The sequence below is a fragment of the Pan paniscus genome, chromosome 14, assembly GCF_029289425.2.
Source record: "Pan paniscus chromosome 14, NHGRI_mPanPan1-v2.0_pri, whole genome shotgun sequence".
Lineage (NCBI taxonomy): Eukaryota > Metazoa > Chordata > Mammalia > Primates > Hominidae > Pan > Pan paniscus.
This window is the reverse complement of record NC_073263.2, coordinates 69,369,088-69,513,266: the sequence shown is the minus strand read 5'-3', so window position 1 is coordinate 69,513,266 and position 144,179 is coordinate 69,369,088. Positions and strand designations below refer to the sequence as shown.

Below are 144,179 nucleotides of genomic sequence, written 5' to 3'. Positions count from 1 at the left end.
TCCCACATAATAGGATTGACTCTTCTAAGCAGGTAGTTCTACTTGCACTTGTCAATGTTTTCCCCTCAGGTACATTTAACATGTAAATCTAGGTTTTAGTAGGAGAAATAGGAAGAAGAGATGAACAGAGTTGTATGAAGGTATATTTTTTAAAATGTTTCCAGTGATCAAAACAGTATTTACATTATAGCGCTTGAATTTTCATGAGTAGTCGCATCGTCATTGTGTTTCTCAAGCACAGGGGTTCTGAATTAGAGATTTTGTTCCTCAAGGGACATTTAGCAAAGTCTGAAGACATTTTTGGTTGTCACAATTATGATGAGAAGTGCTACTGGCATTTCTAGGTAGAGGCCAGATATGCTGCTAAATATCAGAAAAAGTGGATAAGATGGTTCCCCACAATAAATAATTATCTGGAGCAAAATAGTATTAGTTGAGAAACCCTGTATACAACACCAGCAAACATCAAAAGTTGAAGGGTTTACTATAGTAAAAATCAATATGACATCATGAAAAATGGCATTAAAGCAAGATAAAATTTGATCATGCAAAAAATTATGAATCCTTTGATGACATTTTCTTGCATAGAAATTGAAGTCTTTATCTACAAGTCCTTCAATCATGTAGGAACCCACTGTAATTTTAATCTTATCTCCCACCATGTCTCCCCCATCAAAACTTATACTCAAGTCTCTCTAGAGAACCTGAGTATCCTCAATCTCACACACCCTGTTAACTCTGTGCTTTCTCTCTGCTTCCTCTGACTAAAAGAGACTTTATGTCTATTCTCTTCCATAGAATGACAAGGCAAGTTATTATTACAATCCTTAAAAAAATCTGATTTACTCCAGGAAACTTCTCTAAACCTTTTCTTCTCTAGAAAAGAAATTTTCTTTGTCTCATGTATGTTCTTAGTAGTATTTCTAAAATTTAAATTACAGCATGTATTATACAATATTTGGCATCTCTTTATGCATGTCTATTCCACTAGATTGTATACTTATTAATTAAATTCTTTTTGAGCACCACCTATGGGATAACAGAGATTTGAAATCATAGTGAAAACATGACAGAATTGAGGATTATAATGATATAGTTAGCATATATGTGTGTTTACTGTGTGCTTGGTCCTGTATAGGCATGATGTAAATAATTTATTTCAAACACCCTCTGAGAAAAATGCTATTACTTACTTCATTTAACATGAAAGAAAAGTGAGGTTTGGCAAGTTAGTAGTTTGGCAAAGCTAGAATGTCAACCACATTTTTGGAATTTCCATCCCAGAGTCAGGAATGTTAGATTGCGATATTAACTAAGTCAGTTAAGGCTAAATAAGGTGAAAGATTTTATGATATACCAAAAAAAAATTTATGTGATAAGGCAAAAAGTGCTATATGAATGTTTAAGGAAAAATGCAAGCAGCTTCTCTGATGTGTGCAACAACTTCACAGAGCCAGATGTACGTTTACTCTGGGCCTCGGAAGGAAGTAGTAAAAGTGAGGAGATGAAGCAAATTTCATTATTCTTAACATTCCTAACACCTATTATAATGTAGGCATGTATTAGAGTCTTAAAAATTATAATAGCTGCTAACACTTAACACATCAGGAAAATTTATAAGTGTTTTCCATAATTGATTCATTTAATTCCCACACAACTCTACAAGATAAATATTATCATTATCCCTGATATACAGATAAAGAAATTGAATAATGGAGAGGTTAAGTAACTTGAACAAGAGCACATAGATAATAATTTGCAAATAAAATTTCCTCTAGATTTTTATGTATAACCATGGATTAAAAAGTGGAAGAATTAGAAATGTGCAGAATATTAAAATGGAGTATTAAGTATATCTCAATCACAGGGAAATCATAGAAATTTTAAAAAGCTCAGTTGCAGCTGAAGAAAAAATACAGGAAGAATATGTGAATTACAAGCATTTGTTTTCATCAAAATATTATAAAAGTGACAATCGCTTATCATTTATATGTCTTACTGGATATTGAATACCATAATCGATCTGAATACATGCATATAAAATGTTAATAGTCATCACATAAGTAAGGACTATGGGTAGAAAAAATCTTTAGATTTCTTACAAAGGAACTATAACTTTTTTTTGAGTAACTGTTAAATTGCTTTGTGATATGCAATAGCATGAAGATGGTGTGTGTGTGTGTGTGTGTCTGTGTGTGTGTGACTACATTATGCAAGAATTTGAAAGGAAGAGAGGACAAAAGATGTTAATGAAAGTGGAAAAGCGCTAAGATAGTTTCTCTTCTTATCTGTCTATGAGGGTTTCTTCCCAGGGACCAAGCATAGAACTCAAATACATCAAAGGTCCTAGAACTGAGCTTGGCTTCTGCAGTAGATTAAGTGGAATGTGCAATTATATTTGATGCTACTCAAAGGGAGGTGTCACATCATTTTGTTCACTAATTAATTACTAAAATCTATCACAGTGTTTAATACATGAATAAATAAACACAAGAACTAAAGCAACAAATAAATAACAGTTTTGAGATGTGAAAGTCTGTCTAATAGCTGTTGTGCTCCAGAATAAATGGGTTGAAAAACAGGTAAATTCTGTATCATTTTCTAGTCAGCACTAGTGAGCAGAACAATCACACTATTCAACTTCTGTTAGAATAATTGTCTGCTTCTTGAGCTTTCTTCTGATATAATGCTATACACAGACACACACACACACTCAGCATTCCTATGTAATGAAATTTCATGAATGTGAATGCTTAAAAGGGCTACCATACACATGTATGTGTGAGTGTTTGATACACATATACACACACTTATATGGTTAAATGGCTTTTGAGTGACAGGAACATTTTTACGAAAATGTCTTACAAATAAAGAATAATTCAAAGAAACAATTTAGAGAAAGGAACGTAAGTTTGCTTGGTTGGATTATAGTATGAAGAGCATATTTCAAAAATTAAAGTTTAGTAGAGAAGAAAAGTCATAATTTTTAAAGAAACATAACAGGTAATAGGTTGATGTTCAGATTTCCCAATTTCTGATTTATTATTCAGTTTAACTATTTTTCATCTTTATTTCATTCTTTAGTCATAGCACATTTAAAAATAAACTCCCTATTTTTGCTCTTTTCTCACCCCTAATAGTTGGTGAAAATTTTGAAAATAAAAAAAAACTACCTAATTCCCACAGCTGATAATCCTTACAGAATTCTTTTGCCTTTGCTGATGTCATGCTTCTTCCTGAGGCTAAATTGTGTATAGAGGGATCAATTACAGAGAAAAGCTAGAATGACAGTCTAAGTCTTCTGTGGCTTGATTATATCTAAAGTTTCTTAGTTAAGTCAGTGAGACACTCCCTGCAGACATGGATCATTGTGTCATGAGCATCATCGGAAGTGAAAAAAAAGGAGGGAGTGAGAGAGAGGAACAATGATACTTGTACTTAATGTATAATTTGGTATCTCTATAAATGGTGGACATTTGATCATTTTTGAATAGGTCACTCATGTTTTTCTCTGCTAGCCAACATTGTTTAGGAAAAAAAAATTGAAGAGATCTTTTAATATGGTTAACAATGCTGATACCATGCTCATTTTTTGTGGGTGCTAGCTAGCTATAAGATAATGAGAAGTTATGTGCATAGTGATATAAACAAATACTTATTAATCTCTTCCAGGAGTTTTAAGAAATTTTTACACCCTAAAATAAGAGAGAATAAGTGAAATAAATAAGAAATTTTTACACTGTAAAATAAGAGAGAATTAGTGAAAAAATAGTGAATAATTTGTATCTTAGATGTTCCAGTTGTTTTTCCATTCTAATATTGTTTAATCAGTTATTTTCTAATGTCCATTGTTTTGTAAATTTCTAAAAACATTTTATATTGTTTCACATTCAGTGAAGTCTAATATAAAGTCATTTTTAGTGCTAAAACATTTTAGTATTCTCTTTTTCTAAAATTAAGGTAAGTGAAACAAATGCACAGAAGCATCGTACACAAACGTTGAAACAAATGGCTAAACTGATTGCGATGGGAAAAATGAATTTAAAAAACTACAAATTCCACATAAGCTGTTTATTTTTTTATATGATAAGAAAGCTTTTAGCATGGTACATTGCTTTCTTAACCTGCCAAAAACCTATTCACAATGTGAGAAACTACAGCTACTGTCTTATGTCAATCAGAATGAGAATAAGAGAAAGAAAAGATCCAGCTGTTGTGTATATTACATTTGTAACAAGATAATTTGTTATGGCTTATTCTTTACCACAGCAGTCACCTAATTCAGACAATGGCTAATGGATGTCAGAATTCTGGTAAAAGATTCAAAGACTCAAGTAACATGAAAATTGAATTCTGTTAGTTTATTAGATTCTGAAATGATAAAAAGTATTTTAAAAGGCTTACGAGTGATTGAGGTTATTCAAACAGTGTCAGCCTATTAATGCTGCAAGTCTTCTATAACAAAAAGCTTTGGATCTATAATAGTGTATTTGATACCACCTGGGATCTGAAATTTGCAGAGAGAATTACATCTAAAAATTCCAAATGCAATTGACTTCAGAGATTGAACCTAAAATGAACTTGAAATCTTTAGCTAACTGGATAATTTGTTCCAATTCCCTTCCTCTGATGCTCTAAAAAATGCAATATTTTAAAATATATTGGAAAGTCTTCAAAACTCAATATAGAAAATGTATTCCCACAACTAAGATGACGGTCTAGAGGATTCATATGTGAAGTTTAGCCATTTAGGTGTAAAATATATAAAGAGATTTTTTTTCATGTACCTTCAGGTTGAAATATGATAAAAGTAATTGACCAGTGGAGACTTATTCAATCAAATGAGATAAAAATAAATACAAACCTAGACTGAATATACAAGATGTATATGTGTTACTTATGAAAACATAGTGATACGTTAGCAGAATATAATTTGCCTATTTACTAACAATGTATAAAAATGCTTTCCTGTGTTCTTAGGAAAATTTTGTTGATTTATAATGACCAAATTTACAAAACAATTTGTTAATTTGTTGAATAATTTGTAAATTTTTATTCCTCATTGCATCTAAGTTATCATGGCATGTGGAAGGCAACATCCTCCCCCAGTCTTAGAGTACTTACCAGAGGCTCACAGAGTATTAACAAAGGCTAATCTTTAATAATCTTTTTCTTAAATAACATACTCTTCTACGTGCAGAAACACCCTGAAGGTACCTGAAGGAACATTTTAAGATGAGATTTAAAAAATACTAGCCCATATAAACATTTTAAAAGTACAGTAAAAATACAGTATTAAAAAGTTATCAAACCATCATTTTACATGTGGTACATCACTGAATAAAATATTGTTGTGTGGCACATGACTATACCAAAATTGAGATTGCACAGTAGATTATATGTTTATGTATAGAAGACAGGGATCAGGTCTCCTGATGGCCATGGAATGCTTTCTTCAATACAGGAAACAGCCTCTATATCCAAAAGCATAAGCTGAGCATTGCCCATGAAAAGGCAATTATATAAACTAACATATTGAAATGAAACCTAACTGCAGGCTTATTCAAGCAGCTCAAAATTGAAAGGAAAATATATTCAATCACATTAACTAAAATCTTGAAAATTTTACATCACATCTCACTCTTCCTATTCAAATTTCCATCTTATCAAATTTTGAAAATAACTATCATATTCAATTTAACGTTTACTGTACTTTTCTTTTCAAAATATAATTATGTCCCCTGTTCAAATGCCATATTCCTAGAAATTCCTTTTCCAATCACCTAAATTAAAGTCACTCTCAGTTCAGTTGTGTAATTTTTAATTTTAACAGCATGGATCACTGTTTAAAGAGAACTTGTAAAACCTTTTATTGTCTGTTTCTCCTCTCTCTCCCCAAAGTACAACAAGAAGAGCACCCTGTGGATCTAATTTACTCAACATCCATATTCATATTTTCAGATTTTTTTTTCGCACAAGATGGGTCCCAATAACTATTTGATTAGTGAATGAAAAAAAAACTTAAAAAGCTTCTGACAAATAAAAATTTATTTCTAAATGGGTATACATTAATTCCTCCATAATTCTTATATGGTAAGCGCCATAAAAAACTTACTATAAAAGTGTCTATACTGCACATAGAGTAGTAACCTAAAAAAGTTACAAAGAAGTGCTGTAAGTATTGAAAGTAGAGTCACAATTACTCCTCCTTTTATATCTTTTATGTCTAGCACAAACACTTCTGCTACAACTCAATATACATTACTGAAAAATGTTGTATTCTGCAAATTCACTGCCTAAAAATGTTAGGACAAATAAGTAAAATGGGTGAGAAACCATTTACTCAAAAACGATGTGATTTTATAACCATAACGCCAATGAAAATAATTATTCTGAAAGAAATATGTGCGTAAAATATGTTAGGTTCCTAGCCACGTAAGTGTTATACATTAAAAAAAAATCTTCCAAGATAAGGGCCTATGATGAAGAGTTTAGGTTGCTGAGTTATGAAAAGCAAGGTTAAATGCTCAATGAAGAGGGATTCTCATAAAAAACATTCTAAGACCTAAGGGGGCCAAACAGAGTAACAGGAAAAATGTGACACGAATGGGCTTTTTGTGTGGCCTAATCTTAGTCAGTGTCTTCCAGAGTTCAGCACTGTGAGTCTGTTTGGATACAGCTGCCACTTCTTGATAGTTCAAATTACGGAAACACTCATTGTAGCTATACACAATTACTTTGTCCTTAAAAATTATGAACTAATAAGTATTTGCTGAATCCCTCTCTAAATGATAGTCCTGTGATAGAGACTAGCACATTTTTAGGCCTTAAATGGAAGGAATTTTCTTTCAGCAAAAAGCAATCCATTAATTATATTTTGTTGGTACTATATCAAAACATTAATAATCAAATAAAACCAATGATGTCTTATAAGCCCAGACTAAGAAAATACTTTCGGAATATTGAACTGAGTGAAATAAAAATTGAAATTTTAATTTTATGCTTATGCTATAACAAGTTATTTTCTCTGTTTAATTGACTACCAAATGAAAGTAACTGATAAGGTTTATATGATAATTATGTGTTTTCTGAAGAAATTTTATATTTAACTGATAAGGTTTATATGATAATTATGTGTTTTCTGAAGAAATTTTATATTTATCTGATAAGACATGCTAGAATAAAGAATGATATGACACTGTGACCATGGGCTTTAATAACAGGTACGTGGTTAACTCAGAAAGAAAGATTCTTAGAAGTTATTGACATAAATGTTTTTCCTGTTTTATAATATCAGCTTCTTAAGAAAGTTTTTTCTCTGTTACTAGCACACTAACACTTCTGATTTTATTACATCTTTATTTTTGTAGAAATTCTATTTGCCAATCCCCACAATTACTATCTTTCATTTTCAATTTATAACTTTATTGTTCTAACCACTGTTAGTATATCTGATGAATAGGACTAGAAATGTGTATTCGGTTAAACCTGAAAGGTAGAAGAAAAACAAACAAACAAAAAATTTCATTAGTTAAAAAACTTTTTAATTCAAAAATAATAATGAACATAAAATCTTAATTATATTAAAGTCACTCTCATTTTTAACAAGTTTAGTCCTTTTTTATTTTATATAAAATTATTTTTACTTACTATGGAAAATCTATATGAATTTTTATTGATTTGTAATTTTTGGTAGTTTCAAGAGCCTTTAGTAATAAATGTTCCATAAATTAAACCCATCACATAATTTAACAAATATATGGCTGGGAAAATTATATTTGCCAGATATGTACTTACTTTCATGCTGCAAAATATTATTTAGTTCTTTTATTATTATTCTACTTCCAGTTCTACCATATTCCATTTCAGTTGAGAAACATTTATAAATGTAGTATAATTAAATTGTTTTTCAAAAGCATAGGCCTGGCACAGTGGCTCACACCTGTAATCCCAGCATTTTGGGAGGCTGAGACTGGCTGATCACCTGAGGTCAGGAGTTCAAGACCAGCCTGACCAACATTGTGAAACCCCATCTCTACTAAAAATACAAAATTAGCTGGGCATGGTGGCGCATGCCTGTAATCCCAGCTACTCAGGAGGCTGAGGCAGGGGAATCACTTGAACACGAGAAGTGGAGAACCCGGGAGTTGCAGTGAGCTGAGACTGTGCCATTGTACCCCATCCTGGACAAGAACAGCAAAACTCTGTCTCAAAAAAAAAAACCAGTGAAAAAGCATATGTTTTCTTCTATGCATCTCATTTAATGCAATCTTAGAATATACTTTGCATGTCTACTTACATGTGTAGTTACATTAATTAGTGGCACTGATATCTGCTTTTTTTCCTTATTAGTGGCACTGATACCTGCTATTTTTTTCTAGATTTTGAATTTGCGCTAAAATACTAAATATATAAGCTATTGTCACAGTACAATTTATGATTCACTTCATCAAGAGCAATATATGAGTTAATATTGAAAGGCACAATATCTAGAACAATTGAAGCTATGAAATGAAAGAAGATAGGGATAAAGAAGATACTCAATTTTGTACTTTCTCAAATTAAGTCCATTTCAAGGAATTTTGGTGCAGTGGCCTAGTTGTTCAACTTCCTTTAAAAAGACAAGTTTTATTGATTAGGCTACATAGTCAGGGGGTAAAGCTAAAAAAGTAGAAATTGATTTATTAAGTAATACTATGGAGAATGAGTCACAAATTCAGTTGAAATGTAGTCAATACAAGATGATGCAAATGCTTAGAGGTAGAAAGTATCTTATGTGATGATAGAGGAGGAACTAAAACTTTAATTTTTGTTATGAAAGTCTCTCTGAGATACTTGTTCTGTTTATTTCTTAAATATATGGCACATTCCCAAGTGACAACAAATGCATTGAATATCCTTGTTTTTCTCAAATTTCTTCTGACTAAATGTGTTTATTCCTTTACCAAAAGACAATTTGATCAAATGGGTAAATGAATACTATTAGTGAATGGCAAATAAACATTGTCTCATTTTAAAGCTTCAATCCATGATGCGGACTTTCATTTCTGATACCCTGGATTCCAAGCTAGGCTTTACATCATATGACTATTTGAATTTGGATCATGTACTTTATCTCCCTGAGCCTCGGTTTTCTTTCTTTTTCTTATTAGAATGACAACAACAAAAACTGGTGCTAACAACATTATTTGTTTTGAGAATAAAATAGCTTATTAGTAATAATGGTAAATACCTTTATAATGCTTAATATTTGCCAGAAACAGGTGTGTGTGTGTTTGTTGTGTTTCTGCGTGTTTCATCTTCATAATAGCTCCATAGGGTGGGTGCTATTACTTTCTCCAATATGCAAATGTTGAAACTGATAAACAGAACTGTACTAGTCTGTTTTCACGCTGCTAATAAAGACATGCCTGAGACTGAGTAATTTATAATGAAAAAGAGGTTTAATGGACTCACAGTTTGACATGGCTGGGGAGGCCTCACAATCGTGGCAGAAGGCAAAAGGCACGTCTTGCATGGCAGTAGACAAGAGAGAATGAGATGCAAGTGAAAGGGGAAAACTCCTTATAAAATAATCATATATCGTGAGACTTACTCACTACCATACGAACAGTATGGGGAAAATCGCCACCAGGATTCAATTACCTCCCACTGGGTCTCTCCCACAACACGTGGGAATTATGGGAGCTACAATTCAAGATGAGATTTGGGTGGGAACACAGCCAAACCATATCAAGAACTTTCCCAATCTCAAACAACTAATACGTAGAAGAGCCAAGAATTGAATGATACCAAAACTGGATCCAGAGTCTGTTGGGTCTACCACTGAAGAACTAATTTTAAGAAGGATCTCGCTCAGTCCTGACAAATAGTAAGTACTTGGTGGATGTTGATTCAAAAGATTCACAAACAGAGGGATTCTGGAAAAGAGCTAACCTGAGCAAACTTTCCTCTTCCTCCACTTCCACCCTCAAACCATTTTTGCATTCCTGACTCCAAGGACTCCTGGGGTCCCTAGGTGCTTATATGCATGGAAAACCTTAGGTTTTGAGGAATTTGATGCCAACATAACTGGGATATGTGTTCAACCGAGAGCTCTGGGCCAAGGATTTATACAGGAATTCAGCAGATTCTGATAAGGGCTTGACTATCAGAGAGCTGTGCCTTCCCAAGTGATTATATTTACTTATTATTCTTACTTATTTCATGGTTTTGTGTGTGTTCTTCAGTCCCCCCACCCCACAGTGGATTTTTCTTTATTTGCTTTAATTGATATACTTCTTGCTAGAGGCTGCAGTTACTTAAAGTCATTTGCAGTTTTTCTTAGTTGACTGTTTGGTCTGTTGGATTTTGCTGGTAAAAGAAGTGGTTAAAAGCAAACTTTTCCTGTATTTGTACCAAGATGATCTTCCAGGCCATTATGAACCTTAACAATCTTCACTGAACCCTCAATCCCTGATGTTTATATACTAATCCAGTTTAGGAACAGGGGAAAATTCAAATTGTATTTTTACTTTCTTCTTTTCTTGGGGACAGAAACACTAGGTTAGAAATATAAACTTGAACTAAATTAGTAATAATAACTATGATAATTATATCACTCTTGGAGATGTAAATTTTGCACAATATTAAATTTCTAGATCAAAAATTATGATTTATTAAATAAATAATTTGTGGATAAAAGACTGAAAGCACAGACACTATGGAATCTTATATAAATCACTTAGATTATCTCCTACAAGTACTGTGAAAATATATAAAGAGGTGAAAACTCTAAAAAAATATATAAGGTAGATTAAAAAGAGGCAATAATGAAACAGATTAAATGAGAAATTTACAATTTAAACAGTCTGCAAATTTTAAAGACTTGATAAATCTCTAATGTCTTAACAGACATTCAAGATCAAAGATACACATCCAGTAAAATTTCGAACTTTAAATACAAAAAGAAAGTATATTATAATAGTCCAAAACAAAACAGAAAACAAAAACCTAACCAAAAAGAAAAAAGAGCATCAGATTGGCATCAGATTAATATACAAAACAAGATAGAAAACAGGTGAGGTCATGTACTCAAAAAATAAGAAAATCCTATTCTTATCAAAATTATAATTAAGTTAGGATAGAAACAGAAATTATTTGAGAATGTAAATCAGAGAAGATGACATATAATTACTCCCCTAGAGAAAAATACAACTACAATACGTTTAACTGTCTAAATCTGTTCATCCTGAGTTTGGATAGCAAAGATTTGCAGAATAATCAGCGCTGCCTCCCAAAGGTTTCCATGTCCAATCCCTGTAACCTTAAATATGTTATCCTACATGACAAAAGATATGGTGCAGATCTTGAGATGGCAAGATAATCTAGAATTTCCCGGATGGGTCCAATGTCATAATAAGAGTTTTTATATGTAAAAGAGGGAGACAGGAGAGCCAGGGAAAGAGATGTGGCATTGAAATCAGAGGTAAGAGTGATTATTTTGCTGGCTTTGATGATGGAAGGGGCCTGAGTTAAGAAATGGGGGCAGCCTCTAGAAGTTGGAGGAGTGTCTCCTAGAATCTCCAGAAGGTATTGCAGCTCTGTCCACACCTTGATTTTTGTTCAGTGAGACCATTTTAAACCTCTAACTTCCAGAACCGAAACGTAATATAGTGGTATTGTCCTAAGACACTACATTTTTGGTAATGTGTTACAATAGTGGCAGAAAACTAATACAAACATTATCTCAAAAAAGTATTCTCATCTGTTCAGTTGCTAAGTTCAGTGAGAGAACATTCACATAATGAGGGATATCTCTACTCAAGTCTCTCTGAAAACTGACTAATAACTAGAACAAATACCTCTCTTTGAGACAATATAGAAAAAAAAGATAAGCAAAATATAGCTCTCCTCTCTCTCTTTTTTTTTCCTTTTTTCTCTCTCCCCTACTCTCTGTCTCTCTCTGACTTTCTCTTACTTCCTACACACACACACGAATGTAAAAGAATAGAGTGACTGGATCTATGTTACATACATGCCAAGTGAGAAATCTTGATACGGAAGATAAACATTATAAGATAAATTCTGATGTTGTAATTTTGTATCTTTTTTTACTGTAAAGTACACTATTTTTGTGTTACCCTAAGAAAAAAATAATATTTTTATTTAAATTGTAACATGGCATGAACTGTAAGATTTATTCCAGTTTCAAAGAGGTCAAAATGAGGAAAACATCTAAGGAAAAATAGCATTTGGTAATACTTTAGCATTATACTTATTAATCAATTGAAGCACAGCTTAGGTGTTTATGGGTCAGAAAGATGAAGAAAGAAGAAAACTGTCTTTCAAAAGTCTCAGTTGAAAAGGTAGGACAGATTTAAAAAGGAGAAGAAAAGAAATGATAACAGGCTAAAGTTTTAATTTGATAAAACTAGAGCATCTTAATAGAAAAAAATATATTTTAATTGCAGAGAAAGTTATCCATTTTGAATTAATAGTACACTACATGTATAACTAATAGATATAGTATAAAAAGAGTAAACATTAAAGTAAAGGGGAAACTAAAACATCTTCCAAAGCAAAAGAAAAAAATAAAAGTATGGCAACCTGACCTAACTAGCAACTCTTTTGCCTTAAAAAGAAAGAACGACAGTGTAAAATACATTGAACGCATGCATAAGTATATGTACAAATGATAATACCATGTGCAATAAATGTACATAGATTAGATTTTACAATTTAAAGACATAGACTGGGTGATTATCATAAAACAAAACTATACAAAATCATGCCATACGCTATTTTCAAAGAATACATGTTAAATGCATGATCCAAAAATATTATCTTACATAGGACATATATGATTTTACATCTTTCTACTTTACATTTTTTATTTTCAAATTTAAAACTTATGTATAGTTGATGGAACATACAGTTTTGGCTTTGGTCTGAAAATAACCAAAGAAATTGGTGAAATTAAATAGCTAATTGAGGAATAAATTATATTTTATATATATATATGTTTATTTACTAAATTAAAAGATTGAAAGCCCATTTCAGTAGAAAAAGCATGAACCATTTATTAATGGTGTGGACACATCCAGTTGTCTATATGGAAAAGATAATAATATGCTTATATCTTATGTAATATAAAGTATAGTGCTAAAGAATAAATTAATATGTTAAAAACACAAAACCATTTTACCAGAAAACGACGGTGATTGCTTTTATAATATAGGGGCAGAGAAGACCTTCTCAGCCAAAACTAGGCACTCAGATTCTTTCAGAAAAACAGGACATGTTAAAATATATAACATTTGAATATTTATATCATAAAATATACCATCAGATTTATCAGAGATATCATAAATTTTATAAACCATATTTAAAATGCAAATAACATATAAACATTTAAATTATACACACTCTATAAGAATGCACAATGAAAATACAAACAGTTCAGTTCAATATAAAGATGTGTAAAGAATATGAACTGGCAATTCTCAGAAATTGTAATAATTACAAGAAAAGATGTTCAGTCTTACCAGCATTTAGGACAACACGAACTAAATAAAATTAACAAAAATGAACAAAAACATAATGTTTTAATGTGTCTAGAATTTGTATCACTGAAACAAATATGAAAAAATAATCTAAAAACATCTTTAAAAATAAAAGTATATATCTTTTATCAAGCAATCCCCTTTGATGAATTTATGCATAAGAATAAAATTACTTATATATAGAAGAATGTATGCACCCATATTTATTATAGCATTGTCTATATTGGAAATAAAGCTAGAAATGAAATAGATGTTGAGGATAACTGAATAATATGTCTAATCACATGAGATCAAATATCATGTTGAGTAACACCTCATCATTTAATATCACATCAAATTACTAGAGAATGTATTATTATTAAATTATTAAAGAGAGTTCTAAGATCCAACTTGAGGGGATTTTCACTCAGTTATGTTGAATGATAGTATCAACATACGTATAAAAATACATGTGTATGTGTTCCACAATAGGAGTCCGTCGCTATGAATAAACACTTGTAATAAAACAAGGTATTCTTTTTATACAGATTATGTTGGGGCAGGTGTTGGAGAGGTTTGCATAGAGAGATGAATGTGGAAGAAGCTGAAGGAGATAAAGTAGCCTGAGACTCTTTTTTGCCCTCCCGACATTCCATCTCCCAATTCAGAGGCTGAAACTGTTGGGTACACACTTTCTTACCAACAGTCATGGCTAGGGTGAAAGCAAGTAACCTAATTCTAGATAATAGGTCAGAAGGGAATTTAAGAAATCATGTCAGGAAGGTATTTTCTTTTGTATTAACAAGAGGTTCACAAGAGGAAGTGCTCATTTTTATTCTGAATATAGTTATTTATTGATGTGTTACTAGGAAATGCTACAGCCATATTGTAACCAGTAGAGGAGAAAGTGACAACACTGGTAAAATAAAAAGAGCAGAGGAGAAAAATGGGGAGAAAAAAACATGGAAACACTAAATAAACCCTGCAACCTGTCATCTATATGAGGTCTCCTTGCTAAGTGAGGTGATAAATGTTTTTATTATTTACATAATTTTAGTTGATTGCATGTAAAAATACCCTAGATTTTACAGCAGAAATAAAATGCAAAGAAAAAGGAAATGCATGAAATTATTACATGTAGGCATTGTTTTAACAATGTAGATATATATGTGTGTATAGAAAAATGCCAAGTTGAAATTCATCATCATTTAGTGGAAACTAGAGTACTAACGTGCTTAATTATCATAGCACAATAAATTGGAAGTTAATTTCAAATAACACAGTTTTAAGGTTTTCTAAATGATCACCTAGAAAATGCCCGCCAGTTATCAAAATCTGTATCTCACATGTATTCACCTTTCTTTTTCAGCTCTGTCCTGTGCTGTAGAAAACATTTCTCAAGCTCCCTTGCTCTCTGGCTTCCCGATAGTTTAGATCATTAGGAATCACTGCTAGAACTTCTAAGGTGGGAAGAAGGGGAGAAGCCCACACATTCGTCCTTCTATCTTTGCTTCTTGTGCTTCTAGTAGTGGATGCACCTCCTGCCCGGCTCTAGTTGCCATTGGCTAGTCCCTAGCCACTTCTAACTCCTGGCTGTGGTTTCTGGGCTGTGGAAAAACCACTTCTCCCGATTGTGCCTAACCCATTGGGTGACAAGGTTGATTACACCCTAGATTTTAAAATCTCAATGCTTAGACCACATCAAGACTAATTACATTAGAATTTCTGGGGCACAATGTAGGATTTAAAATTGTATTTTCATATACATCCAAGTTTGAGACCTAATTCTCTAGCCTTAGAGATGGTTGGGGTTTCCTAATTCCTTACCAATACTTGTTTAGCTTTTCAGCTTTTCCACCACCTATATAACTATTTCTGTGTGTTAAATTTTCATTGCTTAAAAGGTCTGGACTGGTTACTGTTTCTTGGCCCGGCCTGATACATTTTTACTATTATTACTATTATTTTAGAAATAACAATTAATATAAAAATTAGATGGCTGAATACCCAGTAGTTTTCGATTTCTGAATATTAAAGTACATCAAAATAGCCACAGGAAAGATTGCTGCACTACATCTGAGATGGTCAGGCAATGTCTATATGCAATTCAGTCACGTTTATCTCTTGTGTGCTCACAAAAGCAATGTTGGAAATGATCAAATAGAATAACTGAAACTGAATAGAACAAAAACTAATAACCTTAGGAATTCATCTGATCAGTTGACCATTTTCTCTGTCTCTTTTATTAAATTCCTAAATATGAATTGTGGTATACTTTTTTGTTTTTAATATAAAGCATTAGGTAGAGAGAAATTATAAAACTAAAAATTAAAAATAAATCAATATTGGTAAAATGATACTCTTGTATGTTAAAATTTTTTAAAAATCTTATTTCTTAATGATAATAATTGCTTGTACTAATGATAATGCAAAAATCATCTTTCCATTTAATGTGGTAATAAAATTGGTCATTGTAAATTATTCCTTAAGTAATAATTATCAAACTTGTTATCCATGTTTAAAAAAGGTCTATCCATCACTAATCTTTATTTAACATATAATTAGTGTTTTTGGAAAGACACTATTCTTTTTAAAGCTATGTGTCTACAGGTGATGGGTGCACCAAAATCTCAGAAATCACCACTAAAGAATTTATTCTAAACACCACCTGTTCTCTCAAACCTATTGAAATAATAATTAACAAAAGGAATGTAATGATCCCCAATGCTGGAGGTAGGGCCTGGTGGGATGTTGTGAGGGTTAATAGTGAGTGTCAACTTGATTGGATTGAAGGATGCAAAATATTGTTCCTGGGTGTGTCTGTGAGGGTGTTGCCAAATGAGACTAACATTTGAGTCAGGGGACTGAGAGAGGCAGACTCACCATCAGTCTGAGTGGACACCATCTAATCAGCTGCCAGTGCAGCTAGAATAAAGCAGACAGGAGAATATGGAAGAGCAGACTTGCTGGGCCTTCAGGCTTCCTCTTTCTCCTGTGCTGGATGCTTTCTGCCCTCGAACATCAGACTCCAAGTTCTTCAGCTTTTGGACTCTTGGACTTAAACCAGTGGTTGCCAAGGGCTCTCTGGCCTTTGATCACAGATTGAAGCCTGCACTGTAGGCTTTCTTAATTTTGAGGGTTTTGCGCTTGGACTGATCCACCATTGGCTTCCTTCTCCTCAACTTGCAGACAGCCTACTGTGGGACTTTACCTTGTGATCATGTGAGTCAGTTCTCCTTAATAAACCCCCTTTCATATATACCTATAACCTATTAGTTCTGTCTCTCGAGAGAACCCTAATACAGAGGTGTTTGGATTATGAGGGTGGATCCCTCATGGTTTGGTGCTGTCTTTGCAATAGTAAGTGAGTTCTCTTGAGAGCTGGTCATTTAAAATTATGTGGCACCTACCCCCCATCTCTCTCTCTCTTGATCCTGGTTTCAACAAGTGACATGCCTGTTCCCCCTTCACCTTCCACCATGATTGAAATCTCCCTGAGACTTCATCAGAAGCCAAGCAGATACCAACACCATGTTTCCTGTACAGCCTACAGAATCATGATCCAAGTAAACCTCTTTTCTTTAATGAAAAAAACATAAATAAAAATAAAGCTGTGTGTCTAATTAATTGGTCTGTTATGGCAATTACTGTTGGCTACAATTTCTTTGGATTAGACTGATTAGTCACAACTTATTTTTATTTTATGTAATTTCATATATATTTTATGAAATAATTATCCTTAACAATTATTCCGCTACTGTCATTATTAAAAGCAGGCTATAACAATACTGGCCTATTTCATCAAGTTTTATTTTGTCCTGCTTTTTCCCCAACTATATCTCTACAATTAATATAAAGTATGTGGATATGAACATTAACATTTTTAAGATGCAAGTACTGAAACGTAAGTATGTTACGCAACTTTCAGAGAGACTAAGATTAGCACTCAAGTTTCTGAACTCTTAATTTCTTTTGAGAATATATTGATGTCGTGCAGTGAAAATAGAACTGGTCAAGTAATGCTGATATAACTGCAATTCACTGTCCTATTGGATTTCAAACACTGATTTTATTGGAACTTAAAAGTTGTGTTTTTTAAATAGAAATATAATTATGCTAGTGTTTCATTACCGAAGTCATAAAATATCTCAGAGATAGAATATGGAAATTCGATTATATTTTTGCTCAAAAATGTTTTTTATAATAATTTCTGTATCTTTGTAACAAGCTAAGAACAAAAAAAGCACCTTTGCTCCTACTTTCTTCGCTGTTGTTTCACAATAAAAACTCAAGACTAATTTGTAATCATCAGGTTCTTTCACAAGAGTTAAATGCACTTGTGGGCCTGGCCAAGTTTTTTCTGTTTTTTTAACTTTCTTTGGTTCTAGTCCACCATGGAAATTTGTGATTGAGGAGTAAATCATACAAATGTCATTAGTATTGAATAGATAAATGTTTCAGGATGGAGTTGTAGCCTACTCATTAACGTTTAGAACACACTTTGACCCTAGTATACCTGCTGCTTGGGATAAGGTGTCATATTATGTTATAAAGCGACTTTTGGACTATTTGGGCTGTGAGAAACTATTAGAGAGCATGCCTGACACATCTCTAAACAACTTCCTGAGCAAGACTTTGAATGGTATTTGCAGTAGTAACTGCTTTTACCGGGAAATCAGCGCCTTAATCTGGATATGAATTTATTGCTAAACATAAACATAAGTTTATTCTCTAGAAGTAGTAGTATGATGGGAGGAGAATGAGAAGACTAAAGAACAAGGTGTTTTGCACTGCCTCTGGCACAGTATTGCACTGTGTATCCTCCCAAGTTTCACTGCCTAAAGTGGTCTTTGCCACAGAAACACCTTGGGCTTATACCTATGCTAAGGCAGATTCTCTTCCCCGTGCCCAGTATACCTTGCACACACTTGGGTACTCTGTTGCACGTAACCTGGCTGAGAGGCTCACTGACTTCTGATAAAATCAACAACATTGCTCCAGTGTGAATTCTTCCAGGAGCTTTGTTGTAATAATTTACATGGGAATATAGGATTTTAGTATTGTCAGAAATCTCTGCCAATTGTATCTGCAGGGAGTTGCTCCATAAATGTCTTGATTCAATAACATAATCATTATAATGCCTATGGCTAGATGTGGGGATTTGTATATATTAAGATGATGTCCTGATATCACTGCACCAGAGAACCTTAGGGGAATTTTTAGACAAAATTCAGTAGATACCTTTTTCTTGCCTGACCCCAAATTAATTCACTGATTCCTTTATAAAACAATGTTGAAAAATTCTGAATTCTAAGTGATTGTCAGACAATTTTTTTCTCAGAAAAATACCTTTGTATCCTACTGAAGATAATAATAAATAAATGGGGCTGGGCCTACTTACACCTCTAATCCCAGCACTTTGGGAGGCCGAGGCAGGTAGATTACTTGAAGCCAGGAGTTTGAGACCAGCCTGGCCAACATGGCAAAACCCTGTCTCTACTGAAAATACAAAAACTAGCCAGGTGTGGTGGTGCATGCCTATAATCCCAGATACTTGGGAAGCTGAGGCAGGAAAATCACTGGAACACAGGAGGTGGAGGTTGCAGTGAACCGAGATCATGCCACTGAACTCCAACCTGGGTGACAGAGCAGCCTGGGCGACAGAGACTCCATCTCAAAATAATAATAAAGATGATAATAATAATAATAATAAATAGCCATTACCTGCTACTTGTGAGGCTCTCATTTTTAACTGGATAAAGTAAAATTGCAAACTCTTTCCTATTTTAGAAGAGGGAGGCAATACAGTTTCATTTACAGTCAAGCATATTAGAAATGACTTTGTCATTCATTTTTACTCCCTGGAATGACCTGCCTTATTTTTTACCTACAAGATTGCCAGTGATGACATTGAATTATATATGTTTTTGCTCTTTTGGGATGCTGGGAGGAGGGTTTTCTCCACTTGCTTACAAAAATCGTACAAAGTAGACAAAATGCAAAATTGTCAAGATATATTGCAACATATGAAGTATGAAGTAACTCTCAGGTTTGTTATTTCCTTGTTATAATTATTTTAAAAATGTATGGGAGTAGAGCAGCCTCAGCCTCACTAAACTGTACTCTTGTAGTCACTGTTATTAAGCCCATATGTTCAGATAAAGAAAGGATTTGAAAATTGCAAATACCCAAGAAGCCTCCTTGGTCTGATGAGGGAGGCAGGGTCAGCTAAAGTTCCCCTGGCACCTGCTTTTATCTTTCCCATGTTTCCCCAACACTTACAGATCAAAATGCTATTTTATAAAGAATGAAATTCTTAGAAAATGTCAGAGAAATGCCTTATGAATATTCACACATGGTAAATTTAGTTGTCCATATTTGGCTCTTCCATCATATGTCTCTTTCTCAGGCTGGCCTTTATTCTCTTTTTCCTTATCACAGTAATTCAGGGCAGATGCAGGGGTAAGTCATAGCCCACTGTGGTGCAGTAGTTTCCAGCCCTCTTCCTTGAAGGTCTTGAGTCCTAAGGAAATGATTCAAGGGTTCTAGAACATCTGTAATATTAACACGTGTTGGGTGGTAATTAAAGGAAATGCTCACTGTGCTGTAGAATTTTAACACATTGGAAACCACTGATGCATTAACTTAGAATGTAAGGTTAATTTGCTTTTGGGCATCCCTGAATAAAGCTGCCCATGTCATCTCAGTAAATATATTTGAAGGACTTATAATGTGTAACTGATTAGTAAAGTTGTAACTCTGCCCTAATCTTTTTTATTTTTATTTTTAAAATTTCTATATGAGCATTTCACTACCTTTAAAAGTATCCAGCAAGTCCTTTATTAAAACGTTTGCCTAATGTACCCAATTAAACAAGTAAATAAAGCTAGGAGACATCAGCTTATAGCTTACCCTATTCAACAAGTAATGGTCACTTATACAACAGCTAGCAAATGCAATATAGGTCATTTTAAAAATAAAAATGAAATAAGCAGTTTTAGCCTTTTAAATTTATTGACTTTGTAAGAAAAATGATAAATTTTAATATACAGAAAAATTTGTTTTGAATTATTGTTCTTATAAGTTTTATGTTCTAAATATACAGAACAGAAAATTTTGTTTTCAATGTTGGGTATCAGTTTTTTTATAAGGTGGGGGTTACCCTATGGCATAGTGAAGAACTGGGAGTGAGGAGGTCTTGAGATGCCTCTACTCTAACTGCTTTTGTGGGCTTGGCAATTCACTTTTTTAGAGTGGCTACAGTTGGAATCAGAGATGTAATCTGGACTTGCTATTTAGGCATTAGAGGTCTGAAATTATATCTGTTTCAGGATCAGTTTATTCATTATGAATGAGACAGTGGTATAAAGTTTTATTTTCTATTATATAAACCACTAGGGAATGATTTCAATTATTTTCATCTTTAATTGACTCCCAAAATTCTATAGTTACTGATGTAGATTCCATCTAATTTTACTATTTACCCAGAAATAACTATGGAGGACAAATTTCAAGATTTCTAGTAAAGCCCAAAGTTTTCAGAGCTGATGGATAGATAAAGATGATGACAGTTTTGACAGGACCTCAGAGTATAATATGGGAGCAGAAAAATCTCAGCTACAGTTATCAAGATAATTAATTTTGTTCCCTTTGGCAATTTTTCTATACCTTATTGCCTTGTCTAAAGATAAAAATGATTATTTGAGGGGAAAAAAACTGAGGGAAATATTGTGTAATACTTTGTTAAAGAGTTGTGTAATTATTGAATAATTATTGTGCATCTTTGAGGCAGGCATTTGAGACAACTATTCAGGGTATATTACCTGTCTCCCGTGTGACCCATTGACTCCAACATGATAAGGGAGTTGTCTATGTTACACCTGGGGACACTGATGTAGTTCCAAGATGTAAAGGACTAAAAAGTAACTAAACGATTCTAGCTCTCATAAAAGTCGCTTTCTTGACAAGCAATCAGTTGATCTCTAACCTACTTTTTAGTTAAAAAACAAACAACAGCTATGATCCTAAATGAAAGAGCGTATTATCAGAGATATTTTCAAAATTGAACTCTACTACAAGTTGTTATTTCACTGCAATATAAATCACCTGTTCACAACAAAACATTTGAAAAATAGTTTCACTTGTGTGTTTTATTTAATAAAGCTTGCTTCATAGTTTTAAAAGATAATCGACAGCTGTAATATATATCGATATTGAAATGTATCGTAATAGGATGTTTTTCTTGCTTGTCTGAGAGTTTCCTGCCTTCTTCATGAATGTCAAACTATCAAAGAACAACATCAGTATTTTTTAATTTATGCTTCATACCTAGCAGTCACACTGCTCACTTCCTTCCCCTTTAGAGGACTGTTCCTAATCTATGCTGGGCAAGAAAACCTTGTAATTGAAGTTGTTGGCATGGACTAAATACAGAGTAGAAGGACTGTGAGTAAATGCCTAATGACCATTTTATTAGGAAACTACACAGAATTAAAAGTATTGACAATGTGGTTTATTTAAGTTGTTCATCGTTTGGAAGCATTTTCCAAGCAATTGAAACTAAGTGTAATTGTAGCACAGGGTAACAGAATTTTCCAGATACCCCAGGTGACCTTTCTTTATTTCACAGGCTAGTATTTTACCTCCACCTCCAGGTTGCTAACCATAGTTCTGATTCTGCCAAAATCAGAATGAAGGGGAAGAAGAAAAGTGTGAGAACAGATTTTACTTTTGTGGTACTGTCTCAAGATGGCAAGTGTTTAAAGCTGACTCACTTTCATGACATTTTAATAAATTTCACATTTTCTATAAAGGCCGATGATCTTTTTTACTCTAGCTGAATGGTTTCTCCTGTTATCCACTTCAAACCAATTATATCTCATTTGGGATTCCATGATTGTTTCCCCCAAGTGGTTTCTTTGGCAATATGTAAAATGATTCAACCTGGCTTTTTCCCCTTGTGGTCTTCATATATACATATTTCTTGGACATCTCAAAAGCTTTGATCCAATAAAATATGGAGAGATGACTAATTCCCAATCAGCAACACTTTCCTTAGCTCCACTTCTAAAACATAGATCTACATAGCGATATTCTTACCTTTTAGATCCGAGATCAGCAAAGTAAGGCTCATAACAAATTCAGTTCACTGCCTGTTTGTGTAAATAAGGTTTTATTTATACACATGCCCAGTTGCTTACATATTGTCTGTGGCTACTTTTGCATTATAAAGGCAGAGTTGAACAGTTGTGACTGAGATTATATAGTGTGCAAAATCTAAGATATTTACTATCTAGCCGTTTACTGAAAATGTTTGTTAACCACTGCTCTAGACACCTGGAGTTCAAGTTAAATTTCAGTGCACCATGTTCTGAAAACATCTAGGGACACATAATGAGTTCCACAAATGGACCTAATGAAGAACCCTTCGGCTAAGTGTGTACAGTTTGTACCCCCTCAAAAATCATCACTTCATATTTTCCTTCTCCATGATTCATCATTGCTACTTGTGCATTTTAAACAGTTATGGGTATTTACTTTGATTTATCTAGACTGTTGTCTGTATTAGACCCTGTTTTGACATCCAATATTTAGTAATTTTACATTTCAATAGAAACCTCCAGATCGACATCTTGCTACAAATACAAAGTATTTAGTGAAATGAGCCACCTCTTATCTCTCCCTTTCTTCCTTCTCAATCTTGTTTAACTAGGACTTCTTTTGTAGAACCATCTGTGCTGTATTTTTTTTCAAAATTCTTCAAATAGAATTCCAAATTATCCAAATTCTCATCAACAGAGATTGAGGACTGACTTACCTATTTGGAAAATTTGGAAAAAAAATAACAAAGCACAGATGGCTTGATTCATTTCTTTCTTATATTGTGTCTGCCTGTTCAGAGAATGGGATGGTATTTTCAGATCTTGTTCCATTTTTGAGGATATTTGGCCCAGACCCCAGCTGTACATTCTGGATTCCAGATCTGGAGGCCAATCTTCTCTCGCTCCCCAAGTAAGAAGTGTATGTGAAGCAGCATGGGGTGGCTGGTGTTTCTATGTTGCAGTTGCAAGCATTTCATCAGGTCACCATTTAAGAGTCAAGATTTGAAAGGAATGTTTAGGGGTCTTGGTTGTGTCATCATAGCTAGGCCAGATTATCTATTATTATCAATAATAATGCTGATTTTTGTTTTGTTTTACTTTTTGTTTTTGTTTTTTAATTTTAATAGCTTTTATTAAGTAAAAATAATCAGGTAATTTGATACAGAGTAAATACAATTTAGCTCAAAATCAATTTGTATTCTTCACTTTTTTGAATACTCCAGAACAAAGATATCATGCCTTCTATTTTTCTTCTAGGTATGTATACTGTTTGCATCTAGGACATATTATAAACTTGTAAACCACATTTGAGAGTGCAAGCACAAAAATCAGATGCATGTTACTACTTAACAGTCTTATTTTTAATTGGTGCCTTTTCCTAAATGATAATAGGCAAATAGTAACCATTTATTAATTATTTTTGGGTCAAAAAGATAACATTTTCAAATTGTTATATGAAAGTAATTAAATATTAAAATAAAAAACACATTACATTATATAGAGATTTAATACCAACCTTGAAATCTTACCAGCAAAAGATAACATTGTTTTATTTTCTCAGCATGAAGTCTGACCTGTGCTATCTTTTACCATGGGGTTATTTTGAATAAAATTTTTCTCAACTGAATGACAATATGCAGTTAAAGTATTTTTTTCACTACTATCATCAGTAACAGCCATAAAATTTATTTAAATTAATATGTAAATATACTGCAAAATGTAGTAAAATACTATATTGATATTGATGGAAATGATGGATGGATAGATATACGATAGTGCAAGTAGGGTAAATTGTTCATTATAGAATCAAGGTGCTGGATATAAAGAAGAAAGAAAATTTAAACACAACATAGTGGAAATAAAGCTGATTTTCAAATATTGTAATAGGCTGAATGTTTGCATCATTGCAAAATTCATGTGTTGAAACTTAACCCCCAGTGGGATGCTATTAGGAGGTAAGGCCTTTGGGATATAATTAGATTATGAAGATGAAGCTGTTATAAATGGGATTAGTGCTCTTATCAAAGGAGCCACAGAGCGCTCTCTTGCCCTCTTTCTGCTATGAGAGTGCAATGAAAAGTTGGCAGTCTGCAACCTGAAAGAAGGTCTTCACCTAGGACCCAACTATGCTGACACTGATCACAGACTCCCAGCTTCAAGAACGGTGAGAAATAAGTTTCTGTTGTTTATAACCCACATAGCCTATGGTACTTTGTTACAGTAGCCTGAACTGACTAAGACAAATCTCTATTTGCCATATTGCTTCTTCTGTGTGTCTACACTCAAAGGGTTGTGAGTCATTTCACTTTCCTAATTCAGCACAGCTGAAATAATAAGTAGTAGAGCTAAATAAACGCCATCTCTTATCATCGTTATTACAAACCATAAGTTCCAATTTTATACCTTAGAATTTACCATGAGCAAAGGAAAACTATAATTCAAGGTGAATATTGATCGCTTCCCTTTACCTCTTCTCTCTGCTTATTCTCTTCTTTACTTTTAGCCTGATCCTTTAAAAGTAATTTCAGGAGGTCTTCAGGTCTTTGAGAGTGAATAGATCTTCACCAGCTTTCACCTGAAACTTCTGTGATAGCTAAGGGCTACAATTTAAATATATAAATGAATATGTTATACATGTACATACATATATGTGTGTATCACACATAATTATGATAAAAAAGAAAAGAAACTGTATTCTTTTATCATGATAATTATGGTCAATAAGAAAAAAATGTGTATTCTCCAATGTCTATGTATATACAGACAAAATGTGTGACTTTGAAATAAAGAGATTGACATTATATGCTGTTGGTGCACATGACTTTTATTTCCTTACCATTACACATACTATACCATAACTTATGACATTTTATCCAGTTTAGTACATGATAAATTATTGTTTCCAAAAAATGTTGTCGCAAATTTAAAGTTAAAGCAAAGAAACTGCATTCGTATAAATGGCTGACCTTCTTTGTGCCTAATTGAATTAAAATGGATTTAATCATTTCTTGATTGCTTGCAAATCTCTAAATCTAGTAACTGTAGAAAAAAAGTGAACAATCAATATTTTATCCCCATAAGACTGACAATGACATTAAATTTTATCTAGTAGAAAAAATAAAAACAGTTAATGTATTTGAGTTGAAATAAAATCTGGACCACTTTATTCAAAGCTGGCATCTTTCTTTTGAGATGCTTTGTATTTTACCAAACTACCTTGAATATTTTCTACAACAAGGTGAGTTTTACACACACACACACACACACACATTCAAAGTCACATTGCCACAGAAAGAATGAAGCCAGCATTAAAAGAATGCCTCTAACAGCAATTTTATTTCACACAAAGAAGATCTTTCAAAGAATCATATCGTAATGAAAAGAATCGGCATCTCATGTCCCAGTTTTCAAATTTCATGTTGATATCTTAAGGTTCATTTTTAAAAGAGTCTCTTTCACATCACTTGAACATTTTTTGAAAATGGGGCAAGAGTTGCATAATTAAATTGCAAAACAAAAATACATTGTATCGTATTATCTCTGAGCTGAAGGTTTTCATAAATGATCTAGTTTTAACTTCTTATTTAACAATGGAAACAAATTCAGTATTGTGATTTTACCAAAGTCACAGAGCCAGGCTTTTGACCTTAGAGACTGTGTTCTCCAATACCTGATTCTTACAAAGAATCAGCAAATACAATGGGGAACTGGTGATATTTATGTCAATTGTATCATTATTTCCAGATTTTCTTCATTAACACTGCCAAATGTTTTATTCAACTATTTCCATTCTATCTTTCCTTTCAAACACAATATTCTTGGCAAATAAAGCATCCATAAGTACACTTGGTCTAACTTTGGGGTTTCTGGCAATTGGCATTTTAAGATAAGCACACAAACAAAGGCAGATGGCTTCGGGCAAGGTATCTTGATAATATTCAATTTTTCTCTCATATAAAGAAACATGGCTTCCTTTCAGGAAGCTATACTCCATTACAAGGATTAGAGTAATTATGAAACTATTCTTTGTAGTCATCACAAATGATACTTTGAAAATGAATATTCTATATATTTTTTACAGCGCTGTATAAAACTTTACCTTGGAGCCATTTGTGGGGGAAAAGAAGAGCCACATAATATTATTAAATATCTAGAGACAGTTTAACAAATAGTATTGCCTATTAGAAAAAGCTAATAAAACAATTACATAAGAATATTTTAAAATGCAGTAAACACATCACTGAAATAATGACAAACTCTGTATGTGTTCTCAATTTATTATTTTCATGCAAATAGATGTCTCTAAAATGCCTAACGAGATTTATTTACTTGTTTATTTTCCTCTCTCTCCTTCCTTCCTTCATTCCTTCTTTCCTTTTTTCCTTCTGAAAATTTGAACTTTTTTTTGAAAGAGGTAAAGATATATTAGTATTTTAATAATAAATTACCTTTCTGGGTGCCAAATATAAATTCTTATTATTTTGTTTTATTTTATACTGGTGAAAGTAACAAAATAGAATAAATTGGACATGTTGAAGAATATGTGGAAAGAAAACAGTTTGACTTTGTATCCAAATGTTTTATGACATGTTAAATAAAATACAAATAATTTCCTGACAGTGGAAATTTATTAGAATGTTGCTTAAATAAAATTCCTCTGGATATATTACCCTTTTGAAGTAGGATTAAAAACAGCATTTCAAATTCACACAGTTATTCTATTCTGTAACCTTTTCCCTTCATTGCCCTATTCCCAGATTGCTGGCGTTAAAGGACAGATTCCTGAAATAGATAATTCTACAAGGGCAGAAACATCACTATATCTATGTTTCAGAGAGACATAAATATGCCAGAGACTTGGAGTTTAGTCACAATTGAATTCTACTGGAACCTGGGTAAGGGCAAGAGAATCTTCTGCTCAGTTATTGCTTTCAGTTTTCCAACTTAATACAATAGTTCATTCTAATACTGAAAGTAATGGTAATCTCTGCCACCTTCCACCAAGTGCATGAATTCTGTGAGAATAGAGGTAGAAAAATATGTAAGAGGATTCACCATCTCTTAGATTATAAAGAAACATGAATCCTTTTTTCTGCTTCAAAATGATACGCATAGCTCTAGGCAGAAAACAATATAATTTCATTCAATGGTAGCATCTGGGATCTTAGGCACTTTCCTCTGTTCTTGTTCCCACATATGAATAGAGGCAACTGTGGTCTCTTCACCATGACTACAGTTCTCTCTTCATGTCCCCTCAGGACATATTGGGCACGCTCCCTTAGGACTATTGGGAAATCTGGGTCCCCTGCACCCCAGAAGGTGACCATGAGGGATTAAGGTCACCTAAATTACTTTCACTTGCCAAAATCACTGAACAGTTTCCCATACACTGTTGGAAATGAACCTTTTTGGAATTTTTCCTAAAATTTATAGCCAGATTTACCATTAGCTGCTCTATCATTAGAGGTTTCATGCCATGGCCTTTCTCCTTTTTCTGTAATTCTGTAAGATCGTAAGAGTTTGAATTTGTCTTTTTCATTTCTTCATGGTTATATATTTTTATTCTTCCCTAGACAAATTGTAAAACTCTAGTGTGCAGTTGGCCAGGATAGATATAAAAATTTGAAAACTCTTTATTTCCCAATGAAGTCTGACTTTCAAATTTATTCTCTGGTATTTGGGAAGTGAGAGACTGAGTATTTACTCTTTTTGTGTTTAAATTTCTGGTCTAGCAATCCTATAACTTCTTTCTGTTCTGAAGCCCCATCTCACTAGGAGGCTAAGAAAAGGACATGAGCAATAACATGCAAAAAGAAAAGTATAGGAATATATTTTGATTCATTATCTATTATATATTTAACTACTAAATGCATAATTTGATTAAATATTAATAGTCTCTACATTTTAATGTTTATATAAAATTTTACTGCTTAGAGTATGATATGAAAGCTATGACTTTTTTCATTTCTAAAAGAAAGATTAAAATGTGAAAAAGAATGTAAATCAGGTAAAAGTAGTAGAGAAACAGTTGGGAAAATGGAAATTAAAAACTCTGAAATAGATTGCTCAGGCTCAGAAATTGTATATCAGATTTGAATCATATTCCTGTATAGAACAGGTTGGCTCGAATCTCTCCTTTGTCTTCCACGCACTGCTGCTCTACAGTAGACCTTCATTATTGCGCCCCTGTGCTAAGACAACATGTTTCCCATCTTAAAGCTCTGCTTCTGTTTCTATGACCCTGTCCTCCACTCTGGACACTTTCTTTCCCAAACACAACTCTAGGCTCAAATCACAGTAGTCCCATTTTTTTTTTTTCTTAAATTCTGAGTGTGTTTCTGTAGCACTAAACGTGTTTGGCATTCAAATCTGCTACTTCATTGCACTAACTTTTCCTCTACAGAGATTTTAAAAAATTTTTTACTATTACCATTCTCTCTTACTTCTCTTCCACTACGATTCAGCAACATGTTTTCACCAGAAGGTTACATTGTTTCATTGTTTTGTCTATTTTCTTCTTCATCTTCTTCATCTATGATCATCTTTTTACTGATAACTCTATCTTTCTATCTCCCACCCAGTCTATTGGAAAGGCTCAGACACATGACCAAAGTATGCTATGTCTTCTCAGCATATTTCTGTCTTTATTGTTGATACTGACTTCCTCGTGTAAACTACTGGAGAACCCCATCAATCAGAAAAGCTGTTTATTTAACTTGCTGAAGCAAGTGAGAACACCATCTTGAGATATTTTAGTACTATGTTAAAAGAGAGAAAATAGTTAAGGTTACTTATAGGGATTTGGGGTCTGAGATCAAGTGGTTTAAAGGAAAGAAACGGGTTTGTTTTTGACAAGGTGTAAGACAATATTTTAGGATTGTGAGAAAAGTGTTCTGTGACAAGTTTTAAAAAGCCGATTTTGTGATTTTAAGTAAACTGTTTATACTGAAGTGCAAACTATCATTTTAATTAGACACTTGATTGCCTAGATGAGAAAACTGCCCAAAAAATGTTTTCCAATAATTTTCTAAAAGAAACAGTAAAGTTATTGATGATGTGCAACCTTGCCTCTTGTGCAAGAACTTCCTGGAGCAAGTAGTTATGTTGATACAGATATTCTCAAATCTGCATCCCAACAATTATGTTGATGCCAGTGGGCTCAATTCTCAGTCCCTGTCCATTGTCATATTCAATCCTAACAAAATTCTATCAGAATTTAAGTTATACCAACAGAACAGATTGTATTCCAATATTAACAGAATACAGAACTAGATATAGATATCAGCTAAATGGCCTAATTTAATTGTTTATTCATTTTCCTGGAGCTTTTTCATATTATCAAGATCATGGAAAGTTCTAGGGATGTAAATACTTCATTCATCCCCTAAGATGGCACATGCTCCTTCTCAAAACGTCAAATTAGAGAAAGGGCTGTTTTGTTTTGGTTAGCTGTTTATTCCAATTGATGAACTTCTACGGCTTATTGTCTGGCCTCAGTGACTTTTTTTCTGGTTTCTTAGTCATTATCTGAACGACAGAAGTATAATTTTTCACACTTTCTGGTCTCCTTGTAAAGTGTGAAATGTAGAGACCTGAAGACAGTCCAGAATTCATTTTTGTTGGTTTAAATTTGGGGTCACAACTCAAGGACTGAATTTTACCTTCATGAATTAAGTTATTGAGTGATCTCTCTTCCTCTTTTTTTTTTTGTTGTTTGTTGAGAGGGGGTAAATTAACATATAAAAATGAAGCCTGGATTCATTTGAATATGAGACTATCAGCAAAGCTGGCGATAGTCTCCCATGTTAAGTCCCTATCCAGTTTGCGTGTAAGAGCGTATAGGTTTTGGTGCTTAAAATCAAATACCAGTTGCTGGATGCTACCTAATTATCTGGATTTTAGCAAAAGGTCATTAAAGGTAGCTAACTTGTATGTTCTCAATGTCATTCAATAAGAGCAGAAAGTAAGGCATCATCAACTAGGGATCTGAAACACAGATTCACCCAAATAGTGAGTGTTCCTGTTAGTCTATAAAAGTGAGACAGCTTTAATATACACACAGTATTTTCCATAGTTTCTTAACAAGCTCTATATTTATTTATTTATTCATTTTGAGAAAGGCTGTGGCTCTGTTGCTCAGGCTGGAGTGCAGTGGCATGATCTTGGCTCACCACAACCTCTGCCTCCCAGGCTCAAGCCATCCTCCCACCTCAGCCTCCTGAGTAGCTGGTACTACAGGCACCCTCCACCCTGCCTGGCTAACTTTTATAGAGACGAGATTTCACCAGCTGGTCTCCAGCTCCTGAGCACAAGTAATCTACCCATCTTGGCCTCCCAAAATTCTAGGATTACAGATGTGTGCCACGGCTCCCTGCCAAGCTCTATAATTATGAAAGTTAAGTTACAAAGACAAACTCCCTAAAAGGTTCCTAGATTTTTCCCCAAGTTACATGTGAGGGGGATTTTTTTTTTTTAGCCATTTGCCTTTTTGTGATGTTTACCTTCTAACAAGTGTGTTTACTGATTAAGAAAATTAAAGTTGAAACAATGCATTCCATTAGAATAGATCTGGCTCACACCCAGAGGAATATATATATATATATATATATATATATATATAGAGAGAGAGAGAGAGAGAGAGAGAGTCCCAATAGATGATCTGATTTTAGATTTCAGCCAAATCATAAGCACATTGTAGCTAGATATTAGATTTATATCAAGAAGTAACCTGGTATGAAACAAGCAATATTAAGTAAAAGGGCTTCAAGCCATCATAATTAAGAGCTAACTAGTATTCCCTGCAAGTCAGAAACATAAGTTAACAAAGAGAAGAAAAAATAGTTATAAAAATAAACAACATTAACACACATTAAGGCATAATACTCTGCTGTTTCTGTACATAATACTCTGAATCCTGTTTTCTGGGTATTGGGCAGAAACTTTACATAGTTTCTACATGAGCCTAAAGGTGGCCGCTTCTGGAGAAACTCTGAGTATTCTCAGTTTGAAGTCTCTAGGAAGAATGTCCTTCCACCAACATGAGAAGAGCTGTGTCTCCTAAACTGATAGTTGTCATTCCAAAGACCAGCCTCTTGGAGCTTTGCTCATATACTTATGTGTCCTATTCATAGGATTTTATAGGCTGTCCTCAGGATTTTCTTCCGGAATATCAGATCTTCAGGATTTAGGTCATACAAGAGTTGTCTAAAACAATGTTGAGGAAGGGCCAGCTGTACCTCCTGATTATAAGAATGAGTGTTTTGCACAAGTCCTTTGAAGTATATGTGCTGCCGATTTGCAATAAGGCAGAGCCTATAATCAGCATGATATCTCTAGGTGGTGAGTTGGCCTTTTACTAAATCATAAGGTGATAGTAAGAGTAGATTCAGCACAAAAATGTATTTCTTTGATATTAAAACCAATGATAATATTTTAGGCCATCTAAGATCAAAGTTTGTTAAGTGCTTTGCAAATTTTACTTTCAGATTATGTTTGCTCTTCCTAACTGTACTGAAAATTGAGTATAATTCAAACAGTGAGATTTCTGGGTAATCAGCAAGGCTTTGCATTTCTCTGTAATTTCTGTCATGCCAAATTGGTGCTCTTTTCTCTGGATAAATAGACTGGAAATGCCCAGACTAGACATGATGCAATATTTTTGCTAACAGTAAATCAGTAGCCCTCCCTCAAGCAAAAGCTTCAATCCATCATGGAAATAAGCAAACAATGACCAAAACATTCTTAAAATTTATTGCAAGGTATACTTTATGTTACTCATTTGAATGTGTTCAAAGGGGCCCTAAGGCTGGGCCTCTTGTACATATTTCATCTGTAGGTTTACCAGAACTACAGTGAAATGACAGGTGAGACACAAAGCAGAGGTCCATCAGCAATTTTGATAAAGTCCCCCACTCCAGTATTTGTTGCATATAATATGCTTGTTGTGTTCTTGCTGTGGTGAAAAATGTAGTATAAAATTATTGCAAGTTTTTTGGAGGGATAGAAAATGGCTGATCTGAAAGTGACAAAGTTTATTTTCTTGTAAAGTAATATGTAACCAGATTTCTCCCAAATGTTTTTTTTTAATTATGGTATGCAATTACTGGCATTCCATAAGGGCTTCTTTGTACTTCTTTTAAAAAATGGCCTTTTGCAATGTCAAGGGGCCAAGATCTTAATTAAAGCTCCTGTCTTTCATAATGATTACTAAAACCCTTCCCTTTGCCTTCAAGTAATCCTTTTTTGTGCCGACTTCTAATTTTATAATGACTATATACTTCAAAAGCATCGGGGAATAAAGAGTACTTTAATCTATTGGACATTCTGAATTGGAATTCCTGGTGATATCAAGAATTAGTACTGTTTCCAAAGAATTCCAAAATGACATATTATATGCAGAATGTGTCTTCTGTCACAATAAACATTAGCTCTGTTATCTCTAGCCATTTGTCAAGATCAGGAGTGTGGACTGTGTTCTGTCATCTGAGCTGATGTGGTCTTTAGTAAGAGGTCATATATGATGAGTAAGTTGAATTCTGTTTTGACACATTCTGACAAATTCTTGTTCTTTTCTTAAAATAAGACCCACTAACAAGTAATATTGTATCTATATTTTATATAAGAATTTTTCAAATAAATATGTTGGGGTACAAATATTTCTTGGCAGAGTCCAGTCAGTCATTTGCATCTCCTTTTGCTGATTATGAAAATAAAGTACCATGATTTTAAGAATAATGCTGATGCTTGCAAATATGTGAGGGAGTAATAGAATTTTATAGGAGATAAACTTAGTTGGTAATAGACCTATTTGTTTAGACCTACTTGCTGAGTATTTTAAATGAGCAACAAAGAGTTTTTAGCATTAGGAAGCATTACATTTAAAAGAAAATCTAAATTCAAATCCATAGAGGGTTTCATTACTTGAGCTTAAGCTGTTATTGAGCTGAAACAGGGTGAATAGGCCTTTGTCAGAGGTAAAGAGACATGTTATAATAAATTCATGGTGTCTAGTAGTTCCCCTGAAGTTGAGCCAGAACACCAAAGGCTTGTGCAGACCATTTGTTCATCGATGAATGAGATGCTATTGAAGACTTATTTTTTCTTAAGAAATGGAAGTGCTGAGATATCAGGTGTGAGCCACTGTGCATGGCTCCTAATTTTAAATAATAAAAAGTTAGCTCTTGCTTAGGAGTTAGCCCATTCAAACTTTAATTGAATTATGCATTCTCATAGTGATTTCAGAAAAGTAATAAACCCATTGTTTGTAGTGACACCAGTGAATCCTATAATTATCTCTTAATGACCATGATGGAAAAAAATTGATGTCTGTTTGAAGTGACAGGTTTACACCCTTGTGATATATTATGTCCTATCCTTTGCTTTGACAAAGTTATAGCTTTTCCTTAAAAGCATTATGGTCTTTTTAAGAAACAAACTGTATAAATTTAAGGGGTATAAGAACAGTTACGTTATACAGATATATTGTGTAGTGGTGAATCTGGAGCTTTTATTGTAACCATCACCCAAATAATGTGCATTGCATCCATTCATTTCTCATTCTTCACTTCCCTCCCACCCTTGCACACTTCCAAGTCTCCAGTGTCTATTATTCCACACTCTATGTCCATGTGTCACATTAGTTAGCTTCCACTTATAAGTGAGAACATCCAGTATTTGATTTACTGTTTCTAGGACGTTTCACTAGAAACAGTAAGTCATGATAATGGCCTCCAGTCCCATCCATGTTTCTGCAAAAGACATGATTTCATTACATATATTCCTTTGTGTGTGTGGTGTGTGTGTGTGTGTGTGTGTATCACATTTTCTTTATCTGTTGATAGACAGGTTGATTCATTATCTTTGCTATCATGAATAGTTCTGTGATAAACATAAAGGCTGGCATCTTGTTTATATAATGATTGTTTTTCCGTTTGGTAGATACTCAATAGTGAAATTGCTGGATCAAATGACAGTTCTTTTTTTAGTTATTTGAGAAATCTTCATCCTGTTTTCCATAGAGGTTGTACTAATTTATATTCCCAGCAAACATGTATGGCATTTTTTTCCTCTGCATCCTCCCTAACGTCTCTTGTATTTTGACGTTTTGAACTAGGTAAATACATGAAATCAATCTTAGATGTCATTTCCCCAATAATCCAAAGCAAGTGGCGATCCACTTATTTTGGATTAAAAAGTAAAAGCAGAGTGCAGATACACGATGGGAAAATATTTAGGCTTAAGTGACATTGAAGGTAAAATAATACTTGGGTTCAGTATCACGAAAAGCAGAAGATGACTATTTTCTTTTTATGGTCCAGGAGTGTGGAGTAATTCGATATCCTTTCCTGTTGTACTTGGTGACTAAGAGGATAAATATTACAAAGATGGGTATAAGTATCATGAGGCTTTGTTCCTACCAGGCTTTCCGTGTTGGTTTTGGTTCTATATTGACACAGTGTTTTGAAGGAAAATGTACAAGTTGGGAAGATGTGTATGTGAGAGAATCTAAACTTTAATATATTCAACACCAATAAGTCTGTCAATATCAACAGGATACTTGGACCATAAGAAGACTAAGAACTTCTGAAGATTTTCAATTAGAGTTTCAACTTAGATACAAGGAAAACAATAGGTTGAGATTCAAATTACTTATCTCAAGGAAGAATACTTTAGGAGAGCAGTTAAAGAGGTAGTTCCATTTACTATATCTTTGTAGTTAGCAGGTGTGGTTTCACAAGAGAAAAAAACATTCTTTGGTTGGAAGTACGCTAGTGTGATGTATTGGCTGAAATATGGTTAATGTTTGAAGTTTGTTTTCTACCCCCTGAAGAATTTTTCTTTCCAAGGGTGAGCTTGGGTAATAGTGGCAGGATTTAAGGTTAATACTGTAGCATATGTTATCAATGAAATGTTTTCAAAGATTGTTCTTTAATGCTTACAGAACTTTCTTCTGAGGAATTTAAAAGAAACCTGAGTTAAGTGCTTGGTTCCATTTCAGAGTACATTATTTATCCACATTATTTTAGTCTTCTAGCTTCTTAACTAGTATAGGACAATTTTATATTGTGAGGATCTATCTGTATGAGTTTGGATTCCCCAGAGAAAAAGGACCAATAGGATGTGAATATATAAAGAGAAAAATGTGTTTTAAGGAATTGATTCATATGATTACAGAGGCAGTCAGGTCCAAAATCTGCAGAATAACCAACAGGCTGGAGACCCAGCAGAGTGGCAATGTTGCAGTTCAAATATGAAGGCTGTCTGCTGCAGAATTCATTCTTGCTCTGTAGAGGTCATTCTTTTTGTTCTATTCAGACTTCAGTTTACTGGATGATGCTAACCCACACTATGGATGTCCATTTTACCCAAAATCTACTCATTTAAATGTTAATCTCTTTCAAAAACATTCTTACTGAAACATCCAGAATAGTGTTTGAACACATTTAGGCACTCTGGCCCAGCCAAGTTGAAACATAAAATTAACCATCATAAGATCTAAAAGAATAGGATATTGAAGTGTAGTTCCTTTTTTGTTTTCCCTTGTCAAATTATCCTTTGCAGAACAATTTTCTAATTTCAGTTTTTCACATTTTCTCATAAAAAATTTTAAAAGCAAAGCATATGATATTTTACATGTTACCAATTTCTTGTCCTAAGTTACCTCTCAAAAGAACAATTGCGTTCGTATCAACAGTATCCCCAGCTGGCCACTATAACTTTGTCATTTAGAAAGATAGTTGACCAAAAGCAAAGCCTGTTGTGTAAAGATGTCAAACTGACAAGACTTTTGGGACTTGTTGACCCTTGGAACTCAATTAAGGGACAGATTTATTATAATCTATGTTTATTTTCTTGTCTACGAAATTCCTCTTATAAACTCAAAACAGAAACTTGAAAGGACAATCCAAGGGAAAAAAAAATAATGCCGTAAGTAAAGGGACAGATTTTTACTGACCAAATGCTAAAGAAAGAGTTTTAAAAACTGATGGGCTAAGCAAAAGATTTATTTTAAAATGTTATTTTATTTTTAGGAGACAAAGTTACCTCAGCATTGTATTCAGACCCAAAGTGGGACCTACCTCACTATTATAGTCAGAACAACATTCTAAGCAAGAGACTCAGGGAGCCGCAGGTAATGCAATTTTCTGAGAGAGCCTTAAGACCTGATGACCACTGGGCAAGACATCCAGGGCTGCCTACTATTGACTACGGAGTAGTTAAGTTAGGAAAAAAAAATTACCTAAGTTATTAATCAAGCAATGCTGAATATATTAAATTTACAGTATCATAAAAGAACTACATCTTGGTAGAGTCTTAATAGTAATTCAAAATGTGGAAGCCAGGAAAATATACGAATGGGGTTTTGGGAATTTGGATTTGATTTAACATAGCTCATCCCAGGCAGGGGACTGGCTGGCAAAGTTTGTAACACAATAGGTTAGAATTGATTGATATGAAAAGATGACAAAGTTTGATTAGAAAACATTTATTCTGACTATTGAGCTTTTTGTCCAGGTGAGCACACTATTGTCTTGAGGAGCCAATTATTTGCCCAAATGAGAAAATAGTTTTCAGAGATAAATTGTGTATCAAACTTTCCTGAAGTAAAGATCAAAGATGTTGAATGCTTTGCAGTCTTATTGTCCTAAGCAAGAATTTCCTAAAGTTGATTTCAGTTTTCAGTCAAAACAGTTGCTATATCACTATAAGTTATCTCAAAAACAGTTAAGTTACATCTCTGTAAGTTATATCAATAATGGTTATTACTATTGATTTGCTTTTGCCATATTATGAACTTACTATGCACATATTTTCGGCTTCTTATACTGGTACTTAATTATTATACTTAAAAGATATTTTACCTATTCAGCTTTGTATCCTCTCTGGAGCTTAATATAATGTTGTCAAATAAATATATGGTAAGTGTAATTTTATTTTTGGTTCAAATTAATCAATTAACCCAAAGTAGGTTTGTTTAATTCAAGTTTCTATTTCAAAATATTTTTGTGAAAAATTATTGCAATACATTGATTAATTTTATTGAAATCATAACTCTTTCATTAGGGTATTAACTTTTTCTTCATTCAAGACTTACTGAAATTATTAAGAAAACAGTAATGGCATAGATAGGACATTGTCTTTAGAAACTGAGAAACAGTTTGAATATGTTTTGTGGCTGATTACTTCCCACAAAAAAAAAGCTGTGGGGAAGAAACAACCTACAAGTACTACATAAGGTGACTGAGACAATTGGAATTATGTTAACATCTTATACTTAGTGGTGAAATAATGTGGATATCAGGTAAATACTCTCTGTTATCTCTCATGTTAAAATTTCTCCTACAATTAAATTTCTTTCTTATATTTATTTTAGGGTAACAGGGCAAGTAAAGTTGAATTTAATGCTGAGAATAAAAGAGTGAGACCAAAAATGAAAAAGAATTGAGGTTCAGGAGGAATCATAGAATGTTTGAATCATGGTGATGTTAATTATATCTAAAAGACAGATGTTGTGTGAATAAAACATTTTAGTCTCCTGGAAAAATTTAAGTAAAATATTAAATTTAACAATGTGTTTGTGTAATATTTTTGTTATTTGTCTTAAAAAATTGAGATAATTCTGCTGAATAACAATAGTTAGTTTTTCTGTTGAACAATCACATGTGGTGTCCTGGGATTCATGAAAAGATTCTTTCCACAATTACTGATTTGTTAAGAAAATTTATTCATGTTAGTTCTATACCATCTTAATGAAAAGGGTGCTCATTTACCTCATTTGGAGAACATTAAAATCATTAAACATGACTCATTTCATTCTCTTTGATTTTAGTTCTTCTCTCATTTTTATGCATGCTGATTGAAGTGGAAGAGTTTGTTTCTTTAATCTCATTTTAAACAAAAGAGTGGGTCTGTGCATCACTTATTCTCTTTCTTCATAATGCCCTTTTCTTGTTGAAAAGAAATGATGTTATTTTCCAAGTTAGGAACTGTGAAAGCTATGTATCTTCAGGGAACAACAAAAACAAAACTCCTCAACAAAATGTGATAAAAATTAGCTACAAATTTACATAAATTCCATAATGAATAAAGCACATGCTTACCACATTCTTTAGTATGTACCTTAGTACATGTCTTTCTAAGGTACATTTTTTAAATTGCATATTAGCATTAACTTTCATTTTGTATTAGTTCTGCCATTGAACCACATGATTCCTTGAATATATATAACTAAAAGGCAATAAATTATCAATGAGCACAGCTTGGCTCTAATATACAACTTTCATAATATGAAAACATCTATTATGTTATCCAAATAGATTACTCTTATCAAATTGATAATCATAATGAATTTCTATTGAAATTTTCTCTCTCTTTCAATATCAACTAAAGTTAATTTTTGCGTTATCTTTTTTATGACATATTCAAGGGAACAGAATTGCTGTTGCTTTTTAATAAGCCATGACATTCTCCACCTTTCTTCTAATTTGTTTTAAAGGACACCTGAATATATTTTTTATGCCTTGTATTCAAAGTGAAAATGATTATAATATGCATACTTTTAGATTTTATATTTTTAAAATACTTCTGACTTCTTGTCTAATTTAATAATTTTTGATTAGCCAATATCTGAGAAGGAACCCAAATAATATTTAAATAAATTACACTATGTCCTGTCCTTGTGACCCACATCTCTGTAATGTTTCAAATACTGGTATATTCTCTTGGCTGTCACACAGTTGACATTTCAGATTTCTGAGAGATTGATGTGTCACAAGAGATTTGAGGGTGAATGAAAAGTTGAATATCCACAGCAAACATCTAAAATAATTTTTCTACATTGTAATGTCACATCATTACCCTTCAGAAGGCATCGAACTTTATAGAATGTTACATAATTATTTTTACTAACTGTAATTATTTTCAAGAGTTGTTTGGTTTCCTTGAAAAACACATTAACATAAAATTATTCAAAAGCTTTAAAACACAAATATTTGTGAATTTTATATACTTAAGGTATCTACTAATTTTCATCTGGATGACAGGAATACATAAGAAAACATAGATTTAAATTTTATTTGCCTGTCTGATATCAATACTTTTAAATATGTATGATAACATTTAATTGCTACATTTATTGTAAACAGTGGTTATGAGTGACACCAATTTTCCATTTTAAATGTTAATAATTGAATATTAAAGAAAATTTTAATTACTATGTCATAACAAAAGGTACTCATTATTTGTTTTAGAAAACTATGCTTGTGAAATAAAGGAGAAACTTCCAGCTGATACAAAAAGAAAAATAAAAAAAACATGTTGCTAGAAATACTTCTTTTTGCTTTTGTTTGCTTCATGCTTCTAATCTCATGACTTTTTAAAAGTGAAAGTGATAAATTACTATCAATCCGTGACAGCTTTTTGATGTGTCCCCTTGTACATGAGAAACTGAGTTGAGATCACCTGAACTCATTTCTCTTGGGATTTCGAACAACTATAAAAAATTGTTTTGTTTTGGACTTGGTAGGGCTCAGAAATGAAAATGCCATTATGTCGAGGATAGCGCATCAATCTAATTTGCTACCTGGATCCCCCATCTCATCCTTTTCCAGTTGAGGCTGTTTTACAATATGCAAGACAGTATCAGCGTACTTCACACTTTAGTTATATTTTCTAAATGGCTGATTTATATTTTTATTAACAAAGCTGAAACTTAACAGAGTATAATTAATTCAAATTGTTACTAATAATTTCTCTGAAGATGTGAAAACTGCAGGACTGGAGTACATAGGTGCTGTGGGATTTTTAGTACAGTTGATATAGCAGTGAAGATTATACCAAGGGACCTCCCCTAAATAGGACAATTGATAGACAGGAACAAAATGCTACTATTATGTTATACTGGGGGAAAAAAAAGGAAAGTGTTTAATTGTGTAGTCATTTTATGCAGAGTTGAGAAACAAAAATATTGTTCTTATTTCTATAATATCATCATGAAATATGGATTTGATAATTCAGAGAAATGAGGAAATATTGATACAATAGACTCCTGCATCATTTTTATTGCTATGAAAGAGGAATTTAAGAAATATGATTCTATACAAATTTAACAAGAATTGCACTGCTTATAAATTTGCATAAAATTCTTATTAAAAAGAAATCCCAGACTTGACGAGAAGCATAATCTCTTTTTCTATTTATCTAAATATTTCTTAAGTGCCTATTATGCATGCCTATAATGTAGTTGTGCCTATTGTGCCTATAAAAGAATATATTTGTCTAAATATATGAAATGAATCCGATGAGATTAAATGCACACACCCCCAACACACAGATCTAAAGATGCGTTACTCTGCTAGCATTTCTTCTGCTGGATAGAATGTCTATATTCTCGGCAAGTGTTCTGTTTAATCTGAGGTGCCTAAAGCCTTCAGGGTTTCATGCAAAATTTTGTGGAGTGTGTGCATGTGTGCCCATGTGTATTATGTAGTGTGGAAACCACAGTTGTCATCTTTTTGTATAAACAATGATAAGCCAAAAAAGGCTAAGAACTAATAATATCTAAAGTAATTTAATTCTGAAGCCACCATTATTATAATTGTAATAGTTATTATAATTATTATAATTACCCTTTACATGTGCTACTCATACCAGATGTAAGGAGAAAGGAACTTTAAATTTGCTGAAGTATGCACGGCCATGTTAGAGAACTATTCCTAAAAAGTAGATACAATGACAATTGCATTTTATTTATTTTTAATGTTAGTTCCCTCAAAAGTCAGCCTATTGAACCCATATTTTTAAACTACTATATTGAAATAAGTAAGTGTTGTAGATGGGATTAAGTGATTTCATAGGATGTTTCAAGCTACTCAGGGACCAGTAACAACTGGAAACCATTTCCAGCACTGAACCCCAAGTAAGAATTTAGTCAACTTACAGAAGCTATAGTTCTATAGGGATGCAACCACTTTCAAAAACACACAAAAGCAGGGCAGTAAAGAACTATGTAACCTGAACTCACTCTTTTTCTTCATTTTACCTCCTTCTATGCCTTCATTGGTTGAAGCCAATCAGAATCCAGAAGGAAAGAGAGTTATCCAATCTGTATAGCACTCAATCTCCCAGGGCTCAGAGCAGGAGAGAAAGAATGAAACATATGCATTGGGAGGTCGATGGAGAATAAACAGCACATGGGTACTGTGTTTTTAAGGCTGATTCGTATTTATTTCAAACAGGACTGCTCAATCATCAAATTTCCTGGAAGTAGAACCGAAGAGTCTGCATTTTACAGACAGTGCTAAGGTGAATTAACGCAAAGTTTGAAAACTTGAAGAGAATCACCTAAAATACTTCTCACACAAGAAATACACTTGTACATATCTTTGTTTAATCAAAGGATTTTAACAAAGTTTTCCCAAACAGATGAGCTCCTCACTCCCTAAGAGTAATTGCACAATCTTAGAAAATTTTCTTAAAATACTGGCTTTTTATACATAGTGGGGTTTTCTTTATTTTACTCTTACAACTTGTGTGAGGAAAATATTAGATTAGCACCATTGTTAAATTAGGTTACTGCTTAGTCTGGATTTTACTAACAAAAAGTATTATCTTACTCATAAAATGCCTATAAATTTGGATAAAATACCAATATCAACCATGACTCAACAACTAGTGTCCTAAAGAGTAATTTTCATAAAGGTAATATTGTGACTTTATGTAAATTTCTAAAATTTCATAAAGGTAATATTGTGATTTTATGTAAGTTTATAAAATCAGGTGCCAATGATTTCATTTAAATCATCAATTATTGAGAAAACCAATAAGATGTTAAAATTGCTCCAAAGAACATTTGAGATTTTAAGCAATTTAACAAAATATATTTGGATAAAATACAAAACTGGAATTTTTAACAAAGCTGGTTAAAATCCAACAAGGTCATAAACCACTGTCTATGTTGTTATTTGTCCCAATGGAGGAAACATACTTTCATCTTTACTGGCCAATAATTACAAGTTAACCTCTGACCCTACAGAGTTGTATCACAAACAATAATACATCAGTCTCAATACTGTACCAACAGAACACCCAGAATTTTCTTTTGTCTATTTCTGAATTTAGAATAACTTTTCAGACACTAATAACTATACTTAATATATACATGTGAAGTCAAGATCACCTATAATAAAATTTAAGAGCATGACTAATAACTATACTTAATATATACATGTGAAGTCAAGATCACCTATAATAAAATTTAAGAGCATGGGTACTTCATTATTATGAAAACACTGTAACCAAGTTAAAACTATCCTCAATGAGATTTATTTTTGATATATTTAATTAAAAATTACATTCAACTGTTTTTATATTAAACATAGCCATTAAAAATCACAACCCAGGAAAGGAAGGTAAAATACAAGTAATTAAATTTTAAAAAATAAAGTGTAGATTCCTGTGATTGCAAGACCTTAAAGCACATCTGGATGGAGGTGGGAGCAACACAGTGGCTATAAAAGCAAAAAGTGTAAAAGACAACATTGGTCTCAAAAATCTCATAATAAGGTAATTGTCCAAATCAATCCATGCCCCCAAGGATAGTAACACACACAAAAAAATACATATTTTTTAATAAGTTAATGCCACAGTGTGTAGCAGTACAATAAAGTCAGTTTGTACTGGAGAAGTCAGAAAACCTTCTGAACCAAGTAGAATTTGAAATGAGACATGTAGGAGAATATAATTTGGACGACAAGAGAATACCCACGATGGCACGATGAAAGAAATAGCAATGATTCATGTCTGCATTGATATTCAAATATTATTTGAGTACCAGTTCTGTACCAGGTTTCACAGTTTTCATTATGTGTGCCAACCGTGCTCAGGTAGTCATGGTGGCCATGGTTTGTTTCATTTTATTTTTACGTATTTATTTTTTAACTTGTATTTTGGGTTCCTGTGTGCATGTGCAGGTTTGTTAGGTAAATTGCATGTCATAGAGTTTGGTGTACAGGGTATTTTGCCACATAGGTAATAAGCATAGTACCCGATAGGTAGTGAACTATATAATATCACCAGACAACTGTTAATTAAGCAAAGCTCTGTTTATTAAAATTCTGTAAAGTGTGAGTACACCTTTGACAGATTATTAGCCATGTCTTGGAAAGGAGTAGTAGGTGGAAGATATTTATAGGGTTTTGGGCCTGAGATCAAATGATCTCAGAGGGTTCATCAAGCCAGTGAACTGACTGGGATTGAGCAAAGCCTGTGATGTGATAGTTCAGGATTGGTTAACCTGTGGAATGAGAATCTTGAAAGAATCTTAACATGCTGTTTGATAGGGAAAATTCTGTTTGATTAAAGAAAGTATTCACCTTGAAGAGCAGAAAGTTGTCACAGATAAATTAATCTGCAAAAATTTCTGAAAGCAAAAGAGTGATATTATGTACTGGCTTATAATCTTATCTTTCCTGTGCAGTTTCCTGGAACAAACAATAAACAGTACACAAATGGTCTCAGTTATCAGTCATAAGACCTAAGAGAGTTATGTCAAACTTATACTAATGGTGTCTGTGTGAATGAATGTGTGTTTGTGTATGTGCCCATACATACCTGCACCTGTTTGTGGGTATGTTTGCATTTGGTTTAATATATGCCCAATTGTCTAACATCCTGATCAGAATTACATTTTACAAAGACAATTAAATAGTACTTTAAAAGCACTAAAGAAGAAGCCACAATAGTCTTTATTCACTATATTTCTGATCAGCAACTCTTAATAAAGATGCTTTATTAACAATTATAAATAGATTACTGTTAATGAAGTGAGTGGAGTTCAAAATAAAGTATTAGCTAGAATGGTTGTATAGGCTTATCAGTCTTTACCTGAACAGTGTATTGGATCTGATGAGTTTAGTTTTCTCTGTTCTTTGAGGTGACTCCTGACACTTGAACCTGAAATTGTATTTTATTTGCCACTGACTTAGAGGATTATTGTTAACTACCTTTGATTGTATGGTTAATTGATAATCTGATGTTATTTAATTTGATTCTAGTGCACATTTTATGCAATTAGCTGATGAAATGATACTGAGTCTTGGAAGTGAATGTTCAATTGTCAGGTTTGGGAGTATTTATTATTGTTATTTTACAATTAGATGTGTAGTGTGTGGCAGAATTTGATTTGAAGCTTATTTTTATTGTTATCTATGAAGTTAGAAAGAGGACATGTATCCCTATTTGCAGATGACAAGATTGTATATTTAGAAAACCCCATCGTCTCAGCCCAAAATCTCCTTAAGCTCATAAACAACTTCAGCAAAGTCTCAGGATACAAAATCAATGTGCAAAAATCACAACCGTTCTTATACACCAATAACGGACAAACAGAGAGACAAATCATGAGTGAATTCCCATTCACAATTGCTTCAAAGAGAATAAAATACCTAGGAATCCAACTCACAAGGGATGTGAAGGACCTCTTCAAGGAGAACTACAAACCACTGCTCGACGAAATAAAAGAGGACACAAACAAATGGAAGAACATTCCATGCTCATGGATAGGAAGAATCAATATCGTGAAAATGGCCAAACTGCCTAAGGTAATTCATAGATTTAATGCCATCCTCATCAAGCTACCAATGACTTTCTTGACAGAATTGGAAAAAACTACTTTAAAGTTCATATGGAACCAAAAAGGAGCCTGCATTGTCAAGACAATCCTAAGCCAAAAGAACAAAGCTGGAGGCATCACGCTACCTGACTTCAAATTATACTACAAGGCTACAGTAACCAAAACAGCATGGTACTGGTACCAAAACAGAGATATAGACCAATGGAACAGAACAGAGCCATCAGAAATAATACCACACATCTACAACCATCTGATCTTTGACAAACTTCACAAAAACAAGAAATGGGGTAAGGATTCCCTATTTAATAAATGGTGCTGGGAAAACTGGCTAGCCATATGTAGAAGGGTGAAACTGGATCGCTTCCTTATACTTTATACAAAAATTAATTCAAGATGGATTAAAGATTTAAATGTTAGACCTAAAACCATAAAAAAACCCTAGAAGAAAACCTAGGCAATACCATTCAGGACATAGGCATGGGCAAGGACTTCATGTCTAAAACACCAAAAGCAATGGTAACAAAAGCCAAAATTGACAAATGGGTTCTAATTAAACTAAAGAGCTTCTGCACAGCAAAAGAAACTACCATCAGAGTGAACAGGCAGCCTACAAAATGGGAGAAAATTTTTGCAATCTACTCATCTGACTAAGGGCTAATAACCAGAATCTACAAAGAACTCAAACAAATTTACAAGAAAAAAACAAACAACCCCATCAAAAAGTGGGCAAAGGATATGAACAGACACTTCTCAAAAGAAGACATTTATGCAACCAACAGACACATGAAGAAATGCTCATCATCCCTGGCCATCAGAGAAATTCAAATCAAAACCACAATGAGATACCATCTCACACCAGTTAGAACGGCGATCATTAAAAAGTCAGGAAACAACAGGTGCTGGAGAGGATGTGGAGAAATAGGAACACTTTAACACTGTTGGTGGGACTGTAAACTAGTTCAACCATTGTGGAAGACAGTGTGGCGATTCCTCAAGGATCTAGAACTAGAAATACCATTTGACCCAGCCATTCCATTACTGGGTATATACCTAAAGGATTATAAATCATGCTGCTATAAAGACACATGCACACGTATGTTTATTGCACCACTATTCACAATAGCAAAGACCTGGAACCAACCCAAATGTCCATCAATGATAGACTGGATTAAGAAAATGTGGCACATATACACCACGAAATACTATGCAGCCATAAAAAGGATGAGTTCATATCCTTTGTAGGGACATGGATGAAGCTGGAAACCATCATTCTCAGCAAACTATCGCAAGGACAAAAAATCAAACACCACATGTTCTCACTCATAGGTGAGAATTGAACAACGAGAACACTTGGACACAGGAAGGGGAACATCACACTCTGGGGCCTGTTGTGGGGTGGGGGGAGGGGGTAAGGATAGCATCAGGAGATATACCTAATGTAAATGATGAGTTAATGGGTGCAGCACACCAACATGGCACACGTATACATATGTACCAAACCTGCACGTTGTGCACATGTACCCTAGAACTTAAAGTAAAAAAAAAAAAAAAAAAGGAAAGAGGACATGTATATCCCTCATTTTCCTCTATTAAATAATAATGATATTAATGATAAGCAATAATTCAATGCCTCTTTGCCTTATGCCAGTTTACAACAGATTGAAACTAATACATTAACATGGTGTTATAAAAATACTTATAAAAAGGAACTTATTCGCTAGGAAGTCCTTTCTAAGGCTGGCATTTAAGTTGAAAGTTGACAAGATTATCTTAATCGATATCTCTATCTAGGGGAATCTAGGGGAACTATATTCTCTATTTAAAAGACAGAGAGAAAAGTTACTGTAAAGACATTGGAGCAGGAAGAAAATATGGCATTATTGAGAGAATGTCAGCAGGCTTTTAAGACAAGAAAATATAGAGATAATGGAGAGGACCGTAAGGGGCATCAGACCATCTTTGGAGGTTTGATCCACCAGGACTTGCTAGGCTTTGTATAAATAAAGCACGGAGTTAGATGCAGTAAGTCCACACCTAACGTCTTTGATAGGTTCTTGAAAACTATGACTTTGAGTGAAGCAATGTCTAATGAAACCAATTTTACCATAGGCTAATTGACATAAGCAAGAGTTAAGTTCCTATGGCGTATTTCTGGTCACAAATACATCACCAAACTTCTAAATAAAGACCCAAAACATGTCTAATATTGAACATTGAAATAAATGTGAGCTATAAATACATTTGAGAAAGAACAATAAAAACAAGTAAGGTAATTACCCACGTGTTAGTTCCGGTTCAGGGTTGCAGGTGTCCAAGTCTATCTGGAGAGCTCAGGGGACAAGACGGGAATCCACGCTGCACAGGAGGCCATGGCAGAGCACATTGACACACGCACCCACATCCACTCAGACTGGGGTACCTTGGACACATTAACTAGCCTGACATGCACAACTTTAATATGTGAGAGGAAAAGAGAATACCTGAGGAGAAAACCCAGGCAGACACGGAAAGAATGTCAACACTCCACACAATGGCCCCTGCTGGGAATAGATTTATTTATTCTGATCAATGTTATTATTTTTTTCTTTTCTTTTCTTATTTTAGATCCAGAGGATACATGTGCAGGGTTGTTACAAGTTTCTGTTGTGTAATGCTGAGGTTCAGGCTTCTATTGACCCCATCACCCAAATAGTGGAAATAGTACCCAATAAAAAGTTTTTCCACCCTTGTCCCCCTCTCTCCCTTCTTTTGAAATCTTCACTGTTTGTTGTTTCCATTTTCTTCCTGTTGCAAGGTCTTTGGTTGCTACTGTCTGCAAGTCCTGGTGGATCAAACCTCCAAAGACGGTCTGATGCCCTTTACAGTCCTCTCCATAATCTCTATATTTTCTTGTCTTAAAAACCCTCTGACATTCTCTGGATAATGCCATATCTTCTTCCTGCTCCAAGGTCTTTACAGTTACTTTTCTTTATTTTCCTGTGTAGCCAATGTTTAGCTCCCACTTATAAGTGAGTACACATGACATTTAGTTTTCCATTTCTGCATTAATTCGCTTAGGATAATGGCTGCAAATGAGGTAATTTTGTTCTTTTTTATGGCTGTGTGGTATTCTACAGTGTATATTACGACATTTTCTTTATACAGTCTTCCACTGTTAGGCACATAGGTTGATTCCATGTCTTTGCTAATGTGAATACTGCTATAATAAACATACAAATTCAGGTGTCTTTTGGGTAGAATAATTGATTTTCCTTTGGGTATATATCTCATCTATGTTATAATGAAATGACAACATTTGAGAATCTGCTATATTGTTCTGAGTAAAAGATTATGTATAGATTTTAAGAGGGATATTTATATGATCTTATTTGGGACATAAAAGGAATATTCATGTTGATCTGTGTGGAACGGATGAACTGGAGGGGCGAAACAAGGAAGTTGAGAAACTGATTAGAGTGATGGTCACCAAAACAAGGTAGTGGAGAGAAGAAGATAGATACAAATATTCTTCCAAGGGTCCATTAATATAGATGCTGAAGTCACCAATAATGAGGATAAGAGATACCATAGAAAGGCTGTGAACCAGTGACAAATATTTCTAATGAAGAATGGCAGCTATTCTACCTCCTGTTCCAAAATTATATTGTGTCAGAGAGCTAAATATCTTCTACTTTTGTGTGTCTCTTGGGAAATAGCATCATTATGGAATAGCCATATTTTGGTTAAAGAAAAGTGCTAGGAGAATGTATACAAATAATATGAGGATCTTAGACTTTTGTAATCCCTAGGGGGGAAGCCTGAGGATACAGTTTTAAGTTTGTATAAAGTTAAAATTTGGCAAATTTTATCAGATTAATGGTACTGAGTCATATGTGGATAAAAATTCATTATCAAGAAGACATATACTTAAGTGTTCCTTAAAATAAACATGACTACAAGCCCGAGTAAATAGATCCTGGTGTAGATGTAGAGCGTAGGGTTCCTCAAGAGCCCCTGAATAACACACTAAAAATTGCATGTCTGGTTCATGTAGGAATCATTTTGGAAAGAACTATGGAGGACCTTGAAAGCTCATATAAAAAACTTAATTTAATCCTATGGATTGCATTAGATACACGGATATGAAGAAGACTTTGTCTCTAAAATAGAATTCATCTCCCAGACAACTCTTAGTTACCTGTTAACTTTAAGAAGAATATTACCTGTTTAATTTTCAGCTTATCTCTAAAATTGGTAGGATAACTCATTTCTTGTCCACTTAACACTATTTCTTAGAGGAAAACAAATAAAATTATAAGTGCTTAGAAATCATGTCATTATTAAAATATGTAGCTATTTATTGTTATCTTCTTCCCTATTTTCATGAATTTCTGGATGTTCAAACACAGTACTTCTGTTTACAATGTTTTCTTCACTGATTGCTTTTTTGATGTACACAGTTGTGCAATTATGACCTAGCTGTAAATTTTAGAAGCAACTGAGAGAGAGGGAGAGAGACGAAGACAGAGACAGATAGAGAAGAGGGAGACAAGAGAGAGGTTGAGTCAGGGGAGAAGCATGGGTAGAGGAGTTATATGTTAGTATTGTTTGTAACTATGGTGCTACTTGGGAGTTGTTGATGACTATGTTTCAGGGGGATAAAAGAAAATCTGTTCCAGAAAAAGAGAAAATAAGGAAGCAGACACACTGAAAGAGGCAAAGATAAAGTGGAAATCATCTATTCACAGTTAAGTCTCTATGTTTTTGTTCCTGAGACACAGCTCCATTGCTAGCCTTAAGTTTTGTGAGATATGCTAATAATATTCCATGAAATTTCCCTTTTTTCCATAAAAGTTGTTCAAAGCATCTGTATGTTGGAATTTTTTAAAAATCCTAATATCATATTGAAATTACATTGCACTTAGAATGAATCATATTGCACTTTGAATGAAATTCAAAGCCTTTTCTACAGCCTGAAATTCCAACACGATCTGGCCCTGCCTTCCCTTTTTTAAATCATCTTTTGCCAGTCTCCTCTTTATGTTCTAGGGCTGGAAAGATCATCTCTGTTTTTGCCCTAGCATCTCGACCCTACTTGTCGCATTTTGTCTACAATATGCTCCTTCCATTCGTTTTCCTGGCTGTCTCCCTAGATAAATTAACTAGCATGTCAACAGCTTAGAGGGCCTTTCTTTGGTCAAAGAAAGTACCCTTCACCTATCACTTTCCATCATATTACTCTGTACTTAGTAAAATTAGAATTTAAGGTTCATGACATCAGAGACATTTTATGTTTTATTTATTACTGTATCCATGTGACCTACAGTACAGAATAGACCTTAGTAAGCAACAAATATTTATTCAATGAATAAATGACAAAAACTTAATTTATTAGAAATTTTTATAGATATTTTCACAAGGAAATTACATGATCATGGTTATTTTAGGAAGTTACAAAAGCTGTAGTGTTCAGAATATATTACAGGATACAGAAATTGTGTTTGGACTCATTTAACATTATTGCAATAATCAGAGCTTCAAGAGTTGACAGTCCTATATGGTATCAACCTCTAAAGCATGAAAGAAAATAATAGAAGGGATACATTTCCAAGAAAGGCATGACGGACCATGAAAGGCATTAATTTTGTCTGTGTAGTCTCTTAAAAAACTAATTCTTAAGTTTTTACTAGTGGATGAGAATTTGTAGTTTTTAAACATATTCTTTTCTTTATATGCTCTTTTTAAGAAAGAGCTTATATGCTTTTGGTATCAGGTGAAGAAGAGATAAGGAAAGCATTTTATGTGTGCATTAATGATATAAAACAAAGGCACTCTATGTCTTGTTCTTACAGAAAACCTATAGAGTTAAAACAAAATTTCAAGTCTGCATGCCTTTGCTTTGAACTGTGCAGACATCAGATGTGCACTGCATTTTAGAGGAGTCTCTTTTTTATTGAAGAGGTAAATCAGATAGATAGTTTGTATGTAGGCATGAAACTAAAATATAGAGCATGTAAAGGTTATTCAAATTAAAAGTTTCAAGGAATTACAAAGCTCATTTGTAGTACAGGTGAACAGTGAAAACACGAAAGTCCGTAAACAAACTTAGAAAGGGGAACTGAAAAAAAAAGGTTTTTAAGAGAGGTTTTGGAGTGTCCTGATGGTTGGTAAATAGGGTCACTCAAGAAAGAGTGGCATAAGTGACTACACTGGAAAGCAAAATAGCAAAGGTCAGTTAGATAATTATTACTAACCAGAAATTTGTAGTAGCCAACCACTCCTCTTTTTTTTTTTTTTTTTTGTAAAGAAATGTTGTGTCCTATGGAGAGTGATAATAAGCATGGAATCCTTGGAAATTATCGAGTATCTGTTTGGTCAAAGAAATAAACAAAATGATCCAAAAAAGAAGTGGAGGATCGAGAAGACTCAATATGTCAGAAGTCCTAGAGAACATGACGTCAGGGTGCCCTGTCAAATAGAATAGGGGGCATTTTTCTCAGCCAAAGTCCAGGCCCTGCTTGTGTCCAATATGATTCTAGTAATGCTAAAATCATAGCATTAAAATAATATTCCTAATTTTAGGAACCATCTAGGAACAAGATGACTGAAGGGATGTACACCCACTGCGCTATTTTCAATAATGTCATCCTCTACCCCCTGGCTATTAGGAGTAACATCATAGAGGGGTGTACACTTTCTGCGATATTGGGAGTAATATCCTCTCCCCCACGGATATCGGGAACAGTTATATTAATTATTAATATTAATAGATATAATAACAATTAATAGTAATCATCGATATTAATAATTACAGTAGAGACAGTAAAACAGTACGGATGAAAAATATTAATGGTTACTATTAATAATTAATAGCAATATCACTATTAATAATAAAATAATGATATCTGTAATTAATGTTACTTCAATCAATCATAAGTGATGTTGGTAATAAAAAATAATTAATATTAAGATTAATAACTAATATTAAAAGTGACATTAATATTATAATTAATTTTAATCATGCATAATCATATCTTGAAAATAATCATTAATGATTAATAACGTTATACTATTAATTAATATTACCATTGATTATTAATAAGACTGATGTTTAATAATTCATAATATTATTACTGCTAATACTGCAGGGGGTGGACACCTACCTGTGATATTGTTCCTAATATCCAGGGATGGAGAGCATTGTAATAGTTTTCATATCGCAGTAGGTGTACACTCACCCTGTGACACCGATCCTAATACCCAGCGGGTAGAGTATGACATGACTGCCAACATAGCAATCAAGGTACAGCCACCCGGTGATATTGCTCCTAATATTCACGGAAGAAGCCTATGATATTACTCTCAATATCGCAGGGAGTGTACACCTCTTCTGTGATATTGTTCCTAGTATCCCGAGGGGGAGAGGATGATAATAATTCCAGCATCGCAGGCTGTGTTCACCCAGCCTGTGAAATTGTTATTAATATCCTGAAAGGGAGAGGATGATATTACTCCCCATAATAGATAGATATGACTCCCCATAATAGAGCAGGAGGTGTACACCCACCCTGTGATATTCTTCCTAATATTCAGAGGCCGAGAGGTTGATAGTACTCCCAATATCGCAGGAAGTGTACACCCCCGTGTGAGATGGTCCTTAATAATATTCCAAGGCGGAGGGGGTGATATGACTACATATATGGCAGAAAGTGGACACCCCCCATGGATATTGTTCACATGATCCTGGAGGGAAGAGCATGATATTACTTTCAATATCGCAGAAGGTGGACACGCCCCCACTGATATTGTCTCTAATTGCAATGTGGGAGAGGAGGATATGACACGCGATATCCCAGGGAGTAGAAACACCCCTGTGACACTGTTCTTAATATTCAGGGAGGAAGAGGATGATATTACTCCCAATACAGACGGGTGTACACCCGTCTGTGAAACAGTTCATAATCTCCAGAGGGGGAGATGATCTTACTCACAATATGGTAAACAGGCTGAGAGTCCACCGCGCATCCTAAAAACCAGAGGGGGAGAGGGGCTGGCTCCTTCTCCCCGCATCACGGGCGGTGCCTCACCCCCCTGCTATGTGAATCTTCATATCCAGTGGGGAAGAGGGGCTGTCTCTTACTCCCCACATCGCGGGGGGTGCCTCACACCCCTGCGATGTGGATCGTCATATCCAAGGGGCGAGAGGGGGGTGATATGACTCCCCGCGTCGCGGGGGGCGCCTATCGCCCTGCGTTGTGGATCGTCATATCCGGTGGGGAGAGGTGGGTGATATTACTCCCCGCATTGGGGGGGTGTGGGGGCGCCCGCCCCCCTGAGATGTGGATGGTAATATCCAGGGGGGGAGTTGGGGGTGATATGACTCCCCGCATCGCTTGGGTCGCCCGCCCCCCTGCGATGTGGATCGTAATATCTGGTGGGGGGGAGAGGGGTGATATTACTCCCCGATTTTTCCTAGGATCCTTTCTATACTGCCACCCTCGGTTCACACCCTGGGACATTACCTTCCATATTCTAGCAAGATGCGGCTGCTAAAGTCGCAGGGGGTGTACACCCTTCAATATTATTCGCAATTTTGTAGGGGAATGTTAAACCTGATGTCACAGGATTCTGTACGCTGTGATGTTATTCCCAATAGCCTAGCTTTACCTTCATAATAATGTCACATTGTGTGTACACCCTGTGGTGTTATTCTCCTAAGGGGAGGTTGCTTTTATTGTCACACGGGGTATGTTCCTTTTGATATTATTCATAATGTCCTAGAGGGATGTCACTCCTTATGTCACAGTGTTTGTACACCTTGTCAAATTACTCGTGTTATCCTCATAAGATGTCACTCCTCATATCACAGAGGGTATACACTCTGTGATATTGTCGTCATATTCTAGGGAAATGTTACTTTTAATGTCACAGAGGGTGCACACCTTGTGAAATTATTCGTTATAATTTTGTGGGGTGTTACCCCTAATGTCACACAGCGTGAACACAGTGATGTTTCGTGCAATATGCTATGGAAATGTTACTCGTAATTCACAGGTCCTGTACACCCTTTAATATTCTTCGTAATCTTCTAGGAAAACTTTACTGCTAATGTCACAGGGCGTGTAGACCCTGTGATAAAATTCCTAATATCCTAGCGGGAGTTCACTACTAATTTCACAATGCGTACACCCTTTGATATTATTCGTACTGTCCTGAAGAGATGTTACTACTGATGTCCCAATGCAGGTGCATTCTCTGATCTTATTCGTTATATCCTAGGGGGATGTTACTTCTAATGTCACATGGGGTGTCCTCCCTGTGTTCTATTTCGTAATATCCTGGGGCAATTTTACTTTTAATGACACAGGGGGTGTACACATTGTGATGTTATTCGTGATATTCCAGAGAGATGTTACTCCTAATGCCACAGGGCTGTACACCCTGTGATAGTATTCATAATTTCCCAGGGGTCTATACTCCTATTGGCACAGACGATAACACCCTGTGACATTATTCGTAATATTCTAGCGAGATGATACTCCTCATGTCACAGGGGGTGTACACCCCGTGGTATTATTCTTACTATTCTAGGGGGATGTTACTCCTAATGTCACAGGGATGTACACCCTGTGATATTATTCATAGTGTACCAGAGGGATATTAGCACTAATGTCACGATGCGTGTACACCCTGTGATATTATTTGTCATATCCTAATGTCACAGGGGGTGTGTTCCGTGTGAATTTCTTCCTAACATCCTAGATGGATAGTGCTCCTAACGTCACAGGGTGTGTACACCTTGTCACATCATTCATAATATCCTAAAAGTACGTTATTCCTCAGGTCACAGGGGGTGTTCACCCTGTGATATTTTTCATCATAGTTTTGTGGGATGTTACTCCTAAAGTCACACGGGATGTACACAGAGTCACACAGTGATATGAGTTGTAATATTCTATAGACATGCTACTCGTAAATCACAGGGGCTGTACCTCCTGTGATATTATTCCTAATATTCTAGGGGAATGTTGCTACTATTGTCACGGGGGTGTACACCCTGTGATATGACTCGTCATATCCCAGCAGGATGTTACTACTAATGTCACAATGCCTGTACACCCTGTGGTATTATTTGTAATATCCTAAAGAGATGTTACTACTAAGGTCACAATGCATGGACACCTTCTGATATTATTCGTTATATCCTCGGGGGATGTTACTCTTAATGTCACACGGGGTGTACTCCCTGTCATATTATTCGTAATATCCAAGGGGGATGTTATTTTTAATGTCACCGGGGGTGACATTATGCATTAAAAATGGGTATTCAACGCCTGTGATACTTTTCCTAATATCCTAGGGGCATGCTCTTCCGAATGTCACATGGAGTGTACACCATGTGTGTACACCTGCTGTGATATTATTCATAATATCCTAGGGGAATGTTACTCCTGATGACACAGGCGGTGTACACCATGTGTGTACCCCTCCTGTGTCATTATTCATAATATCCAAAGGGGATGTTTCTCTTAATGTCACAAAGAGTGTAAAACATCACAGAAGGTGTACACGTTGTGACGTTATATGTAATACCCTAGAAGGATGTTACTCCTAATATGTCACAGGGGTGTACACGCTTTGATGTTATTTGCAATCTCATAGAGAGATATTACTTCAAATATCACAGTGGATGTACGCACATAGTGTATACCCTGTGATAGTATTCGTAATATCCTAGGGAGATACAACTCCTGGTATCACAATGCGTGTACCCCGTGTGTGTACACTCTTGATATTAGTCATAATATCCAGGGTAAATATTACTCCTCATATCACACAGTGTGCACACCCTGTGATATTTTTCCTCATAGTTTAGGGAGATATTGCTTCTAATATCACAGTGGGTGTACCCCATGTGTGTATACTCTGTGGCAGTATATTCTATATCCTAGGGAGGTATTACTCCTAATATCACAGTGGGTGTTCACCCTGTGATATCATTCTTATTTGACCTTGCTGCCTTTTTTAACCCACACTACAAAAGGAATGGAACAGATAAGAAGATATCGAGATTAGACCGTGCTGCCGTGCGGCCGCCGCAGTACACTTTTAATATCCCTGTTTCTCAGGCTGTAGATGAAGGGGTTCAGCATGGGGGTGACCACCGTGTACATCACTGAGGCCACTGCAGCCTTTCTCGCGGAAGATGACACATCTGAACTGAGGTACCCTCCAACGCCTGTTCCATAAAATCAGCAAACCACTGACAGGTGAGACCCACAGGTGGAGAAGGCCTTATACTTCCCACCAGATGATGAAACCCTCAGAATGGAGAAAACAATTTTATAGTAAGAGAAAAGGGTCCCCAAGATGGGAAGAAAACCAAATATGGCAGCAGGGAAATACAGGATTATGTTATTGGTGAAGGTGTCACAACATGCAAGATGGGGGAGTTGAGAAGGGTCACAGAAGAAATTAGGAATTTCCACATCCTTGAAGCAGGTCATTTGTAAGGCAATCAAGTTGCGCGGCTGGGCGTCTAAAAGACTGAGAGAAAAAAAAATGACAACAAAACTAGAAAGCCACAGAAACACGGGTTCATGATGGCTGAATGATATAGAGGGTGACAGATGGCTACAAACCGGTCATAGGCCATCACACTGAAGAACATGTCTCTCTTCCATGCCTCCAAAAATGGCAAAGAGAGACATCTGAGTCAGGCAGCCTGCATAGGACACGACTCTGCTGTGAGACTGGATGTCCACAATCATCTTGGGGACCGTGGTGGAGGTGAAACCGATGTCAGGCAAGGACAGGTTGGAGAGGCAGAGGTACATGGCGGTGTGGAGGTGGCAGTCAGGGCTGACGGCCAGGATGACGAGCAGGTTCCCCAGCACCGTGACCAGGCACATGGACAGGAACAGCCCAGCGATGACCGGCTGTCGTTCTGGATCCTCTGAGGTTCTAGGAGGAGGAATATAGAGACATCTGTTAGATTCTGTGGGTCTGTAGAGATTGGACACCTTTTGCCTAGAAAAGAGGGTTGAGAAATCGGAAACAAGTAAACCAACACCCAGCATCGTGTCTGCATTTTGGATAGAAGCAATTCACAAGTAATGTTTTCAGATTTCAGAGCAATCCACACTCAGCAATATTTTGCAGTTCTGACAAACTCAATTGTCTTCTAATGCTTTCATCATTGATTTCTGTGTTCTTCACTTCTTGCTGTACACACCTGCCTCAGAGACACTAGATTCAAGAATGTTCCAAGAACCAGATCATCATATATAAGAAATTCCTAACTGCTAGAAAAGACAGCCTATCTTTACCGAAGGAAACTATGTAATAAAACCATTCTCTTCACTATAAGAAAAAGGTTATCCTAATTAAAGGAGTTTAAGAACTCAAATATTTTATTTTATTTGAATAGATTGATACAAATTCCCTTGATTTAGAACATCTGTAAACACTGTATAACTGCTGAGACCATGCCATCTGGAAATGAAATTAAAGTTGATAGTTCATAAGCAGAAAATAGTTCCACAGGCCAGTTAGGTCCTAGTGATTTCATCATCACGTTTTCTGACTTTTCTCCTTCAAGAGAGTAATTGCTTACTCAAATCGGTGGGTCTGGTTTTAAAATTCATGGAAGCTATAACTCCTGTCCTTAGCTTCGGTGGACTTAGAGTTTTCATCAGAACGTTTGGCCGGACGCGGTGGCTCACGCCTGTGATCCCAGCACTTTGGGAGGCCGAGGAGGGCGGATCACGAGGTCAGGAGATCAAGACCATCCCGGCCAACATGGTGAAACCCCGCCTCTACTGAAACTACAAATCTTCGCCCAGTATGGTGGCGCGTGCCTGTAGTCCCCGCTACTCAGGAGACAGAGGCAGGAGAATGGCTTGAACCCGGGAGGCAGAGGCTACAGTGAGCTGAGATCACACCACTGCACTCCAGCCTGGGCAATAAGAGAAAAACTCCGTCTCAAAAAACAAAAAACCAAAAACACACGCTCTGTCACACTGACGTCACACTGATGACAGCCAATTTTTGTGAACCAAGGAAGTGTCAATTCAGTAATTCACAGAGATGTTTACTTTTGCTATCTCCTATGTGCCAAGCAAGACACAGGCTCTGGAGAATCAGAAACAAAAGAGACTCACTTGTTCCTCTCACAATACTCAGTACTTACTGAGATAAGGACAAAAGAAAATGTCCTGTCTGGAATGCAGGGAAACCAGAACTTCAGGTCAGGGGATATTTACGTTGAACCGTATGGAGTTTAAGCTGAAAATATTAACGAATGTATCTAAAATTCACTTTGCCTTGACTTTATGCATCCATCACATAGAGATCACGCAGTGGGCACCCACGATCGGTTTAATCATCACTCGCTTCCATTGGATCAACTAGAAATCAACTCAGATGAGAGTGCTGTCTCAGAGGATGGACGTCTCACCCCTTGCCATACAGAGAAGTTGAAAGGGTGGTATTGAAAATTAATGGCCAGACTCTAAGTCCCAGGCGCTATACTTGATGGTCTCCCAATTCTCAAAATGTTGTGCATTCTTTTTTGTTTTTGTTTTTGTTTTTGCTTTTGTTTTTGTTTTTCAGATGGAGTCTCGTTCTGTTGCCCAGGCTGGAGTGCAGTGGAGTCATCTCGGCTCACTGCAACCTCCGCGTCCCAGGTTCAAGCTATTCTCTTGCCTCAGCCTGCTGAGTAGCTGAGATTACAGGCGCCCACCACCACGCCCGGCTCATTTTTTTCTCTTTTTAGGAGAGACGGGGTTTCACCATATTGGCCAGGCTGGTCTCGAACACCTGACCTTGTGATTCGCCTGCCTCAGCCTCCCAAAGTGCTGGGATTACAGGCGTGAGCCATTGTGCCCAGCTTCCAAAATTTTCAACAGAGCTCAGAGGTCTTAACCACAGGCACATCTGAGGAGCATTTTTGAAATGGTTTCCAGTTTCCTCAATAGGAACGGAAGCCAAACCCCGAATTTATGACTCCTTTGAGGAAGTCAAGAGCTGTAAGGAAAGCCAGGAACAGGGGCAAGGGAGAGATGCATCCCGAATGATCCTGTGCCAATTCTTTCTGGAATCTTTGATGTGATCTCAGCTTCCCTTTCCATACCTGACACAGTGATTGTGGCAGCCACTGGTCTAGCTGTGGTCTACAAGGAACCCCAAAAGGGAAGGGCACAGTGAGCAGGGGCATCGTCCTGAGTGACAAGGATTGGAGGGGGCAGGGTGGATGCAGGGAGAGGACTGGCCAGATGCCATGTATCTGGCCTTAGACTGCCTGGTTCAAATTGGGCTTCACCCTTTTTGACTTCATGATCTGGTACAAGTTATATGAAAATGTGTTGCTCCTTTTCTAGTCTGTAAAATAATCCTGAAATGTGCACTAATAACTGGGAGACTACGCAGATGAAATGAAACAAGCTGCAGAGAGCACAGAGCTCAGAGCCTGGCCTTTAGGAAGCCCTCAGTAAGGGTTCATGATGCTGTGGTGTCTGTCACCATCCTCTTTATCCTCATCATCACCTTCATCATCTTTTTGTTGTTCTGAGGGAATAGTTTAGAGGGACTCATTCCCTGCTATCGTGGGTGAGATGTCTATGAAAAGGACAACCAGTGGGGGAGGGAAGCAAAATTTTGAAGAGGATTCCTGAGAGAGACCCCCCACCACAACCAAGAACGGAAACTCCACAGTCTGCTGAGCTGACAGTTCGCACATTGGCCTCCTCCCATCTGCCCACGGCACTCTCCTGTTGGTCCTGAGGATGAGGAAACAAACAAGGCTCCCGACCGTCCCTCAGCACTCACTGCACTGCCCTTCCCCTCTGCTGGGCCATGACCACGGAGAACAGGTCCACTGTCCTCCCTGAGTGATGCACATTGGAGGCTCAGACTCCGTCCTCAAGGCTGGCCAGAAGACAGGGTGAGACATGAGCCTCCTGATACAGGTGACGGTTGTGGAGCCCACAGGACTGCAACCTCACACAGGAGGGCTGGAGGTACAGACTGAGTATTTACTATTCTATGGCCTGGGGGCTCAGGGCACCGAGCTCTTCATTAGCCAGTCACCCAAGTTCCCCAAGCTCTAAGGATTTCCTCATCATCATGCAGGAAGAAGAAGAGAAAAGTGAGTGTCCATAGAAGCTTTGGGGCTCTTCCTCTAATCAGGAGAGAGCTTGTGTGTATTATTCGCTTCTTTCTTTTCTTTCACAAGATTCAAGTGCTTTAATTTTCACCTTTTATTATGGGAAAGTATGCCACGTATAAATGTTATAAATTATAAATATAGATTATTTCATATAGAATGGCCAGTATAAACATTTACAATTTCCACTATTTTTCAGTTTACAGTTTAATCACATTAGGTACATTCACATTGTTTAGCAACAATCACCGCCATCATCTCCAGAACAGTTTTATCCTTGAAAATGGAAATTGCACCTATTAACCAACCTCTCCATTCCTCTCTCTCTCTCGCCCACCCCTGGGGGCCACCATTCTATTTTGTAACTCTGTAAGTTTAACTACTCTAGACACGTGATATAAGTGGAATCACACCGTGTTTAATTTTTTTGGTTTGTTTGTTTTGGAGACAGAGTCTTTCTCTGTCGCCCAGGCTGGAGTGCAGTGGCGTGGTCTCGGCTGACTGCAACTTCCACATGGTGGGTTCAAGCGATTCTTGTGTCTCAGTCTCCCGAGTAGCTGGGATTACAGGTGTGTGCCACCACACCCAGCTAATTTTTGTATTTTTAATAGAGACGAGCTTTCACCATATTGGCCAGGCTGGTCTCGAACTCCTGACCTTAAGTGATCCGCCTGCCTCAGCCTCCCAAAGTGCTGGGGTTACAGGTGCGAGCCACTGAGCCTGGTCGTGTTTATCCTTTTGGGATTTATTTATTTCACTGACGAGAATGTCTTCCAGGTTCATTCGTGTTGCAGCCTGTGTCAGAAGTGCCTGTCTGGTTGTTTGGGTGTTTTTTTTTTTGGTTTTTTTTTTTGGTTTTGTTTTGTTTTGTATTTACATGGAGTCTCACTCTGTCGCACAGGCTGGAGTGCAGTGGCACAATCTGGGCTCACTGCAACCTCCGTCTCCCGGGTTCCAGCGATTCTTGTGCCTCAGCCTCCCGAGTAGCTGGGAGTATAGGCACACGCCACCACGCTCGTCTAATGTTTTGCATTTTCAGTAGAGACAGGGTTTCACCAAGATGGCCAGGCTGGTCTTGAATTCCTGGCCTCAGGCGATCCACCCACCTGGGTCTTCCAAGATGCTGGGATTACAGGCGTGAGCCACCGCACCGGCCAGAAGTGCCTGCCTTTTTAAGGCTGAATAGTCTTCCATTGCATGAATGAACTGCAGTGTGCCTTTTAATTCATCTGTCCACGAACCCTTGGGCTCCTTCCACATTTTGGATGTTGTGAGTAGTGCTGCTATGAATTTGGGTGTACAAATCTCTCTTCCACTCCTGGCTTCTAATTCTTTTTGGCAGGTACCCACAAGTGCAACTGCGGGAACATCTGATAATCCTGTTTCTACTTTTTCCAGTACACGCCATAGTAGTTTCCCTGTTCCTTCACGGTTTTACATTCCCTCCAATCAGATTCCAGCATTCCTACTTCCCTCTAGTTTCACCAATGCTTCTTTGTTTATCATATCCATCCAAATGTGTGGTATCACATTCTTGGTTTGATTTGCGCTTCCCTATGATCAGTGATTTTGAACATCATTTTAGATGCTTATTGGCCATTGCTGTATCTTCTTTAAGGACACGTCTACTCAAGTCTTCTGACCATTGTTCATGGGATGCTTTGGGTTTCTTGTTGTTCAGTTCTAGCTGTTCTTTGTATATGATGCATATCAGCCTCTTTTCAGAGATATGATTTTTGAATATTTTTCCTAATCCATGGGTTATCTTTTCACTCAGTTCACAGTGTTTGCTGATGCACAAAAGTGTCTGTCATTTTGATGTCATCCAAGGAATCTAATTTTCCTTTGTTGCCTATGCTTTTGGTGTCATATCCCAGAAAGCATTGCCCAATCTGATGTCATGAAAGTGTGGCCAATGTTTTCTTTTAGGCATATTATACTTTCAGCACTTGGGGTTAGGTCTTTGATCCAGTTTGTGTTCATTTTTGCACCTGGTGTGACATAGAGTCCACCTTCATTCTTCTGCATGTGGAAATCAAGTTTCTCCATCACCATTTCTTGAAAAGGCTGCTTTTCCACCAATGGACTTTCTTAGCACTCATGTTAAAAATCATTTGAACACATAGATGAGAAGTTATTTCTGGGCTCAAAAACAAACAAACAAACAACAACAGACAACAGATAAGGATGCAGCATGGGCCGGGAGCGGTTGCTCACGCCTGTAATCCAAGCACTTTGGGAGGCCAAGGAGGGCGGATCACCTAAGGTCAGGAGTTCAAGACCAGCCTGACAGACAGGAAGAAACCCCCCCATCTCTACTACAAATACAACATTAGCTGGGCGTGCTGGGGCATGCCTGTAATCCCAGCTGCTCGGGAGATGGAGGCAGGAGAAACGCTTGAACCCAGGAGGCAGAGGTTGCGGTGAGCCAAGATTGCACCATTACACTCCAGCCTGGGCAAACAAGAGCGAAACTCTGTCTCAAAACAAAAAACCAAAAACGAAAAATCCAGCATGATTTCGAGAGCAGAAAGAGAATAGCTGAAAAACCAGCATAATGAGAAAGTTAGGAAGCTTCTTACCAAAGCATCTGGAAATATGCCAGAAATTCTTGTGAACTAAAATTTTCATACTGTACTATCAAACACTAGAACTCACTTATTCCATCTTTCTGTATTTTGGGACCCAATTATCCACCTCTCTTCATTCCCCATCCCACTTGTTTTCTTCCTAGCGTCTGCTAACCACCTTTATACTTTCCACCTTCCTGAGATTCCTTTTGTGTGTAGGTGTGTGATGGAGTCTCTTTCTGTTGCCCAGGTTGGAGTATACAGGCACAATCTGGGCTCACTGCAACCTCCGCCTCCCGAGTTCAAGTGCTTCTTGGGGCTCAGCCCTCGGAGTAGGTGAGACTACAGGCACGCGTCACCACGCCCGGCTAATTGTTTGCGTTTTCAGTAGAGTCGGGGTTTCACCATGTTGGCCAGGTGGGTCTCGAACTCCTGGCCTCAAGTGATCCGTGCGACTTGGCCTCCCACAGTGCTGGGATTACAGGCCTGAGCCACCACACCTGGCCAAGATTTTCTTTTTTGTTCCTACATAGAAGTGAGGATATGAAATATTTGTCATTCTCTGCCTGGCTTATTTCACTTAATATACAGACCTGCAATCTCATCCATTTTGTCTGCAGTGGAGAGGATTTTGTTTATGCCTTTTTAGGCTGAATAATACTTCATTGGGTGTGTATACCACAGTTTCTCAATTGAAACAAATTTCTAAAGAGCAAATATTTTTAACATGTCTCGGAATGTGAAACTTCAGGGATACTGTGCCCATTTTATTCTTTTCTATTTCCCATCTTATGTATATGCAAGTGTATCACAAAGCAGCAATCAAAGTGTGTATAAATCTATAATTTCAACAAATGTAAAATGAAAATGCTAAGTGGTGGCTGGGCGTGGTCGCTCACGCCTGTAACACGCCAGAACGTTGGGAGGCGGAACCGGGCGGATCACCTGAGGTCGGGAGTTCAAGACCAGCCTGACCAATATGGAGAACCACTGTCTGTACTAAAAATACCGAAAAAAAAAAATTAGCCGGGCATGGTAGCGCATGCCTGTAATCCCAGCTACTTGGAAGGCTGAGATAGGAGAATCGCTTGAATACGGGAGGCAGAGGTTGCAGTGAGCCGAGATCGTGCCATTGCACTCCAGCCTGGGCAACAAGAGTGAAACTCTGCCTCAAAAAGAAAAAAAAAAAAAGAAAAAGAAAAAAATAGAAAATGCTAAATGGTAAGAAACAACAGCATAATAGATATTTGTATGGTGTTGATGGACAATGCATTTGAAGATAATATTTGAAGAAATCATATTACAATTAACTTCTCTTCTTACTCATTGGAGCTTGATGCCTTAAAAACTTCGTCATTGCAACCACCTCTGATGCTTTAAAAAAAAAAAAAAAAAATCCACATACTCACACAGGTGCCGGGAAATCAGAATCTCAGGTAATGAGACCCAGGCCTCATCATTTGTAAGCTCCCCAGGTGATTTGACTCAAAGCCAAGATTGAGGACTGGTCACATGGATCTCTACACATAACCTGCCTAAATAGATTCTCTAGAAGCAGTTTATAAAGAAATTACATGTGAACTCTGGAAGAGGATATGAATTGGATGTACAGCATGTCCTCACTTAACATCTCTGAAAGTCTCTTGGAAACTTCACCTTGAAGCAAAATTAGGTATAGTGAAACCACTTATTCCTCCCCAACATTATAACTACACAACTTTGAATGCACCAATGGTGTTGGAGGACCTGCTGTACATTGTTTCCATAAAGTCAACTTTCAGGGAATTCCAAAATGAATTGAGGACTTCACGTATATAAAAAGATGGTTGTGATTCCACCTGGATGACAGGGTTATTGTTCAGAAACTAAAGGAGGCCGCCTAGGTATAGAGGATTCAGTCATGAGGTTTCTGCTAAACAAAGGATCCCAGAATACTCACCCATTCCAGTTAAAGGCATAACGAAGAAAACAATATTCACATAGGAAATGCGGAAAGGAATAAAAGCCATCAAGCCACAAAAATAATGTGACTAAGGAGCAGGATTTGCAGATGCAGGGATTTAATGTGGTTGCCCTTTCTTACCCACACAAGAAAAAGGATGGAACAGATCATGAGATTCGACTGTTCTGCTGCGCAGCCTCCAGAGGGCGCTTTGAATGTCCCTGTTTCTCAGGCTGTAGATGAAAGGGTTCAGCATGGGGGTGACCACAGTGTACATCACTGATGCCACCACACCATTCCTGGGGGGTGGTGACACAGCTGAAGTCAGGTACACGCCAATGCCTGTTCCATAAAATAAGCAAACAACTGCCAGGTGAGAGCCACAGGTGGAGAAGGCTTTATACTTCCCATCTGACGATGAAATCCTTAGAATGGAGGGGACAATTTTATAGTAAGACAAAAGGATCCCTGAAATGGGAAGAAAACCAAACATAGTACTATCGAAATATAAGAATATGCTATTGATGACGCTGTCAGAACAGCCAAGGTTGAGAAGCTGAGATGGCTCACAGACAAAATTAGAGATTTCCACATTCTTGAAGACGGTGAATTGTAACACAATCTAACTGTGCAGCTGGGAATCCAACAGGCTAAGGAAAAAGGACACCAAAACTAAGAAGACAGAGAGGTGAGGATTCACGATGACTGGGTAGTGCAGAGGGCGACAGATGGCTACAAAGCAGTCATAGGCCATCACAGTCAGGAGCATGTCTTCTATACATGCAAAAAGGACCAAGAAAGACATCCGTGTCAGGCAGCCCGCATAAGAGATGACTCTGCTATGCGACTGCATGTCCACAATCATCTTGGGAACCGTGGCCGAGGTGAAACCGATGTCAGCCCAGCACAGGTGGGAGAGGAAGAAGTACATGGGGGTGTGGAGATGGGAGTCAGAGCTGACAGCCAGGATGATGAGCAGGTTCCTCAGCACCGTGACCAGATACATGGACCGGGACAGCCCAGCGAGGACGGGCTGCAGTTCTGGATCCTCTGAGAGTCCCAGGAGGAGGAATTCTCAGACACCTGTGAGATTCCGTGGCTCTGTGTGACTTGGACACCTAGGGAAGAAAAGAGGATTTGAAAAATAAAAGATAAAAACCAGCCCTTAATGCTGTGTGTATATTTTGTGAATACACACACAAAATAATGCTGTGTGTATATTTTGTTCCTAGATGGTTCCTTAAAGTAATGGCGGCTAGATGAGGTGGCTGAAGCCTGTAATCCTAGCACTTTGGGGGGCTGAGGCATTTGGATCACGAGGTCAGGAGTTTGATACTAGCCTGGCCAACATGGTGAAACCCCGTCTCTATTAAAATACAAAAATTAGCCGGGTGTGGTGGTGGGTGCGTGTAATCCCAGCTACTCGAGGGGCTGAGGTAGGAGAATCACTTGAATCCAGGAGGTGGAGGTTGTGGTGAGCCAACATCAAGCCACTGTACTCCAGCCTGGGCAAGAGAGTGAGACTCTGTCTCAGAAAAAAAAAAAAAAAAAAAAAAAGGTAATGGCAAAATTGCAATAACTTTTGCACCAAACTAATACAAACTGGTGTTATACAAACTTTTCATTCCTAAAATAAATCCCATTTGATAATTGTGTATAATCCTTTTTATATTTTGCTGGATCCAATTTGCTGGGATTTTTTTTTACAATTTTTTTCATCCTTTTTTTATTATTATACTTCAAGTTCTGAGATACATGTGCAGAACGTGTCGGTTTGTTACATAGGTATACACGTGCCATGTTGGTCTGCTGCACTCATCAACCCATCATCTACATTAAGTATTTCTCTTAATGCTATCCCTCCTCTAGCTCCCCACCCCCTGACAGGCCCTGGTGTGTGATGTTGCCCTCCCAGTGTTCATGTGTTCTCATTGTTCAACTGTCACTTATGAGTGAGAACATGAAGTGTTTGGTTTTCTGTTCTTGTGTTAGTTTGCTGAGAATGATGGTTTCCAGCATCATCCATGTCCCTGCAAAGGACATGAACTCATCCTTTTTTATGGCTGCATAGTATTCCATGGTGTGTATGTGCCACATTTTCTTTATCCAGTCTATCACTGATGGACATTTGGGTTGGTTCCAAGTCTTTGCTATTGTGAACAGTACTGCAGTAAACATCTGTGTGCATGTGTCTTTATAGTAGAATAATTTATACCTTTGGGTGTATACCCAGTAATGGCATTGCTGGGTCAAATGGTATTTCTGGTTCTAGATCCTTGAGGAATTGCCACACTGTCTTCCACAATGGTTGAACTAATTTACACTCCCACCAACAGTGTAAAAGCCTTCCTATTTCTCCACAATCTCTCCAGCATCTGTTTTTTCCTGACTTTTTAACAATCGCCATTCTAACTGGCATGAGGTTTTATCTCATTGTGGTTTTGATTTGCATTTCTCTAATGATCAGTGATGATGAGCTTTTTTTCATGTTTTTGACCACATAAATGTCTTCTTTTGAGAAGTGCTTGTTTATATCCTTTGCCCACTTTTTGATGGGATTGGTTTTTTCTTGTAAATTTGTTTTAGTTCCTTGTAGATTCTGGATATTAGCCCTTTGTCAGATGGATAGATTGCAAAAATACTCTCCTGTTCTGTAGGCTGCCTGTTCACTCTGATGATAGTTTCCCTTGCTGTGCAGAAACTCCTTAGTTTAATTAGAGCCCATTTGTCTATTTTGGCTTTTGTTGCCATTGCTTTTGGTGTTTTATTCATGAAGTCTTTGCCCATGCCTATGTCCTGAATGGTATTACCTACGTTTTCTTCTAGGGTTTTTATGGTTTTTAGGTCTTAAGTTTAAGTCTTTAATCCATCTTGAGTTAATTTTTGTATAGGTTTAAGGAAGGGGTCCAGTTTCTGTTTTCTGCATAAGGCTAGCCAGTTTTCCCAACACCATTTATTAAATATGGAATCCTTTCCCCATTTCTTGTTTTTGTCAGGTTTGTCAAAAACCAGATGGTTGTAGATGTGTGGCATTACTTCTGAGGCCTCTGTTCTGTGACATTGGTCTGTATATCTGTTTTGGTACCATTACCATGCTGTTTTGGTCACTGTAGCCTTGTAGTATAGTTTCAAGTCAGGTAGAGTGATGCCTCCAGCTTTGTTCTTTTTGCTTAGGATGGTCTTGGCTGTACAGGCTCTTTTTGGGTTCCATATGAAATTTAAAGTAGTTTTTTTCTAATTCTGTGAAGATACTCAATGGTAGCTTGATGGGGATAGCATTGAATGTATAAATTACTTTGGACACTATGGCCATTTTCATGATATCGATTCTTCCTATCCATGAGCATGGAATGTTCTTCCATTTGTTTGTGTCCTCTTTTATTCCCTTGAGCAGTGGTTTGTAGTTCTCCTTGAAGAAGTCCTTCACATCCCTTGTAAGTTGTATTCCTAGGTATGTTATTCTCTTTGTAGCAACTGTGAATGGGAGTTCACTCATGATTTGCCTCTCTGTCTGTTATTGGTATATAAGCATGCTTGTGATTTTTGCACATTGATTTTGTATCCTGAGACTTTGCTGAAGTTGCTTATGAGCTTAAGGAGATTTTGGGCTGAGATGCTGGGGTTTTCTAAATATAAAATCATGTCATCTGCAGACAGATACAATTTGACTTCCTCTCTTCCTATTTGAATACCCTTTATTTCTTTCTCCTGCCTGATTGTTCTGGCCAGAACTTCCAATACTATGTTGAATAGGAGTGGTGAGAAAGGGCATCTTTGTCTTGTGCCGGTTTTCAAAAGGAATGCTTCCAGATTTTGCCCATTCAGTATGATATTGCCTGTGGGTTTGTCATAAATAGCTCTTATTATTTTGAAATATGTTTTATCAATACCTAGTTTATTGAGAGTTATTAGCATGAAGGGGTGTTGAATTTTATCAAAGGCCTTTATTGCATCTATTGAGATAATCATGTGGTTTTTTGTCATTGGTTCTCTTTATGTGATGGATTACTTTTTTTGATTTGGGTATGTTGAACCAGACTTGCATCCCAGGGATGAAGCCAACTTGATCGTGGTGGATAAGCTTTTTGATGTGTTGCTGATTCAGTTTGCCAGTATTTTATCAAGGATTTTTGAATTGATGTTCATCAGGGATATTGGCCTGAAATTTTCTTTTTTTGTTATGTCTTGTCAGGTTTTGGTATCAGGATGATGCTGGCCTCACAAAATGAGTTAGGGAGGAGTCTCTCTTTTTCTACTGTTTGGAATAGTTTCAGAAGAAATGGTACCAGCTCCTCTTTGTACCTCTGATAGAATTTGTTTGTGAATCTGTCTGGTCCTGGGGTTTGTTTGGTTGGTAGGATATTAGTTATTGCCTCACTTTCAGAACTTTTTATTGGTCTATTCAGGGATTTGACTTCTTCCTGGTTTAGACTTGGAAGAGTGTATGTGTCCTGAAATTTATCCATTTCTTCTAGATTTTGTAATTTAGATGAATAGAGGTGTTTATAGTATTCTCTGATGGTAGTTTGTATCTCTGGGGGATCAGTGGTGATATTCCCTTTATCATTTTTTATTGTGTCTATTTGATTCTTCTCTCTTTTCTCTTTTCTTCTTTATTAGTCTGGCTAGTGGTCTATTTTGTTGATTATTTTAAAAAACAGCTCTTGGATTTATTTTTTTAATGGTTTTTCATGTCTCTATCTGCTTCAGTTCTGCTCTGATCTTAGTTATTTCTTGTCTTCTGCTAGATTTTGAATTTGTTTGCTCTTGCTTCTCTAGTTCTTTTAATTGTGATGTTAGGGTGTTGATTTTAGATCTTTCCTGCTTTCTGATGTGGGCATTTAGTGCTATAAATTTCCCTCTAAACCCTGCTTTAGCTGTGTCCCAGAGATTCTGGTACATTGTGTCTTTGTTCTCATTGTTTTCAAAGAACTTGTTTATTTCTGCCTTAATTTTATTATTCAGGAGCCCAGTCATCATTCAGGAGCAGGTCGTTCAGTTTCCATGTAATTGTGTGGTTTTGAGTGAGTTTCTTAATCTTGAGTTCTAATTTGATTGCACTGTGGTCTGAGAGACCGTTATGATTTCTGTTCTTTTGCATTTGCTGAGGAGTGTTTTACCTCCACGTATGTGGTCAATTTTAGAATAAGTGTGACGTGGTGCTGAAAAGAATGTATATTCTGTTGATTTGGGGAGGAGAGTTCTGTAGATGTCTGTTAGGTCCACTTGGTCCAGAACTGAGTTCAAGTCCTGAATATCCTTGTTAATTTTCTGTGTTGTTGATCTGTCTAATATTGATGGTTAGTTTCATAGTTACTAATCTCATCTCTGTACTTGTATAAGTCTCTTCAGATTTTCTGTTTCTTCATGAGTTTTTTTCCAGTAGTTTCTGTCTTTCTGGAAATACGTCCCTTCCATTTATGTTTCGTTGTTGTTGTCGATGTAGAGTGATTATAATATTGCCTTCTGTAATCCCTTCTGTTTCTCTAATGTCAGTAGTGATACTCCTTTTGTTACTAATTTTGGTAATATGATATTTCTCTGCTGTTTTCTTGTTAGTTTAGCCAAAATTTTGTTAATTTTGTTGATTTTGACAAAAAATGGTCATTGGGCTTTGTTGATTTTCTCTATTGTTATTCAATTCTCTATTTCATGTATTTATACTATCGTCTTTAATATCTTCTTCCTTCTGATTTTTTAGGTTCATTTTGCTCTACATGTCCAGACTCTTAAAGAAAAAGAATTATACATATGGTCATACACATGAAATCTTTCCTCTTATTTTTATGTAGAGATTTACAGACACATATTTTGCTCCTATGAGTGCTACAGCTGTAACCTTTAAGTTTTAAGTATGCTGTGTTGCATTTTCAATCATCACAAATCCTAAATTTCTTTTTGTTATTGATTTATATTTCCATTATATTTGGTCACAAAATATAGTTGTATAATTTCAAATCTTTTAAATTCATTAGCCCTGTTTTATGGCCTACCATATCCTGTCTCTTGGAGACCATTCAATGATAGCTTCAGAAGAGTATATATTGTATTTGGGTAGAGCATTCTATACATGACTGTCAGTGAAGTATTAAAAACAGTATTAAAAGTGGTACATTGAAATCTTCACTATTATTCCTAAATTGAATATTTCTTCCTGGAATTCAATCAATTATTGCATTATGTTTTTGAAACCCTGTTTTTAGGTGAATATATGTTCAATATGTTTATAGTTATTAAATTTTCTTGATGAATTAACCATTTAATCATTATACAGTGTCCCTGTTTATCTTTAATAACATTTTTAAGTCTGTCATTTCAGATCATGTTACAGCCATTTCAGCTTTCTTATGGTTACTCTTTGAGCGATATTATCTTTTTTCACACTTTTATTCTCCATGTATTTGAAAATACAAAGTGACAATATATAGTTGCATTATCTTTTTTATCCAGTCTGACAATCTTTTTTGATTAAATTGTTTTCTCCATTCACATTTTATGTTGTAATTGATTTATTTGCATTTGTCATTTTACTATTTGCTTCTAATATGTCACAGCTTTTTTCGTTCCTCCATTTCTTCTTTACTGATTTTTTTGCCTGAGTATTTTATGATGACATATTTTATTTCTTTAATTTTTTAACTATATTTTTAGTTATTTTATTAGTAGTTATTATAGGGCTTAACATATAAAGCAGTTCTTCAGAATTAGCTAAAGATTTATACTAACTCAATTCCACAAAAGACATAGATGTTTTACTTTATATATCTCTATTTTCTTTCCCCCCTTTTTTGAAAACTTTGTCATATATATTACATATATGCATCATAATCCCCAAAATTTAATGTTGTAGTTATTACTTTATATAATTTTAGGAATTTTAAAGACACTGAGAGATGGAAGAACAAACATACTATTAGATTTTGTCCTATTAATTTTTTCAACTCTATTGTCAAATATGTTACATTTTTATTGTCATAAGCTCAATGATTTATTGATATATATATAGGTTTACATGATTGCTTTTTATGTTAGTTAAAGAAGAAAGAATACAAAATATGCATTTATATATTTAATTTTGCCCTGAAGAACAGACTTTCATTCTGAAGAATTTCCCGAACAATTTCTTATAAGGTTGTCTTCTTGCAACAAATTATCTCAGTTTTTATCTGGGAATATCTTTATTTCCCATTCATTTTTGAAAGACAACTTTTGCTGGTGTAATATTATTGGTTGATTTTTATGTTTGCTTTATTTTCTCTTAGTCCTCTGTTTAATTATTTTCTCACTTGCTCAGGTCTCCATTGTTTGCGATGATATTAATGAAACAGCTGCTGATCTTATTGAAGTTACCTTGTGCGTAAGTCATTTTTTCTTGTTGTTTTCAAGAATTTCTCCTTGTTTTTTTGACATTATTTTATGTGATGTCTTTGGGTGTTGATCTCTTTTGTGTTGATCCTACTGCTAGTTTATTGTGCTTCTTGAATGTGTAGATTGATTTTTTTCATACAGTTTAGAAGTTTTCAGTTATAATTTTCTTATTTTTTTTCTATTTCTTTCTCCTCTTCTTCTGCTATGCCTATTACACATATATTGATGTGGTTAAAGTGTTACACATTTTGTTGAGGCTTTGTTCATTATATTTATTTCTCTCTTCTTGCTGTTATTCATATTGCATAATAGTTTTTGATCTATATTCAACTTAGCGGATGTTTGACTCCTGCCAGATTGCAGGTGCAGTTGAGCCGACTAGGTAATTTTTTAATAAAATTATTATACTTTTCAATTACAGAATTTCCAGTTCTTTAAAAATAACTTTTTTTGATGTTCTCTGCTTGATGAGACATTGCCAGAAATTCCTTTACTTCCTTTACTTCTTTATTTTTCCTTTTTTTTACTTCTTTAAACATGATTTTTCTTTAGTTATTGAACATATTTATAATAGCTGCTTTGAAGTATTTGTGTAAGTCCAGCACCTATGCCCTCTCACAGGCATCTTCTGTTGCTTGAGGTATTTTTTGTTGTGGTGGTGGTGATTTGTTATTGTTTTTGTTTGTTTATTGTTTTTTTCCTGTTTATGGCTCACACTTTCTTATTTCTTTGCATATCCATATATTTTTCCTGAAATCTGTACATTTTAGATAATATATTTTAATACTTCTAGATACTGATTTTCATACCTTCAAACTTTATTGTTAATGTTTAAAAATGCATTTCCTTCGTAATTTAACTGGTTTATTTTAGAGAAGGCAATTTTTCCCCTGCAGTGTGAAACATCTGATGTTGCTTCTCCGAGGATAGCGTTGAACATGTGCACAGTTGCCCTGAGATGACTTGTTAGCAGGGCTCTCTTTGACTTTATTTTTCTCTGATTTCTCTGTTAAGCCATCTTTTTCCACTGGTCTTACACACAGCTGTTAGGCTCCACTAATTGCCAGCTTATTGTTCTATTTTTTATCAATGCACTGGGGTATAAATTTCTCCACAGTCTGACCCAATTAAAGTCATACTACTTTTCAGGAATAATTTTTGAGAATAATCTTTAAAGTTTGCTTTGACCCCAGAAGGTCTCCTCTTAGGAATACCTTTCCCTGGTTCTGTTTGGTAAACTAACAAGACTACAGTTTAGCTTATTACTGTCATGAAACTACTCATATTTTCTTATGTCCATCTCACAAAAATATCCGTTGTTTTTGATATCATCTTAAGGCATAAACTTCCTAACACTCCTCTTCAAATAAAGTCAATACATTTCAGGAAGGCTTCCGAGCTTTCAATTCTTATGGCCTTTCTCTTATTGGAAAAATCTCCAAGCCACTGCTCCTAGACAGGGGGCAGGCATAGTGGCCTAGCTTTCTTGAAGTGACATTCCTGTTTCATGAGTAGGGTGCTGAGCAGGGGAGATATTCTCTGGTAGTATTGCCTTTCTCTCCCTACGTTGAACTCTACGTTAATGAACAAGCTTTGGTAAGAAAATTATTGCTCCAGTTCTCTTGGACTGTCATGCCTGGCACAGAAATTCTTACCTACCAGGGAGGCTAAGTGAAAAAGGAGATCATCATACCTCTCAGCTGCACTATCCCGGAATTTAGCCTTTGCCATGTGAACTGCAGCAGATAATAAATATTTGATGTCTGCCCCTTCCAGGAAGACACTGTAGCCCTTGACTTAGAGCTCAGGGCAGAAATATCTTCATCTTCTTGGCTGTATTCACTTGAAGTTGACTATCTTTCATGCAGAGCTAGGCAATGGGAAGTGAGTTGCAGCTCAATAACAAAAGTTCCAATTAACTTATTTTCAGTACATTTTCTTGAATAAATACTTTTTTGTTTGGTGTATACACTAAGGACAGTTTTCAGAGAGTTTTACTGCTTGGTTTTATCTTTGTCTTTATAATATTAACAGTTGTGGTCATGTCACTGGAGACCAGTTCATAGTACTCCTCATTCTGCCATGCAGGAAATCTTTCTAGGGTTTATTTTAGTGTGCTAAGATAATGCTCAAAGGTAAGGGCTAATGACCAGCAAACCCACCTTTCTTCATTGTTCTTTTACTGTATTATTAGATCTAGTTAAAATTAAGTTCATAATATTTAAGTAATCTGTATAAAGCACTTTATACTACAAATTGAATTTCCATAGTGACATTGTCTATTTTACATTATGACTCTCAATTCCTAGATGAAGGAACTGAGGCCCAGGTAAGTTTTATGAGTTTCTCATAATCATTCACCAGTAGTAGTTGGTCAGAAACTTCCATGAGATTCCTTCATTCCTCCAGTGCCAATGGCAGTGAATATGTCACAGAGCCAGTACTAGGGTTGGGCAAGACAAGTGAATGAGGCATTTGCTTTGGGCACAAAATTTAATGATGTACTTTAAACAGGAGGTACATGAGAGTCGTTTAAAAAAAAATGGGGTGCTAAATTCAATTATCAATGTAAATGCTTAATGTAGTATTTTTAAAAGTAAAAATCAATAAACGTATCCATGATAAAAAAAATATCAAAATTTTAAGTGAAGATGCATTTTTTTTATTATTATGATTTTACTTTAAGTTCTGGGATATTTATGAAGAAGGTGCAGGTTTGTTACATAGGTATACATGTGCCATGGTGGTTTGCTGTACCTATCAACCCGTCATCCAGGTTTTAAGTGCCACATGCATTAGGTGTTTGTCCTAATGCTCTCCCTCCCCTTGCACCCCACACCCTGACAGGCCCCGGTGTGTGCTGTCCCCCCTCCCGGTGTCTATGTGTTTTCATTATTCAACTCCCTCTTGTGAGTAAGAACTTGTGGGGTTTGGTTTTCTCTTCCTGTGTTAGTTTGCTGAGAATGATGGTCTCTAGCTTCATCCATGTCACTGCAAGGATAGGATCTCATTCTTTTTTATGGCTGCATAGTATTCCATGGTGTATATTTACCACATTTTCTTTATCTCGCCTATCATTGATGAGCACTTGGGTTGGTTCCATGTCTTTGCAATTGTAATAGTCTGGCAATAAACACACAGAAGACACATCTTTTTTTCCTTTTGCCCCAGGCTACTGTTATGTTTCTTCATGGCAATGGATGTGCGGATTAACACTTGGACTCTAGAGTTGCAAAGCTTAGACACCAATTCTGGCATGTATTCCTGGTATAGTAGGCACATCACTTCACATCTATAAGTCTAAATTTTTTCATCTATAAAATGTTTGTAACATTAATACCTACTTGATAAGGTTTATGACAGAATTAAAGAGACAAAGTGTGGGGCATGTGTTTTGGCAATTTATAAACATTCAATACATGCATATAGTTTTAGCTGTTATTTATGGTTATATTTAAATATGGCCATATGTAAAATACATAAATATATGTATACATGCAAACACACTCATTCACACAATCTCCATGAAAACATGAAAATCCAACAGTGAAGCAGCGTGTATTCAATCTACTGCAGTTAGGAGAAGAACACCTTTACATAATCTTGGAAATGTTTCAAAATAAAAAAAGGTTAGGAAAAAGTGTTTACTGGGTTTTAGATTCAAGAGTGGATGATTTTAAGGAGACTCTTAGAGGGGAAAACAATTATTTGAGATGGTCAGAATTTGGCATAATATCTTTGGATTGGAGACAAAAGAGAGGAGAGGGCCTCGAACTCAGTCTTGGTGAGCACATGTATCTGACAGGTAAGCTGTTTGTTGTTTTATTTGTCTTCTAGAAATAGTTATTTCCTGGAGCAAGTTGATAAGTTATTTCTAATTATTAGCATTGTTTAACACAGAGCCGGAAAATACTTTGTGGTCTACATTTTTATCTCACACGCTACATGTATTTACACACATACATTTATGTGCATGTGTATGTATAGTATATTATACACACACAAATAAGAAATAGATCAACTTTTCAGTTGCACCATAAAGTAATTTGCATAGTTACTAAAATCCCTGCTGTTCTAGGTTAATTGAAAATCACCATCCTATTGCTAGGGACTCTGTTGACAATCACTACTCCAGTCTTCTGTGGATTGGATTTCCACAGATTCAGCAACTCCAGTGCCTAGCTAGTGCTGACTCTTTAGATAGGATGACATTTATCATACCTTGTTAATTTTAACCTAATTTCAGCTCACTATAATCTATGATAACTGAGATATATTCTTTAAGTTAATAAAGAAATGTGTATCCAAAACTTAGCAAAAAACAACTGGCCATGCTGGAAACACAGGTTAGTTTACAGAGTCACTAATGATTGTTTATGATTATGCTTTTTCTAGTTAGTGAGTGTATTTTCAGAAAGCTACTACTTAAGTGAAATTTGATTGTGTTATTTGAATGTATTACTTAAATTACCATCACTTAAGTTTTTTTGTCTTTTAAAAATACTGGCAGCCATCTGACTGAAATAGAAGGCAAGGGACACTGTGGCCCAAGCCCAAGCATGGACCCAGGAGATCATGTTTCAGTACCTCGAAGAGCTTATTTTCAACAGGAACTAATATGCATCTTGTTGCTGTTCAGCTGTAGAATTATAGGGTTAAAGTATATTATGATTTTTGGTATTCTATGCTTTGCAATAATGATTTTCATTCTAAAATTGTTTATTGTTACGTTATTAAAACTACAATAAAATGAAGCAAATAAGTTCAATTAAAATTTAGTAAACAGTTATTTTTGTTTTTATGGTTAACCCAAAAGGCATGGAAAAGATTACAAAAGTTCTTACATTACTATGCCTTTCTTTTAAAGTTGCAATTCATACCATGCCCATAATTGGTAACTATAGGTACGTGGAGGTACATAAATTTTTACCAAATCACATAATATAGAAAAAGTAAGAAACAGATATCTCAACATGACCAAAAGAAAAAGCACCTAAAGTAAGCCAGGTACAATGTCCTTTTAGTTTTGCCTTTTCTGTTTGTGGTCATGCTGAGAATAGTGATATTATATTGACAACAGGAAAAGCACAAATATAAAAATTTCTAGAAGACAGATGAATTTATTATTCTGTTATTCCTAGATAACAATTATCAAACCATGCAGGTACACTCAATTATCAGTTTTCACAATTGATAGAGGTGTTTCATAGACCAATGTCCTTTCCTAATGAAATACTAAATAATAAAAACTAATTGTATTCAACCTAGAAAATAATTCTTAATTATCAAAAGGAAGGTACTCTCTGTGCAATTGTGATGTTTACTAATAGTATATTGCTTTATATTTGTATACTCTACAATTGTATACTCATATTTCTGTAGGTTGAAAAAACAAAATTATTTTATTCTTATGTTAAACTAATGAGAATACATAGCAATATTGAAGAACAAAGTGTGAATAAAACAAAAAAAGAAATAAGGAGAAAATCTGTGCAAGAGAAAAGGAAATGTCAACAGGCAAATAAAAGTTACTCTAGAATCTTACTTACAATTTCTTACCCACTGTTATTGTTAATTCTATACACCAAACCTCTTCCACAGTGTCAAAATTTGACACTTTGTAAAGATTGTAACTCAATAACCTATTTATGAACTCCTGAATCTGTATAGTGTTTCTTCTGACAACCACCTATTCCATTTGATTTCTGGCCTTTTGACTTAATTCAAACCTATTCCTGGTTTTATTGAGATTTCTGTCCTATTTTCATGCTCATATGTACACCAGGCTTTTAACTTATTACAGCTTCCCCCAAATCCCACCTTCATCTGTTTGCTGACTGTTCATGATTCTGAGTCTTTTTGCCTCATGGACAAAACCCAATGGAAATATCATTTAAATATATGATAACTATTTAAAGGTTTGCTTTCTCATAACTATCTTTAGCTAATATGAATAAAATTTCATATATAAATGATCGTATCTTTAAGAATGTACATGTCATTATTTGACATTATGAGTCCAAATTCCTAAATTATGCACAAGGTATCCATTCACTTAAATATATATAGTCACTATTACTATGTGGATTTACTGAAATATAGTTTGTAGTCTAAAATTTGGATAAAATTTAGCTTTTAGAAAAATGTGTAGATCCTTTCAAACTTTTAAAACCTTACAGTAGGTATTACTATTTATCTCATCTGCCTCAATAAAGAATAGTGACAAATAAAAATAAGATCCTCAGCCCCCCAACAGACTGAACAGACCCTCCTCTTCATCAAGGGATATCAGAATGCAAAACGAAGCATTCTGAGATTCACCAAGACAATGAAAAGTTATAGGCTGTCTTGAATAAAAGTTATAAGACGTTAGAGCTAAACCAATAAGGCCCTCAGGAAATACAAATTTTTCTGGTTAGATTGGAAGGCAAAAGCAAGCTGGTAGGGCCTTTAAAGCTGGGCTTTATCCTATTGTAATGGAGATCTTACTTAAATGTAAAAACTAGGTAGTGGTATGAAAACAGAACGGGATTCAAGTGGAAAGCAGAATTGAACAGAAAGAATTTAAAAGGAAATTTTAACAGATTACTGAAAATGAAAGAATGAATTTTACACAAGCCGATTTTAGGGAATACAAAGTTCATATTTCAGAATGTGGCAAAGCACATAGATACCCTATGACTTCATTTATTTGACCCAGCAACAAAAAATGAAAAGAAAAAAAATGAAGAGTGATTGCTAGAGCTAAGAATGGGGAAAATAACTAAATACAAAGAGATAGCAGGGGAACTTTTGGGGGTAATGGGAAAATCCTACAACTTGAGTTTGACAGAAATGTCAAACTTCATAGAACTATACATCTTAAAAGAGTAAGTCTTACTGTATATAAATTATGCATTAATAAATCTTAATTTTAAAATTATAAAAGAAAGGATAGTGACTAGATATTGAACCCTGAGTAATGATTTGCATGCCGAAATGTTTAAGGATAAGGTATACTGATATCTGCATCATAGCTTAAAATGCATTGAAAGGGTAAAATGATTTGACAGAGGGCTGGAGGATAAAGACATGACAGATAGACATGTAATAAAGCAAACATAGCATAATGTCAGTTGTTTAGAACTTTTTCCAAATTTTCTTTTTATTTTTTTCTGAGACAGTCTCACTCTGTCACCCAGGCTGGTATCAAACTCCTGACCTCAAGTGATCCACCCGCCTCCCAAAATGTTGGAATTACAGGCATGAACCATCGCGCCTGGTCCCTAAAATTTTCTTTACATCTGAAAATTCTCATAACAAAATAACAAGAAAAATTATAGAGACACACTCATGACTGCACACATACATAATTTGTGCATGCATGCAAGAACAGGTTTCAAAGTACAACATCATCACACACCAAAATATTGACAGCGTTCACTCCTATGTAATCTGTACACTGGATTGATAATAGATGGGAAATGGGTGGTACTTTGACTTTTTTCCCTATAAAACTTCGGATTGTTTAATTTAACTATAAAACTAATTTTTATTAATTTTAATTATAGTACAATAAAGTAAATGAAGATGATATCTTGCTAATTTTGTAAGTATATTGGAAGTTGTAGGCTGGAGAAACAGAGATCTTCAAGCATGTGAATAAAATCTGAGAGAATTTTAAGACATATCCTAATGGATTAACAGAGAATTAAAGGTGGATTAACAGAGAATTAAAGGTGTATTAACATAGGTCTCTGTGAGAGCAGTCACAATCAAGCTCTTGAGCTCTCTGTTTAATTGTCCCAAACTCACCTTCAAAACTGTTTTATTGACACCTCCACATTGATAAGATTTTGCTTGCTCTTGAATAGAACTATCATTGGAAGCAGATAAGTGCATGGTTGTGGCTTTCTCCCCTATCTTCAAAGTTGTTCTCTATGACTGAATCAGTAAGATGACTGTTACCCTCCATGGCTTTTTTCCTCACATAAATATTCTGTTATACCATGATGCCAAATCCCAATTTGGAATGCCATTTATCTGTATTAATAAATCAGGACACGAGTGTGGAAGGAACTATGAAGATCATTACAAAAATTACAGTGCAAATTTTGGCATCAGCCTAAAATACTCTATCAAAGCTTAACAATTTGCATGGGAGTGTTGGAACCAGGCCCAGAAATAAGATTGATGTCTAATAAGTTTGGCTCTGTGTTCCCACCCAAATCTCATCTTGAATTGGAATCCCCACGTGTCGAGGGAGGGAAGTGATTGGATCATGGCAACAGTTTCCCCCATGCTGTTCTCCTGATAGTGAGCTAGTTCTTACGAGATCTGATGGTTTTATAAACATCTGGCATTTCCCGTTTGCACTTCTCTCTTCTGCCACCACTTGAAGAAGGTTCTTGCTTACCCTTCACCTTCAGCCATAATTGTAGGTTTTCTGAGGCCTCCTCAGCCATGTGGAGCTATGAGTCAATTAAACCTCTTTCCTTTATAAATTACCCAGTCTTGGGTATTTCTTTATAGCAATGTGAAAATAGACAAATACAATACTTTTAAAAAATCAATTATGTTTAACACTTGCTAAGACATCTATTAAGAAGTAGAGATAACTCTGCCGATGCAAGAGTCATATCCCTGGCATCTCTGGCTTTACTACATGAAATAGCACCTCAATACCAATGAGTTGTGTTAATTTCAAAACATATATTAAGAATCATTATTGTTGTTCAACTTTGGGTAGTTACTTAGTATGTTATATTGATAAATTCATCAAATTTAAAAGATTAGACTGAGGTAACAATAGGCAGGGCTAGCCTGACCAAAATGACAAATTAAACGTAAAACTTATTTTGGTCTTATTTCACTTAGATATCAAAGTGTGTAGGTGTGTGGAGGAATGGGGGGTTAGTTCTTGACATCTGATTGCTCTATGAAGTCTTCCCAAATCTGTATAAGAAAAGAACTGAGCTAGCATTAAGGCTGAGTTCTAAGGCCAGATGAAAGATGGAAAAAACAAATACTGAAACTCGTAATAGTGATATATTTTTTAACAACAAAGTATGAGTTGGATTAAGATCATCCATCATGGTTTTTGAACTTAAAATAAAGAAAATTCATGCTACGGATATGCCCTAGGTAAACTCTCCCCATCCCCATCCCTCTTCCATCCCCATCTCATGTCAACCTCTTCATGTTTTTCTAAGATCTGGCCACATTGATCTTTTTATAAATTTTACAGCATACAACATTTTCTCCTGTTTCAGGATCATACCTGTGTTTGTTTTGTTTTGTTTTAGATCTTAGTCTGTCAGGCATTTGAACCAGGGTGACTTCATCTTGAATGGGGGGCAGGGTAAAAATGAGGCTGAGACCTGCTGAGATGTATTTCCAGGAGGCCAGGCTTTGTTAGTCACAAGTTAAGACAGGAGGTCAGCAGGACTGGTTTCAAAAGATATAGGTCACAAAGACCACACTGATGAAACAAGATGAGCCGGGCACGTTGGTTCATTCCTGTAATCCCAGAACTTTGAGAGGCTGAGACGGGTGGATCATTTGAGGTCAGGAGTTCGAGACCAGCCTGGTCAACATGGTGAAACCCCGTCTCTACTAAAAATACAAAAATTAGCTGGGCGGTAGTGGTGCGGGCTTGTAGTCTCAGTTATTTGGGAGGCTGAGGCAGGAGAATTACTTGAGCCTGGGAGGCGGAGTTTGCACAGTGAGCTGAGATCATGCCCCTGCACTCCAGTCTGGATGAAAGAGTAAGACCCTGTATAAAAAAAAAAAACCTGGATGTGGTAAAGAAGCTAGGCAAAACCCACCCAAAACCAACATGGCAACGAAAGCAACCTCTGGCAGTCTTCACTGTTCATTAAACGCTAATTATAATGCATTTGCATGCTAAAAGCCACGCCCACCAGTACCATGATAGTTTCCAAATGCCATGGCAATGTCTGGAAGTTCTCCTATATGGTCTAAAAGGGGAGGTATCCTCAGTTCTGGGAACTCCCCACCCATTTTTAAAGGGAGTTGTCAGAACTGAAGGTCTCTCCTTTAAAGACCGCACAGGTAACTTTTAAAATTTTTAACTTTTTAAATCCATCCCTTGTTTAGCATATGACCAATGAAAAACCATAAAAATGGACAACTAACAGCCCTCGAAACTGCTGTGCCTCTGCAGTAGCCATTCTTTTGTTTCTTTACTTCTTTAATAATCTTGATTTCTTTTTACTCTGTCGACTCACCCTGAGTTCTTTCTTGTGCAATATTGAAGAACCCTGTCTTGAGGTCTGGATTGAGACCCCTTTCAGGTAAAAGTCTATGATCATTTTTGAAAGAAAGCTTCCCTAAACTTTAGTATAATTTAGGTTCCCTTTAATATGTTCTCTTATGTCATGTTTTCTTCAAAGCACCTACCTTAATGTGTAATTATATATTTTTATGTATTCAGTTGTTAACCAAATTTCTCTCAACTGGCTCTAAATTCCAGAAAACTATGCACATGACTGCTGTGTTCACTATCACTCCATCATTAACTCACACAATGCTAACTACATTGTAAGGACACAATAGATGTCTGTTCGATGACTTAATGTTCTGTTGTTCATGTAAATGTCATTTCATTCTTGGAAATAGATATTGCTTTGTTTCCTCTGTAGCCCCCAGAATTCCCAGCACAGTGTTCTGCATATTACTTTGAACATGTGAAAATTGGTGAAATTTTCAAAATATTAGCAAATCATATTTATTGAGCCCATACTAGGTGATTGGTATTGGGTTAATCATTATATTTGTGAATCTCAGTTTTATTTTCTGTGAAGTTAAAATGATGTGCTAGATAATATCAAAGTTTTTAGGCACTGCTATTCTTGGCTTTTAAAATATTCTGCTTGCCTATCAATGTCAGTTCTATTAATTTAGGGAGGAAAAAGGTGTTTTTTTGCAGTACCTTCCTAAAACAAACCTGCTCAATAGTTCAAGGCGATCTCAATTTTTCCACAGAAGTCTGCAACAAACTCTCAAATCTGACAGAAAAGTACCTACATAATATTGAGAATATAATTTTGATACTGATGATATATGTATCTTTTGAGTAGACTTTCTAGAGCTTTGTTAAAATTAAAATTAGTAGACTGATACTTGTATATCGGAAGATTTCTAAGGTAGCCAAAACAGGCTTCTCATGAAACAGGAAAGGCATTCTGACTGACAAGCTCATGTTTTCTCTAAAAGTACTTGTCTCATACCAATTTTATGCCAGATGGACTATTGCATGATGGTACTGGGCTATTATTTACACACCTGTTGCCACTCAAATTTTAATTTTATTCTTCATATTATTATTCCAAAATTAACCTAATAGAAAACACATAATATGATATGTTGAAGAATGATGACGTATTATTCCCTGAGTAAAAGTCATACATCATTTCTAAAATGAGAGAAAGACAAAGTTAATAGAATATATTTTGACATGTTTGATTCAAAACTGAGTGTCTTCATGTATCTGCATTCATGATGGCATTCTAAAGGAGAGAAAATAAAGTCTTACTTGAAAGCACAAACAAAAGATAAGAGAAACTGGCACATTAACATCTCAGAAAATTTCTGTTGGTAGTTTAATTGAAGATCGTGAAAGGAATCGTACACTGTTCCTGAAAGATACACTTTTATTTAAAAAGTCTTGTATTTTTAGCACTCATTGGCACATGCAAGTTTAATTTCGTATATGTCAAATTTTTTCACATACTAAAAAATGTTGTATACACAAATCAACAAAAGATTTAAAATATAAAATCAAATGTTATATTTGTACAATGTGTCTATATCAATATGTATTCATACATATGACTCAAGATATTCATTATCTCAAACTTAGAACCAAGCCCTACATCAGAAAAACTAAATTTTAGTACCATTTCGACATGAGATATTTGGCTGCTTGGGTTGATTTTGCTGATTTGGCCAACTGGGATTGTATTAATCTGTTTGAAACTGCCATAAAAAAATTCCTGAGGCTGGGTAATGATGTATTTGGCTCATGGTTCTGCAGGCAGTACAAGAAGCATAGTGATGGCATAGCATAGTCATGGTATCTGCTCCTGACGAGGGCATCAGGAAGCTTACAATCATGCCAGAAGGTGAAGTGGGAGCAGGCGTATCACATGGTGAGAGAGGGAGCAACAGAGAGAGGAGGGAGGTGCCACACTTTTTTAAACATCCAGATTTAATGTGAACACAGAATGAGAACTCACTCATTACCATGAGGGCGACACCAAGCCGTTCATGAGGGGTCCACCCCTATGACCCAAACATCTCCCACCAGGTCCCACCTTCAACACTGGGGATCATGTCTCAACGTGAGATTTGAAGGAGACACACACCCAAACCATATCATGGATAAAATGTCCTTCTTCTATTATTATATTTTAGTTTCTTTATATACAGCATATGATATGAAAATTTATATCTGAAAATACATGAGATATTTTATTTCTTACAACATATGAACAACCTCTTAATATAATTAACAAATATTTTTGGCTCCTACTTATGCTTATTATACATAATTAATGTTTCATTTTTCTTTGGTGGAGATTAGACATGGAAGGTTGTGAACCTAGTAATAGAGGAGAAATACATGAGGATTTTATGAAAAGTCTTCCCCACAGAATCTCCTTTATAAGGCCTAAGATTCCTGGTATTGCTGTGTTCCCATGCTTGAGGGCATGGCAAAGAGAGTGGCAAGGGATAGAATAGCTGGGAAGGGGGCAGAGGAAGGGCTCAATTATCTGAGGCTGATGTTTTCAAGCATGCCTAGCTCTGTTTACTCCTTTTCAAACTAAATTATATATTCATAACAAGAGAAATGATTATACAATGTTTTCAGATAACCAGTAAAATGGCCCTCTTCCTCTGAGATCACAGTTGCCAGAGCACTTACATTTCTCCTACTTTTCAAACTTGTCCAAATGTTCTTCAGAGGTATAGTCTTACCTGCATAATAGACAATTTCTACAAGGTCAACCTCTATTTCCTAAAGATACATTCATATGTGGAGTTCACCAGGATTTGGACATTTGAAGAATCTCTCACGTAGGCAGAAAGCAAGGGAAGATTGATCAATACCTGAATGTTCCTTGCTATCATATTTGATAGGAAACAAAATCTTTTCAGCTTAATCTGTTTCCTAAAATGCTGAATTTCTATTTCATTGAGGTGAAAGACTATATAAATGTAAGCACAATCTTGCTTAGAGATGAGAGAAAGCCCTTATGTTGGGTAAGCTCTAGAAAGAAGGAAGTAGTGTGTAGAGAGGAACATATTTTGAGGATGAAAGTATTTGGCTTCAGCTTTCCAAACTGAAGCATAGCTTTTAAATGTCTGACATTAAAATCTACACGTATCTGGTGCTGGGAGCACAGGAGAGAAAGGTCACATTTGTGTTGTCCTTGTTCTATTACAAGGGACTCCTGAAGTATGACAAAGGAGTGAGACCCAATAGAAATCTGGATAGAAATCTGGCTCTTTTATTGTTGTTCTCATTTTATGATAGAAGGTTTAGTTCCCTCTTGCTTTTGAAAGTAGAGAGCAAGGTAGGTTGATGGGACTTTTCTCATGCATCACACCTACATCACTAAACATTAGAATGCAACTTGATTTTGTTGGGTCAGTTCTTAAGTGAATGATACTCAGAAGACCCAGAGAAACAAACTAAAGGTAAGAAAACATATCCAGGTAAGAAAACATATCCAGTTAAGAGTGCACCTGATCTTCACTCTGTTAGGAAAATCATGCATCTTACTCTATTACAGAGACTCTTAAAGGAGATTGTTATTATCTCTACCTCAAGAATACCTCAAGAATAACCCAGGTATTCAAGTTAAGTAGTTTATTGATGTACACACAACCACAGAGACAAGCTATGAGTCAATCCTAAGTCTTGATGTTTCTAAAAGCAAACTCCATTTGTAATAGTACACTGCCATTCAGGGGTGGCTAGATAATTTGCAGGAAATAATACAAATTGAAAATTGGGATATCTTATTCAAAAAGCAAAAATAGTGTTATGAAAATATTAAAACATAAAGGTTTTTTCTTTCATTGGCTCCTTCTTGACTCACTGTGATTTAATATTTTTCTAAGTAAGGTAAAATAAAAATTTGTTTATTAGCTTAAATTAGCCATTTATTTTTATATTGTACAATGCAATTTTAAAGGCAAATATAAAATACTTAACTTGTATGCAAAATTACCCAAAATATACAATTCATATTTCTTTCTTTTTTTCCCTTTTTAGTCAGGGCCTTGCTCTGTCTCCCAAGCCTGAGTATAGTGGTGTGATCATAAGTCACTGCAGCCTCACCTCACTTCTAAATCCTGGGCTCCAGCAATCTTTCCGCCTCAGCCTCCAGAGTAGCTGGGACCACAGACGTGTGCTACCACACCCAGTTAATTTTATTTATTCATTTATTTATTTATTTTTGTAGAGACAGGTTCTCACTATGTTGCCTAGGCTGCTCAAATTCCTGGGCTCAAGTGATCCTCCCACCTCGGCCTTCCAAAATGTTGTGATTACAGGCATGAGCTACTACACCCAGCCCATAATTAGTATTTCACAGCTCAAACACAACTATCGGCTTTATTGTTAACAAAACAGCAGAAATGCTGCACAACACTGGCTGAATTGTGCTTCTTGTAATTATGATACGTGCATATTCTACCAACTCTCTCTACTTCAAACTTACTGATGATTAAGGAATGATTGGAAAAAGGGATTATGGATTTCCTCATCTTTCCCCTCCCATGTCATTGTTTTTAATATAAGTTTTTAATATAAGGCTATCCAAGGAAGTAGCACAAGTAAGAAAGAATATTGTAGAGCTGCCTGGTGATTCACATTTGGTAGAATGCTATCACTTTCTTTCTGTGTTTGGAAGAAGTTATGATTTGAGTGGAAAATGTAGGCTTTCTTGTACTTTGTACTGGCTTTGTGGCTTGCTCAAGTTCTAAACATTTGGAGTGCTTACAAAACTCTGTGCTTATGGGGTGTCACAAGTGCTATAGTTGAATGGGTTGGCAAGGAATGGCAGACACGGATGTTACGTGGATCACCTCCTTTCATGCACATGATCCATTGCCTTTGTTCAGACAAAGATCCTTTCCAGAAATTAAGACGTTGGACTGAAATTCAATTAAGAAATTCAAAGCAGCAAAAACAGAGCATTAAATCAAGCACAGTACAACTGCAAAGGTCACACATTCGTGAAGCCAGCTCTATAGCTTTTTTAGATTCTGAGCTCTGGGGCCATATAGGACAAGTAGAGCAACACTCTCTGAAATTAGCACATGACAACAGAGGACAGTGAACAAATTACATGTCAGTATACCTTCTTGCAGAGGGCATGGTAGCCAATTTGATGAAAGAAATTCATGCCCAGGAGGTCTAGCAAATAGGCCAAGTGGGATTGACTAGGTATTTGAGGAGGTTGACAGTGATGAAATAAAGTTAAGTAGACCCAGAAATTCAGCAACCATTTCTTAAATAACTGTGAATGCAGCAAAGGAATGTTATAATATTGATGGTCAGTAAGCAGAGTATGGGTATAAAGAAGTTATATAATTATGAGACCACCGATGTTAACTCCATTATAAATGAAATTTAAAGTAGATAAGTAAGTGAAGTGTCATTTAAATCCAGTAAAGACAGGGAGTTAAGTCCCCCAGAGTGATTATAGTCCATGTGCTTCCAAGATAATGCAGGTTAACACTGAAATAACTAAAGTGAATACTCAAAAAGCAAGTTGTTATTAATATGACACACATTATTATCAAAGCAGTTGAGAGTGGAAAAGATTGACTTCTCAGTAAAGTTTTCTCTGCCTAGTTTAAGTATATCAGTAAGCTACATTTGGTTTAAAAAACCAGAATTTTTTCCATATTTATACTAAACTATGGTTATAAAAATGTACATGAAAGAGTTAACACTACTAACTCTATAATATTTCTAGATATAAGAAAGGAAGACAACAATGTTGTAAAACAATTTCTATTCCCAGGTCTGACGAGTTTTGGAATGACATGTCCATATGTTCAACCGTTCCTCAAAGGCTGTAGAGTCTGTGTGTGTGTATGCATGCACATATATAATTTCAGGAATTTGGCTTATATAAAAGTTAATGCAACACAGTTGTACTGATTAAGTCCACTCATTATCTTCTAAAAGGGTATATAGAATTCTTCTCTACATAAACAAAGCAGATGATATCATGATATGATTACATAAAAAAGAGGCAAATGTGAGGAAATAAATTCCATTTTGCCGTTAACTAAATATACTTAAAACTGTGCAGTGCAAAATATTGAAAGTAAGAGAAAAAGTCTAAATATTTAGGAGGTACTGCAAATTTGTGTTCCCTCAAAATTCATATGTTTAAATCCCAACCCACAATATAATGGTATCAGGAGGTGGGGCCTTTGGAAGGTGATTAGGTCATGAGCGTGGAGCCCTCATAGATAGAATTAGGGCCTTTACGAGAGAGACTCCAGAGAACTCCACTGCCCCCTCCAACATGTGAGGTTACAGCAAGAAGATGGCCATTGAAGTGGTCCCTCACCAGACACCAAATCTTTTGTCACCTTCATCTTGGACTTCTTAGTCTCCAGAACTGTAAGAAATAAATTTATGTTGTTTATAAGCTAGCCAGCCTATGGTATTCTGTTATAGTAGCCCAAATGAACTCAGACAAGAGGGTAAGAGGAATTATGAAGAAAGATTTAGAGGAAGTCATTGAAGAAGTGATCAAATGTCAGAGGAGGCGTATAGCATAGAAGTGGTTCTGTCATTTTATTTTTCTGTTTTTATAAGTTGTGAACAATGAAAACGTATCAAATATTTCAGATAAATGACATCAAAATTATTTTGTTGCACATGAGAGCACATTTCAGGAGCAGAGGCAAAATTAAGCTGAAGGTAAGTTATGTTTATTTAGATATATTTAGGAAAAAACTCAGCCAATCAATTCAAGGGGAATTGAATAAATAAATAATTGTTGCTGGTTAATACTAACTTGTGGCTTTTCATAATGCTATATATAAATTTTCAACATCAGTGAGTATAAAAAAGTAAGTCAGCAGGAGTAATAGTATCCTTATTTTATGAAGGATGTATAGAAGAGATGATGCACAAATCAACAGGTCATATGGTCACAGGATCCTAGGGTTGTCACTTCACCAGCCAGATACCTCGGTGGCCAGTGTTGCCTTTGCCTAAGTTTTGCTCAGGCCCACTGGGCTCGTTAAGCCCAGTTGCTCTGACAGGTTGCACTTGGCTTGCGCTACCTGCCCAGATCCCATGCCTGCTAAGGGCGAGCCAGGCGTGGAGTGACTAGGGGTGCAAGAGCAAGTGAGTGTGGGGTCTGGTCACTGCTTACAGTCAAGTACACTGGCTGTGGCAGGGTGGGCGGCTCCAGGCACCAGCATGGGTGCCACCTCCCTTTGATGCTGTGGCTGGACCAGGAATACAGCAAGCAGTTTCCATTGCAAGCACCAGGGAACGTGGTGGTGTCCAGAAACTTGGAGATGCCAGGAACTGCAGAGCCCCAAAGAGAGTGTCACAGCCCTGGCTTGGGGAGCTGCTAGGTCTGGGCTCCCCAAAGGGTCACAGCTCTTCTCTCTTTTCTTTCTCTCATCGCCTACAATGTGGCAAGTAAGGGGCGTGTTTCAGCCCTGTTTGTGTTACAGCACTTTCAGCCCTGCAATTTGGCGAGTCTTGAGTTCTTTTCCCACATCTAGGAAGAATGAAGTAAACAGACAAGTGAGATGATCCAGGTGAAAAGGTGCTTCATTGAACTGCAAAACAGCTCAGAGAAGACCTGCAGTGGGTCTTCTCCTCCCTGCACGCAGGTCATCCTAGTGAGTAGCTAGCTCCCAGCAGAGAGGAGACCCACAGTGGGCAGTTCCTCTGTGCAGGCAGGTTGTCCCATCATCTGCTTGAGTCTGGCTGAGTCTGGCATTTTTATGGACCTCAGAAGGGAGGAAGTGCATGCTGATTGGTCTATAGGCAGCCATGGGCACGCCCAGAAAAAGCACCGTAAGTTCTCACTCTGGTCCACAGAACTGGCAGCCTGGACCGCAGGCCTCAGGCCCTTTCTAGCCTGAAGGTGGGGTTTCACCAGGGACCTGTCCCTTTCTGCCCAGGAGCCTGTCTGCCTCCTGCCACCATTAACCTGCCATCCAATATGCCCAGGCACCCAGGCTGTTTGTGCCAAGGGGTGCCTGCAGGCCCACACCAAGCTGCTCTCAGCACCCCCTTAGCCTCCCTCTCATGCTCATCAGTACCTAACATCCAGAGGGGTCTGAGGTGGCAGAGAGCTGGCATGTCAGACCTTCTCTGAGTGTGCACACACCTGGTGGGTTGCAACAGCACCCAGGCTTGGCCTCAATTTGCTCTGAAATCGGAGCAAGCACCAAGAGCAGGAAGAGGCCAGGCAGCAGGATTAGGCACTTCTGATACTGTGGGGGAAGGGAGGCTTCCTAGGCCCCCAAGAGTGCAGAGGTGAAGGGATTCCTGAGTCTGCAGCAGCAGCTGGGCAGCTGCAGCTGTGCCCAGGAGGCAAGGGCTCCTGCCTGCTCCCAGGCCCCAATAGCATAGGGAGGCCTGGGTCCAGAGTCACTACCGGGTGGCTGCACCTGTGCCAGGGAGCCTGAAGCTTCCACCCTCCCAACTTGGTTGGGGGTGGGGCTTCCACCTGTTCCTGGCTCCTGCCAGGGCTGTGGAGCACGTAGCCCTGGCTGCACCTCCGCCACTGCAGATGGCATCATGGCAGCGGCCACTTAAGAAGGGCTGCTGCTGCCATGAATATAATTAAAATCATCTCATTTTATATAATAGTATAAAAACTTATATGTGTGAACTAATATTGATGTGTATTTTTAAAATGTATTCACAGGGAAAGAAAAAATACTGGTCGAACGTCATGACTTACCACTTGCATTTCATTTGTTTCTGCTCAGGCAGTTTTTGGCAAATATACCAATAAACTTGTCTTCTAAACTATGTATAACTTTTAGTTCTATCGAGTTTCACAGTCACATTATGTAAAGCATTTCAAAAAATATCTGCCAGGGGCCTGCTCTGTACAAGTCACATGGTAGGGTGAAGATAAAGAAAAGATAAAAATTCTCTATCACAAAGCTCCTAACAATTCATAGAGAAAAGACATTAGCTTTTCTAAAGCAATAGAACCATCAAAAATATCTCCAAGTTTACTAATTAAATGTCATGGTACTCTTTTAGTGTTCTACTGCTGTGCAACACACTACCCAATCTTAGAGGATTATAACACTAACTTTTAACTTAGTTTTGTGAGTCAGAAGTTTGAAATGAGTTTCACTGGGCTAAAGTCAAGGTTTCGTTAGGGCAGCATTCCTTCTGGAAGCTCTAAGAAATAATCCATTTCCTTGCCCTTTCCAGCTTTCAAAGGTCACTAACATGCATGATCACTTTTTCATCTTCAAAACCAGCAACAGTGGGTCCAGTTCTCACATCACATTACTCTCACCTCCTCTTCTGTCTCCTTCTTCCACTTTACAGGTCCCTTTGTTTACATCCAGCCTACATAGATACTCTAAAATAATCTCCAAATTTTAAGGACAGCTGGGTAAGCAAATTTTTTCTTTTCTTTTTCTTTTTTTTTTTTTTTCTTTTTGAGACAGTCTCGTTCTGTCGCCAGGTTAGGGTGCAGTTGCGCGATCTTGGCTCATCATAATCTCCGCCTCACGTGTTCAAGCGATTCTCCTGCCTCAGCCTCCTGAGTAGCTGGGATTACAGGCATCCACCACCACGCCCAGCTAATTTTTGTATTTTTAGTAAAGATGGGGTTTCACTGTGTTAGCCAGGATGGTCTCGATCTCCTGACCTCGTGATCTGCCCCCCTCGGCCTCCCAAAGTACTGGGATTACAGGCGTGAGCCACTGTGCCAGGCTGGTAAGCAATTTTAATTCTATCTGCAATCCTATTTCTATTTGCCATGTAATGTAACATATTTACTGTTTCTGGGGATTAGGTTTGTACATCTTTGAGCATCAATATTCTGACTAATATAGGTACATCTGGTAAAATTTGAATACCCGAGGGGATAATGACTGAAGTTTGAAATAGTAGGGATTAACTATGTAAAAGATACGACAACTAAACTATGATCTTCTATGTGTGTAAAATTCAAAACAGCAACTATGTCAATTTTGAGGTTATCAGACAGCAAAATATATTTAGTTCAAATTATTGATTCCTATAAAGTCAGGACTAGCAGTTGCTCCATAAATCATAAGTATAAATATTAAACATTATTACGTATACATGTTTTTTACTCAGGTCACCAAACGTAAATTAATTAAATAGTTATTGGAAATCATAATTTCTGATACAAGTTTTAAGTTCAGCACAAATTTGGCAGATATTTTGTAATTTGTTCTAACACAGGCTGTAAAATGGCACAAGATTTTATTATGATGCCTCAATATAACTAAAAGCATATTCAGAAAAACATGATTTAGTATGGTTTCAATTATTTTCAAGAAAATCCTACTGTTTTAGTTTATATCATAATATTTTAATTCCTGAGATTGACAATGTTCAATGAAACTGTAGACTTCCAATTAATCCAAGTATACAATTATTTTTTTAAAATACGTTATTTCCTGAGCCAAGGAGGAATGCTGACTTTTATAAAGTGTCTCTACCTTTAGATGCATTGGAATCAGTAGCCATTTTTTCCCTCATGTTAATCTAGATGTTTGGTGTATCAGGGAGAAAAAATTAGCTCTTATTTCATGAACACCTCAACAGACCTCAAATCTAGATGAATGACACTATTACTTGGGTGGATAATCCATTTTTCTATAGTGACAATCTGCCCTAATGTTTTAGTAGTGCTGCTTTCAAAATGTGATGTTAGATGCCCAAATATATGCTTTAGTCCCTGAAGTGACAGTTAAAGAAAGGTATCATGAATAAGTATTTAATGTGGAACAAATATTACATAAAAATGCAGTTATTCTTTTTTTGTGAAATTAAATGGCATAAATTAATAAGGAGGTAATGTTCTTAAAATAGTTATGATACATGATGATGATGTTTTTCATCTCTTTTTTCGTACCTGCATCTAGAGAGCCTTTGATGGGAATGTCTTTAATATAACAGATCTTGTTAATAAAAGGAGGGGACAGCAGCATTGAGTTTTCATGTATCTTGTCAAACAACTAATACATTTAGGGCAGTGGTCCTCAAACTTTTTGGCACCAGGGACTGGGTTTTGTGGAAGACAATTTTCCATGGACTGGGATGTGGGTGAAGGGATGGTTTCAGGATGACTCAAGTGCATTACATTTCTTGTGCACTTCATTTTTATTATTATTACATCATAATACTTAATGAAATAATTATACAACTCACCATAATGTAGAATCAGTGGGATCCCTGAGCTTGTCTTCCTGCAACTAGACAGTCCCATCTGAGGGTGGTGGGAGACAGTAACAGATCATCAGGCATTAGAGTCTCATAAGGAAGGTGCAACCCAGATCCCTTGCAGCACAGTCCACATTAGGGTTCATGCTCCTGTGAGAATCTAATGCTGCAGCTGATTTAAAAGGAGGTGGAACTCCAGCATTAATGCAAGCGATGGGGAGTGGCTGTAAATACAGAGGAAGCTTCCCTCGCCCATGCTCCTCTCTTCTCTTGATGAGTGGCCAGGTTCCTAGCAGGTCACAGACTGTCACTGGTCTGTGGCCCTGTGGCTTGATGACCCCTGAGTTAGGGAAACCCTGGGGCATTATATAATATTACATATTCTCAGTAAGCAGCTGATAACCTAAGAGGCTCCTTCCTATATAAATATGCTGTAAAATAGATATAATGACAGTAGTAAATACAATAGTATTTTAATTAAATTAATATAACAGATTATTGATGAATACATGAAAAAATAGTACTACATACCTCAAAGCCCTTAGAGAAATTGTCCCAGCTCTTGGGCACTGAAGGAAATTTCTGAAAGGTCAAAAACAGATGCTTTGTGAGCAAGTTTCTTCAAAAGCCTCTACAATATGTAGGTTCTTTTGTATTGCTAATATTTACCACAATTATTTATTATTTTACTCAATTTTATAGAAAAGGGACTGCAAAATACAAAATTTTATTCTTTTTTCTCAAATTCAGTCTTCTATCTTCTTTTATTTTCTTTTAGCTTCAAACATTTCTTATAACATTTCTTTCAGCATAGTTTGTCTGACAACTAGTTATTTCAGCTTCTGGCCAGCTAAATCTATTTGTTTTTACTTTTGAGTGTAATTTCTCCAACATACAGATTTTAGGCTTCATGTTTTTTTAGCAATTAAAAAATAATATTCCATTGTCTTCTGGTCTCCATTGTTTCTGTTAAGAAGCCAACTATCTTCCATGGTTTTCAACCATTTGACTCTGATTTGCATGGCTTTATTTGTATTACCTAGCTTGAGGTTTGCTGAGCTTCTTGGATCTGTGAATTGATCACAGATCCTTTGTGAGTTGTTACCTTTAAGCCTTTTGCATTATCTCTCCAGATATTTCTTTTGTCCTATTATCTCTCTTTCATTTTTCTCTGTTTCCATTTTGGATAATTTCCAGTGAACTCTTTTCATAGTCATTGACACTTTATTTAGTTGTGTCCAGGGTGCAAGAAAACCCTTCAAATGAGTTCAGCATTTTGATTTAATTATTTTAGCAAATAAGTTCAATTTATTTTAGCTCTCCAGCCCTTCTCCTTGAATTCTGTGAACAACAGCTTTGCCCACAGGAAAAACACTGTAAGAATCACAGTATATCTGCCCACCTTCATCTTCAGCAGCCAATGTCCTGCAATCTGTGAAGTCCTGGGATAATTTAAAGGGATATGAATATAAACGAGCTCTTTGGCTGTTTGATGTACTAACTCTGAGATCTTATAAGGGATTGTGGGATAGAGTTGTTGGGTTGCGGTTAGGACCCCACAAAATTCTAATCCCTGACACTAGCTGATATGCAACCAATAAAGTTATTTAAAACATAATCAATTCCTCCTTATTCTCATCCATATTTGATCTTCCAAGACCTGAATGTCATCCAGGGAGGAAAGAAGCTATAAAATATGCCACTGGAGGGAAGGCTCATCATTTTCTGAATTTTAGTTCATTTAGGCTTGTTTGGACTTCTCAACTGCCCAATATGTTTTTTTTAATGATTTTGCAATTTATCTAGTAGATCTCATCATTAGGATGGGAGTGACAATCTCTTCTGACTTTCTACAATTCTAACTTGAAGATGCCCATGAACTAATTTAGTCCAATAGTTAATTTTAGTAACCTAAAATGTGTGTTAAGTGTAAGAGTTTTCCTCTAATTCATTAAATTTCTTTTTTTTTTTTTCCAGATGGAGATGGAGTCCCACTCTGTCACCCAGGCAGAAGTGCAGTGGCGCAGTCTTGGCTCAGTGCAACCTCTGCCTCCTGGGTTCAACTGATTCTCTTGCCTCACCCTCCTTAGTAGCTGGGATTACAGCCCGTCTCATTTTTGTATTTTTTAGTAGAGAGGGAGGTTTCACCATGTTGACCAGGCTGGTCTTGAACCCCTGACCTCAAGTGATCCACCTGCCTTGGCCTTCCAAAGTGCTGGGATTACAGGCTAGAGCCACTGTGCCTGGCCTAAATTTCATACTATACACATTTACCCTCTATTTAATATAATACACCAAATAAAGGTATAGAATATCAAGAAACAATATGGAATAATTTCTTATATATGAAAACTTTAAAATTAGTTAAGAAAACAAGTGAAATAAACATAAGAAAAAAGTTAATAACTTTGGACAGTGATAAATTGTGTGGCACAGATAAATTTTAATAAGAATTAAGCATATTTAGACATCTAGTTACATTTAAGACATCATGGGTGAAAGAAGATTACAGTTAAACCTTGACTCTCTCTTAAGTAAAACAAAGAAAGATGTAATAGCATAAGAAAAACTAAATGTCCTTCTGGTGTCAAGTCCCTCATTTTTTTTGTACGTGTTTAGAGTGTATTGGGGACGATAATTTCAATATCGTAAATTATATGTAGGCCATAAACAGCATTGTAAGTAATCAGTATAAAACAAAAGTTCTGGGAGAACCAGGTACTAAAGATAAGACAAACCAAAGATTATTAGAATAAAATAATAGATCAAAAGAACTAAAGAGGATATATTTCCCTAGGAAAGAAAAACAACAAAATTTCAATTAAATCGTTGGATTTTAAAAGCATACAATTTAAAAAAAGAGTCTGACATTATCAAAGGCCAGAGTAAAACAGTGAGTTAAAATTCTTGATTAAAATATTAAACTGCTAAAATATGAAATATGTAATCTTGATGTGAAGGCCAGCATTGAGTGTAGGCGTTCCATCCATGTTTGCTACTTCTATATGTGTTGCAGAATTCAAATGTGAAAACAGCTATCATACATAGCGGAACAGAAAAAGACAAAGTAGAACTGACTATTAAAACTGATCATGTTATAGAGAAGGTTGGAATATTTTTATTAAGGAGATAAAATGCATATACATAAATTTTCTATGTTGAAAGATTATAAACTTAACTGAGAATAAATATAAGTCAAAGCACTTGGAAATATGCTGAAATAATTACTAAATTAACAGAGTTTATGTCAATGTTATACAGACTCAAGCAGTCTAAAGGTCACAGATTGCTTACAAAATATTTTTTAAAATGGTAATTCATGAGACAATTATAAAATAAATGGGAGTTTTGTAAAAAGTCTGCAAAGAACTTTTCAAATTTTACATTAATAGAAGATTGAAACAGATTGAAACGTAGTGAGTTAAAACAGAGTCATTCAAGATGAACATCATTTCCATTATTTCTAGTACACGTATCAAAATTAGAGATTTAAGATGATTACACAAACTCTGTAATTACCTTTAATTATGTGGGCACTAGATGCTTTGATTTTTATTTTCTTAACATCACAGGTTATTTCTAGGTATTTTGTTAATATAACAAATTGCAAATAAATTTTTAGTCAAATAGAAAAATAGCTTCTGAAATAAAGGGTTTATGTTACAAAAGTAACCAACTTTACCCATTATAGTTTAAGAAAAACAGAACACTGTGTATTTTAATTTTGCAAATAGTTACATACTTTGAAATGCAACTTTAATTGCAGAAACTTGGATGTGGAGAGTGTAGTAAAACCATTAATAACTTATCTTTATAACCATTTACTTAAAAATACATTTATAACAATAAAAATACCTTATTATTGTAAATTCCAGTGGCTATATCTGTACTTATAAAATATATAAAGGAAGCTATTTCAAATATGTAAATAATGACACTTCTGCAATTGCATTTAAAATAACTTCAACAACACAATAAACCACAGAGTTAAACCACGGAAAAAACAATATACACTTTCACTATGTTAAAAATATATATTACAAAAAATGTGATATGGGCAATGGATTAGAATTAAAAGTTAATTAACATCAAGTAATTTCAAAATATTATAAAATTAAATGTTAGTCTAATAGTATGTTTTTGGTTAAAATACAGTTTAAAAATACTCTCATGTTTTTCTAATTTATTCACAGGTAAACAAGAAATTTACTTTAAAACAATATCCACAATTTAAGATTAATATAGATCTCATATGTATGTATTTTGTTGTTAAATAATTTTGGACTTAACTTTCCAAAATTTAGTTTGATCTTATATGAATCTATTTTATATTTTCTGTTTGCCATTTTTGACTGAAAATTTTGCCAGAGATGCTAAACTACTATCATTGACCATTTTTTTTAATGGTTTCCTGTGATTTTAAAATACATACTTTAACAAATTAAGCATGAATATACATGCAAAATAAGAATAAATTTGCATATTTGTATTATATTTTCTTATTGATTCTCATGACTAATTATCTTATATATTTATACTACAAATATGGAGAAGAAAAGTAAATTTTTATGAGTTTTACTCTCAGCAAAGCAGGAAATCTGGCATTTTATGATTTTAGATGATCATATTAACTAGAATCCAGAGTATCAAACTGAGGTCATAAAAATCTTTTTTGGCTGCAAATTTTTCTAGACTCAGTGGTAAAGCTAGATTGATGACTGTTTATAATAGCAATAATCCCTGCAAAATCAGTCATTAACACAGTTAACAACTAATTTGTTGGCGTGTGAACTGCCCTTGGCTTTGCCTCAAGCTGTTAGCAAGCTGGTCATTAACTGCTGGTTACAATCGATTTCTTGGGGCCCTATTTAACAGAAATTTGATTTCAATTCCACACCCACAGAGACTAATTTTGATTCGGTAAACGAGTCTCTTTTCTTAACATTAGCCTTTATACAATTTTGTTCTTGTATGATGTATCAAAAGGCATTTCCCAAAAGTCAATGTGCATTTAAAAAATATATGATTACTCCAGAGATAACTAGATCAATGCCTATGTTTCTCAGCCTATGCGGCAGGACTGTCAGAAAATATAGGACAAGAAAAACAGTGAAGAATATAAAATCTTCAGTTAAACATGTTCATATATTGCATATTTACAAGGGCATTCTATTGAATGAAACCAGTATATATTCCTCAAATGGTATTATATTATTTAGTCATAGTCATTTATGGTAACAAAAGGAAAGACTAACAAGTATGAAATAAGTTAAAGACTAACAAGCATAAATAAGTGTGAAAACTGCCTTCTTTCACTAAGCCTAATCACAAAAATTCCCAACATATTGCCATGTGCGATTTTCAAATAAAATCCAGCATTCTTCCACTGAAAAGTGCTGTTTAGTATAGGATTTTAATCATTTACTCATTCATTCAACAAATATTGATAGAGCATGAGCTGTGTGCTGGGCATAGCTGTTTGTATTTGAGTAAAACAGAGATTACAAATTTGGGGAAACTTAGCTTATACCTGGTTAAAAAACAAACAATACACATAAAAGAGATAAATAATGTATTAAAAAATGATAAGTTATTTTAAAAAGAATAAAGAGAAAGGGGAGTCAGGAAGTAAAAGTAGGTGTTATGGTCAGGTTGAAGTTTGAAATTATACATAGGAAGGTCAGGATAGGCTTTAGTAAGAAACAGAATTTCAAGAAAGACTTGAAAGAAGCAAGAGAGTTGGTCAAACAGACACATTTGAAACAGAAGGAACAGCTAGAGGAAAGTTCTTTTTTTTTCCATTAGGTAAAATATACAAAAAATGAGGCTTACCATTTGCACCACTTTAAAATGTACAATTCAGTGACATATAGTACATTTGCAATCTTGTATAGCCACCATCATGCTCTATTTCCAAGTTTTTAATCAATCAAAACAGAATCTCTGTAACTACTACAAAATAATTCCCAATTACCCCTTCCGCAAGCCTTTGATAACCTCAATTCTACTTTCTGTCTTCATGAATTTGCCCAGACTAGATACTTCATAGAAGTAAAATTATACCTTTCTCATTTTATAACTGACTCATTTCACTTAGAATATTTTCAAGGTTCATCTATGTTGAGGCACATATCAGAACTTCATTTTTTAAGGCTGAATATTATTCCATCGTTTATTTACTCATCTGTTGATTGACAGTTGGTTTCTTTCCACCTTTTGGTTACTATGAATGATGTTATTGTGAACATGGGTGTATAAATATCTTTTATGTCCTTGATTCAATACTTTTGGGTATATACCTAGAAGTGGAATTGCTGGTAATGCGGTATTCCTTAACTGTTGGAAGAACCACAAACTGTTTTCCACAGTGCCTCTCCAACAGATAGAATATTCAGGGTTTTGTTTGGTTTGATTGGTTTTGTTTTATAACAGCCATCTGAATGGAAGTGAAGTGCTATCTCATTGTGGTTTTAATTTGCATTTCTCTAATGACCAATGATGTTTAACATCTTTTCATGTACTTATTGGCCATTTATATATCTTATTTGGAGAAATATCTATATAAGCTCTTAGTGCATTTTGTTGTTGCTGATGGTATTGTGTTGAAAGAGGTTTATATATTATTCTGCATATTAATTCCATATCAGATATATTATTTGCAAATATTTTCTTTCCTTCTATAGATTTTATTTTCACCTTCTTCATAGTTTGCTTTGATGCACTAACATTTTTAATTTTAACAAAGTTTGATCTATTTTCTTCTTTTGTTGCCCATGCTTTGGGTGTCGTATTCCAAGAAAGCATTGCCAAATCTAACATCATGAGTATTTTTCCCTACGTTTTCATTTGATTTTTATAGCTTCAGCTCTTATTTTTAGTTTTTCATCTATTTTGAATTAATTTGTATATAACGTGTAAGGTAAGAGATCAACTTCATTATTTTGCCTGTGGATATCCAGTTTCCCCAACACTCATTAGTTGAAAAGACCATCCATTCACCAGTGAATGACCCTGGCACTCTTGTCAAATATCAAGTGACTACCTATGTCAGTGTTTCCAGCCTTTCTATTCTACACCATTGGTCTATATGCCAGTACCAGACAGTTTTGATTACTATAGGTTTGCATTAAGTTTTGAAATAAGGAAGTATGAGTCCTCTAACTTTTCTCTTTTTCAAGATTGTTTCTGCTATTTGGGATCTTTTGGAGTTCCATAGGAATTTGGGGTTGAATTTTTCTATGTCAGAAAAGAATTATTCACTGAGATTTCATAGGCATTGAATTGGATTTATAGATCACTTTGGGTAGTATTGACATTTTAATAATTTTAATCCTTTTAACCGAGAACATGTGTTTTTCTTTTCCATTTATTTGTGTCTTCTTTAATGTTTGTCAGCAATATTTATAAGTCTTACCTCCTTGGGTAAATTTATTTCTAAGCGTTTTATTATTTTCAAAGCTATTGCAAATGCGTGTTTTAAACATTTTTCTTTTTTACTATTAATTGCAAGACTATGCAAATGCAACTGGTTTGTATCTTCCATAACTTTGCTAAATTTAAGTTTTTTAGCTCTAGCAATTTTTTGTTTTCTTTTCTTTTCGTGTGTATGTGTGTTCTTTAAGAGTATCTAAAGCTAAGATCATGTTATTTGCATAGAGAGAACATTTTATTTTTATTTTTCTAAAATGAATGCTTTATGTATTTTTCTAATCTAACTGCATAGACTAAAATTTGCAGCACTATGTTAAATATAAGTGATAATAGTTGGTATTTTTGTTTTGTTCCTGATCTTAGATTAAACACTATTAGTCCTTCACCATTTATATGATGTTAACAGTGAATTTTTTATATAAGCCATTAATCATAGTGCAAAAATTCCTTTCTAATCATAATTGAGTTTTTTAAAAAGTAATGAAAAAGTTTTAGATATTTTTGAAAGTTTTTTTCTGCCTCAGTTGAGATAATCATGTGCTCCTTTCCCCCTTCATTCAATTAATGTGTTGTATTACATTGATTGGTTCTTTTTTTTTTTTTTTTTTTTTTTTGAGACGGAGTCTCGCTCTGTCGCCCAGGCTGGAGTGCAGTGGCGCGATCTCGGCTCACTGCAAGCTCCGCCTCCCGGGTTCACGCCATTCTCCTGCCTCAGCCTCCCGAGTAGCTGGGACTACAGGCGCCCGCTACCACGCCCGGCTAATTTTTTGTATTTTTAGTAGAGACGGGGTTTCAGCGTGTTAGCCAGGATGGTCTCGATCTCCTGACCTCGTGATCCGCCCACCTCGGCCTCCCAAAGTGCTGGGATTACAGGCGTGAGCCACCGCGCCCGGCCCATTGATTGGTTCTTGTATGTTAAACTGCTGTATTAGTTTAGTCTCTCATTGCTATAAATAGATACCTGAGACTGGGTAATGTATGAAGAAAAGAGGCTTAATTGGCTCATAATTCCACAGGCTGTACAGGAAGCATGATGCTGACATCTGCTAGGCTTCTGGGAAGGCTTTAGGAAAGTTACAGACATGGCAGAAGGTAAAGCAGTGAGTGCTTCACGTGACCAGAATAGGAGGAAGACCGAGTCGAGAGGGAGGAGATGCCACACACTTGAAACAACCAGGTCTCATAAGAACGCCATCAAAGGAAAAGCACTAAAGTGGGAAATTTGCCCCCATGATCCAATCGCTTCTCACCATGCCCTACTTCCAACACTGAGGATTAAAATTTGATATGAGATTCAGGTGGGGACACAAATCCAAACCATATTAACTACCCTTATATTCCTAGGGTAAAACTATTTCCTGGTGTATAATGATACTAATATGGTTCTAGATTCGATTTGCTATTATTTTCCTGAGTTTGTTTTACATCTATAGTCACAAGTGACCATTTCCTATAGTTTTCTTTTCTTGTAGTACCTTTGTCTGGTTTTTATATCAAGGTAATGCTGGCTTCATTACATGAGTTAGTCAGTGTTCCCTTCTTTTCAATTATTTGGAAGAGTTTGACAGGAGTTCACTTCAATTCTTCATCAAATGTTTGAAAAAATTTACCAGTGAAGTCATGTGGTCCTGGGCTTGTCTTTACTGGGAAGAATTCAGTTACTGATTCAATCTCTTTATTTGCTATAAGTATGTACAGATTTTCTATTTCTTCCAGAGTCAGTTCTGATTACAGAAATTTGTTCATTTCATCTAGGTTTTCCAATTTTGACATATAATTGTTAATAGTATTCTGTTATATTTCTTTTTATTTCTGTAAAATTATTAGTATTATCCCATTTTCTATTCTAAGTTGGTAATATGTATCTTTTTTTATCTTAATGTAGATAAAGTTTGATAACATAATTGATTTTTCCAAATAACCAAATTTTGTTTTGTTATTTCTATTGTTTTTCTATTCTGTATTGTATTTTTCTGTGCTCTAAACTTTCTTTTCTTTTGCTAGATTTGGACTTAGTTTTCTCTTTTCCTAATTCGTTAAGGTGTATTATAAAGTTGTTCATTTTAGATCTTTCTGATTTTAGTAGGTGTTTAAAGCTACATTTTTTCCTCTTGGCCACGATTTATCTGAATCTCATAACTTTTTGTAAAGTGTGTTTTATTTGTATTTTTTCAAGGTATTTCTAATATTTCTTTTCAAAAAAAGTTGAAACTTGTTCATTGTTCCATTTTATTCCATTTTATTCCATTATAGTCAAAATAGATATTTTATATGCGTATTATCTTTTAAAATATCAGACTTTTTGTGGACTAATATATGATCTATCTTACATTCCAGGTGCACTTGAGGAAAATATGTATTCTGCCGTTGCGTAGTTTTCCAGCAAATAATTAGTCGGTCTAATATTTTTACACTATTCTTCAAGTTCTCTATTATTGACTTTTTGTATGCTTGTTCTATTCATTATTAAAAATTTGGTTTAGAATTCCCCAATTATTATTGTTTAACTCTTTTTAACTATTTCATTAATTTTGTCTGGTTATTATTTTAACTTCTTTCCTTTTCCGTATTGTTTTAGTTATTTTCTTAGTAATTAACTTGTGCATTACCATTGATAACTTGACCTTATAGCAACATAGTTTGAATAATACTATCATAGTTTTATTAATATACAAGCACTGTGCTCCTATACATCTCTGTCACTTTGCCTTCATATTTTTATTGTCACGGATTACATCTTTATACATTGTCTCTCTTTTAAGATAAATATATAATTATTGTTTTATGCATTTGCCTTTTAAATAATATAAGAAAAAAGGAGCTACAAACCAAAAATACAATAATACTGGTAATTATATTTAATCTATGCAGTTATCTCTACCAGTGTTCTTTATTTTTTCTCATGGCTTCAAGTTACTGTCTAGTGTCCTGTTGCCTCAAGCTGAAAGACACCCATTTGGCATTCCTTGTAATACACATTGACTAGTAATAATTTCCCTCTGTTTGTGTTTGTCCAGAAATATCATAATTTCATCTTCATATTTGAAGAATAGTTTTTTCAGATACTAAAAACTTGGTTGAGATGTTTTGTTTCTGTTTTGATTTTCTTCCAAGAATTTAAATATGCCATCCCACTGCCTTCTGGTTAAATATATTATCTCAATCCATAGTCTGATGAGAAATCAGTTATTAACCTTATTGAGTATTCCTTGTACATGATGAATTACTTCTCTCTTGCTGCTTTCAAATTCTCTGTCTTTGGGTTTTGACAGTCAGACTATATTTTTTGGTCTGCATTTTTGGGTTTATCCTGCTTGGAGGGCTTTGAGATTATTGGGCATGTGTATTCATGTTTTTCATCAGATTTGAGTAGTTTTGGGCTATTATTCTTCAGCTATTTTATGCCTCTTTTAATTCATTTTCTTCTTCTATGGAGTCTCCCTCTCTCGCCCAGGCTGGAGTGCAGTGGCGCGATCTTGGATCACTGCAACCTCTGCCTCCCAGGTTCAAGCAATTCTCCTGCCTCAGCTTCACGAGTAACTGGGATTACAGGCACGTGCTACCACTCCTGGCTAATTTTTTTGTGTATTTTTAGTAGAGATGTTGTTTCCATGTTGGCCAGGCTTGTCTTGAACTCCTGACCTCAAGTGATCTACCTGCCTTGGCCTCCCAAAGTGCTGGGATTACAGGCTTGAGCCACGATGTCTGGCCCTTATTTACTTTAGCTGTTTACTATGGTTTCTTTCATCCCATTGAGTGTATTTGAGACAGTTGATATTTTAATTTTCATTTTATCTTAAATTCAGAGGGTACATGTGTAGGCTTGTTACATGGGTATGTTTAGTGATGCTGGCATTTGGGCTTCTAGTAAACCCATCACCAAAGACTGAACATACTACACAACAGGTGGGTTCTCAGGCCTTGTCACCCACTCTCCTTACCCTTTCAGAGTCCTCAGAGTCTATTGTTTCCATTTTTATGTCCCTGTGTACTCATTGTTTAGCTCCCACTTATAAGTGAGAACAGAGTATTTGCTTTTCTAAGTAAATTCACTTAGGATAATGACTGTATCCATGTTTCTGCAAAGGAAATGATTTCATTCTTTTTTTATGGCTGTGTAGTATTCCATGGCATATATGTACCACATTTTTTAAATTCAATCCAACATTGATGGACATTCATGTTGATTCCATGACTTTGCTATTGTCAATAGTGCTGTGATATACAAGTGCAGGTGTCTTCTTTTTGTATTTTTTTTAAATAAAATACTTTCTTTTCCTTTGGGTATATACCCAGTAGTGAGATTGCTGAGTGAGATGTATAGTTCTTTGAGAAATCTCCATACTGTTTTTAATAGGGGTTTAACTAATTTACATTCCCATCAGCAGTGCACAAGCATTTTCTTTTCTTCTCATCTTTGCCAACATCTATTTTTTTATTATTTTTTAATAATACTCACTCTGGCTGACATGATATCTCATTGTGGTTTTGATTTGCATTTCTCTGATGATTAGTGATGTTGAGCATTTTTTCATGTTTTCTGGCCACATATGTGTTTTCTTTTAAGTGTCTGTTCATGTCCTTTGCCCACTTTTAATGGTTTTATTCTTATTTATTTATTTAAGCTCCATATGGATTTCTTATATTATTCCTTTGTTGGATACATCATTTGCAAATATTTTCTCCCATTATGTAGATTGTCTGTTTTCTCTGTTGATACTTTCTTATCCTGTACAGAAGTTCTTTGGTTTAATTAGGTCCCATTTGTCAATTTTCAGTTTTGTTCCAATTGCTTTTGAAGACTTAGTCATAAATTCTTTGCCTCGGCCAAGGTCCAGAAAAGTTTGTCTTAGATTTTCTTCTAGGGTTTTTACAGTTTGAGGTCTTACATTTAAGTCTTTAATCCATCTTGAGTTAATTTTTATATATTGTGAGAGGTAGGAGTCCAGTTTCATCCTTTTATAAATGGCTAACCAGTTTTCTCAGCATCTTTTGCTGAATAGGGTATTCTTTCCTCATGTTCTTGTTTGTTGAAAGCATTCTCCCTAACATGTGGAACAAGACAAAAGTGTCATTTCTCACCACTCCTATTCAACATAGTTCTGGAAGTCCTAGCCAGAGCCATCACACAAGAGAAAGAAAGAAGACATCCAAATATGAAAAAAAGAAGTCAAATTATCTCCTGGTGGATTACATTATTCATTACTTAGAAAACACTGAAGAGTTCTCCCTAAAGACTCTAGGCCTGATTAAAAACTTCAGTAAAGTTTCAAGATGCAAAATCAAGGTAAAAAAATCAGTAGTATTTGCATACACCAGTAATGTTCAGGTGATAATCAAATCAAGAACTCAATCCCATTTATGATAGTCACCAAAAAATTAAAAAAATAAAATACCTAAGAATATATTTTACCAAGGATGTGAAAAAATCTCTGCAAAGAGAACTACAAGTCATTGATGAAAGAAATCATAGATGACAAAAACAAATAGAAAAACATTCCATCCTCATGGATTGGAAAGATTAATATCACAAAAATGACCATTCTACCCAGAGCAATCTACAGATTCAATGCAGTTCCTATCAAATTACCAACATCGTTTTTCATAGAATTAGAAAAAAAATTCTAAAATTCATGTGGAACCAAAAAAGAGCCTGAGACATTCTCAGTATTATTATGCAGTAACTCTAGAAATTTGATTCTCTAACTGCTCTGGGATTTCTGATTTTTTGTTTGGTGACATGTGAAGCAGTTTTTTACTTTTCCAAATTATTTTTGTAAGATGTGTATTCCTTGCTGTGTGCAGTCACTGAAGTTTCTGTTCTGTTGTCTCTGCAGTCTAATGGTACTACATTTTTTTTTCTTTTCTTTTTTTTTTTTTTTTTTTTGAGACAGAGTCTCACTCTGTTGCCCAGGCTGGAGTGCAGTGGCGTGATCTTGGCTCACCACAACCTCCACCTCCCGGGTTCAAGTGATTCTCCTGCCTCAGCCTCCTGAGTAGCTGGGACTACAGGCGTGTGCCACCATGCCCAGCTAATTTTTGTATTTTTAGTAGAGATGGGGTTTCACTATGTTGGCCAGGCTGGTCTCGAACTCCTGACCTCATGATCCACCTTCCTTGGCCTCCCAAAGCACTGGGATTACAGCTGTGAGCCACCGTGCCCGGCCGGTGACTAAGATTTTTTAAAATGTGTTTCCAAGAAACAAAAAAAATAAAACAAAACTACAAAACAACAAAGGTACACTGGTCCTTTAAATCTTCTTGATCAATGTATCTGGGAAAGCTATGGTGTCCTAGAGGACTAAAACCAAGGCAAAAATCTATGCCAGTTCCTCAGGGCACTGCCATATCCACTAAAGTGCACAATCCCAAAGTTTCGGAGAACATGAATCCAGTTGCCTGCTCTGGCACAGGCCAGCTGCTCCTGAAGTGCAGGCCACTACTTCTTCCTGAGCTTTTGTTATATACTGAGGAATGGGAAATGGTAGCTTGGTTATGCATGCCACGTTTTTGCCTACGTGTAGGAACCTCTCCCTTCATCCAATACTCTGTTGTTGTAAGTGTTTAAGCAGGTATCACTGTTCTGAATTACTTAATTGTAAATCTCTCTTTCCAGCTCAATTGTTGCTTTGGTAGAGGGGTATTAGACAATAATGTCAAAGAGGAAGGAAATGGAAAGAAGGAAGACAAATCATGCAGCATTTTGTAGTCCATTGGAAAGAAAAATATATCTCTGATGAGTGAAATGGGTTGAAGGTTTTTAGGAAAAGAGTATCATGATCTGAATGAGGTTGCGAAAGGATAATTCTTGCTGCTATGGCTTAGCAGTTTATTGGATATGTTTGGTAAAAAAAAAAAAAAAAAGTGACGGATAGTGATTGCCTAGTGAATATAGGAAAGAGTGTTGTCAGGCACACGCAACTGCTATCATCTGTGAAGGCTGTAGGTGGAGCAGATTTTGGCAATAAGATCAAGAGTTCACTTTTAATAGAAGATACTGTAGGGGGTTGAAATATTTATGAAACATTCAAATAGAGATGTGAAAGAGTTGAATAGAGCATGGAGTTTGAGATAGGTATTTGGTAACCAACATATAAATAGTATTTAAACTATTGGGCTATGCCAACCAATGGGTTCTGTGTCTGCAAATGTCTTCATTTCAGCTTAATTTTTGAAGGACATAGAATTCTAGGCTAGCAATATTGTAGTCTGGCTTCTATTTGTGTGTGTGTGTGTGTGTACATGTGTGTGTTGAGTAATCAATTTTCATCCTGCATTTTGCACTTTGAAAGGTAACCTTGAATTTTTTCTGCAGTTGCTTTTAAGATTTGCTTTTTGTCTTGATTTATCAAAAGGTATACTGTGATGCTTCTACATGTGGATTACTTTCTTATTTTTTCTGCTTGAGGTATGCTAATCTAGCATCTGTGTGTTGTCTTGAATCAATGTTATGTATTCTCAACCACAATCTCTTCAAATTCAGTTTCTGGTCCATTCTCTCTCTTTTATAGATCTTTACTTACATATATGTTAAACCATATCACTGTATTCTATATATCATACCATGTCATTTATTTATTTATTTATTTATTTATTTATTTATTTATTTAGAGATGGAGCTGCACTCTTGTTGCACAGGCTGGAGTGCAATGGTGTGATCTTGGCTCACTGCAACCTCCACCTCTCAGGTTCAAGCGATTCTCCTGCTTCAGCCTCCTGAGTAGCTGGGATTACAAGTGCCCCCCCACCAGGCCCGGCTAATTTTTGTATTTTAGTAGAGACGGAGTTTTACCATGTTGGCCAGTCTGGTCTCCAACACATGACCTCAGGTGATCCACCCACCTCAGCCTCCCAAAGTGCTGGGATTGCAGGCTTGAGCCATTGTGCCTGCCCCTTTTTTGATTTTTAAACTTTTTGTCCTTTTGTAATTTAGTCTAAATATTTACTTATGGGTAGTATTCTATTTAATGAAAAATCCCTTCACCTTTTCTAATGTTATATTAAATCCATCCTTTCTGCTCTTCATTTTAGTCAGTATATTTTTAAGTTTTGCTTAAGAGTTTCTAGATTTCTAACAAAATTATCTATTATTTTATTGTCTAGCATACAGAAATTATATTTATTTCTACACATAATTTCTGTAGGTTCTTTTTGTTACACTGATTTTTCCACATGTTGTCTACCTGCATTTATTTGTACCTAGCTATGTTTGTTCGTGTGTGGATGTTATATTTAGAAAATTGTTTTAGAAATATTTTGAAAATTATAATAATATCACCCTCTGGGGATTTTTTTTTTCTTTCTTCCAAGGAGATAGAGGGCACAATCACTCCAGCATCATCCTAACGCAATGTCTAAGATTAGAATGATTTGAAGGTGCACTGCAGTCTCTGTATTATTCTGAATTAACCTTTCTCATAGAATTCAGACCTTCAGTATCTCCACCCACTGTGATAGGGTTCATCAGGCTATCCTTCCTTGGCAAGACATGGAATCAAATCCTTCTCCTCACCTTCCTAGAAGGCTATCAATGCTCCACTCTACCTCCTAACTTTCAGCTGCCATCTCCATAATTAAATAGTTTCAGGAGTCTCTATTGCCAGGCTCACTCCCTGGTTTTGAGCCTTTCCTGGCTCCTTGTCTGGTAATTATTTGTTATCTTCTTAACTTGCCTGTGCCTTCACTTATTCAGGGAGATTACTATTGCTGTTGCTGTTCAGCAGCAATCCTGAGTGAGGTTTGTTCCACATTACTCACTCACCATTATTTTTCTTCTTCCTTGGAGCAGGGTTATTCTGTTACGAGATGCTGTAACGTCCTGAGTTCGTTGGCTTCCAGCCAGGAGGTGACGCTTTTAAGAGAGCACCAGCTGCGTTAGTGGAAGGGGGATATAACCTTGCCCCAAGATGGCCAGGATAAGCATTCGGGTTTCTCAGACGATGGGCGAAGTCAGAAAATTCCCAAGAGTTTATGTCTTCTGTGTTCAGGTACTGGGCAGTAGAGAAATAGTATCAGGTGGGGGCAGGGTTAGGGAGATCTGAGCTCAGACTATCCTTGGGTGGGGCTTGCCACGGTCACTGTGCGGGATGGAGGGGTGGTTCTTGAGCCAATGGGGTTCAGAGGGAAATGTGGCTGCCTCTGTCGCCAGGGAAGTGGGGGAAAGCCGGTAGCAGTAGGCCTCACCCAGCTCCCTCACAGTTGGTGTGGCCGGTCTGGCTCCTGCAATGCCCTGCCAATAGCACGAGTTTATCTCCAGGCAGACCATGACCCAAATTACTCACTCACTATTATTAAAGAGAGACCTGTCTTTATGAATCTTCAATCAAATCTCTGGTTCAATAATTATTTAATCAAAAAAATCTAAGTTTTTGAAATAGTGACACATATCAATATATTGACTTAAACATCCAGGTCTGTGTTTAGTAATAATGCTCTAATTCTCTGGGTGGAAAGCTCTACATACATTCATGTACCACATAATGACATTGCAGTCAGCCAAGAACAGTGGTTGCATAAGTTTATGATGCCATTTTTGACTGTACTTTTTCTATGTTTAGATATATTTAGATACACAAATACATACATTGACTTACACTCGCCTTGATATTCAGAACAGTAACATACTGTACAGGTTTGTAGCCTAGAAGCAGTAAGCTATACCATATTACCTAGGTGTATAGTAGGCTATTTCCTCTAGGTTTGTGAAAGTACATTCCATGATGTTTGCACAGTGATGAAACTGTCTAATGACACGTTTCTCAAAATGTGTTCCCATTGTTAAGTGATGCATGAGTGTGTGTGTATATATGTATATATAAAACATGTGTGTGTATATATAACTACATATGTATATATAAAACATATGCTTGTGTATGTATATACCTGCATATGTATATATGTATATCTCCTATTATTGGTACTTCTTGGTAGTTTGATGTGGAGTTTAATTTCTATTCACTGACTTTTTTTCTCAGTTTTTCAGAACTATCATTTTACTTCATGTTCCCTGATACTGCAGAGCACATGAAAACTATGAAAATTATCACAACTTCATGTAGTGGCTCAAAGGGATATCATTAGTTAACAAGATAATGAAATGAACATTTTGGAAAGAGGTATTAAAAATTACAGCTGGTAAAATTGAAGCAAATGTTGGAGAGATTAGATTTTTAACTAGAACAAGGAAGAAAGCAATGTACTGCTTATTCTTCAAGTCATCATCTTCATTATTATTTTGCTAGCAACATCAGCATAGAATGTTATGCTTTGCCTTTTATGTATGTCCAATATATTAAGAACATCCTATAGATTTAATACTAATGTTTGTGTCTATATTTGAGTAATTTTCTAGTTACTATTTTTGGTTTGCACATATACCCTACTCTTCAGATTAACTCAACACCTCAATTGCAGAAGTCACACAGTTTAAACTGTGACATTTGTGATCAGAGAAATCTGCATTCCCTAATTATTGAAACATTCTTCCAGCATGTAAAATATGAAAGGATCATAATATCCTCTCTGTCCTTCAAGTTAAAGATACATTCTGTGATCATAATTTAAAGGTAGCATACAAATGCATCAGGCTTATTTCAACATTTGTCTCTATACTTTCTCAAATGTTTATATAATAAAATTACTAATTTTTTGATAGTAGAGTTGTATAACTTCTTATCCTTTTGCCTGAGGCAAAATGCTAGTATTTGATTTATCTTCTGTACTTGTTTTTCTTTTAACAATATGAACTTTTTCCCAGACAAGTGCAATGCTGTGTGTGACCCCACAGGGAAATATTTTTCTTTTTAAGGAATGTGTACAAAGTACTTAATAAGTCATGTCATCCCATGATTTACTGTATATTATATTTTTGGTGACTACAGTTAACTTTCTCGGTCTCTAGATGCCAACATTTTAATAAAAACAAGACATTTTCAACGAAATGTCAGAAACAAAATGATCAAAGTGCTGTGGGAGCAGTTTGGCAACAGTTTGAGCTTTGAATTTCCTATTCACTTTCCAAAATATTCACTTAAAAAGCATTTATTGAAGCTGAACTGCCTTTATCAGCCTGATCAGAGCACCATAAAGAGCATGCATGATTCAACTGCCTTCCCAAGCTTTAAAAAATATAACTTTGATATATGTCTCACAAGTGCAGCACAATAGTTTTCATGCTCACGTTTGTTAAGATTTAGTGCAGCCATTAAAGAACAGAAGGGCTCTTTGGTGGCAATCCTCAGACATACCAAATATCCCAAAGCAAAACCTTCTACAAATCAGAGATTAAGGTACTGACAAAAATTTCCACTTGATTGCAGTTTTCCCCTTTAAACCTTATATCAGGAGTGACTATCTTTTCGATCAAATCTCTTAGGGAGGTGAATAGATAGGTTTTTTCCCTCTTGGAGGAAAATATCAACTGAGAGATAAAAAGTGACATTTTATGTGCCTTGTCCAAAAGTCAGTCGATTCATTTAAAAAACGGTGTGTGAGACTGACCTATACATGAAGCTTGTGGCATGTGTCTTGTCAAGTATTGATCACTTAAGTCTTTACTGTTTGCCTACTGCAATGTAGCTAATAATCTCTTTTTATTTAGTTTGTGGCTTTGAATTCTTATCATGGCTTTGCTGATTTCTCTGGGACCTATTAGATCTTGCTTTTGCTGTGCAAATGGCTATGGAAATTAAGCTTGCTGAAGCACTTTTCCTGGGCAAACACTCTTTGTTTTCTATCAGTTCATGTGTCAAGTGGTTTGCATGCAGATAGGGTACATTTGGAAGCAGCGGGCGCCATCAATCTTCATGACTTTGCTATATACATCGTTTCACCTCTCCCTGGTTCAATGGGAGATTGTAAAGGATGGCTGAGCAATCAGGCTATTCCCTTTGACTGACATCAAGGTATTTCATCTGATTCACTTTAGCACTTTCGGTTCAATGCTGGAAGCTTAGAAAATAGGGCACTAGGTGATGTGGTCAAATGTCCACATATTTTAACATAGTTGCTATCTCTCCTAAATTTCAAAATTGTATTTTTGAACTTCATTTACAAATCAGAAGCAAAGCTGAATTTGGTTGGTTTATGTGTGTCCTCTACTCATATTATTGTCCTAAATTCTTGAAGGGTTAGTACGATGGCTGCCTTACTGCCTGCATGACTTCACTGAGTTATTTCTCATGGAACTGAAGATATATGTCATTTACTTATTATTAATAACAGTTACAGAAAGTAACTCACATTGATGGGGCCATATGTTTCACTTGTTTGCATTCTAAGATGATCTACAGTAAATGAATTAAACTTCATTCCTTTTCAAGGCAGTAGTTGATATAGATTGAGGAAGTTATAATATGTATATTACAGTTTAAAAGTCTCATTGCACCAAGTATTCTCTGTATGTGTGTTCATGTATGTCTTGGTGTATATCTGTATATATAGAGATACAGGTATAAAAAGAAAAGGAGAGAAGATGTGCTATTCTATCATTTATCAAGATTAATGAATTGACCAATAGTGTTCAGTGTTATGCAACTCAGTGTGTCTACTGCTTCCAGTTAACAGATGGAAGAAATAACTCAACAGAAACCTAAAATATATTGGCTACATATAATAGCCACAAATTTTCATTTGTATTTTTCTTGAAATGATATTTGTATCAAAATGTCACAATGGAACTACTATAGATAGAAAAGTAATAAGTAATATAATTACTTTTTAATTTCAAAGCCATATCCAATGATCATTTGCATTAGCTAATCAAGTTTATGTATAAATATCAGAACCATATTATATATACATAAATGAGGATGATGAAAGAAGAAGGTAAATTTTTAGAAGCTGCACATATGTTTGCTCTAATCAATAATGACATAGAAAGATTCAAACTCTTTCCAAATTGGCAGAATCCTTTAGTACTTCAAATGTTCTAATGTTTGGTTTATAAATAAATATATGTTGAAGATTCCATGAAAAACACTCAAACATTCTTAAATCTGAATTCTGAATTGGTGAACAAAGTTAAAATTGTGAAAAAGTCTGTATTTGTGCATGCCTCTGTGTGTTTGTGTGTTTGTAGACTCACTAATGAAAATATATAATTCTTGATGCTTACTCACTGAAAACAAAGTTACCAATTAGGATATTTTAGAAAATATATTCTAAGGAATATATGTCATTTATTTATTATTAATAACTGCATTAAAATGGTAGTTTTTTGTGTTAAAAATACAAATGTTCTCAGAATTTATGATTCCTCTTTAATGTGTGTAGTATTATTTAACCCTATTGCTTCGGAATAATTAGACTTTTAATGAATTCATATTAGAATATATTTATTAGGTTGGTGCAAAAGTAATTGCATTTTGGTCATTACTTTAATGGCAGAAACTGCAATTACCTTTGCACCAATCTAATATTTTGAGTAGTTAAAATGTGTAAGCATAATTATTTGCAATCCCATTTGCCCTTTGTTCTTCTCTTATTAATAAATAATTGGACTTTGAAAATTACATTTATCCATTATCAATCTTTTCCTTTAAAGACTCTTTGTCCTCTGCACCTCACACTCCAAGTCCAATCATGTGGCAACAACAAGGAACAGTTACATTCTGATGAAACTCTGGACATAGTTGCTTAGTTCAGAGATGAGCAGTAGGTGTAAGCTGATGAATCAGAGTTATTCTCTGGAACATGACCAGGATGTACACAATAGAATAATCTCATTTTTGTCAGAATAACTTTTTCTACATTAAAAGTACTTAGAGGCAGGGCATGGTGGCTCATGCCTGTAATTCCAGCACTTTGGGAGGCTGAAGTGGGCGGATCACCTGAGCTCAGGAGTTGGAGACCAGCCTGGACAACAAAGCAAAATCCCGTCTCTACTAAGAATACAAAAAATTAGCTGGGCATGGTGGCATGTGCTTGTAGTCCCAGCTCCTCGGGAGGCTGAGGCAGGAGAATCGCTTGAACCCGGGAGGCGGACGTTGCAATGAGCCGAGATCACACCACTGCACTCCACCCTGGGCGACAGAGCGAGACTCCATCTCAAAAAAAAAAAAAAAAAAAAAAAAAAGTGCTTACAGAAATGCTTAGCATATAGTAAGTTCGTAAAAAGTGCCAGTCATTATTAATTTATTATTATTATTTGTAGATTTAGAGAATGAGAGAGTCAAAATCTTGGTTTTAAATTACAAAAGCCAGTCTTTTTTTCCTTATTTTGAGGCAGTGTCTCACTTTGTCCGGCAAGCTAGATTGCAGTGGCAGGATCATGGCTCACTGCAGCCTTGACCTCTTGGGCTCAATTGATCCTCCCACCTCAGTACCCCCACCCCCCAGTAACTGGAACTATAGGCATGCACCACCACTCCCAGCTAATTTTTTAACGTTTTGTAGAGACAGGGTCTCACTATGTTACCCAGGCTGGTTTCAAATTCCTGGGCTCAAGTGATTCTCCCACCTGGGCCTCCCAAAGTGCTGAGATTACAGGCATGAGCCATTGCATCCATCATCAAAGGCCAGTCTTATAGACAGTTTGCAAAGAGGCTCCCATGTGCAGGAGTGGAAATGCAAACAAAGCTGAGGACCAAGCAGAGGATTTCATTGTCAGAATAGTTGAGCTCCAAAGAAGGCTGGCGTGCTGTATGAAGGTCTGATTTTTGGCTGGGAAATAATGTGACCTTAATCCATGTGATAGGAATATCTGGTTTGATTTTTTTTTTTTTTTTGAAATTTTGTATATTCAGATTCCTCTGAACTTACTGGTCCTGCAGAAATGGTCCACTCATCCACATTTTGCATTGGCACACATTTCTTGTTTGAGATGTTACAAAGTTCTGTTTCAGGACTGTAATACTCCTTCTCCAATCAGGATCTGCTCCCACTTCCCACTACTACTATAGGATTAAGTTACACCTGCTGAAGATATGAGAAAAAAAAAAAAAGAGAGAGAGAGAGAAAAGAGACTTAAAAAAAAAAAATCAGAGGATCCGAAAGACCTAGCTAGCATGTACCACTAGAAAACAAGAGTGTGAGGGACTGAATTTTGAAGTCCTTTGATGATGAGAAAATTTATTGATTTTGGAGTACTGACCTGAAATAAACTGTTTAGCTACTTGTAAAAAACTCCAGGACATGAGGTAAACTTGCTACTAGAATGACTTGTAGAAACAGGGAAAAATCAATGGACTACTCTAAGTGACATTGAAATGTCAGTATTGCCGTTGCACACTGTAAAGCAATGGGTTAAAATACTCAGAAATAGGCCTACTGGAATGGCAATTTTATATAAGGGCTTAGAATGTGTCAGATTATGTTGCAGGGGAATATCACATGATATGCCATTTACCAAGTGTGCTAGGAATATGTTAGTGAGGGGGCACCAGGAAATGTTTGATGGTGGCCCTCTGTGTAAGCCACTTTTGACAGTATGAGAAGCCATTAGGGAACTAGGCTTATTGACAGCCAGCAGGACGGTAGGACTCTGAAACAATGGTACTTGATTATTGACGGTCAACTGGATGCAGTTATTGTGATATGTGGCAAGGTCAAAAGGGCACATGGGGAGACTCACTTGTAGCAAATTAAAGAAACGGCATCCCTAATTATAGAAATTGGCACCTCAGGGAAAAAATGACTGGGCATTAAGCAAAAGGGACCTACTCATTTATAATCATTTAATGAAAGCAAAAATGGATGACCAGGAGGCTGAGGGATGTCACTGTAAAAAAAAGTCAGCACCTTTTTCCTAGATTTTAGTACTGAGAATGTTTTTTGACCCAGACTCTCCAGACTCTTCGAGTGTTGGAATCCCAGGTGGAAATGTCCTGCAGCACCAATCAAAGATAAACATGTACTGAGGAAAGGGAAATCTTGAAATACTTGGATGTGTCTTGGATACAGGGCCATTAATAATGAAGGATATGGAGAATCATAATGACACTCTTATTAGATCGGGGGATTTGGAATACATGCAACAAGCGAAGTCTTGTCCAAAGTTTGACTCCTGCTGTCTCCACTAGTTCTTGAATCCATCCAGTGATCAGTTTCCTGGTTTATGAATGTATAATCAAAACAGACATAATTGGTAGCTGGCACAGGGTTTTTGGCCTGTGGCATGAGATCATGATATCATCATGGCAAAGGGAAAGTGTAAGCCTGTAATAATTCTGCCCCCAGCCTCAGCCAAATAAGTAAATTAAAAACAAAACAATGATAAAAAAATCAAATATATATTTTTTGATAAGAGCATAAAATTTATTACCATTTTTAAGTATATAAAGCAAGCTCGTCCAGCCTATGGCCTGTAGGCCACATGTGGCCCAGGAAGGTTTTGAATGCAGCCCAACGTTAATTCATAAAATATCTTAAAACATTATGAGACTTTTTTTGCTATATATATATTTTTAGCTCATCAGCTATCATTAGTGCTATCATATTTTATGTGTTGCCCAAAACAATTCTTCTTCTTCCAATGTGGCCTGGGGATGCCCAAAGACTGGACGCCCATGAAAGAATGTAGGCATTATAGTTTTGGACATACGCTCAATTAATATTCAAGACAGATCCCGGAGAATAAGGGTAGATTATCACAGTCATAACGAAATAACATCCCCAATCGCAGCCACGATGCCAAATGCAGTGCCTTTGCCAGAGTATACTAACAAATACAACCTCAGGTAAACGGTATGTGGCCATTCATTTGTTGAAGGTGTTTTTTGTTTGTTTTCTGGCTTGCTTGCTTATCTTTGCTTTTATCTCCTTATCAGAAAAGAGGATCACAAGCAGTTTACGTTCACATAGAATGGAAAATAGTATATGCTATATATTAACATCAGGGGTATGCTTACTCTCTTACCGTTTGTATTAAGAAAGTCTATAGAGAGGTGCACTGCCTGGTTCTTCTGAAAATCACATTGATCCACTTTACTGTTCATATCATGTTAATTGGTCCAAATGAATAAGAGGACTGCTAAATTAGAGACCTTATTATGACCAAGCCTCAGAGGGTGTAAAATAAGCCCTATGCTGATGTGCCTACAAAATCAGTTAAATTATCAAGAGACCAGTGGTCAAAGGCATGTTGAAATACTCTTCCAAAGGAAAAATTAATATATTTTACATTTTACACCATGAAGAGGTAGTAGTGCCTGGTAGCCTATTCAAGCACTGGAGGCAGCATACGCAACATCTGGGGACACTGCTCCACACCATACATTGGGTGATTTGAAAAGCTGCCGGGTTTGTGTGAGATACAGAGCAGGAAAGGACTCTGCATCAGGACCAGGCTAAAGTGAAAGCAGCTCCAAAGCTTGATCCATAAATTTCAGACACTGTGCCATTAGAAATGGAAGAGATAGAAAAGGACGCTGTGTGGAGTTTATGGGTATCCCTGATGAAAACATCAAATCTGAGGGGGCTGTCGGTAGCCAACTGCAGCTTATAGCTTTTTCATGGATGCCTCAGCTTCAGAGAGCTTCTGGAAGCAACCCGCATCAAATGGCCATGGGGTATAACCCAGGACAACTATGAAGGATTTGATAAAGGCTGCCATTAAGCTTGAATTGCAGCACATTTCCATTTTAGAGTCAGTTTCCTAGGGAATTACACCATCAATATTAATAATTTTGTGGGCTTTTTAAATGTTAATTTTTTAGTGCAGTTGATTAAAATAATTGATATTAAACCCAATATATAATTGACTGATATGGTTTGGCTCTGTGTCTCCACCCAAATCTCATCTTGTAGCTCCCATAATTTCCACATGTAGTGGAAGGGACCCAGTGGGGGATGATTGAATCATGGGGGCAGGTCTTTCCTATGCTGTTCTCATGATAGTGAATGGGTCTCACGAGATCTGATGGTTTTAAAAATGGGGGTTTCTCTGCACAAGCCCTCTCTTTGCCTGCTACCATCTGTGTAAGATGTGACTTGCTCTTCTTTGCTTTCTGCCATGATTGTGAGGCTATTCAGGCCATGTGGAACTGTAAATAAATCTCTTTTTTCTGTAAATGGCCACATCTTGGGTATGTCTTTATCAGCATTTTAAAAATGAACTAATAAATTGACCCAAGATTAGTTTATAGAAAACTAAATTTTATTAATTGGAAATAAACACAATTTTCCATATAGCTGGATTTTTCTTTGCTAATATGTTAAGATACGTGAGGTAGGCCTATTAACAATCTTACTACTATTGCCATTATTAGATTTTGATTTCTAGTTTTATAATCCTGTAAAGTAATTTGGAATAATTGTCTCTTCTTCTGGTCTCAGGAAGGGTGTGATGTTTTATTTTTTTTTTTTTAAGTTGTGAAGCTCGGATTTATTTATTTATTTTTATTTTTTTTGTTATTATTACACTTTAAAGTTTTAGGGTACATGTGCACAATGTGCAGGTTTGTTACGTATGTATACATGTGCCATGTTGGTGTGCTGCACCCATTAACTCGTCATTTAACATTAGGTATATCTGCTAATGCTATCCTTCCCCTCTCCCCCAACCCCACAACAGGCCCTGGAGTGTGATGTTCCCCTTCCTGTGTCCAAGAGTTCTCATTGTTCAATTCCCACCTATGAGTGAGAACATGTGGTGTTTGGTTTTTTGTCCTTGCGATAGTTTGCTGAGAATGATGGTTTCCAGTTTCATCCATGTCCCTACAAAGGACATGAGCTCATCATTTTTTATGGCTGCATAGTATTCCATGGTGTGTATGTGCCACATTTTCTTAATCCAGTCTGTCATTGTTGGACATTTGGGTTGGTTCCAAGTCTTTGCTATTGTGAATAGTGCTGCAATAAACATACGTGTGCATGTGTCTTTATAGCAGCATGATTTATAATCCTTTGGGTATATACCCAGTAATGGGATGGCTAGGTCAAATGGTATTTCTAGTTCTAGATCCCTGAGGAATCGCCACACTGACTTCCACAATGGTTGAACTAGTTTACAGTCCCACCAACAGTGTAAAAGTGTTCCTATTTCTCCACATCCTCTCCAGCAACTGTTGTTTCCTGACTTTTTAATGATCGCCATTCTAACTGGTGTGAGATGGTATCTCATTGTGGTTTTGATTTGCATTTCCCTGATGGCCAGCAATGTGAGCATTTTTTCATGTGTTTTTTTGGCTGCATAAATGTCTTCTTTGGAGAAGTGTCTGTTCTTATCCTTCGCCCACTTTTTGATGGGGTTGTTTGTTTTTTTCTTGTAAATTTGTTTGAATTCATTGTAGATTCTGGATATTAGCCCTTTGTCAGATGAGTAGGTTGTGAAAATTTTCTCCCACTTTGTAGGTTGCCTGTTCACCCTGATAGTAGTTTCTTTTGCTGTGCAGAAGCTCTTTAGTTTAATTAGATCCCATTTGTCGATTTTGGCTTTTGTTGCCATTGCTTTTGGTGTTTTAGACATGAAGTCCTTGCCCATGCCTATGTCCTGAATGGTATTGCCTAGGTTTTCTTCTAGGGTTTTTATGGTTTTAGGTCTAACATGTAAGTCTTTAATCCATCTTGAATTAATTTTTGCATAAGGTGTAAGGAAGGGATCCAGTTTCAGCTTTCTACATATGGCTAGCCAGTTTTCCCAGCACCATTTATTAAATAGGGAATCCTTTCCCCATTGCTTATTTTTGTCAGGTTTGTCAAAGATCAGATAGTTGTAGATATGCGGCATTATTTCTGAGGGCTCTGTTCTGTTCCATTGATCTATATCTCTGTTTTGGTACCAGTACCATGCTGTTTTGGTTACTGTAGCCTTGTAGTATAGTTTGAAGTTAGGTAGTGTGATGCCTCCAGCTTTGTTCTTTTGGCTTAGGATTGACTTGGTGATGCAGGCTCTTTTTTGGTTCCATATGAACTTTAAAGTAGTTTCTTCCAATTCTGTGAAGAAAGTCATTGGTAGCTTGATGGGGATGGCATTGAATCTATAAATTACTTTGGGCAGTATGCCCATTTTCACGATATTGATTCTTCCTACCCATGAGCATGGAATGTTCTTCCATTTGTTTGTATCCTCTTTTATTTCATTGAGCAGTGGTTTGTAGTTCTCCTTGAAGAGGTCCTTCACATCCCTTGTAAGTTGGATTCTCAGGTATTTTATTCTCTTTGAAGCAAATGTGAATGGGAGTTCACTCATGATTTGGCTCTCTGTTTGTCTGTTATTGGTGTATAAGAACGGTTGTGATTTTTGTACATTGATTTTGTATCCTGAGACTTTGCTGAAGTTGCTTATCAGCTTAAGGAGATTTTGGGCTGAGACAGTGGTGTTTTCTAGATATACAATCATGTCATCTGCAAACAAGGACAATTTGACTTCCTCTTTTCCTAATTGAATACCCTTTATTTCCTTCTCCTGCCTAAATGCCCTGGCCAGAACTTCCAACACTATGTTGAATAGGAGTGGTGAGAGAGGGCATCCCTGTCTTGTGCCAGTTTTCAAAGGGAATGCTTCCAGTTTTTGCCCATTCAGTATGATATTGGCTGTGGGTTTGTCATAGATAGCTCTTATTATTTTGAGATACGTCCCATCAATACCTAATTTATTGAGAGTTTTTAGCATGAAGGGTTGTTGAATTTTGTCAAAGGCCTTTTCTGCATCTATTGAGATAATCATGTGGTTTTTGTCTTTGGTTCTGTTTATATGCTGGATTACATTTATTGATTTGCGAATGTTGAACCAGCCTTGCATCCCAGGGATGAAGCCCACTTGATCATGGTGGATAAGCTTGTTGATGTGCTGCTGGATTCGGTTTGCCAGTATTTTATTGAGGATTTTTACATCAATGTTCATCAAGGTTATTGGTCTAAAATTCTCTTTTTTAGTTGTGTCTCTGCCCGGCTTTGGTATCAGAATGATGCTGGCCTCATAAAATGAGTTAGGGAGGATTCCCTCTTTTTCTGTTGATTGGAATAGTTTCAGAAGGAATGGTACCAGCTCCTCCTTGTACCTCTGGTAGAATTCGGCTGTGAATCCATCTGGTCCTGGACTTTTTTTGGTTGGTAAGCTATTGATTATTGCCTCAATTTCAGAGCCCATTACTGGTCTATTCAGAGATTCAACTTCTTCCTGGTTTAGTCTTGGGAGGGTGTATTTGTCGAGGAATTTATCCATTTCTTCTAGATTTTCTAGTTTATTTGCATAGAGGTGTTTGTAGTATTCTCTGATGGTAGTTAGTATTTCTGTGGGATTGGTGGTGATATCCCCTTTATAATTTTTTATTGCATCTATTTGATTCTTCTCTCTTTTCTTCTTTATTAGTCTTGCTAACGGTCTATCAATTTTGTTGATCTTTTCAAAAAACCAGTTCCTGGATTCATTAATTTTTTGAAGGGTTTTTTGTGTCTCTATTTCCTTCAGTTCTGCTCTGATTTTAGTTATTTCTTGCCTTCTGCTAGCTTTTTTTTTTAAAGTTTATCTATTTTTTCTTTAAAATCAGAAGTAATTATCAGCATTACTTTAGTGAACAATGTTTATTTATCTAGATCTAAGTATTTACTTTGTATTATTTGTTTTTTATGTTTTTGATGGAGTCTCCCTCTGTCACCCAGGCTGGAGCATGGTGGCGCGATCTTGGCTCACTGCAACCTCCACCTCCCGGGGTTCAAGCAATTCTGCTGCCTCAGCCTCCCAAGTAGCTGGGACTACAGGCATCTGCCACCATATCCAGCTAATTTTTGTATTTTTAGTAGAGACGGTGTTTCACCATGTTGGCCAGGATGGTCTTGATCTCTTGACTTCATGATCCACCCACTTCAGCCTCCCAAAGTGCTGTAATTACAGGAATGAGCCTGTATTATTCATCTCTTACATATCAGGTATTCATTCTGTGATTTTTATTTTATTGCCTAAAACATATCTGTTACAATTTCTTTTCTTTTTTTTTTTTTTTGCCAGTAGTACAACCTATCAACTTTTGTTTTATGAAAATATTTCAAATTTCTCCTGGTTTTTGAGGATGATTTTTCTGTGTATAGATTTCTAAGTCTGGAGTTATTTATATTATTACATTGACTATATTACTTCACTCTTATGAATTTTTGTTTTACATGTGTCTGATAATTCCAATAGCAGAAGGTTTTTTCTCTCCTTCCTGTTGTTATATGCAGATACACCTACATATATTAATATATAAATGAATATGCATTTATATGTGAACACAGAAACGCAGACACACATACATACATATTCATTTATTTATTTTCTTCCTTGTCTTTGTGCCAAATGGCTTTTGAGTGAGTGATTCATTTCCAAAAAATTTTTGTGTCAGACCATTTTAGGGCTCAGAATGAAGGAGTAACTCTAGCAGGTATTTGTGTATATTTCTATGCTTCAGAAGGTACTAATTTTAGGAACTACTTTAAACTAAATTAATGATTGGATGGTCTTCCCCACCTAGGTATGGTGAACTTCAGCTCAGTGTCTGCCAGAGAGGCGCTATATTTACACTTTCTCAACATCATTTCCCCATGCTCTGCTTAGCACCAAAGAGACTTCCGCTTAATTTAAAGCCACATTCCCTGAAGGCTGATGATAAAATTTTATTCTGGGTTTACATTTACACTGAGAGTGTATCCTTTGGATGGTCACATCATTAGGAGAAAGGAATCTTTTATAAGACTCCACAATTTAGGTGGCTCTGAAATTTGTCTTCTGGTCCCGGTATTTTTCCTGATCTTGAAAATCAATATTTGTAGACGTATCCATGATAGTCAAACTCAAAGAAGCAGAAAAGGCAATAGTGGTTGCCAGGGCCTAAAGAAAAGAGAAATAGAGAGTTGTTTTTGAATAACTCTAAAGTTCCAGTTCTGCCATATGAATAAGTAGAGATTTGCTCTGCCACGTAGTGGCTATAGTTAACAATAGACAACATGTATTTAAGAATTTATGAGAGTAGATCTCATGTTAAGTGCCCTTACCACAAGAAAAAACAAAAACAAAATAAAAAACAAAAGGACGCTTTGAGAGGTGTTAGACATGTCTATTACTTTGATTGTGGTAGTGCTATCACAAATGTTTGCATTTGTCCACACTCATCAGATGGTTCACATTTAATATGTTTGGTTCTTATATATGTTCTACCTTAATAAAACTGAAAGAAAAAGAAAAACGTCAATGCTCCATTTCCCTTATTTTGTAAAATAATTTCATAAAAAAACAGCTTCAGTAATATTTATATCTCTTGGTTGCTACTATCACAAATATTTTTGGCTTGATAATTACTCACTATCTTGCTAGTTTTATGCTTTTAAAATAAGTTAAAACTTTTTTACCAAACAATTTTTATTAATTTCACCAGAAGATTTGAACAGGACTACTGTGTTTCTACATTACTAGTATTCCTAATTGTTTTTAAGATTTTTAACATTGCAATTTTTTTCCTAAATGCTTATTACCTAATTAACACTTTTAAATGTTCTTTGAGAGTCTAAATGAAATGCGTATACTGTCTTGGGAATAATGCTATGTATGTCCATTAATTTGAACTTGTCATTTTCATCATCTCAATCAATACTTCATATCCTAATTAATGTTTCATCAAATTAATCTTTAAATTTCTAAAAGAAATAAGTTAAATTATTTCACTAGAATTGTGAATTTATTATTCTTATATTAATCAATAGTGCTTGCTTTATACACTGTAAAGCCATGAGGGTTAGTGTATTTTTTTAAATTTCAGATTACATGTCTTCTTTGTGGTGTTTGATCTTACATAAATTTGAAACACCTTTTTGGGATTATTTTCTATTGTTTTTATTGTTGTAAATTGCCAGCGCTATTTTCCTCATGCTTTTATTTTTAAAATTCCAGAGTAGTTTTGATATATAATACCTAAACGTTCTAAAAAATGTTATTTTCTTGAGAATAACTTAGCTTTCTATACAGGGAACCCAGAGACTCAATATCTACCTGGCGTTGAGCTCTGGCTCAAACTAAAAAATTTAGCTTCTATGAAAAAGGAGCAAGGAAGAGTCTTTAAGTAACCTGGCTCCCCAAACAGAGCTTTCTAATCAATAAGCTCATTAATTTTACTCAGGTTTTTGTTGTATTCTTTGGATCTGTGGACTTGCTACACTCTATTTTTTATAAAATGCCATTCCCAATCTTTGATTTTCATTACAAAGAAAATACTTAAACTGTTTCATGTACTTATGATACTCTGCTTACCACATCAATAAATGTTTATATATAATTTTGTAATATATATATATGCAGAGGTATATGTATCTGTATGCATGCTTATATATGTATATGTGTGTGTGTGTATAGTTGGCCCTCCATATCCATAGGTTTCACATCCATGAATTCAACCAAATATTAACTAAAAAATATTCAGAAAAACCCTCCACAAAGTTCCAAAAAGCAAAAGTTAAATTTGTTGAACCCAGAGTGCTATGTTAAATCCATGAGACTGAAGTAATGTGTAGGCATTATATTAGGTATTATAAGTAATCTAGAAATGATTTAAAGTATAGCAGAGGATATATGTAAGCTGTGTGCAAACACTGTACTGTTTTATATGAGACTTGAGCATTCATGAATTTTGGTATCATTGGGGGTCCTGAAACCAATTTCCCACAGATACCAAGAGATAACTTCATATGTGTGTGTGTATGTATGTATTAATATGTAATTTTGAGGCATTCAACACATTAAAGTAGTTATAAGTTTTCACAGCTGTCATTTTGATTTAATATTTAATTATTTTAATATTTGGAAAACCATTCATAATGTATGTGGTAAATTATATGGTTTCCTTTTAACACCATAAATATAAATGTTATAATTTCATTTATTAACAAATGCTTTTGTTTACATTTACTACTAAATGCTCAGCAGATAATTTTCCTGGATTACAGAAGTTTATAATATTTAGAGAAACTTTATTGGTTTGCATTAATGACATAACAGCATTTTAACTGCATTTATGGACGCTATTATTACTTGCTTTTCAAAACAATATAAATAGGCCACTATAAAATTCCTGATATATATTCTTAATTATTGAGTTATCTGTAGGGTTTTTAATGTTTTTTCCCTCTTAGAATCAATCAGTTTCATTGAAGTATTACAATTCATCTGCATATATAAAGCATTTATTGAAAAATACTTAGATTAGAATTTCTGTGTTAATAGTAGATATTTTTATGAAGATCTAGAGAAATAAGGCAGTTATTTTTAGCAAAATAATCCTAGTAGAATTGGTGAATCTTCTGAGGAGATTAAGGAGCATAAATAAATTAAGTAATAGTTGGGATAAATGTTGTCAGCAAAATGGCATAGTAGATGATCCCAGCTTTGTCCCCCAACAACATCAAGAAGACAACAGTTAGACAGCTATTTACAAAAACAGCACTGGAGAGCTCAGGATTCCATTTAAGAAGCTGCAGCAGCATGGTAGAGCAAAAAACCTGGGAATAGCTGTTAAAAGTAAGTCAGATGAAAATTTTCATTTTACCTATATTATGCCATCCCGCAGACTGGCATTGCTCAGCATGAAAAAGGAAAGTCCTGTTCTGTGGGTTTTCCTTGCAAGGAAAGGGAGAGCAAATGGATGACCAGCTTTTCCACTCTTTTAGGGCACTGTCCAAAGAACCTGCCTCACTTTCAGGGCACCCAGATTGCTGGGGAGATCAGCATAGCTGAGACATCTGGAGATGGCTTGCAACAAAGAAGAAGGACAAGGGCTATCAGTATCAGCCACAGGAGGGTGCCACCATGGTCCCTGGTGACTTGCTCTGCACAGGACGCCAGCGGCCTTCACTACTGAGAACATCGACAGCGGTTGGGCTGCAACACACACTTTTCTGCAGCTTTCACCACTAAAGACTCTGCAGCATCAACCACCGCAGCTTTGCCACCAAGAGCTCCAGTCATGTGCCTTTGCAGGCTCCAGCCGCCTGAGCCTCCATGCCTCTTCCTTACTCTACCCAAGAGCTGTCCAGCTGGTGCCACTACAGACACCCTGGCCTCAAGATTCAGCATGGCCACTGCTTATGCACCTGAAAATGGCTCATACCCACACCACCAGCCCTGGCCTACAGCTGGTCCCTGCAAGCACTTGCATACACATTTTCAGCCCCAAATCCCATAGTCATGGTTATGATTGCTGCTGGCATCTGCCTCCATGGATGTACCTACTGTAGGCCCCAGGCCCTGCCACCATGTTCATGCACACTGCTAATCCAAGCCACTCTTGCCTTTAGCCTTAGTTCTCCACTGCTGGGCCCAGAGGCACTGTGGAGGACTCCAACAGCCCTCACATTCCCTACAGACCCTCCATAGCTCTCACCAACAAGGACCTCACAGTTGCCAACATCATAAACATCAGTTGCGTGAGCTGACAAGGCACCATGTTCCTCCATACCTAGAAGCAACCACTTCCCTCCACACATGGTGTAAGGTGCTATAGCACTCTCTAGCATGCCTCCCAACCCCTGCAGTTGAAGGTCTGTCTTTACCAAGCCCAGTCCGTAAGTCAGGAAGAGGTGACTGCTTCTTCAAATGTGCAGGTACCTATGCAAGGCCATGATCAGGAAGAATCAGGAAAACATGACACCAGCAAAAGAACACAGTAAACTTCTAATAACTGACACCAAAGAAATGAAGATTTGGCCAGGCATCATGGCTCACACCTGTAATCCCCAGCAGTTTGGGAAGCTGAGGCGGGTAGATCATGAGGTCAGGAGTTCAAGACCAGCCTGGCCAACATGGTGAAACCACTTCTCTACTAAAAATACAAAAATTAGCTGGGCCTGGTGGCAGGCACCTATAATACCAGCTACTCAGGAGGCTGAGGCAGGAGAATCATTTGAACCTGGGAGGCAGAGGTTGCAGTGAGTCGAGATCACACCATTGCACTCCAGCCTGGGTGACAGAGCAAGACTCCATCTCAAAAAAAAAAAAAAAAAGAAAAAGAAAAAGAAAAGAAATGAAGATTCACAAATTGCATCACAAACAATTTAAAATAATAGGTCTAAAGAAGTTCAGTGAGCTACAAGGGAACACAGATTAACAATTTAACAAAACCTGGAACACAACAAAAGAACAAAATGAGAAGTTCAACAGAAAAAAGAAAACATAAAGAAGAAGCAAACAAATTTCTGAGCTGCAGAATACAACTGAGTTAGAAAATGAGAGCATCAATAGCAGACTCAAAGCAATATAATAAATAATAGAGAATTTCAATACCCTACTTTCAACAATAGATAGATCATCCAGACAGAAAATCAATAGAAAACACTTGATTTACCCTACACCACAGACCAAATAAACCTAACAGGCATATACAGAATATTCCAAAAGTAAGAGAATATTTTCCCAGATAGATCATATGTTAGGTCACAAAACAAGTCTTATGAAATCTGAGAATATTGAAATCATATCAAGCATCTTTCTAAATAAAATGGTATGAAACTAGAAATCAATAGCAGACAGAAAAATTGAAAAATAAGCAAATATGTGGAAATTAAACCACATGCTTCAGAAGGCTAATGTGTCAAAAAGGAATCAAAATGGAAATCAACAAAAGTCTTGAGGCAAATGAAAATGGAAACATAACATACCAAAACTTATGAGATGCAGGAAAAGCAGATATATTACTAAAAGCTAGGTTCATAGTGAAAAACACCTAAGTGAAGAAAAAAGAAAGAACTCAAAAAAATGAAAAACCTAGCTTTACATTGCAAGAAACAAAACAAAGGAGAGCAAAACTAAGCTCAAAGTTAGCAGAAGGAAGAAAATGATCAACATAGGAACAGAAATTAATAGGGACTAAAAAGACAATACAAACTGTCAATGAAACTACAAATTGGTGTTTAAAAATATAAACAAAAATGGCAAACTTTTAGCTAAACTAAGAAAAAAATTGAAAAAACTCACATAAATAAAATCAGAAATGAAAGAGGAGACATCATGAATGATACCACAGAAATACAAGGAATCATAGGCAACTGCTGTGAACAATACACGTAAAATTGGATAGCCTAGTAGAAATGAATGAATTCCTAGACCCATTTAACCTAACCAGACTAAATCATAATGAAGTAGAAAATCTGAATAGACCAATAGTGACTAAGGAGATAGAATCAGTAATGAAAAAATCTCTCAACAAAGTAAAGCCCAGGACCAGATGGCTTCACTTATGAAGTCTACCAATTCTTTAAAGAAACAGATATTAATTCTCAAATTCTTCCAAATAATTGAAGAGGAGGGAATACTTTCAAACTTATTTTTCAAGGCTAGCATTATCCTGATAACAAAGCCAGACAAGGAAACTACAAGAAAAGAAAATTGCAGACGTATATCGTTGATGAACATAGATGCAAAAATTCTCAACAAATACTATAAAGTGAATTCAGTAGCACATTAACAGGATCATCCAGAAAGATCAAGTGGGATTTATCCCAGGGATGCAAAGATGCTTTAACATATGCTAATCAGAAAATGTAATAGACTACATTAAAATATTGAAGAATAAAAATTGTATGATCATCTTAATGTGCAAATTTAACATCCTTTCATAATAAAAGTTGTCAACAAATTAGTTACAGAAGGAATGTAAATGTACCTCAACACAGTAAAGGCCATATATGACAAGCACACAGCTAACAGCATACTTAATAGTGAAAAGTTCGCTGAAAGGGTTTCCTCTAAGATCCCAAACAAGACAAGGATGCCCACTGTAGCCATTTTTATTCAACAAGACAACCTAGCCAAATAAATTAGGTGGGAAAAAGAAGTAACAGACATCAAAAAGAGAAAGGCAAAGGTAAAGTTATTCCATTTGCAGATGACCTGATCTCATATATAGAATCCTCTAAAAACTCCACAATAAAATCTGTTTGAACTAATAAAATAATTCAATAAAGTTGCAGAATACAAAATCAGTGTGCAAAAATCAGTTGTATTTCTATACACTAATAACACTAATAGTGACTTCTCTGAGAGAGAAGGAAAACAATCTCATTGTAAACAGCATAAAATGCAATACAATATTTAGAAATATATTTAACCAAGGAAATAAAAGATCTGTACTCTAAAAACTATAAGATGTATTACCCAAATAAATCTACAGATTAAATGCAATCCCTTTCAGAATTCCCATGGCATTTTTCACAAAACAGAATAAAATAATCCTAAAATTAATTTGGAACTACAAAAAAAATCCAAATAGGAAAATTAATCTTTAGACACATAGAATAAAGCTAGGGACATCACATTTCCTGATTTGAAACTATACTTTAAAGCTATGGCACTCAAAACAATATATTACTGGCATAAAAACAGGCACATATATGAATGAAACAAAATAGAGCATTTAGAAATAAACTCACTCATAAGGTCAACTAATCATTTACAAAGGTGCTGAAAACATATAGTAGGTAAAGATAGTCACTTCAAGAAATAGTGTTTGGACAACTGGATGTCCATAAGCAAAAGAGTAAAACTGGAATCTTAGTTTACACCACACCCAAAAATCAACTAAAAATGAATTAAAGGATTGAAATCATAAAAGCCCTGGAAGACATATGGAAAAGTCTCCCTGATACTGATCTTGATACTGATTTTTTTGTATGACACCAGTAGCGCAAGGAACAAAAGCAAAATTAATCAATGGGCTTACATCAAACTCAAAAGCTACTGCACAGAAAACAGTTAATAAAATGAAAAGGCAATCTTCAGAATGGGAAGAAACTATTTGTAAACTATATATCTGATAAGAGTTAATATCAAAAATATACAAAGGACTCATACAACTGAATAGAAAAAAAAATTAAAAAAAATAAAAAAACTTATTTAAAAATAGCAAAGGACCTGAATAGACATTTCTCCAAAGGCTAACAAAAAGCCAACAGGTATACCACAGAATGAACATTTTATTTTTTGCTTAGCAAATTTATTCACTGTTGGATTTTTTTAATGGAAAAACATATCAGCTATTTCTTTTTCCCCTCATTGTTTCCTTCTGGAGTGCTTTTTTCCCGGTATTACTGAGGTATGATTGAAAAATAAAAATTGAATATATTTATGATGTATAACAATGTTTTGATATACATATACATTGCAAAATGATGAACATAATAAAGTTAATTAACATCCATCAATTCAATAATTACTATTTTGTATGTATGTGTATGTTTGGGGAGTGGGGGGTAAGAACACTTGAGATCTACTCTGTTAGCATATTTTAAGTATACAATACAGTATTAACTATAGTTATTACACTGTAGGTTAGGCCTCCAGAACTTATTCATTTTATAATTGAAAGTTTCTTTGACTCTTTGACCAACATCTTCTCTTTTCTGCCACATCCTAGGCCCTAACAGCCCAAATTCTACTCTCTGTTACTTATGCATTTAACACTTTTTTAGATTTTATGTGCAAATGATATCATGCTGTATCTCTCTTTCTATGTCTAGCTTATTTCACTTAACATAATGTTCTATGGGTTTATCCATGTTGTTGGCAAATGGCAGTATTTCCTTTCTTAAGGCTGAATAATAATGCATTGTGTTCTTTATCCATTTCATTTGTTGTGTGACACATAGCTTGTTTCTATATTTTAGCTATTGTGAATAATGTTGCAATGAACACGAGAGTGCAAATAACTCTGCAAGTATGTGATTCTTTTTCCCTTTTTGGATATATATCTAGAAGTGGAATTGCTAGATCATAGGGTAGTTCTATTCTTAATTTTTAAAGGACTTTAATACTGTTTTCCATAATGGTTGTGCATTCTCATCTACAGTAACTCATCCTTTTTGTCCAGTCTTCTCCAACTTTTTTTCTTTTTGATAATAGCCATTCTAACAGCTGTGGGGTAATATCTCAATTTGGTTTTGATTTGCATTTCTCTGATAATTAGTGATGTTGAGCACTAATCACATCACATTTTTTAATGGTGCTGGGATAACTGGCTTATTGTTTTTGTTAGCTTTGTCAAAGATCTGATGACTGTAGGTGTGCAGAATTATTTCTGGGCTCTTATTCGGTTGTATTGGTCTGTGTGCCTGTTTTTGTACCAGTACCATACTGTTTTGGTTACTGTAGCCCTGTAGTATAGTTTGAACTTGGGTAACATAATGCTTTCAGCTTATCCTTTTGGCTTAGGATTGCCTTGCCTATTTGGGCTCTTTATCTGGTTCCATATAAATTTTAAAATAGTTTTTTCTTTTTAGTTTTGTGAAGAATGTTATTGGTAGTTTGATAGGAACAGCATTGAATCTGTAATATGCTTTGGTCAGTGTGGCCATTTTATTCTTATTGATTCTGCATATCCATGAGCATGGAATGTTTCTCCATTTGTTTGTGTCATCTCTGATTTCTTTGGGCAATGTTTTGTAATTCTCACTGTAGAAATCTTTCACCTTCCTGGTGAGCTATATTCCTAGGTATTTTATTCTTTTTGTGGCTACTGTGAATGGGATTGCATTCCTGATTTGGTTCGCAGCTTGACTACTGTTGGTGTCAAGGAATGCTAGCGATTTTTGTATATTTATTCAAAAGTTCCTTTAATGAATCAGCAAACATACAACTTAAAACTGCAGTATTGTATGAAATTATTTTAGTATGTTATTCTTTTTGAGTATTTGTGCTGATGTATTTCTATTCACATATCAATATACATGGCAATTATACGTGGCATTTGCTTTCTTCACAACTTTCATTTGAATATTATAATTCAAATGTTGAAGTATTATTTAATTTATAATTTAATGCAATTGTAAGTACATGAACATATTTTCAAATTAATAAGTTTTGTAAATGTTACAAATTCAATGAAAGTACCAATCAAATAATGGATAGAAGTGTAAAAACTTGCTTGTGATATATTACAGTTTAAAATACACCTTTATGTATAATAATGGTAATACAATTACATTCTCACAGAATCATTAGTTTTGTTTTGCCCATTGTCCCTATGCTTTAGAGAAAACAACACCAGATGTCTGACACTCACTCAGTAGTGAGTGTCATTACACTACTAAACATAGCATTCAAGCCTCGAAAATGGAATCTTGAAATCCACTAGTTTTGTTGCACGTACTTGTAAGACTTAATGCAATGCATGCTACTAAAAAGTTTTCTATGCCTAAGAAATTAACTTATAAAATAAAAAGTTTAAAGACAAGCAATCATTTAAGAAAAAAGTAGATTTTTATATTTTTTTCCCAAAAATATTTGAGTATAAATTAAGGGACACTTTACTTTTAATATCTTTAGGTTTTTTAAAAAAATTGTGCTTGATATACACATAGATATGTATTATTAAAAGTAATTCTTCTGGCTATATGCTGGAATCTTAATTTCTGATACTTTATAGAAATATTTATTCATCAACAGTATTACTATGTAACATTAAATAGGTGATAACATTAGTTTATTTTAATTTTTCTTTTTACTTGCTGTCATGCTTTCTCTCCTTGTGAATACTGAAGATGTACCAATACAAATATTTGTATTTTTCTTTAATCCAGTTCAGCTAGACAATGTCTTAATCTATAGTTTTGGTTTGTTTTACCAAAATCCTACTAAGTTTTAGAAAGCAAGATTTTCTGAAATCTCAAATAGGTAAAAATGGCCAATTACTTGGTTTTAGCTTTTCTTCAGTAAATTTCATATAATACAGATAAGATTATGGATATTAAAGTAGACTAATTTTAATTAAAATATCTATACTTCTTGAAATACAAATTATATAAAGGAGAATAAGATAAAGCTCTCATTTACAATATGATGTCAGTGTATGATTTTGCATATTATATAGGCAAACATGAAATCTAAGGTATCACAACAAATTTTAAAGTAATACACGTACTTTAATTAATATGGATATATGTGGCTAAAGGACAAACACTAAAAGAAACAAAGTAATAAACGTGGTTATTTTGCTTAAAGAATAACGGAATATAGCTAGACTCTTAAATTTGTAGGTTCAAGATATGAAAGATATTTATACTATCAATGTTAATTAAGAATTTGCATTGCTTTTGATGTTCTTTAAAATTCAAAATATATAATGTAAATATCTAAAGAGTATATAATTTTAATTATCAATAGTTTACTTATTCTAAATGCTAGATATTCAAATGCCTCCCTACTTCATTCAATCTAAGCAATTAATTCTACTTTTAGCAGCATGTTTACAGAAATCCATGCTATAAAGGCACCTGCTTATAAGACAGGTGGTGCTATCTGCTTATATATGAGGGATAGGATGAAGAATAAAAGGTTGAATTTATTAAAGAACAGCAATGTACAATTTGTCCTCAAAAGTAAGTAGCCCTACATTTTTTTAAAAAAAACTGTGCTTTAGGGGAGCTCAGGGAATAATGGGTGAAATGTGTGAAATGTCAAGAATAATTAAGAAAAATGATAGTGTTAAATATCAGCAAAGGAAATACATCTTTCCTCCTACAATCTTCTCTTCCTATTTTCTTCTTTACTTTTAAATGTCATCTCTGTTCTCAAATTATTTAGGATAGTGCTTGCAAAAGGGTAATATAATTTCTAGGTAATTTGACATGTCCCCTTGATAAAATTGTTGTTTGGCTATTTCTTTATTTGTGCTTCATTTAATATGAGTCCACTATTTTGTATGACTTAAATGGGTCAAAATTTAATAAAATCATATGAAAGGTGTCAGCTTTCCAAGGGAAGTAGCTTGATTTATCTTTGGATTTTTTTAACCTCATTTCATAAAGTCTTTTTTTATAAGTGATTTACATGCAATTCTTTCATTTTATATATGCATATATATAATTATAAATTTAAATTGTAAATTTAAATTTAGACTAACACTATAATGAGATATGCCAGAGTAATTTTACATTCATTACTAGTTAATTGTACCAATCAGTTAATCCATATATTAGGGAAAGTTTTGATTTTGTTCTTTAACATAAATATTAAAACCATACATTTTAAACTTATTTTCTCTAATGAGTAATTAGAGCTGAAAGCATGTATTTAAACAGTTGAAATTCTTCTGCTTTGATGAAAAAGGACAAAACTGTTCACACATTTCTTAGAACTAATTCAGACCCTTGGAAAGAAACAATTTAAAAATCAATTTTTATAAGCTCATATAAGATTAAAATATGCGATATTAAAAACTCAATGTCCCTGATGTGATTCTGTCCTGAGCGACTGTTCTCCTGAGCAGTGGTCGTTTATCTCCATCTGCCTTCTCCCCTACCTAAGTGCGTGCCGCCACGCGATGGAAGATTCGATGGACATGGACATGTCCCCCCTGAGGCCCTAGAATTATCTTTTCAGTAGTGAACTAAAGGCCAACAAAGATGATCACTTTAAGGTGGATAATGATGAAAATGAGCACCAGTTATCTTTAAGAACGGTGAGTTTAGGGGCTGGTGCAAAGGATGAATTGCACGTTGTTGAAGCAGAGGCAATGAATTACGAAGGGATTCCAATTAAAGTAACGCTGACAACTTTGACAATGCCTGTACATCCAATGGTTTCCCTTGGGGGCTTTGAAATAACACCACCAGTGCTCTTACGGTTGAAGTTGGGTTCAGGGCCAGTGCATATTAGTGGACAGCACTTAGTAGCTGGGGAGGAAAATGCAGAGTCAGAAGATGAAGAGGAGGAGGATTTGAAACTCTTAAGTATATCTGGAAAGCCTTCTCCCCCTGGAGGTGGTAGCAAGTTTCCACAGAAAAAAGTAAAACTTGCTAGTGATGAAGATGATGATGAAGCTGATGATGATGATGATGGTGATGATTTTGATGATGAGGAAACTGAAGAAAAAGCGCCAGTGAAGAAATCTATACGAGATACTCCAGCCAAAATTCACAAAATTCAAATCAGAGTGGAAAAGACTCAAAACTGTCATCGACACCAAGATCAAAGAACAAAAATCCTACAAAAAACAGGAAAAACTCCTAAAACACCAAAAGAACCAAATGCTGTAGAGGACATTAAAGCAAAAATGCAAGCAAGTATAGAAAAAGTGGTTCCCTTCCCAAAGTGGAAGCCAAGTTCATGATTTATGTGAAGAATTGCTTCCGGATGACTGAGGAGGAGGCTGTTCAAGATCTCTGGCAGTGGAGGAAGTCTCTTTAAGAAAATAGTTCAAACAATTTGTTAAAGTTTTCCCTCTTATTTTATTTCTGTAACAGTTGATATCTGGCTGTCCTTTTTATAATGCAGAGTGAGAATTTTCCCTACCATGTTTGATAAATGTTGTCCAGATTCCACTGCCAAGGATGTGTTGTCCAAAATGCCTGTTTAGTTTTTAAAGATGGAACTCCACCCTTTGCTTAGTTTTAAGTATGTATGGAGTGGTATGATAGGACATAGTAGTAGTGGTAGTCAGACATGGAAATGGTGGGGAGACAAAAATATATATGTGAAATAAAACTCAGTATTAAAAAGAAAAACTCAATGTATTACCTTTAAAATTTAATCACCATGTCAAACAATTCAAAGAAACAACATAAATTATTTGAAAATGAAAATTTTGTCACAGATGAGAAATGAAGCCACAAGTAAATTGGCAGTAAGCAATGAAGGAAAGAAAGTGTGATGGCAGAACTATTTGTTTCAACTAGATGTTGGTTTTAACTTGCTAAAAAGTTATTGCCAGAGTCAAAAGAGATGCAAATTATTTGTAATTATTATGGGTGTATAATAGTTTTATGTAGTTATGGGGTATTTGTGAAATTTTGATACAAGCAAACAATGTGTAATAACCAAATCAGGATAATTGGAGTATCTATCACCTCAAGTATTACCATTTCTTTTATTTGTGTTAGGAACATTGTAATTCCACTCTATTAGTTATTTTAAAATATGCAATGAATTATTGTTAACCATAGTCTATTGTGCTACCAAACACTAGGTATTCATTCTATCTGACTGAATCCTGGTACCCATTAACCATCCTCTCTTTTTTCCCTGCTCTCCACACTCCTTTCCAGCCTCTGGGACCCATCATTCTTTGGGCTTAATGCACAAATCTGAATATTTGTTTAAAACTATATTTAAGTGTGGTAAGTTTTACCAACACGTGTATGCAGTGTTTATTAATTCATAAATATATGATAAATTTAGGACTTAAATAAACAAGAATAACGCCATGAAAGGTCTCCTATTTCATGGCAAGTAATTAGATTTTTTCCATGTATTTCATGACATATTTAAGAGGTTTTAGAGTATGGAGATTGTGGTAGAGGTGAAGGGTATATTTTTTTTTCTCTAGGTCACGTTTGTGACCTTGTGTGTCACAAAATTGACACACAAGTTCTAAACATGTAACTATGTGGATGAGAAATGAACAAAGCCTGAATTATATTTTTAGAGGGTGACTTAGAGAAAAATATATACATTCGTGCCCAGAGGGAGTCCATAGAGACATTTTTCTACACAGGAATGCACCACATAATGATTTTTCAGTCAACAACAGATTGTATATACTATGGTGGTCCCTAAAATTATAATGGAGCTGGAAAATTCCTATCATCTAGTGATACTGTAACAGCCATAATGTCCTAATACAATGCATCACTCATGTTTGTGATCATGCTGTTGTAAACAAACCTACTTTGATACCAGTCCTATAAAATATATAGCACATACAATTATGTACAATTCATAATGCTTGATGATAATGAGACTATGTTATTGGTTTATATATTTGCCATATTTTATGTTTTTATTTTACAGGGTATTCCTTGTACTATTTTTTTTTTAAGTCAACTTAAAACAGTCTCAGGCAGGTCCTTTGGGAGATATTCCAGAAGAAGGCATCGTTATCATAGGACATGACAGCTTCATGCATATTATTGGCCCTGAAGACTTTCCAGTGACACAAGACGTGGAATTAGAAAACAGTGACATTGATTATCTTGATACTGTGTAGTCCTAGGCTAAGATGTGTTTGTGTCTTTGTTAACAAAAAAGTTTAAAATTAAAAAGAAATAAAAATTTAGAAAGACAAAACCTTATAAAATAAGAATATAAAGAAATGAAGTATTTTAGTACAGCTGTACAATGTATTTGTGTTTTAAGTGAAGTATTGTTATAACAGAGCCAAAAAAGTTAGAGAAAAAAAAAAAGGCCAGGTGCGGTGACTCATTTATGCCTGTAATCCCAGCACTTTGGGATGCTGAGGTGGGTAGAAGACTTGAGCTCAGGAATTCAGGACTGGCCTGGGCAACATTGCTAAACCCTGTCTCTGCTAAAGAACACAAAAAAGCCAGACCCGGTGGCTCATGCCTGTAATCGCAGCACTTTGGGAGGCTGAGGCTGGCAGATCACTTGTGGTCAGGAGTTTGAGTCCAGCCTGGCCAACATGGTGAAACCCTATCTCCACTAAGCATAGAAAAACTATCCAGGCACGGTGACACATGCCTGCAATCCCAGCTACTGGGGAGGCTGAGACAGGAGAATCACTTGAACTTGTGAGGTGGAGGTTGCAGTGAGCTGAGACCACACCACTGCACTCCAGCCTGGGCAACAGAGTGAGACTTTTGACAGAGCAAGACTCCATCTCAAAAATAAATAAATAAATAAATATAAAAAACACAAACATTAGCCAGGCGTGGTGTTGCATGCCTGTCCCAGCTACTTGGGAGGCTGAGACAGGAGGATCGCTTGAAACTGGGAGGTGGAGGTTGCAGTGAGCCATGATCATGCCACTGCATTCCAGCCTGGACAACAGGATGAGACTCTGTCACCAAAAAATAAATAAATAAATAAATAAAGTTACAGAAAACAAGTTTATAAAGAAAAATTAAAGTAAGCTAAGGTTAATTTACTATTGGAGAAGGAAATTTAAAAAAATAAATTTAGTGTAGGCGAAATGAAGTAGTGTATAGCAATGTTCTAGGCCTTCACCTTCACTCCCCACTCACTCACTGACTCACCTAGAGCAGCTTGTAGTCCTGCAAGCTCCATTCATGGTAGGTGTCCTATAAAGTAGGACCATTTTGTATCTTTTGTATTGTATTTTTATTGTATCTTTTCTATGTTTATACATATTTAGATACACAAACACAAATTGTATTATAATTGCTTCAATATTCCATGCAGTACATGTGGAACAGGTTTGTAGGCTAAGAGCAATGGGTTGTACAATATAGCCTAGATCAGTGACAGACTATACCATCTAGGATTGTGTAAGTGCACTCTATGATGTGTGCACAATGACAAAATCACCTAAGGATGCATCCCTCAGAATGTATCCCCATCATTAAGCGACAAATGACTGTATTTGTCTTGTCGCTAATTGGACTGATAAAAAAATTAAGGAATTAATGGAAGAGAAAAAAATAACTAATATTCATTTCTTTTAAATGATAGTATTAAGAAATAGTACCTCAGGCAGAGAATGATGATATCATTATCTTTAAGCCTTCATGGTTGCAGGTTTATGTGCCCCTTCAATTTTGTAAAAATGCATAAATATGATCATATCATACAAGATGAGTTTCTTTTAATTGTAGTTTTATCTTTATATTTTTATTTGACTCTCCCATTTCTCACTCTCCTCTCAAGCAAATCATCACTTTCCCTACACCTGTCCCTTAACCTATCTTAACAATTTTCAAAATGTAAATATGCATATACACACATAAGCATACAAAGATGGATGCTCATCTACATATACAAGGTTCATTTTATGTCATTGTTTTTAAAAAATGAGAAGTATGCACACTATTCTGAATCCTACTTTTTCTCTCTTAGTAACACCTTTGGAATCCTTCCAAGTCAATTCTAAAACCTTTTAGTCATGGTTTTAAGGGGTCCATTATCTCTCTATGGCTGCCTTTTGCGAAATGTATCATACTTTTAAAAACATACATTCCTCCATTGATTAGCATTGACATTATTTTCTATTATTCCACATTACTAGGGTGGCTGTATGTATTTGTGTGTACATGCTAGCCTAATTTTACAGTGGAAGTTGCGTTTTTTTACTCTCAAAATATCCCACTGCCTAACTCTGTTGCTGGGGAGATGTAGTAGTGTTTTGAAAGGTAAAGAAAATAAAACTAGCTAGGAGCTTTAAAATCTGAAGATGGGCATGGCAGAGAAGCCTCTGAGTTTTCTTTTTACTACTATATCATAGAATAAATGCTGGAGAAGCCAGTAACCTGGAACAATAATAGCTACAGACACACTCATACACACACACACACACACACACACACAAACACACACACAAACAGCCAACTAAACATAAGTCTACTCTTTCCAGCCAAAAGAACAGAAAACGGGTAATCTAACGAGATACAAAACCTTTAGACCATAATTGCTTTCCAGCAGCCAAAGCCCACAGAAATAACAGTGGTCCTACACTCAATTTCACCACAAAATGTCAAGTGTTGAGGCTAGATTTCCAGCCATGCCACATTTCAAGGAGACACTCAACCACTCCTCGCCCTACCTCCCAAACCAAGGCGTTATCTGAGAAAATCAAGTAGGGAGTCAGGACTATCATCCAAATGTGTAATGAAGCCCCCTACTATGGAGTCAGTGGAGACCACATGGGAAATAGTAACAAGGTGTCTTCCAGGCAGGGAGGTATCAGTGAAGTCTTCATGGAGAGGAGTACTCACACTGTGCCAGAAATAATGAAAAGTCCATCACTTATAATGTCAACAGAAGCTGAGTAGGGAACCAGGAATTCCACCTGTCCTCAGCATTAAAAAAGCACTACCCTCTACCTGCTACCAATGTGCTATCAAAAGAAGGCAGCTAAAATTAAAATTTTACTTAAGATCCAGAGTCTCATAACACAGTACCACCTTTCACTTCCCCCATCCCCTGCTCTGCTGCCAAAAAAAAAATTAACAGTGACACTTGGACCTTTGGGACTACAACCAAAAAAAAAAAAAAAAAAACCAACTTCTGTGTCATCCCAGTTCTTAAAGGAGAGGAGAAAAAGAGCAGGGACAATAAAGCATAGGAAGAAATCACAGCTAAAAATTTCACACATTTGAAATAGACATAGACCTATAGTTTCAAAAATCAGAACAAAACCCAAACAGAATAAACCTAAAGAAATCCACACCAACGCACTTATTAGTCAAACTTCTGAAAACTAAAAACAAAGAAAAAATCGTGAAAGTAGCAAGGGAGAAATGACAGCTTACCTTTAGTGGAAAAAAATAAGTTAAATTACAGAGGATTTCTCATCAGAAACCATGGAGGCTAGAAGGAAATGGCATGACATTTTTTAAATGATGAAAGGAAATAACTGTCAACCCAGATCCTATATGCAGCGAAAATATCTTTCAGGAATAAAGAGAAAATCAAGAAATTCTAAGATAAAGAAAACCATAATTCAACACACATTCATGATAAAACTCAGTGAACTATAGAGGATAACTTTTCCAAATTAATGAAAAGCACCTACAAAAACATACAGCTAAGATTATTCTTTTTTTTCTTTTTTTAATTATACTTTAAGTTCTAGGGTACATGTGCACAACGTACAGGTTTGTTACATATGTATACATGTGCCATGTTGGTGTGCTGCACCCATTAACTCATCATTTAACATTAGGTATATCTCCTAATGCTATCCCTCTCCTCTCCCCCACCCCACGGCAGGCCCTGGTGCGTGATGTTCCCCACCCTGTGACCAAGTGTTCTCATTGTTCAATTCCCACCTATGAGTGAGAACATGTGGTGCTTGGTTTTCTGTCCTTGTGATAGTTTGCTCGCAATGATGGTTTCCAGCTTCATCCATGTCCCTACAAAGGACATGAACTCACCCTTTTTTATGGCTGCATAGTATTTCATGGCATATATGTGCCACATTTTCTTAATCCAGTCTATCATTGATGGACATTTGGCTTGGTTCCAAGTGTTTGCTATTGTGAATAGTGCCACATTAAACATACGTGTGCATGTGTCTTTATAACAGCATGATTTATAATCCTTTGGGTATATACCCGGTAATGGGATGGCTGGGTCAAAAGGTATTTCTAATTCTAGATCCTTGAGGAATCGTCACACTGTCTTCCACAATGGTTGAACTAGTTTATAGTCCCACCAACAGTGTAAAAGTGTTCCTGTTTCTCCACATCCTCTCCAGCACCTGTTCTTTCCTGACTTTTTAATGATTGCCATTCTAACTGTTGTGAGATGGTATCTCATTGTGGTTTTGATTTGCATTTCTCTGATGGCCGGTGATGATGAGCATTTTTTCATGTGTCTGTTGGCTGCATAAATGTCTTCTTTTGAGAAGTGTCTATTCATATCCTTTGCCCACTTTTTTATGGGGTTGTTTGAATTTTTCTTGTAAATTTGTTTAATTCTGGATATTAGCCCTTCGTCAGATGGGAAGATTGTAAAAATTTTCTCCCATTGTGTAGGTTGCCTGTTCACTCTGATGATAGAGTTTCTTTTGCTGTGCAGAAGCTCTTTAGTTTAATTAGATCCCATTTAATACCACACATCTACAACCATCTGATCTTTGAAAAACCTGACAAAAACAAGAAATGGGGAAAGGATTCCCTATTTAATAAATGGTGCTGGGAAAACTGGCTAAGATTATTCTTAATGGTGAAAAACTGAATGCTTTCTCCCTAAGACAGGGAGCAAGGCAGGATGAACCCGAAAATGGACCAGACAAATAGGCCAAAGCAATTTAATGGAGAAAGGAAAATCTTTTCAAAAATTGATGCTACAGCAATTGAATATCCAAGCGTAACAATAATAATAGCAACAACCTCAACCTAATTTTTACAATTTATACAAAAATTAACTCAAAATTGACCACAAACAGAAATATGTCTTTTGCGGCAACATGGATGGAGTTGGAGTCCATTATCCTAAGTGAACTAACACAGGAACAAAAAACAAAAAAACGAATACCACATGTTCTCACTTATAAGTGGGAGCTAAACATTGAGTACATATGGACACAGGGGGATACTACAGACACTGGGATCTACTTGAGGGTTGAGGATGGGAGGAGAGGGACAATCAAAAAAACTACCTATCAGATACTATGCTTATTACCTGGGAGATGAAATAATCTGTACACCAAACCCCCATGACACATAATTTACCTGTATAACAAACCTGCACATGTATCCATGAACGTAAAATTAAAATTAAAAAACTAAAATTGGATACTGGTAGAAAGAAATAAAATTTTAAAATTATATCTATTAGGAATAAATAGAAGAGCATTTTTAGGATCTAAAGTCAGGCAATGCTGTTAGACATCATGTCAAAAACATGATTCATAAAAAGAAAAAAATGGCAAATTGAACATCAAAATTATAAACTCTGCTCTGCAAAATCCCTCTTCATAAAATGAAAAGACTACCTAGAGACATAGAAACCACATGGCCAACAAAAGACTAGTATCTAGTATATATTTTACAAATTCTTACTATGCAAAACTTTAGTTAGAAAATGAGAAAAAACATGAACAGATATTATAGAAGTGGATATTCTGACAAGCACAGGTAATGGTCTTCAATATCATTAATCATTAGAAAATTGCAAATTAAAACCAAAATTTAATATCACAACACACCTACCTAAACAGATAAAGTAAAAAACAACGACAATACTAAATGCCAGCATCTATATGGAGACACTGATCACGCAGGTATTGCTGATGGGAATGTAAAATGTTATAATTATTGTGGGAAACAGTTTGACATTAAACATGCAACTACCATGTAATACAGCATTTGTACTCCTGAGCATTTATCCCAAAGAAATGAAGGCTTATATTTACCTAAACACTTGTACCTGAGTGCTTATAGAAGCTTCATTTATGACAAAGGTAGTTCAAAAACTAGCAACAACCCAAATGTCTTTCCAATAAACTGTGGTACATCCATATCACGGAATACTACTCAGCTTTAAAAGGAATTAGTGATACGACAACTTGCATGGATCTTCAGAGAATTATGCTGACAGAAGAAAAAATCAACCCCAAAAGTTTAACAACTATACGATTCCATGAATATAAAATATTTTAGGCCGGGTGTGGTGGCTCATGCCTGTAATCCCAGCACTTTGGCAGGCCGA

General features: G+C 35.6%; 3 pseudogenes across 1 annotated transcript; 1 reads left to right on the top strand and 2 right to left on the bottom strand.

Moving 5' to 3' along the window:
* Positions 1-56,305: 56,305 nt before the first annotated feature.
* LOC100980936 (olfactory receptor 7E24-like) lies at positions 56,306-57,070 on the bottom strand (annotated as a pseudogene).
* Positions 57,071-65,012: 7,942 nt separating this feature from the next.
* LOC100981612 (olfactory receptor 7E24-like) lies at positions 65,013-127,516 on the bottom strand (annotated as a pseudogene). The gene is made up of 2 exons (XR_010109656.1): positions 127,293-127,516; positions 65,013-66,029 (listed from the first exon to the last, which is right to left on the bottom strand). The product of XR_010109656.1 is annotated as an olfactory receptor 7E24-like (transcript).
* A 7,856-nt stretch (positions 127,517-135,372) lies between these two features.
* Positions 135,373-136,238, top strand: LOC100994220 (nucleophosmin-like; annotated as a pseudogene).
* Positions 136,239-144,179: the final 7,941 nt, after the last annotated feature.